General features: G+C 42.2%; 2 protein-coding genes across 2 annotated transcripts in view; both read left to right on the forward strand.

Moving 5' to 3' along the window:
• The first annotated feature begins 1,663 nt into the window (after positions 1-1,663).
• On the forward strand, positions 1,664-103,719 carry nkd (naked cuticle). The gene is made up of 5 exons (XM_071589389.1): positions 1,664-2,483; positions 61,084-61,247; positions 75,401-75,541; positions 95,126-95,655; positions 100,849-103,719. Exons 1-5 carry the CDS (start codon positions 2,405-2,407, stop codon positions 101,912-101,914), a joined length of 1,980 nt encoding a protein of 659 aa, XP_071445490.1. The 5' UTR covers positions 1,664-2,404; the 3' UTR covers positions 101,915-103,719.
• Positions 103,720-116,437: 12,718 nt separating this feature from the next.
• The window catches only part of LOC139691509 (methyltransferase-like protein 25B), a 42,204-nt gene continuing 14,462 nt past the window's right edge, over positions 116,438-144,179 (forward strand). The window contains exons 1-7 of the mRNA XM_071589359.1: positions 116,438-116,685; positions 118,442-118,554; positions 125,371-125,692; positions 132,512-132,660; positions 134,495-134,624; positions 137,713-137,912; positions 139,135-139,288. Coding sequence (XP_071445460.1) covers positions 116,581-116,685; positions 118,442-118,554; positions 125,371-125,692; positions 132,512-132,660; positions 134,495-134,624; positions 137,713-137,912; positions 139,135-139,288 — 1,173 coding nt within the window. The 5' untranslated portion in view covers positions 116,438-116,580. The remainder of the gene's footprint in view (positions 116,686-118,441; positions 118,555-125,370; positions 125,693-132,511; positions 132,661-134,494; positions 134,625-137,712; positions 137,913-139,134; positions 139,289-144,179) is intronic.

The following is a 144,179-nucleotide window of genomic DNA, read 5'->3' on the forward strand; positions in this document are numbered from 1 at the left end:
CATCCTCCCTCCCATACACGTACCAGTGCCGTCTGGTTCATGTTTGGGATCAATCGGTCACACATAACTCTACTTCAAACCCATATTCCGCGATATCTCCACAAACTCTGATCGCTCCAATCATTCGGACGCCGCCTCTAAATCCACGGGGCACACATTCGCACCCTGATGGCATTCGATATTCCTTCGCACCGATGTCCTCATCGCTGCCGGGCGTCCACTCTCGCCTTCGCCCCTGCCAAACTGATCTTCTTCGCCTCTGCCGTTGTTTCCACTATTTTTTAACCCTATACTATATTCACGATCTCGGACTACTTTTGCTGCGTGTGGAAATAAACTCATCTCCCGCCCACTCCTTACATATTCAGCTGCTTGGCACTTTTTCCGGATGGGGATAAAAAATGATGCGACGAATTCCAACTGCAAACTCATTGCGCATGTCCATAAAATCTCTTCCCTCCATTTTTTACTTGAGAGAAATCATGCTATAAAACCAGCATAGATTAAACAACATCCAAGTTTGCTATTGAATTATCCTTTACAATTTAACTTCTGTGAAAGAAGGGAATAAGTTCAATATATTCTCTTTTCCAAAGCGAAAGCATTTTAGCGTCTCGATCTCGTCTGAATCCGACGGTACGATATTTATGAAAGATAGAGACGATCCGATGAGGCAATGCCTATCATCATTTGCTTGTGATCTATTCTATGTAGTGCAGTCGGCCTCCAACATCTTCGAATCGCTTATTTTTTTAGCAACTTTTTGTTTTCTCCATCTATGGAAGCCGCTCTTTCGACCGTGACATTCGTCACGAGGAAAACCACTCGAGCCGATGGCTCCGAGATGCACCATCCCATCTTCACGACGTGTAGCATTCGCATGAATCGCGGGGCCCACCCACCGGAAGTGCCCTTCAGTTCAAAGAGATGCAGGCGCGCGCTCCGCCGTCGTCCTCGCGATGCGGGAAATCGATCGCGGATTCGAACCGTTTCTCCGCGGCGCCAGCGGGATGCACGGAAGCGAATCGGTCCCCTCGGGGACGATCGATCGCCGCTAGGGGCCCCTTGCCCTGGCCGTGGGGCAGGGCCCACCCGCCTGCCTCTCTTCTTCTTCCCGGGGGAACGAGAGCGTCCTCCTCCTCCCCCCCCCCCCTCCTCCGTCCTCTTCCAAGAAGAGACGACGGGGCGAACGTGTTTTCTCCATTGAAGTGTGCGCCTCCGACGACGCGGTTGTTTTTTGAGGAACACGCACGCCTCCGTCCTCCTTGGAGGGGAGCGCCGACTTGGGAGGTTGCCGACTCATGTGTGCGTGCGTTTGTGTGTGTGCGTGTGTGTGTGGGTGCTCTCTCTCTCTCTCCAGGCGGAGGAGGGGGGGAGGGAAGAGGGGGGGGGGGAGGAGGAGGAGGTAAGCGGCGGCGGCGGCCTCTCTCCGTACGTGCGTTCTTGGAGTTTGTCGGTCGGTGTGTGCGTGCGTGCGTTGCTGGCACTCCCCTCTCGCGTGCGGCGTTGCCACGTCTCCCGCTCCGAAGGCGGCGCTCTCTGAAGGAGGCAGCGGGGCATTTGCTGTCGCCGTCGCATTCTCGGTATAACGTTGGGAGGGGGGAAAGGGGAGAGAGAGGGGGGGGAGGGTGGCGGCGGCGGCGGTGGTCGTTTGGGACGGCGGTCGGTCGCTTCGTCGAGTGTTCAGTTGGCTCGTGGTGTTGCTCCGATCGAGGAGGGCGCCCTGTGCGAGGGCGCCATTCGGATTGTGCGTGTCCTTGCAGCGCGAGCGCTGGTGTTGCTCCCCCCGTGGTGCTGGTCCGTTCGACTAGCGACGTCTGGTGTGGGGCCCTTCGGTGCGAGGGACCGCCCACGGGGCCCCGATCACTGCGAGGGTCCGCTCGCACGGCGGCCCGCTACCCTGAACGCGTGCGTGTGACGTGCGTGCGTGCCTGTGTGTGTGTGTTCCCCCCTTCTCGTTCTCGGAGGGAAAGTGGGCCGCGCTCCTCGTGTTTGTGTGTGTGTGTTTACGTCGTCCTCGGTGGAGAGAAAGAGGGGCCGCGGTGTGCGCGCGTGTGAATGTCCGTGTTTGTGTGCGCCTGCAGTCGACGGCTCCCGACGAGAGGAGGCGCCGGCGCCTGCGTGCTTTCCTTGTCTGTGCACCCCGAGTGAGCGAGCCTGGTGATCGCCTCTCCAAATGCTCGACACGTGCCTCGAAATCGATCCTTCCATCGCCCGATTGCGTGCTCCCGACCGGATGTTGTGTGCGTGGTGCGTGGTTGGAGGGCGCCCGCGTGGATGACCGCGGTGGCGCCTCCGAGGGCCGAGGGAGCCGCCGATCGGAGGTGACCGGTTCCCGTTCTTTCCCGCCTTCGAGGGAACGGCCGAGTGTTATTTTCCATTTGGTTCCTGACCTGACATTTAAATGTGCGTCTCCCTAATGGCTACAAATCTGGTGAAGTGGTGGAAATCGAAGTTCCTCAACGGATACAAGCAGTTTACAGGTATGCTTGCCTCGCTATCCTTCGTCGTTGGGCACACCGCGCGCGTCGTCCGTTGACCCGATTTCGCGGCGGGGACCACAGCATCGGAGGACGGCCTCCGCTGCGTCACTGTCTCTACGACAGCGCGGGGAGGCATCGGACGTCACTTGCCTACCACCCATGTGTCAATTTCTGTTCCCCCGTGCACGTCGTCACGAGCATATCTGCTTGCTCTCCCTATGTAACAACCCTTGACACAGTGATGTACCTGCGTGAGGATTATGCAGTATTCTCACCCAGATTCGAAGACGGGTAATGTTTTGTTCAATCGTGACCTTATCGTGATTTCGACCTTCGGGTGAAAAAATATTTTCGTTTACCGTGGCTCGCCGTTCTAGGATTCCGCGACTGCAGGAGGGCAGTTGTCAGATAAGACGGTCGTAAATGGAAAGAGGGATAAATAAATACCTGGGGTGTAAATTCGTGCCGTACCTGCACGTATCCCGCAAGCCACCGCAAGGGTTTGTGGAAGGTGGTGTCAATGTGTCCTTGCCTGTGCGTATGAATAACAGCAAACGCATGTGCATGGGTAATTACATTGTGTAAGAATGGCTGTCATTGAGCGAATGGTTTAAACGTAGATTTTTGAGTTGAAAATGTAGTAGTCGGGTACGTTTGATTTTGTTTAGGTAAAGATTGCCAATAGTGCGACGGAAGAACATATGATGGTTGTGGGTGTAGTCTCTTCCTATTTCCATCAACATGCAGAGTGTCCTGCGTACTTTAAACCTGGAATGATAGCGCTTGCGAAACATAAAATCACTCAGTGGCGTGGCCTGGTTGGGGGGGTGGCTTTGGGAGATCAAATGAAACTGATGTTTCATTTCGACCCATGAAACCAACAACAACAAAATGAAAATAAAAGTGGCATAAGCCACATGCTTCTTTCCTGTTAAAGATATATTTACTCTCGACTCATCGAGCGTAATGCACTTTTTAATAGGTGAATAAACAAAACCATAGTTCAAATAGCTCAAGGAAGAGTATTAAGGTTTAGGGTTAAAATATTTTACCATAAAGATAATGGCAAATTCTAACCTAATATTTACAATTAGTTTTGGCGTAAGCGGAACACACGAATGGACGCATTGTTCACGTAAAGCAGTGAGGATTTAATTCTACCATATATTGATCCTTTGACAATTTCGCAATTATAATAAAGGATGTTTATAATTTCCAACGTTCTTCATGGCATGGCAAGTTTGCGCAAAATCAGATTTGTCCCTAAATTTGTGCAAAATAATCTGGTGATTGTGATAAACAAAGACTGCCCGAACTACTTAAATAAATTGTTTATTGGTACGGAGTGTATAATTTGTTGAACCTTTAAATAAACTCACTTTCATATTTGCTTCGGAACACTGCACGCCCTACCAGTAAAACGACAGCGGAAAGTCGGGAGGGCAAGATGGGCTCTTTTGGCAGCATTTCAATAGCAATTGTTTTACAGATGTCTGTACCTTTAATTTACAGAAAACTTGGGGTCGAACTTCTTAGCACCATTCTAATATGGCAATGTAGAAATGGATGTTGGGGGAACATTTATTGTTGTACAACACTTTCACTTTGCATTTAGACAGTGCGTGGAGCACTTAAAAAAATGATCACCTATTTTTACTAAGGTGTGTGTTTTAGAGAAAACTTGATGTCACATCACTTGCTAACGTGGGATTTTCGAAATCTAAATGTGTGTTATCTGTCATCAATGAAGGATTCTTTGGCAAAAAAAATGCTGCCAAGCACTCACTAGCCATGCGGAGTTTTGTTCACTTCCGCAATCTGTTGTGTTCTTCCAACGCCACCGAGGGAACTGCAGGAAACTCATTAGGCAGTCTCACAATTAAGGTTCACGTTCTCTCGCACTTCTTTCAGGAAATGGGCTTGGTACATGAAAGGGAACATGCCCATCAGTGCAATATATGTTGGCCTACATTTCCCGATCCGCTCTCTATCGCTATTTTGCAAATTTACGTGACCTTCAGGCTTTCAGGAACTTAGAGCTTTCACGAGAGTTTCAATGTGCTATTATAGTTAATGGTAATGAAGGATCTCAGGTTTTCCCGGCGTATGGTATTCCAGCGGTTCAGGTAGGTTTTGTATTGACACACTATACAATGGTACATTTCTTTGCCTCTTTTCACAAAACACAGACTGACATCCGACACTACAATATACCCCCCTTCAAGTACGCATATTTCCTCCCTCCCTTCATTTGTATGCACTGCAGATCGAAAGTTAACTCCTATCACGAGTAATAGCTAGCTGTCTGTTCGAAGTTTTCAGCCATCAATACGTCCCGGATCAAGCCCATATACTAAAATAATGAATTCTTCACATGTGGACTGCAGTTCTTCCCTAGTTTGTATTAATATTTTGAATGTGATTTCATTAGGTAGTGTTATTCGTAGTTGCCATGCGAAGTGCTCCTAAACTCCCTTTGCTGTGCCTGAGTGAAAGCGCTACTATGGCATGAAATTTAAATTGTCAGTTGGTTCATGGTTAATTTGTTAGTTTACATTTTGTGGTAATGTGGTGCGTATATTGGCGAGGGAGGAACTGTGGAGGGTAGGGCATCCATTTGGGAGGGTTGGTGTGTGGCAGGGGCCTTCGCCGTGGAGTCGAATATGAAGAGAAGAGAGGTTTGGTCGGCTGGAGACGAGGAGGCGCTGGAAAGAAATGGATGCAGTTTCCTGTTCACCAATAGTCGTCTCACGGTTTAAGTCTTGCTGTTCTGCGTGAAGCGGAATCCATTCTCGGCACTTACTATGCGATGGCATGGTAAGCATGCCTAGTACCTGCATCCACGCCTGAAATTAGTGCTGAAAATCGGTGATTCTCGGCGATGCACGCCAGTTCGGACGAGTTGGGAGGATCGGGAAGTGTTTCACCCCGTGGCATCGCCATTACAGAGGATGTCTTTTTAAAACAGTTTTATGAATCGCTTTTGAATCCTTGACAGTTAAATTTCCCTACCTCCTCCTGCGGCCACACCAAGTGCTGCCGTTTTTTTCCACTTTCTCCTTCCAAACAAAAATCTCCAAATTCAATTGCATTTCACTAATATTTTATGCCGCCTCTCTTGTAACTTAAGCTTCACATGCATCGAATTTAGATTGGCTTATCCACGACCACCCGTAATCCTATCCGTATCATGAATAGCCGTCCTAATCCTGACACGATACCATCAGGTCCATCTTAAGAGCAATATAAGAAGCGGTGCCCGAGTCAGCAGGCAGGCGCTTGAGTGAGAACCCGGGAGTTGGCGCATATTTGGTTGGCTTCTTAGGGATTTTGAATGGCGCGGTCTAAATTAAGCGCACTGAAAACCAATAGCCACCACCATTCTCTCCTACCGCCACTCCCCTCTTATTTCTCCCCTTGTAACCTTCTGGTTCCTTAACCGACTCCCCCACACCTTCACTCCGGGGAAGGTCATCCTTCTCCGCTAGACGAAAGCGCCCCGACGGCCGAAACGTGAAATATCACTGCGAGTGTCCTCTGTTATACAAGTATTTGTGTGTATGTTTAGGCAGTATGTACTATGTGTAGTGTGTTTTGCCACGTCTCCCCAAGTGCACCTATGTGTGTGTGTCTGGGTATCATTCGTGTTCCTGAAAGCAGGATTCATAAAAGCGAAGTGAAGATTGTCATATCGTTACTATCGACAATCTACCGGTTAAGGGAGGTTTTGGATGCACAAATGCCACCAAACGGTAGACCGGCAATTCCTTTTGCCTCCCGTGGCAAAACACAACCCAACATCATAATATACGAATATTATGATGTTGGGTTCCCTCTTCATTCCTGTAAACTTCATCCCTCCCTTAATTCCGCCTAACATCCCAATCCTATTCCTATCCTTACTTCCTCCTTTGCCTAACATTCTCCCCTCCATCACAGTCTTCGACAAACCATTGCCAATCAATATGCTTTTCATCCATTTATCCTGTCTCCCTATGATTTCCCCCAACAATCCCCTCCCCTCGCCCACTTCCTGGTTTGTTTTCCTTTCGGTCCACTTCACCTTCTCCATCCTTCTCCACACCCACATTTCAAAAGCCTCCAATCTACGTCCATCCTCCTGCTTCGATGACCAAGTTTCCGCACCGTACAAAACTACGCTTCGTATCAAAGTTTTGATGAATCTTTTCTTAACATCCTTGCTCGACGCCCCTGTCATCAACTCCCTCCTCCTTATGAAAGCCTCTTTATTTTATTCATTTAAGTACCCTGCAAGCCACCGCTAGGATGTGTGGCAGGGGGTGAATACCCACCAGACTAATATTTTGGATACGCTACTAAGTTTTTCGGAACAAAGTTTTATAAAGCTAGTTCCTCTACGCTGCACGAAATCCAAATCGGCAAGTAATCCAACTTCGTGAGGATCCCATTTATACTCGCAGCGTATTCTTAATAAGGACTAACCAGCAAAGGATAACATTTCTCTTTTGACCTTTTCATCATATTTGCCAAGTACTCTTCTCATAAATCCAATTTTTTTTTGCTTGTCCACATATTCCCCGTGTTTCACCTGGAGAGATCGTGAGTGAGGGTAACGCCGAGGCATTTAATTGATTCTAAACATTCCATTACTATGTTCCAGATGCAGTAGGCGTTCGGGAGGAAATTGCTCTTTTCCGAAAATTCATCACTACGCACTTGTTTAATCTAATTGTAATTGCCTAGTGTCGCACCAGCGATTTACAGGATGTACAGGTGTATATCATTCACGTCATCTGACAAAGCTGCTATGTCCTCAGATTCCCGGATAACACGATAACTACTGCATGGTCGGCAAATAAACGTATCCTACTAGTGACTACGGAGTCAATGTTGTTAACGTAAAAGTAGGAATAAAAGAGATCCGATAACACTTCCCTGGGGAACACCTGAAGTAACTTCTACTGCATTTGAGCTAACTCCATCTATGACTGCTCTTTGTGCCAGACCATTCAAAAAATGTTTAATCCAACCCCTGATCTTTTTATATATACCATATACTTCTAGTTTAGTGAGTTGTTTTCTATGTCAAAGGCTTTCTTAAAATCTAGGGCGGACAAAAACTTCTGATTTTCGAGGTGTCTCACAGTCGAAATAGCTGCTATATGTTCCATAACCTTGTGCGAAATGGATGTGAGGGAAACAGGTCTGTAATTGTTCGGTTCCTCGTTGTCTCCGTTTTTAAATATTGGTCTTGCGTCAGCAGTTTTCCAATCTCTAAGAACCTTGTGATCTACTAGCAATTTCTTGAATATGATTTATAGATAGGGCGCAATTTCCGAAGCTATATCCTTAAATACTATATACGAGCGGGTATTTCATCGGGCCCGGAGGATTTATCAGGCTTAATATTTTTTCGGCTAACGTTCTATTCCATTATATGAGATTTCAATTTCGGGCATCGGTTGACCGGCACGATTTGGTTAGCTATCGAAGTCATTCGGTGAGACATTAGAGAAGACGCTTTGGGAGAAGGAATTTAATGAGTTAGCCTTTTCCATACTGTTGGGTACTCTTTCAATTTTATCATTTTTGAGAGAATTAAAAGTTGACCCATTTCCCTAAATTTATCTGACGTATGACCAAAATGATTTTGGATTCTCTTTCGAAATTTTCGCCAACCTTTTTCTTTTTAATTCCCTTAACCCTTTCCGAAATTCATTCTTGGCATTCGCCCGAGACATCTTATATGATCTCATTCTTTTTGTTCCCAGAGATTATTATTATTAGGTAATCTACCGGTTAAGGTAGGTTTTTCGATGGACACAGCTACTAAATAAATATTTTGTGACTCCTAACAAAACACAAAATCCAGTATCCTACTCTAAATCAGGTCCCTCTTTATCTCTGAGTACTTTCTTCCTCCCTTCATCCCGTCCAATATTCCTATCCTGTTCCCTCCCTTTCCTCGTTTGCCTAACATTCTACCCTCAATTACAGTCCTCAACATCCCACTGCCGGCCAATACCACCTTCATCCACTTTTCCTGCCTCCATAGGATTGCTCCCAACAAACCCCTCTCCACGCCCACCATTCCAAGTACTTCCTCGTTTGTTTTCTTCTCTGTCCATTTCACCTTCTCCATTCTTCTCCACACCCACATTTCAAAAGCCTCCAGTCTACGTCTATCCTTCTGCTTCAATTACCACGTTTCCGCGCCGTACACAGCTACGCTACATATTAAAGTTTTTACGAGTCTTTTCTTAAAATCCTTACTCAACGTCCCTGTCATCAACTCCCTCCTCCTTGTGAAAGCCTCTTTGCCTAGCGCAATTATTCTCCTTACGTCCCTACTACTTTGACCGTGTTGGTCCAAAACACTACCGAGATATGTAAACTGTTCTACCTGCTCTAGTTTTTGCCCTCCTATTTTAATGTTCAGCTTAGCCTTTTTCTTTCTAGAAAATCGCATAACCTTTGTTTTATTAACATTGATTCTCATCCCATACCTGTCGCACTGGATTTCCAATTCACTCAGCAATGCTTGCAGCCCCTTGGCTGACTGACAAACTAAAGCTTGGTCATCAGCAAACCTAACTGATTTTACGAATTCCCCGCCCACTCCCATTCCTACCTCCAGTTCTTCCCAAGCCTCTTTAATCATTTCCTCTGCATACAGGTTGAACAGCAACGGTGATAATGGGCAACCCTGCCTTACACCTCTTCCTAAAACTGCCCAACCGGACTCCCCGTTCCCCACTCGCACCTGAGCAGTCTGAGGAATGCATAGGTTGCGGATTAGCCTCCTGTCCCTCCAATCTATTCCTATTTTGTACAATATACGCATTAGTTTTTCCCAATTTTTCCGCGCCGTACATAGATAGCTACGCTCGATATCAAAGTTTGTACGAGTCTTTTCTTAATATCCTTACTCTACGTCCCCGTCATCAACTCCCTCCTCCTTGTGAAAGCCTCTTTGCCTAGCGCAATTCTTCTCCTTACGTCCCTACTGCTTTGACCGTGCTGGTCTAAAACACTTCCGAGATACGTGCCTAGAGATATCATCCCTAATATTTTTCATTTTGGCGTGATATTGCCTTTTACGTCGTAATGCCTTTCCAACATCCGCGTTGGACCACCATCTAGGTTCGGTGTTATCTTTTATAAATTTACTGGGAATGAACTTGTTGATTGCCGAGCGCGTTATCTCAAGGAAGTGATTCCACATATCCTCGGTATTTCGGTGATTACTATTTTTCTTAAAACTACCAAATTGACTCAGTAGCACGCACATTAAGCCATTGTAATCCTCCTCTTTAAATAAGTAAATTTTCCTGTTAGGCTTCTTATTTCGAACCCCATGAAGCCCATGGGTGAACCCCCTGTGGTCACCAATGCCTTTTATAGTTCCTATAAGTTAAGGCTTTTTCGGGAATATTCTTTGCTATCAAATCATGAATAGTACTCTTTTTTCCTTGTGCTTTCGCCTCCTTACGTCCCAACTACTTGGACCATTTTGGTCCAAAACACTTCCGATATATGTAAACTGTTCCACCTGCTCTAAGTTTTTGCCCTCCCATTGTAATGTTTAACTTAGACTTTCTCCTATTTGAATATCTCGAAACCCTTGTTTTATTAATGTTGATTCTCATCCCAATACTGCCGCACCGAATTTCCAATGCACTCGAATAACTTTGCAATCCCTCGGCTGACTGACAAATTAGAGCTTGGTCATCAGAAACTGAGATTACGATTTCACCGCCGACTTTGATTCCTACTTCCAGTTCTTCCCGCATGTGAATCGTGCGTCCAAAACTCTCTACCCGCCTCCTTCACTACGCACTTGTCAAAATGACCGTCCCCACCTCGGAATTTCTAATTAACGATAGCACAAATATACAGGTAGCAGGGATTGCTGCGGTCCACATCAAGCAAGCAAAAAGCAATACCTTCATTACAGCGGCTGTTGGCAACACCAGCTAACATCCACTCTCATTGCTACTGCTACTTCCTATTCGTTTCCCCCCTCTCTGTGTCCTTACCCTGATTCCCTCAATGCATCCCCCTGCCCCTCCCCTCCGCCCTGGATACTTTCGTCAATTCCACCGCCTCGCCCCTCCCATCCCCACCATATATTTCTCTGGGATGCACTTTCCATTTCAAAGAGACCTGCTCCCATCCTCAAAAACCATAAGACCCCAGCCAACATTTGCCGCGCATGTTCCCCTGCTATATTAATACCTTACAATTTAAATGAAACAATTTCAGAGTGTAAAAATCATTCGCCTTGACTGGGATTCGAACCCAGATCCCTCAATATCCGGTCGAGCGGTTGAGTGCTTTAGCCACTTAAGCTACCGAGGCGTCCTCTTAAACTCTGAAAATTTGGGGCTTTTAAAGGAACTAGATGTTGTGACGAAATGCCGTACATACAATGTCACAGGCATTCGTATTCGTGCGCGAGGCGCCACAGTCCACGAGGTTAAAGCCAACTTTAAAATTTTAAAATTTTCAAAATATTCAAAATTTTGAAATGCACATTAGCGGATGACTCCGTTAAAAAGTTACTGTTGCGGTATCTCCCGCAGTTTCTTTGGAACCGTACAATTTAATTAATTTAACCCGAACATGACCCCTTCGCGGTCGAACAATGTTTTTATGATCCCCTATCGTTCGTGGGAAAAATGACATCTTAAATCTATCTGCTCTACCCTGAATATCTCTTGATTTTAGTAGCATGATCTCTTCTACCGTAGTGCGATGAGTGGAATAATACATTTTCAACATCACTGCTATAGAGGCACCCTTCCCATTTAAACGAGAGATTCAATCTGTAATTTAATCTTTGCTCCATTAAGTGATTCCCTTCCTCCTTGTTCTTATATTTTGGATGCGCTGCTAACTTTATCATAACGTTTTTACTAATCCATCTCCTCTACGCTGCACGCGATCCAACTCGGCAAGTAATCCAACTTCGTGAGGATCCCATATGATTGCAACGTATTCTAAATGAGGCTTAACCAACGACAGATAATAGTTCTCTTTGACCTTTTCATCGCATTTACCCGGTACTGTTAAAATAAATCACAATTTTTTGTCGGCTTGTACACATATTCCCCGTATGTGTTTCACCCAGGAGAGATCGTTAGTGAGGGTAACGCCTAGGTATTTTTTTGTTGTCTCTGGCGTAACTTTATGGAATTTGCATAACATATTGAAATGTAATGAAGTAATTGACTTCGTAATTCCACACACTTTATTTAAAAAAATTTTTAAAGTTTAATTTTAATTTTTTCCGATAGGGAACTAGAAACTGATCTAGTTGCCTATCAGAACTTGTCCACTCACAGAAGACATCGTCTACGTACAGGGTTCGTCCGGAAAATAAGTGTACTGACTCCTGGGCTGGGCGCGCCGCTCCAGGCGCGCCCAGCACCGCTCTGACGGGCTGCGATTGGAGGGGGGTATGTTGGCAAGCGACGCTGAAAAAGGCAGTCGGCTCTGAGCTGTGGTGTAGTGAGGAGCTCTGTTAACGCGAACCTCCACGCTCGACCCACGTCACGGAACGCGATGCCGAAGTTTTTGGAGCAGCGTTATTCCATCAAATTTGCGGTAAAGCTTGGGAAATCGTCTACCAAAACTGTCGGTATGATTAACCAGGCTTACGGGGAGTTAGCCATGTCCAGAAACATGATCTTTCGGTGGCACAATATGTTCGTGGAGGGCAGAGAAGAGGTCGACGACGAGTCTTCGAGAGGTTCCCGATGATGCCTTCGCGGGAGCGTTCCAGGAATGGGAACGCCGCTGGAACAAGTGTATCGACTCACAAGGGTCCTATTTTGAGGAATATTAGCTTAAGATATGTAGAAGTGTAATAAATTTTTTTTCCTGAGCTCAGTACACTTATTTTCCGGACGAACCCTGTATCTTAGCCAACAAAATACATTATTAATGAGACGGTGATCTGAGGAGAAGAAAACTTTTTCAAAATTGTCCATATAAATATCGGTCAGGAGTGGGGACAAGGTCGAGCCCATGGCTAAACCATTGGTCAGAAGGTATATATAGCCAGCGTGCTTCTATGAGGTCCACCTGACGATGACGTTCAACGTCGAAACCTGGGTCGTGTGTTTTTTAAAATAAAGTGTGTGGAATTGCAAAGTCAATTATTTCATTACATTTCAATATGCCTAGGTATTTAATCGAGTCTACACATCCGTTTTCAGCGCCTCCAATGCAGTCGGCGTTCGGGTGGGAATTGCTCTTTTCGAAAAATTTATGACTATGCACTTTTTTAAGTTTAATTCTGGTGATATGACACGCTTACCTTTCTGACCCACTTAAATCCAACCTCCAAGTGTCTCTCGAAAGCCCAGTGAGATTCAGAGGCGTCACGGTGATCCCACAGGATTACCGCCCTCCAGTGTTTGTGTGTGTTGCCCCTCCACCGCCATCCCTCCCGTCAATTGGCCCACATTTGCCCACTGCTGCGCGTGCCCCATCACCATCGCCTCCACTCCCCACCCCTCTCCCCTTGCACTCCTGACAATGCTGTGGCAATGCACCCCGTGCTCCGCTCGATGGCCCTGCAGAGCGGCGCTCGGCTCCACTTCCAGAGGGGATGAGGATAGCTGTGTGCGGAGGAATCGATTCGAACGAAAGAAGAAACATTTCCCAGAAACATTTTATCTGGTACAATTACAATTATTAGTCACCTGAAGATGACGCCTGTGCGTTGAAACTAGTTGGACCAAATGAGTAGTGTGTGGAAAATACCTAGCAGTCCAAATGGATTTCCACGTGTTGAAGCTTGATGCCATGGAGGAATTAATTTCTTTATTCGTCCCAAGTAGCTGGCTAACTTGTCATTATTTTCTGTGGCTTATAATAAATTGCCGTTATTACCAGTGTCACGTCACGCGTGTACAGAAGAAGTATTTCACACGTAAGAGCGCCGTGCGAAGTGCCTGTAGTTAAAATTATATGTACAATATTTTGATTGTTTTACCAATTTATCGATAACTATATCGTTAGGAAACTTTAAAGTTTGATGTTGTATGCCTACTTATTATTTTACTTAAAGATTTTGCTGGAGATCAAGATTTAAAATCAATAACAACAGATTGTATGATAACATTGTAATTAAGCTCATTTGATGAAAATGATTTAAATTAGCCTACTGATTTCCCACTATATTCCAATTCTTCTCCATCAAAGTATTGTGCATTGTTTAGTACTTTCAAAAGGATGTCCGCCAGTAGGAGGATCGTCTTCCAATGTTGTTTTTGATAAATTATGAAGGACCGAAGAGGGAGGATATCTGACGCCATGCTCACTCTAGAAATACCTGCGGCCAAAGCTTAATTTTGAAAACGTCGCTGGCAGATTCCAAATTACCTCTTAACTTTATTTCTCGATTTAGAAAGACTGCTATCAGACAAATGCTCTTCTGGCTCACAAGGGCTCCTAATTCGAGTCAATAAACACTTCCTGAATCCATACGCAGGTACTTCAGTAAAAAAACCATTTCCCCATTCTCCAAGTTTTAAATTTGCATATAACTTTGGCTTATGTTGAGTGACCGCTGTACGCACATGACCATGTGTAGACAGTGGCCATCCTGCAACAATACATAAAGGTTTGCATGGCAACAAACTTAAAAAATAGCCTTGCTTATTTCTGAATCATTTTGGTTGATTTCATCCATGGACACAGAAAGATTTATTTAAATGCCACTGCTTCATCCATAAAATAATTTGTAGTCGATACATTCATTCTGTAGCCTCACCTGTCACTATTTCATACCCTCGTGCTTATCACTTGCGGAGCTATACTCGAATCAACCGAACCAGACTTCAGGTTGTACTGTGGACATACGTATGTCTCACGAAAGAACAACATTAAGGAAGAAAATGGGAAACCACCTGAAATATTTATCCCTAAAAATGATATTGGATGATTGTATAATAAGGAGACGTGCCAACTTCGACATTGGGACCCCTGGGACAGGCAGGCCCTGTCGTGCCAGGCTGCTGAGTGAGGCGAGGCTTTCGCCATTCGCCATCCCACGAAATCCTTGAAAAGCGGAAGCCGGGTCAGCCGTGTAGTAACCTTAGAAAAGGGACCAGATACCAGTAAGAACTGGTATCTTGAATGTTAAGACTATGCCAAGGAAAGGTGAACTATGAAATATGAAAGGAGAGATTGAGCGAGGGAATTTAGATGTTTGAGTGAGGATGTGATAGGTTAGAGTTGGAAGGACTATTGGAGCGATTATTACGTATAGAAGTCGGAGGGTAAAAGAGCGAGCAAGGGGTGGCAGTGACGTCGAACGAAAAGGTAGGAAGAATTGAATGAAACAAGCGAGTGATGGAATTCGTATAATGAGGAGGGTGAACCAACGATCGTGGTCATCGTTAAAGTCTTCACGCCGCAGTCCAGACAATCTTAGGAGTGGATGTGGTGTTCGCTATCAGTTGGGGTCGCGGGTGCTCCTGGAGCATTTGATAGCGATGCTTGGGGATTGGTGGGTTACGGTAATTAAGCTCAGCTGATGAAAATAAATAAGAATTGTGGTGTTAATTCTACCCTTCTCACTCCACATGGCATTCCTACGTCCACCCCCATCCATCCCGCATTCCTAACTACGGACCCCGTCCCCCACCAGGGGTGGATTGATGAGGGGGGGGGGGGAGTTCAGGACGATGTTGGATAAGAAATGTATTTCCTGTATGTCACCTGATGATGACGCTACGACACGTTGAAGCCTAGGTCGTTGATAAATATTTAACGAACGTGGTAGTGTAAAGTGTATTCTTTGAAGCCCCTCTCGCCATTTAATAAGTCTGAACTTCAACTTTCCTCATCTAAAACATGTTTTTTTCTACATCTATGCTTTCATAGGCGGCACAGGAAAAGGATCTGGCTCAAATACCATGGTGTGTGAATTGCGCACGCCGTGTAGGGTTTGCTACTGGGTGAACTTCTGTCATCACCCACCAAACCTACCCTCGGATTAATTACTCTGTTTATCCGAGCTTTCTGGCCGAATGTCTTTACCATATAGTTCTTCTATATATTCCTTTCTCTAGAATCTTCCCTGGTTCAATTGCATTTTTATCCGGAATTTATATTCCAATTTTTACGCGGATTTTCCCTTCTTACATCCTGACAGTACGTTCACCTTCCCGTACACCGATTTCACTCCTGCTATCTTTCCATCTCCACGCACTGCGTCTCCCGCCGCGCTTCTTTTGCTCTATTTGTTGCCCGCCTCGGGCTCATATTCAGTATTTCTCTAACTCTGTGATTACATTCTTCCATTTCCTTCTCTCTTCCATGTTTCTAAATATCTCGTCCTTAATCCATGGTTTCCTTGCCCTTTTACTTATGTATTTACTATATAGCATTATTAGCGACTTACAATGTCAATATATTGATATGTTTCCATTTCTCTTCAGTTATGCTCGCCTTCCTGTCTCCAAACATAATTCTCTAAAGCCTGCTTGTACTCCTTTTCGGCAGTTCCGGTTAATGCTTCTACATTTTACTTCATTAACAGACTTCTCTGTTTTATCTTTTTGAATCGGACGCTACACTTCATGAGCATTAAATGGAGATCAAAATCTGCATCCGGGACACGGTGCGAATTGATTGCGCTGGTCCTAAATCTGTGCCTAATCATAACGCAGTCTGACATATACTGAATCCCTCAGCATTTTCCATGTAAATCTGCGCCTCTTGTGGTGTCTAAACGTGCGGGTGATGACTAACCCCTCTCTGCTACAGAATTCTCAATTTCTTTCCATGTGGCCATTCCTTGTTAATTAACCGTAGTCTCCCACCTCATCACCATCTCTTTCTTCGCCTATCGTCGCATTCCAATCCCCCATCACTATCAAATGTTTCTCTGCAGAAACACACTCGAGTAGTAGTAGTAGTAGTATTTAGGGGAGGCGACCGACAGCTGGGGTCATTTGCGCCACAGGGGATGGACAGGAAAGGGTTAAGGGTGGAGAGAAACCCGGCGTCGGCATTAGCCTACTCTTTACGAAAGGCACCAAGGGACATGGTTAGACACCACAAAAGGCGCAGGTATACGTGGAAAATGCCAGCTGACTCAAAAAGGTATCAGCTAGATTATATTCTGGTTAGACACAGGTTTAGGAACAGTATGATAAATTCGCACAGCTTTCCGGGAGCGGGTGCGGACTCTGACCACAATTTAGTTGTAATGAAATGTAGCGTCCTTTTTGAAAAGATAAGGTAGGAGCGGCGGGTTGGAAAATGGAATGTAGAAGCATTAACACACCAAAGTGATCAATCCTATTAATTGCGTTAAGGAAGAGAAATATGAATACTTGGGATAGAAAGGTATTTAAAAAATACTTTGGCGAATCAGGCTGGGAGCCATGCGAAGAGAACGTGTGAGACTGAGACTCTTAGAAATGTTCAGAACAGACGAGTTTAACGATGACCCTAGAGGAGTTATTATTATGGCCCCAGGTAGGTCAGACCACAATGATTATAAGATAAGGGAAATAGATTCCAGTACAGATAGATACAAAAACTCTCTCTTTCCTCAATCATCAATCAGGAATCATAATGGTACGATGGGTTTGGGTGTTTGTACAAATAGTCGTATAATTGTTGAAAGTCAATTGTAAAGGCCGAAGTGCTGTTTTTGGACTAATGGGAAATAAATAAATAGGAATTGAAAATCATTATAGAAATATTATATACATTCGATTTACAAGGGAGGACGCGACCAATCGTCGCTTAGACATCGGGTGTATTCGTAGGTGCATGTCTATATTATTTGATAGTCACATATTTGCCTGCGCGTAAGGTTTTTGCATTGCATACATATATATATATATATATATATATATGTATATATATATACGGCGTATATATATATATATATATATATATATATATATATATATATATATATATATATATATATATATATATATATATATACGCCTTCTATCAACATGAAGCTTGGTGGGTGATGGTAGAGTTCACCCAATCCCAAATCCTATGCGGCGTGTGAAATACACACGTTAGCAGGGTTTAAAGGGGGGAGGCAGTTCCTACCCCGGTGCCGCAGCCCATAGTTTCCCAGGAAGACTTGGCACCCCAAAATTTGCACAGATTTGGTGAAACTGAGTACGCAGAGTTGTCGCCGGGAATCGATCCCTGACCCCTATAGTCAGCTGTCCGACTCTACCAGCTGAACTACCGCGTACCCCGAATGACATCTTATGAAACATTATTTTCTGGAATTTTCTTCCATATAATTTACTATTCATTTTTTTAAAATTCTAATTAGCATCTGACGAATATTTTCCAGTTTTTAGTGGCAGGGGGCAGGATATATAAATGCTATTGTTATGGCCACCCGTGCCGGAAAGGGTGGGGATGGGGAAGGCATATTGGACTCAGTGGAGAGAGGGAAGGAAGTATGTATTTGGAGTTGAAGTGGGGACAAGTGTTGGATGACAGGTTGTGTTTTACTAGGAGAGACTAGGGAATTACCGCTGTCATACCCAAAGTCTACCGTCACTGCTAGTTAATACAGTAATCGGTTGATTACTATCGTGTGGTAATACTCTCCGGAATCATCAATTTTCCCATGTGAGGCATGTTCTTTGCGGTTGTGTAGAATTCGTTGTTTGCAGAACTACAGAATGCCTGCATTGGGTCAAATATTTGACACGGGTCGCTTCACGCATTTGTTTTTTGACATTGTCTGCCACAGTGCAGATTTTATCATGATCCCGCATTCTTAAATTTATCAAGAGTTCTGGGTATTTCACGTGAAAAATTCTCCTCTACTTTTATTTCCAGGAATCCCAAACAGTGCTCTTTAATGTATCTTACCGCTCTCTTTTGCTAACGCTGGACAGATATGCAGAGCTGGTTACTTAATGAAATGAGTTTCATTGGAGATATCGCGCCCGTATAAGTTTTAAAATGAAACGTCAAAGTTTCTGACTATTTCACCTGCTAACTGGTACGCTGGAGAGGTACGTGTGATGCCATTGCAGTAATAAGGTCCCTAATCGAGAGGAATATAGAATACAATCAGGAAGTATTTGCCTGCTTCTTGGATTTCGAAAAAGCGTTTGATAGAGTGAATTGGGAAAAACTAGTGAGTATATTGCATAAAATAGGAATAGATTGGAGGGACAGGAGGCTAATCCGCAACCTGTACATGTCTCAGACTACCATCAGGTGCGAGTGGGGAATGGAGAGTTCGGATGGGCAGTGTTAGGAAGAGGTGTAAGGCAGGATTGCCCATTATCACCGTTGCTGTTCAACCTGTATGCAGAGGAAATGATTAAAGAGGCATTGGAAGAACTGGAGGTAGGAATGAAGGTAGGCGGGGAATTCGTAAAATCAGTTAGGTTCGCTGATGACCAAGCTTTAGTTTGTCAGTCAGCTTTTGTTTGTCAATGGGTTACAAGCATTGCTGAGTGAATTGGAAATTCAGGGCGACAGGTATGGGATGAAAATCAATATTAATAAAACAAAAGTTATGCGATTTTCTAGGAAGGAAAAGGCTAAGCTAAACATTAAGTGTTTTGGACCAACATGGTCGAAGTACTAGGGACGTAGGCAGAAGAATTTCGCTGGGAAAAAAGGCTTTTACAAGGAGGAGGGAATTGATGATAGGGACGTTGAGAAAGGATATTAAGAAAAGACTTGGAAAAGGGATGGACGGGATGAAGGGAGGAAGGAAGTACACAAAGATGAAGGGGGACTTGACGTAGAATGGGTTGCTGGATTGTGTTTTGTTGGGAGTCACAGGATATTTGTTTGTTAGTTGTGACTATCCAAAACCTACCTCAACCGTTAGATTACTTAAAAAATGAAAAGGCCGTGATGGAATTCGTTATAGCAGCGTTTCACAGTGGTGAAGGACGGGGCTCGATCGCCTAAAGTGGAAGCATGTTGATCGATGATTCACTCCTGTCTTGATAATCCACGTCGAAAGTCGTAAAAACGAAAGTGTTCACGACTTAAACCCATTTTTTCGCTGAAGCAAAATTTGCGAGTTTCTGTAAACAACGCAAGTTGTTATCAAACGACCAAATTTCATGAAGAGAGTTAGCGTTAAAAGGGTCAACATTTCAGATGGGAACGTCAGATGGCGCCGAAAGCACTTGGTGTTGTCGAGGCTCAAGATACAAAGAGCAACTTTCGTAGTGCTGTGGGGCGTCAGGTTCTGTTCATCATGGCGTGGGCTATGGCCGTCCAAAACTTACCGTAAACGTTTGATAACCAAACTTCTTCATATCCTTTGGCCGTTGTATCCATGGTAGCAATGGCATTTGTTATGGCATTCCAGGTAAATAAGATGCCTTATTTGAGGAACGGAATGTTTCACTGCACGCTCTGGAGAATGATGGAGCCGTCGTATGGTGGTAGTGGCCCCGGGCGATAGCGTATGTGACTACTGAACGGTGTGACAGCCCTCCCCACACTAGGTTATCCCCGCGTGGTGACCGTGACGGTGCGCCGCCGGCTTAAGCATCAAGATGTCTCCAGGAAGTGCCACGGCAGAGCTGTTGCTCATTCATCCGGTGAGGCTCTGCTTTGTCGCGACGTCGATTCGAACGGACGGCATTGGCACCCCGGGGTCTTCGCTTACCGCAGACTTCCAACGACTTGAACCATTTAGGAGTACGATGGATTGTCTTTGGGCCCTCGACCTCCATAACGTGCAAGTGTGCTAAATCAATGAATTCTTAGAGCCCAAAGGTGGCGAGTGCCGCATCACTCCCCAGAATCCCGTCACTTCCCAGAATCCCGGGAACGGTGTCCTCCAAGTGCCCCGCCTCTCGGGAAGAAGTGCGTCGTCTCTTCCGCCCCACTGGTCCTCGGTTTCCGATTCCTTTGGGACGGATTCTGCCGTGGTTAGAGTTAAGCAATTAATCGCCCAGGGAGGCGGAGATGGTCGCGGGGGTAGATTAATGATGATTTGCGCGGGGACGAGGGTGATGCTGGGAAGGGCAAGTGGGGCAACGGGCCGCCACTCCATGGCGTCCCACCGCGGAAGGAGGGCCGTTTTGCTTGGCAAACATTGCTATTAATTCCGAGGAAGAGGTGCTGACGGTGTCCGAGACTACATTAATGAGAGGGTGATGTCGTTTGCACCTCAATGGATCGGTGAAATCTGGTGACCAATGAGTGAAGGTGTATCAGTGTATGCGATTGGGAGCCATCGGGAAGGAAGAGGCGATGCACGCGGAGAGAGGCGAAAGGAAGCAGAGGGAGGTGAAAAATGGTGTCTCGGCTGAAGCGAAGGCGTTTATTTCCCTCGGGAGGGGCGGTGGGGTAATTGGTTGATTAGTTGGTTGGGTGGGCGGTTGGGTGGTTGGTTGGTAGGATGGTTAGTTAGTTGGGTAATTGCTTGATTAGTTGGTTGGGTAATGCGTGGGTGGTGGGTTGGGTAGTTGAGTTATTGGTTGGTTAGTTGATTGGTTGGGTTTTTGATTGGTTGGGTGGGTGGTTGGGTTTTTGATTGTGTGGTAGGTTGGGTAGTTGGCTAATAGGTTAGTTAGTTTGTTGGGCGGGTGTTTGGTTGTTTTGGTGGTTGGTTGGGTGGTTGTTTGGGTGGTTGGTTGGGCGGGTGGTTTTTTGGTTTATTGGTTGGGGGGGTGGGTGGTTAGGTTGTTGGTTGGTCGGCAGTGATGAGTGGAGTGGTTTCAGGAATCGAGTTAATTTCCGCAGAACTAGGAGTGCAATGGATGAGTGTTGTCATTGGTTGATACTCAAATACGATATTTTGGCTTTTGCACTGAGTATTTTACAAATGCAGATTTGCCTTGAAGTGAAATTTTTCCTGGTGGACTTAATCTATGTACCAAGTAGTAGGGTTGGAAAAGGTCACTGTATGTACCAATGGAGTAGGTTTGGAGAAGGTCAATGTATGTAGCAATGAATTAGGGGTGGAGATGGTCAATGTACGCGTATGTACCAATGGAGTAGGGTCGGGGAAGGTGAAGAGGGTGGAGGTGCCGCCTTTATCTGCGTCGTGAATAGGTTGTTGTATAAACTGGAATGAGTGGTCTCGAATACATAGTGGAATCGCTAATCAAAACAATTAAAGAAAACATTAACAGGAAAGTCAATGCGATACGTGTGGGATGTGAATCAAGTTAAACATCGACGGAATATATTTGTTCCAGAAAGAGAAAGGTTAAGTTAAATATTTAAAAATAAAATTAATTTGTATTCATAAACGTTATATAATCTATTCATTATGATAATTTGGAATGTATATATATATATATATATATATATATATATATATATATATATATATATATATATATATATGTATATATAATGTATATTAAGTTAGCACTAGTGGACAAAGACAAAAACGTATCATTAATAGACAAAAAATTTCACACTCCTGTGCATATAAAACGGACCAACAGACAACAATACTTACATTATTCCAGTGCCACCCATATCACACCAAACACTCAATTCCTTATTCCCTGTCCATAAGAGGACGCAGAATCTGCAGTTATCCCGATTCCTTTGATAAATTCCTCACAAACTTACACCATTTTCTCCTCAAGTGAGGTTATCCTGAATCCTTCCCAAACAAAAGAATCCGAAGACATGCTTACACGTCCAAACCTTCCTCCACTGAAGAATCCCAACCTTTTTCAACTTGCTTCTCATATTTCCTTGGCTTAGAGTCTCTGAGATTAATCCTAAAAGACCTCTACCCTATCCTCAAAAACCATAATTCAACCACCAACCTTTTTGCCAAATGCCCCTCCGATACTTTCAAACGCCTCGCCAAAATTATCAGATCTCCTCAAATCAACCAATCAACTTCTTAAATCCCCGCCCCGTCTCAAAGGCACTCCCATGCCCTGCAATTAACCTACAAGTAGATGCAAAATATGCCCTATTTTCAAAACCCGAATCCCATCCCTCTCCCACCCGCTTTTTAACTCTTTCCCACCAATTCCCTACTCCTCATGTACCTCCAGCAATGTAGTTTTCATTCTGAAGTGCCAACTATGCCTTGCTTTTTATATTGGACAATGTACCACACCCATAAATGTTAGAATCAGTAACCACCGGGCCTCATGCAAGAATTATTCCCTGATCAGGATGCTCCCAATCCCAAAGCATGCCTCTGAACATAACACTACCATTGATAAATGCTATAGTGTTTCCATTTAAGCATCCCTCCCACCCTCCGACCCTCCACTCAAGCTCAAGGCAATAGAACAGGCATATATCTGGCTCTTAGATTCCTGGAATCACCAAGGTATTAATATTAGACATTAATTTCCCCGATCTTCACATATTTTCATCCACCTGCTGCTCCCAACACCTTCCATTTTATTCCCCCACTTCTAAAAATCCTCCGCCCAACTCTTGCCCTCGCAAAACTTTCCACAACTTCCCCTTCCATCCAGCGTTTCCAGTCCTTCGCCTATAACCTTTCCCACAGTTCCTCCCTTACTTTCCTTGAGAAAGGTGGCTTGGGCCGACGAAAATTGGAATACTAGTGAGTTTCCTTCCTTTTTTGTGTATTTCTATGTTTTTGTCTTTGTCCAATAGTGCTTAGTGCATGTACATAGGTATTATCTGTGTGTGTATGTATATGTATATACACATACGGGAAAGTGTAATCGGCCATTGGATGGATTCAGTGGGCTTGATTCAGCGCGGGAGATTTAAATAACTGGAGGGCCCAGAAATGAGCCATCTCGCGGGTTCTCACCTCTATTATACTAGCAGATTTGGGAAGAGTTTCAATCACCGAAACAGGGAAGCAGTCATCGAAAGATGGTCTTGTGAAACAGTGTGGGTAGGGATAGGAAAATGGGAGATTTGGTGGAAAAGCGGTGGTTATTAATGCGGAGGGAAAAGTTAGTGGTGCATTCACCCACCCTCGCAGCGGGAGAGAGAAGACTTCCGCTGTCGTCATCTCACGAAATCCTTGCAAACCAAAACAGACTGCTGCAGCACAGAAGATAGAGAAGAAGAAGACCAAATGAGTTAGAGTAGTCCTGAGGACAGGAAAATTAGAGGGACGGAGATATAGCTGTTTTAGGCCAGTGCGAGGAGAGTTGGATGGATAGCCGGGACTACTGGAGTGATAGCTCTATACGGGGTTCGTCCGGAAAATAAGTGTACTGAGCTCAGGAAAAAAAATTGATTACACTTCTACATATCTTAAGCTAATATTCCTCAAAATAGGACCCTTGTGAGTCGATACACTTGTTCCAGCGGCGTTCCCATTCCTGGAACGCTCCCGCGAAGGCATCATCGGGAACCTCTCGAAGACTCGTCGTCGACCTCTTCTCTGCCCTCCACGAACATCTTGTGCCACCGAAAGATCATGTTTCTGGACATGGCTGACTCCCCGTAAGCCTGGTTAATCATACCGACAGTTTCGGTAGACGATTTCCCAAGCTTTACCGCAAATTTGATGGAATAACGCTGCTCCAAAAACTTCGGCATCGCGTTCCGTGACGTGGGTCGAGCGTGGAGGTTCGCGTTAACAGAGCTCCTCACTACACCACAGCTCAGAGCCGACTGCCTTTTTCAGCGTCGCTTGCCAACATTTCCCCCACCAATCGCAGCCCGTCAGAGCGGTGCTGGGCGCGCCTGGAGCGGCGCGCCGAGCCCAGAAGTCAGTACACTTATTTTCCGGACGAACCCTGTATATATATATATATATATATATATATATATATATATATATATATATATATATATATATATGTATGTATATATATATATATATGTATGTATATATATATGTATGTATATATATGTATGTGTGTGTGTGTATATATATATATATATATATATATATATATATATATATATATATATATATATATATATACACCAAATCCCGCCAAACGGTGAATAAATACTCATTTATATGGAAACAGGTATAAGGCTATTCTGGCTATGGGTGCCACAAAACGCTGTGTTCCTTTCCTGTATGATGTTGTATGAATTCTAACCCACTGTCCTTTTCTCTTGTGTGGTGTCTATTTCTCCTTTGGTGAGTGAAACAGCCCCCCTGACGCCATCTCTTGGCTAAAGAATCGGGGCGCTTGGCGACATATTAGAGCCACTGATCTCAGGGTTAATTAGTTTTCCTCGATAGCTCAAGTGGTTAAGAGCATTCGTTCGGCAAGTGGAAAGATCCGGTGTTCGAGTCCCGATCAAGGAAATATTTTTACTCTTCTTCTGCGTCTTCTGTCCTGCTACTGCCGGTTTTCCCTTGCAAGGGTTTCGTGGGATGACAACCGCGGAAGCCTTGCCTCCCCCGCTGTCGGGCACGACAAACGGCCGATTGGGCTGAGCCCCGTAGTTGCCAGGGCTCAAAATCTCTGTATAGGCCATCATGTTAATCTTGGGAATGATAATTGAGGTGGTTTCCCGTTGCCTTCCTCAATAGTGTTTTCAACGTGACACCATCACTTACTGGCCGCCCCACTGGGGTCAGATGCCTTTGCAGCCGCCTCACTGAGGAACAGACGCTGCGTGGACTACTTTTCGACTGGCTCCTAACCTTCGACTTATCTGGCATGGGTGACCCTACCAGGAGCAATAATTATTACTCCCGCCAGCACAGCTCTAGGGGTCATCGGAACGCAAAAGCCCTTCCACCACGCCAAGTTGTTATCCGGGGAGGGATATATATATATATATATATATATATGCACAAACATACACATATATATACATATATACATACATATACATATATACACATACATACATATACATATATATACATATATATTGTATCTCATTCGTAGTATCTATGAGGAAGGAATCTGGCCGGAAGACTTAGTGAGATAAGTTTTAGTTCCTATTCCGAAAAAGGTAAAGGCTACATCATGTGAGGACTACAGGACAATAAGGTTGATATACCACGCAGCTTAAGTTTTTCTCAGGATAATAAACAAAAGGATAGAGAGTAGGGCAAATGATTACTTAGGGGAAGATCAGTTTGGGTTTAGGAAGGGCAGAGGTACGCGTGAAATTGCAGAAGATAGGAATAGATTGGAGGGAAACGTGGCTAATCCGCAAGCTGTACATGTCTCAGACTGCTCAGGTGCGAGTGGGGAACGGGGAGTCCGGATGGGCAGTGTTAGGAACAGGTGTAAGGCACGGTGTGCCCATTATCATCGCTCTTGTTCAACATAGTATATATGGAGGAAACGATGAAAGAGGCATGGGAAGAACTGGAGTTAGGAATGAAAGTCGTTGAGGAATTCGTAAAATCAGTTAGGTTCGCTGACGACCAAGCTTTAGCTCGTCACTCAGCCAAGGGGTTACAAGCATTGCTGAGTGAATTGGAAATTCAGTGTGACAGGTATGGGGTGAAAATCAATATTAATAAACCAAAGGTTATGCGAATTTCTAGAAAGAAAAAAGCTAAGCTAAACATTAAAATAGGAGGGCAAAATCTAGGTAGTGTTTTGGACCAACACGGTCAAAGTAGTAGGGACGTATGGAGAAGAAATGCGCTAGGCAAGGAGGCTTCTACAAGGAGGAGGGAGTTGATGAGAGGGACGTTGAGTAAGGATATTAAGAAAAGGCTCTTAAAAACTTTGATATGGAGCGTAGCTATGTACGGCGCGGAAACGTGGTCATTGAAGCAGGAGGATAGACGTTGACTGGAGGCTTTTGAAATGTGGGTGTGGAGAAGAATGGAGAAGGTGAAATGGACAGAGAAGAAAACAAACGAGGAAGTACTTGGTATAGTGGGCGAAGAGAGGGGTTTGTTGGGAGAAATCCTACGGCGGCAGGAAAAGTGGATGAAGGTGGTATTGGCCGGCAGTGGGATGTTGAAGACTGTAATTGAGGGTATAATGTTAGGCAAGCGAGGAAAGGGAAGGAACAGGATATGGATTTTGGACGGAATGAAGGGAGGAAGAAGGTACTCAGAGATGAAGAGGGACCTGATAATGAGTAGGATGCTGGATTTTGTGTTTTGTTAGGAGTCACAAAAAGTTTTATTTAGTAGCTTTCGATGCGCTCAAATATTCTTGCAACCCCTTGGCTACCTGACAAACTAGAGCTCGGTCATCGGCAAACCTAAATGTTTACACGAATTCCCCACCCACTTTCATTCCTACTTCCAGTTCTTCCCATGCCTCTTTGATCATTTCCTCTACATACAGGTTGCACAGCAACGGTGATAATGGGCAACCCTGCCTTACACCTCTTCCTAACACTGCCCAACCGGACTCACCGTTCCCCACTCGCACCTGAGCAGTCTGAGGAATGCATAGGTTGCGGATTAGCCTCCTATCCCTCCAATTTTTTTCGAAATCTACGAAACAGACGAATAAGTACTTCCGAATATTATTAAATGTACGGTTTATTCCTCTCTATCAGTGAACTCATTGTTGCAATGGTGTCACGCGTGCCTCTCCCCTTCCTGGACCGAAACTGACCATCTCACATGTATCCATTTGCCCTGCTCTCCATCCTTGAGTTGATGAATCTGGAAACCACTTTAGCTGTTTGCGAAACCAAACTTATTGTTCTGTAGCCATCAATTAACGTAGCCTTGACATTTTTTGGAATAGGAACTAACACTGATCTGATGAAGTATAGCGGCCAAATATTTAGATATTTTAGTTCCCTCTAGGTTTTTGTGGCAGGGGGTGAATAAACAACAGGCTAATTTGACCCGAATATGACCGTACCGCGGTCGGAAAATGCTCTTCTGATCCCTTATCGTTCGTGGAAAAAATGACATCTTAAATATATGTGTTCTGCACTTAATCTCTCTAATCATATTGACGTGATCTTTCCTTGCGTATTACGACTCGGGTAATGATACATTCTCAACGTAGACTTTAAAGAGTTTTCTTCAATTTCTGCGAGAGATTTAATTTGCAATTTAGCCTACCCTCCGTGAGTGACTCCCAGACCAGATCCTCGAATAATTTGGATAAGCTATTCAGTTAGCCGTGACTACGTTTTACAAATCTAGCGCCTCTTTGTTGCATGCTATCTAATTCGGCAATCAATCCAATTTCATAAGGATCCCATATGCTAGCAGCATATGTAACCTTAATAAGGCCTAACCAGAGAAGGATAACATTTCTCATCATCCTTTTCATGACATTCCCCCAATAGTCTTCCGAAAAATATTGTAATTCTTTCTTAATTTGTCACATATTCCCTGTGCATTTTTCACCCAGGAGAGGTCGTGAGTGAGGCTAACATCCAAGTATTTAATTAATCGGTTCTTCACTTCCTATTTCGGATGCTGTGGGCATTCGGTAGAGGATTGCTCTTATTCCAAAAATTCATAACTGCGCACTTGCAATTGTAATTCTAATTGCTAAGTGTTTCACCAACATTCTATAGCATTCGACCATTTGTTTAAGCTGCTTTCTCCTCAGGATTATGGATATCTCTGTAAACCACTGCATCATCGACAAAGAAACGTATCATACTATGAACCACGGAGTGTCGTCCAGGTAAGGGAGGATTAAAAGTGGTCCGATAACATTTCCCTGGGCAACACCTCAAGTGACTTCTTTTCCATTAGTGATCACACCATCTATGACTACACTTTGTACTCGACCACTCAAAAAGTGTTTAATCCCGCAGCCCAAGATATTTATATTTATGCGAGAGGCATACGTATTTTTGGAGCCGTTTACTACGGGATGAAACCGTGCTGGTTTCCCATCGATGACTCTTTGAGTATCCAGGCGTCTCATTACCGAACTAGCAAGTGTACGTTCAATGACCTTGCATGAAATGGATGTGAGGGAAGCAGGTGTCGATTCCTCCAAGTCTTCGTTTTTAACTATAGTGATTACATTAGCCATTTTCCAGTCTCCGGGAGCCTCGTGATCTCCTAGCAATTTCCTAAATATGATTTCTTGATAGGGCGCAATTCCCGAAGCTAGATCCTCAAATACACGAGCGGGTATTTTTTTTAGGGTTAGCATTTTTCAGCAAACATTGTATTACCATGTATGACATTTATATTTAGGGAGCGGTTGGCGGAAACGAATTGTTAAGCAATCAACCTTTTCTTAACGTTGATAATATTGTATTTGATGATTTATATATATATATATATATATATATATATATATATATATATATATATATATATATAGTACAATAACACATAATATAGAAACACAAAAAAAGAGAACACTCACACGTATTTTCTTGATATTTCGACGGAAACAATCCGTCTTCCTCTGAAGATATAGAAGTGAGGAGATAGATAAGATATAGGAGTTCTCTTTTTTTGTGTTTCTATATTATGTGTTACTGTGTATTGTACTATTCGGCACTTCCGTGTTACGTCTATGAAAGCATATATATATATATATATATATATATATATATATATATATATATATATATATATATATATAATACACAGTAACGCACAATATAGAAACACAAAAAAAGAACACTCACACGTATTTTCTTGATATTTCGACGGAAACCATCCGTCTTCCTCTGAAGATATAGCAGTAATGACTGCTATATCTTCAGAGGAAGACGGATTGTTTCCGTCGAAATATCAAGAAAATACGTGTTAGTGTTCTTTTTTTGTGTTTCTTTATTGTGTGTTACTGTGTATTGTACTATTCGGCACTTCCGTGTTGCCCCTACGAAAGCATATATATATATATATATATATATATATATATATATATATATATATATATATATATATATATATATATATGTAATGTATATGGAATTAGCCATAGTAGCCTAAGACAAAAACCCAGACACACAAAAAAAAAGAAACTCACTCGGTATTGTGTGTTCGGTGGTCTTCTATATGTGAAGGAAATATTAAAGAGGCATGGGAAGAACTGGAGGTAGGATTGAAAGTGGGCGGGGAATTCGTAAAATCAATGACCGAGCTTTAGTTTGTCAGTCAGCCAAGGGGTTACAAGCATTGCTGAGTGAATTGGAAATTCAGTGCAACAGAGATGGGATTAGAATCAATATTAAAAAAACAAAGGTTATGCGATTTTCTAGAAAGAAAAAGGCTAAGCTAAACATTAAAATAGGAGGGCAAAAACTAGAGCTGGTAGAATAGTTAGGTAGAATAGTTAACGTTTCTCGGAAGTGTTTTGCACCAACACGGACACAGTAGTGAAGACGTAAGGAGAAGAATTGCGCTATGCGAAGAGGCTTTCACAAGGAGGAGGGAGTTGATGACAGGGACTTTGAGTAAGGATATTAAGAAAAGACTCGTAAAAACTTTGATATGGAGTGTAGCTATGTACGGCGCGGAAGCGTGGTCGTTGGAGCAGGAGGATAGACGTAGATTGGAAGCTTTTGAAATCCTATGGAGGTAGGAAATATGGATGAAGGGGGTACTGATCGGCAGTGGGATATTGAAAACAGTAATAGAGGGGAGAATGTTAGGCAAACGAGGAAAGGGAAGGAACAGGATAGGGATGTTGGACGGGATGAAGGCAGGAAGGAAGTACTCAGAGAGGAAGGGGGACCTAATGTTCCACCCTCTGGGTGGGATGGGTCCCACCCCCTGACCCTGATTTTCACCTGATTCTTTTTCTTTCGCGTTTCATAACCCCTAGGTAGTACTCTGTTGATTGTCTGACCTTTAGGTAGGCATTCGTGATTCCAACCCCCATATGTATCGAAAAAGCAGTCAACATCACCTTGACATTCGAGCGAACTTGTCGAGTGGTTTAGGAATGTTTCACCAATCCACTGTGAAGATAGCCTTTTTGTTTCGATGGCGTATCCATAAACCCGTGACTCATCCATGGCCTATCGTCATCCTGTACCAGAAGGTTTCATCCTCTACAGCTCGATCAAACAGTACCTCAATGGCCCTAACTCAATGTTGTTTCTGGTCTGCTGGCATCAGGCGAGGCACGAATTTGGTGGTGACTCGATGATTCCTCAGCTTGTCAGTCAGGACTGTTTAACCCGAACCAATCGATACCTCACTCTCCTGCAAGTTCCCCGAAGGTCAAGCGTCCATTTGCACGAAAGAAATCGTTCACTTTCTCGATGTGGGGTTCATCAGTCGACATTCAATGTCTTCCGGGACACTCGTCTACTTCAACTGAATACCGCTCATTTCTCAACCGGATAAATCGCTCATAACACGCGGTAAGTTTCATAACATCCTCACCGTAAGCCTTGGAAAATAATTCATAAGTTATCGTGAATGATTTGCAGAGTTTCGCAGAGAATTTCACAGAACAATGCTGCTATTTCATAGAGATATATATTTTCCTTGAATCCGATATTTCGCCGCACTCAATGAACACGCCTTCACATATAAGGTCTGTCCCAAAAGTAGTAGGACTGAATCAATAAAAAAATATTTATTGCCAGAAATTATACATACACTCGAAAAAGTCTTCGAAGTAGTAGCACCATTTTCTTCCACACACAACTGTCAGCTGGTTTTCCAGCAGGCGGCGACCGGAATGCCGCTAAGCTCCTTCGTCACGGCCTCTAGTAACGCTTCCACCGAGCCGTGGTGACGTCCATTTAGCACGGGTTTGAGGCGGAGGAAAAGGAAGGAGCTCTGTGGGACAATGTCAGTGTTATAGGGTGGCTGAGGCAGGGTTGCCACGCTGTGCCGGACCAGGTAGTCCCTTACTGAGAGAGCACTCGCGGCATCAAACTTCCCACACACACCTTCTTCCTTATGCCCACGTTTTCCCTCATAAGACGATGCACGTCCCTTGCAGGGATACCGAGTGCATCGTATACCATTCCAACACTTAAGCTGCGATACCTGTCCACAAAAGTCATAATTCTTGCACGTTTTCCATCACTTATTAAGGTTGAAGGGCGCCCTGAACTTTCGGCGTCTCCAACATCTTACCCTCCAAAAACAACTTGTGCCACTTAAAAACACCCGATCTACCACCAATGGCGCTGTTGCCTTAAGCAGCCTTGAGTAGGCCATGAGTCTCTTTCCCAGTTTGGTTCAGGTTCACGCAAAATTTGATAGCGTGGCGCTGACCCAAAAACAGGGTCATTGAGGAGCGTGACGAGGCCACGTTTTAGAGGTTTCACAAACGAACGATCACCACTCCGCAAAGACTGGGAGGCCACTGCCACCGGCCTCCCGTCTTTCCTGAGACCCCTCCCTCGAACCCAGCCAGAGAAACCGCCGTCCGTCCGTCCGTCTATCTGGGGAAAAAATAAGTCATACTACATTTGTGACACACCATGTAAGCGACCTTATCTAATTAACAAATAAAGGTAACAACAAGCTGGTTGATGGCAGTTATTCGGAATGTTTCCGCTGACGCAACGCCTCCGTATTAAAGAATGACAAACTAGGAGCGGGTTATTCAAAAAGTTCGGGAACCTGTTCAACAGACCTCATATTTTATTTTGTAGCTTTCAGTATTCCTTTTTGATATACAGGGTTCGTTTGAAAAGTAATACTTTTATTTTTTTGACAGTAATTTATTGAATAGATTTGCACAAATGCTTAAAGTTCTTCAAAGTACTGTCCTTGGGCCTCTGCACATTTTCTCCAGCGACTCTGCCATGGCCTCTGTCATACTCCCTGAAAGGCGTCTTCGTGGAATTCTCACAAGGTCCTCGTCACGGCTGATGGTATCTCTTCTATGGGCGAAAAACTGGTTCTTTTCAGGGCTGCCTTAATCCGAGGGAACAAAAAGAGGTCTTCAGGACTATACGCAGGTGGAACAGCGTTGAGACTTGGTGTTTGGCCATGAACCCGCGGACTCGTAGCGCGTTGTGGCAAGGCGCGTTGTCGTGATGGAGTTGCCAGGTAGTGGAGATGTCTTTTCTTGTCCTGATGACCCTTTTCGGAGTATTTCCAGTACATCCAAGTAGAAGGCCGCGTTATCTGTCTGTACTTGAGGAACAAACTCTATGGACCACTCCTTCACTGTCGAAAAAGACTATGAGCATTATTTTCGCTTTTGATTTACTCATTTTGGCCTTTTTGGGCCTGGGGGACGGGTCGGTGTGCCACTCAGAGCTTTGGCGTTTTGGGTCTGGGTCGCATTTATAAATCCAGGTTTTATAACCAGTGATGACGTTGTCCAAATCATCAGGTTCATTTTCAACACGTTGCTAAAGTTCACTTGAAATATTTGCTCGTTTGGTCTTTCATGACACGGTCTGAGCGAAGAGGTTGACTATAACTGACGTCCTGCCGCTTCCACAGCTTGGAGAGCACTGTTTCACGGCAAATCTTTAGCGTCCAGCCCACCTATTTTAAGTAATTTGATCCCACTCCCTCCAATAGGAGCGGCGCGGGAAATTCAATTGCATTACTTTCGGAACGCACCCTGTATTGTCATTTTTCCTGTATGGTACCCAGCTCCTTTTTCTCACTCGTGATTAAATCTACGGCCTCCTGATTTTGCTTCTACGTTCCATTTCCTGAATTACCTTCCCTGTTTTATCTTTATGAATCGAAGGCTACACAACGCGAATGTGATCCGAGCCCACATCCGGTCCCGGGAATCTTGCGATTCGGGATCTCTGTTTATAAATCTTTGTTTCTAAATAATAAATGTAGACTAACTGTTACATTTATAAATTACCTGGCATTTTCATGTATGTTTCCTTGTATACCTACGCCTTTGGTGGATTCTAAACTGAGTTTTGGTGTTGGTTATACATGTATTATTATAGTTATTTGGTAATCTACCGGTTTAGGTAGTTTTTGGTTGGACACAACTACCCAATATATATTTCAACGACTCCAAACAAAACACTGTCCAGGAGCCTACTCTAAATCATGTCACTCTTCGTCTCTGAATACTTCCTTCCTCCCTTCATCCCGTCCAATATCCCTATTCCATTCCTGCCCTTTCCTCGTTTGCCTAACATTCTCCCCTCTATTACAGTCTTCAGCATCCCACTGCCGATCAATACGCCCTTCATCCACCTTTCCTGCCTCCATAGGATTTCTCCCAACAAACCCCTGCCCTCGCCCACCATACCAAGTACTTCCTCATTTGTTTTCTTCTCGGTCCATTTCACCTTCTCCATTCTTCTCCACACCCACATTTCAAAAGCCTCCAGTCTACGTCTATCCTCCTGCTTCAATGACCACGTTTCCGCGCCGTACATAGCTACGCTCGATGTCAAACTTTTTACGAGTCTTTTCTCAATATCCTTACTCAACGTCCCCGTCATCAACTCCCTCCTCCTTCTGAAAGCCTCTTTGCCCAGCGCAATTCTTCTCCTTACGTCCCTACTACTTTGACCGCCTTGGTCCAAAACACTTCCGAGATACGTAAACTGTTCTAGCTGCTCTAGTTTTTGCCCTCCTATTTTAATGTTAAGCTTAGCCTTTTCCTTTCCAGAAAATCGCATATCCTTTGTTTTATTAACATTGATTCTCATGCCATACTTGTCGCACTGCATTACCAATTCACTCAGCAATGCTTGTACCACATGGCTGACTGACAAACTAAAGCTTGCTCATCAGCAAACCTAACTGATTTTACGAATTTCCCGCCCACTTTCATTCCTACCTCCAGTTTTTCCCATGCCTCTTTAATCTTTTCCTCTGCATACAGGTTGAACAGCAACGGTGATAATGGGCAACCCTGCCTTACACCACTTCCTAACATTGCCCAACCGGACTCCCCGTTCCCCACTCGCACCTGAGCAGTCTGAGACATGTACAGCTTGCGTATTAGCCAGCAAGTAACGGATAGATTATTACTAATTTCCTCTACATACAGGCTGAACAGCAACGGTGATAATGGGCTCTGAGACATGTACAGGTTGCGGATTAGCCTCCTTTCCCTCCAATCTATTCAATGACCACGTTTCCGCCCCGTACATAGCTACGCTGCATATCGAAGTTTTTACGAGTCTTTTCTTAATATCCTTACTCATCGTCCCTGTCATCAACTCCCTCCTCCTTGTGAAAGCCTCTTTCCCAAGTGCAATTCTTCTCCTTACGTCTTCACTACTGTGTCCGTGTTGGTCCAAAACACTTCCGAGATACGTAAACTGTTCTACCTGCTCTAGTTTTTGCCCTCCTATTTTAATGTTTAGCTTAGCCTTTTTCTTTCTGGAAAATCGCGTTGCAATCTTTTTATTAATATTGATTCTCATCCCATATATATCACACACAGGGAAAGGAACTGGCCCTCCTACCCTGATGTGTGGATTTCACACGCCGTCGGGCTTAGTACTGGGTGAACTCTACCATCACCTACCTAACCGACCTTCGGATTGATCAATGTGTTTATGGTCATCAGGAAACATGACTGATTTTACGAATTCCCTGTTGATTTCAAATGGACACCCCTGAAGCACTCCTCTTCCTGACACTGCCCATCAGGACTCTCCATCGCCCACTCGCACCTGAGCAGTCTGAGACATGTACAGGTTGCGAATTATCCTCCTCTCCCTCCAATATATTCCTATTTTCGGCAATATATTCATTTGTTTTTCCCAATTCACTCCATCAAACGCCTTTTCGAAATCTACGAAACCGCTAAATACGTCCCGATTGTATTCTATATTGCTCTCGACTAGTGATCTTATCATTGCAATGGCATCGCGTGTGCCTCTTTCGTGGGCGGTATCTTTGATTTCTCGCTATATTTTGCAGTTGCAGGAATGTAAACGAAGTGTTCGCCACTCCCTCGCATGTTGTCAGTTTTCGGTTACAGCCCCAACGCGGGCGAATCGACGCCTAGGAGCCTCCGCCGCGTGTCTGCCCCCTTCCCTCCCCCATCCCTTACCCCCCCCCCCCTTCATGTTTCCCGGCACCCGCGGGACGAACTCGAAGAAGAGGAAGATCCCGCGTCCGTCCGTTGGCCGCTCGCTCGCTCGCTCGCTTGCTTGCTCGGTTGTCGTCCCCCTCACCCACCGCCCCCCCCCCCCAAGAGGCATGATGGGGGCAAGCCGTCCTGCCACCGCCGCCCCCGAGGCAGGACGTGGCAACGCCGCCCAGCGCCCCCTCTCCTCTCTTTCGCTTTTTTTACGATCCTGTTTAAACTACTTCGAAGTAGCAAATGTGATGAATATATCGTCGCCGTCGCAAGTATTAATGTCGAGGCAGCACCTCGTGGGGTCCGAGGGGCCCTCGGAGGCCTCGCCCCGGACGAGCCAATCCGTCCGACACGGAACGACGTGGTGTTCCTTCCTCGGATGGACGGGGAATGCCTCCGGCCGGATCACGTCGGTTTTTCCGCACGCAACTGGGTGATCCGGGCACCGAGTTTCCAAAGCAATAATTTACCTTGAACTTGGAGAACTTAGTAGAAACTTCAAAAGTGTCTGTGGCCGTTCGCAGTTTCTCTGTCGTGATCTCGTTCCCGCGATACGTGTTCCTCATGTTGCGATTCTTTTCTCAGAGCTCTTCGGTTTTCCAAGACTTGATTGAGATTTAACCGGAAGGGTCGCATCGGTGACTGCCGGAAACTGCGGAGTCCAGTATTGTGTCCAGAAGTCCTCTCCCCTCCATGGCCCGCGATCCACGTCGAATTGCTATTTCTCATTATTACGGCGCCGTTTGTGCGTGTGACCGGGAGAGGGAGTCTTTCCGAGCGGCCTCGCACACCCACCCGCTCCCCTGGGGTTCGCAAGGGAGGGGGAAAAGGGGGGGGGACCCTTTCCCGGCGCCTACCTCTCGAGACGAGACACACCTTCGCCGGTTTCCCCTCCAAACACAACAAATAGTTAAATAACCCACAAGATATAACAGTTTTATCGACATGTTTGCGGTTGTCATGGTTATTAATATGGTTTGCGGTTATTTGCGTCTAATGCAGAGGTTATTACATGCGTGGAGATGATTGACGGCATTTGCCTCCACACAACTAGAATAAGGGAAATGAAAACTGACTTTGGTAATGTGATTAAGGGACAGCAATTAATTTATCTGTTCAAAAAAAGGAAACTTGAATAAAATTTGAGAGAATTAAAAAAAATAACAGGAATCATTTCAGGTTGAAACCCACAACGCTAGCATTTGGAAGGTAATTCAAATATTTTACCATACGGTATAGAAATGATTATTCCATGCAAATGCAAGCACGATTACAAGGAACTAAAGCGGTAAAACAGTTCGCAGTGGCTCTCTCTAATCATATTGACATGATCTCTCCTTACGTTACGCTATTCAGTTACCCTTAACTACGTTTTACAAATCTAGCTCCTCAATGTTGCATACTATCTAATTCGGCAATCAATCCAATTTCATAAGGATCCCATATGCTAGCAGCATATGTAACCTTAATAAGGCCTAACCAGAGAAGGATAACATTTCTCATCAATCTTTTCATGACATTCCCCCAATAGGCTTCCAAAAAATATTGTAATTCTTTCTTAATTTACCACATATTCCCTGTGCATTTTTCACCCAGGAGAGGTCGTGAGTGAGGCTAACATCCAAGTATTTAATTAATCGGTTCTTCACTTCCTATTTCGGATGCTGTGGGCATTCGGTAGGGGATTGCTCTTATTCCAAAAATTCATAACTGCGCACTTACAATTATAATTCTAATTGCTAAGTGTTTCACCAACATTCTATAGCATTCGACCATTTGTTTAAGCTGCTTTCTCCTCAGGATTATGGATATCTCTGTAAACCTCTGCATATCCTAGCAATTTCTTAAATATGATTTCTGGATAGGGTGCCATTTCCAAAGCTAGATCCTAAAATATGCGAGCTGACATTTTTGTTATGGTTAGTATTTTTCAGCAAACATTCTATTACCATATATGAATATAATAAATGAAAAAGAAACACTTTGTTCCAATCCACCACTTTATAAAGTGGTGGATTGGAACAAAGTGTTTCTTTTTCATTTATTAAAATGAACTTCCACAAAGTTGAGGCTGAAACTATTGAACCATATATGAAGTTTAGATTTTGACAGTGGTTGGCGGAAACGAATTTTGAAGCAATCGAAGGCATTCGTTGGGAAATTGTTGGACGTGCTTTGAAAGAAGGAATTTAATTAGTTGGCTTTATCCAAACTGCCGCTTACTCTTTCGCCTCTATCGTTTTTGAATGAATTAACTTTTGTATTATTATCCTGAACCTCAATGACATGCAACCAAAATGATTTTGGACTCCCGTTTATATTTTTGGGCATATCTTTTCCGTTTGAATTCGCCCAACGTTTTCCGAAAATCCTTCTTGGCATTCGCACCAGCTATCTCTTATAATCATAAGTGATCTAAAATTTGAATGTTATTATTCATATTTCGGGACCCAAATTGGGAAGAATTTGCCATTTATTGCTCTGTGTTCACTGATACCTTTGATAGCTTCTATACCTTGATCAAAAAGTTCCCGGAATTTATTCAGAAAATTAAAAATACAAGTTTATTCATCTAAATCTATATTGTCCCCTTCAAAGTAATCCCCATCGACTGCAACACACTTATGCCAGCGCTTGATCCAATCCTCGAAACATTTTTTATATTCGGTTTTCGGTATGTCCATCAGTGCTTCCTGCGATTTTTCCATTACTTCCTCTCGGCTGCTAAAACGCGTTCCCCGTAATGGTTTTTTAACTCGATTGAACAGAAAGAAGTCACAGGGAGCCAAATCAGGTGAATTCGGTGGCTGTTGGATGGTATTTGTTGCATTTTTCGTAAAAAAATTACGAATAATGATAGCACTGTGCGACGGTGCGTTATCATGGTGCAAAATCCACGAGTTTTCTGCCCACATTTCTGGTCTCTTTCGGCGAATTGCTTCACGCAAACGTCTCATAACGCCCAAATAATACTCTTTGTTTACTGTCTGGCCTTCTGGCAAAAATTCATGATGCACTACACCGTTGTAATCCATGAAAACCGTCAGCATTGCCTTCTTTTTTGACTGAAAACGACGTGGTTTTTTTGGTCTCGGCTCATTTGGTGAACGCCATTCACTTGCCTGATGTCTGGATTGCGTGTCGTACTCATAAACCCACGTCTCGTCTCCAGTAATGATCCTTTTGATGAATGTGGGATCGGATTCAGCCTCGCAAATCATGTCTTTTGCGACGTCAACACGGTCTCTTTTTTGCATGAAATTGAGGTCTTTCGGCACCAACTTTGCTGCTACACGACGGAAACCCAAATCATTAACCACAATGTCTTGGGCGGATCCATAGGCAATGTTCAAGTCCTCCGCTATTTCTCTGATGGTTAATTTGCGGTTATTGACCAACATTTCTTTTACTTTATCAATTTTTTCACCGACTTTCGATGTCGATGGTCTGCCACTGCGTTCATCATCTTCGATTGACTCACGACCACTTCTGAACCGCTCGTGCCACTGGTAAACGACCGTTTTTTTAAGAGAATCGTTGCCGAAACACTTTTCCAACATTTCCAACGTCCGTGCGCCACTAAATCCGTTTTTTACGCAAAATTTAATACAAGTTCGTTGTTGCAAATTTAAATCCATTTCTGAAATTGTAAAAAATCGCCAACACACACAGAGATAGATGTACTCTTGGCTACGTAACTTTTGCAAATGTCAAGTTATGACACTAAGATTTAAAGGGAATATCAACAACAGATGTACCAATTTAACAAAAAAAACAGAACTCAAATCGGAACGATGGGAGCGCCACACGGTGGTTATTCCGGGAACTTTTTGATCAAGGTAGTATTTAAGAAGTTTTCGGGTGTTTTTGTTTTAAAAATATTGAGAATGTTATCGTTCGTAGGTGGTGAAGCGATAAATAGATGTATGGAGTTCTACGCAAAGGAATGTAATAGCTACCCGTCGGTTTCTTTGTTTTTAAACCCTGTTTCCAAACTATGTCTGTATACTACATTCTCCAATCAGTCTCCAAAGGGTAGAAGGGAAGGAATACAATAATGACTTCGAAATGAGAAAAATATGATATTCTGAGTTCCGAAGAAATCCGCTCCAGAATACTGGGGGAACTTGTTGAAGACATCGAAGCTGATTTAATAAACCCTTTTTTACAAGTCGATAGTAGAAGTTTCACCCTTGTTTCCGCGAAACTTCAGTGTCAAGGTTTTGACGAGTCTTTGCGTAACATTCTTATTCAGCATCTTTCATTAATTCTTTCCTCCTCGTCAAAGCTTGTTTGCCTAAGGCAATTAATTCTTCTCCTTTCGTCCCGTCCACGTTGACCCCTTCCATTGAGAACAGCTCTTAAATGAGCAAATAATTCCAACTTCTCTATTTCTCTAACTCCTGTTTTAATATTTAACTCGCCTTTTTTCTCGAAAACGGCATATTCTTAATTTTGTTTGCATTTGCGAAATGCCTGGCTGGCAATTTAAAGGTTGATCATTCGCAACTGATTTTATGGATTGTCAAACACGTATCTCGCCATCGGGGTTGGCCTGGGCCTAAGCTATCCTCGTTTTAGTCACATCTCTTTCAATGACTAAGCTTGCCGTGACTATGTCTCCACCGTATAGTTCTTTTATACATTCCTTCCGTTTATCTAAAATCTTACCCGATCCCTGAATCGTACTATTCCTGTCTTATACTTATTGTTCGAGCTGATTTTCCCTCCTTTGCTTTCTCTTTCTCTTAAGCGTACCAATGTCACCTTTCCTTTATAAACTTTCCATATCCTAGCACTACGTCTTCCGCGACGCATCTTTTGCTGCTTATTTACAGCCTCGGATTTTTTGTCATTACTATACTTTCTTCTACCTAACTGTATACGTATTTTGATTTTTACATTCTTACTTTTTCTTATTTACTGATTCTGCAGTTTCGTTTCCGGCTTCTTATATCCTTATTTAATTATACGTTTTTCTCCTGTATTGCTCGTCTCCTCGCCCATCATTTTCTGTACAACCTGTTGAACCTACTTTTCTGTTGCGCCGGTTTAATGCTACGTCATTCTATTTCCTGAACCCTCGTCTTATGTTTATCCTTCCGACTCTCGTAATGCTCTTTGTTAGTACTAAATTGTTGTGTGTCCGCATTTGAATTGGGGATAGTATTAATTCAGCTGTTCCTAAATGTGTGCCTAAAGATAATATAGTCTAACTGATTCGCCTTTGTATTCTCGGACGTTTTCTACATACCCTATATTTACCTATACCTGTGTTGTCAAAACCAAGTGTTGGTGATGACTAACCCCTGTCTCCTGCAGAACTCAACTGCTTTCTCCCCGCGGTCATTCCTCGTGCCTAAACCATAGTCCCCCACCTCATCACCATCTCTTCCTTCGGCTACCGTCGCATTCTAATCTCCCATTACTATCAAATGTTTCCCTGCAGGAACACACCCAATTATGTCCTCTAACTGATCGTATATCCTATCGATTTCTTCCCCCTCATGGTTGCTCGGTGGCATGTATAACTGAATAATAACTGAGTTCGTCGGTTCTGCTTTTATCTCTACTAGTAGTAATCTATCCGTTACCTGCTGTATGTTGACTACGCTTCTTCCTACCTCTTCATTTAATACTATGGCAACCTCTCGTTGGCTCTCGTCCCCGCCGCTGTATATTATTCTATAATTATCACTCCAGTAATCCCCCCTATCTTTCCATCTCACCTCGCATAGACCTAAAATATCTATTTCCCCTTTCCATCTCTCGCTTAAAATTCTCCAATTTCCCTGTCCTCATCATTGTCTTAACATTCCACGTTCCTATTCTAACTAATATGGTCTTCTTCTCCTGCGTCTTCTGTCCTCCTGCTGTCGGGTTTCTTTCGTAAGGGTTTCGTAGGATGACAACCGCGGAAGTCCCGACTCTTCCGCTGCCGGGCACGACACAGCCGATTGGACCGAGCCACTTAGTTGCCAGGACTCATTCTAATAATCCTATCCATCATCGGTTCATGGCCTGCAAAAACTACGTACAAATTTGCATGAGCAGTTGGATGTTGACCCAAAACAAAGGATTTTTCATTTTCCTTCTAATCATTGAAGCGAGTGCTTCGTATATTTATTAACAAGTAATATTTGTCGGCCCAAAGATTAGCGGAAAAGGTTTTCCTGCCTCTATAATTATCCGCAAGTGCTCACGGCATGGAAAGCGTGGGTTATTTTTTAGTTGCTTATGTTTTGTGGGCACCGTGTATTGCGTGGCAAGGTGGGAAAGTAGTTGGCGCGCGCCCGCTCTTCCCTTTGCATCCAAACGGTGGACATGCCTCGTTTCATCAGGGAGTAATGCGAGCTCCCACAACCAAGCGAAGTCGGAAATTCCAGACTCGCGTTTCTGAATCCCTTTCGTAAACGACGGCGCATCGGAGGAGGGGGTGTGCTCGAACAATGCTCGGGGCGAAGTGGATGGTGTGTGCGAAGGTGCGATGTGGTGCGGGCGTGGCGGGGTTGTGGTGTCGTGCCCGCCCCCCCCTCTAGTCGAGGCTGGTCAACGGCGCTCCCATTGGCAGGCAGGTCATTGTCTTCCGGCAGCATCTCGTGGAAGACGATGACACATTATTTGTCCGAGAGGCATGAGTGGCATTGTGGGTGCTTGCAGCCTTCCGAGCTGGGAGTCCGCGGGAAGCGTCCACAACTCCGGCCAGACTCACTTGCTGCGATTGGTTACAATTGGAACCGTTTAAAAGGCGCCCTCTGCTTGCGTTGGGTCGAACAAATCCTGTGAACTATTCTTCATTCGATCCACACCTCGGGCTAATTAAATTGCTCATTTTGCGGGCGATATTAATCGAAAGCTGTGGTGAAGAGGCTGAGGGAAGAAGTTCCAAAGAAACTGCGGGAGATGCCGCAGCAGTAACTTTTAACGGAGTCATCCGCTAATGTGCATTTCAATGCAAAAATTTCAGAGTGTACTAATCATTCGCCTTGACCGGGATTCGAACCCAGATCCCTCGATATCCGGTCGAGTGCTTTAGCCAGTTAAGCTATCGAGGCGTCCGAGGATCCGGGTTCGAATCCCGGTCAAGGCGAATGATTTATACACTCTGACATTGTTGCATTAAGAGAAGAAGGCTTACTAATTAGGATCGTGATGGCATGGAGCATATTGGGAAGGGAAAGAAAGGGGCGATTCGCTTCATGTGATGAGGGGGAGGAAGTTCTTAGGGGACGAAGAAAGGAAAAGTAAAATAAGAAAAGTTGGAGGGGAAAGTGGAAAAATGGTGTATAATGAATGCAGGGTCATGCAAAATGGAAAGAACGGTGCGTGGAGGGTTTGCATCGAGCGATAGAGAATCCTATTGAATTGAATGCAGAGGAGGAGATAGCAGACGATTAGAAACGTTCTGATATATTGAAACCGAAATAAGAAAGCAATGAATTACGTGAAGAATGAGAAAGAACTGGAATGGACGACATTCCGATAGAGTTCTTCAAATGTCTAAATGACTGGAGTATAGAGCATACGATGGAATAATGCGATGCAATTTATAACCCTGGATTATAGCCAGACGATTGGGTGAACACTATAATGATACCAAAAAAATAGGTACCAAGAAGTGCCAAGGCCAGAGAACCTTAAGTTTGATACCGCATACTGCAAAATATTGCTTAAAGTATTAATTCGAAGAGTGGTAGGATTATGGGAAATGTGAGGGAGAAGAGCAATTTGGAAGGGGCACGAGAGATAGGGCACAATAATGGGCTTTTGATGACCAAGGGTGGAGAGTAAGAGGGAAATAAGTCAATCTATGCTCATTTGACTTGGGAAAAGCATTGATCGTGGAAAATGGGATAAACTAATGGAGATTCTGAAGGCAAAAAAGATGGATTGGAAATTCGGTCGAGTGATGAAGGAAATCTACATGACAAAAGGCAACATTGAGCGCAAATAAATCATTGACTGTGTGCATATATGTAAATGGATGGAAGGGTGAGACTAGGCCGCTATCTCGCAAACTACCGTTTTCAAAATCAATTTAGAGGCAATGATTAGTAGCACCTTGACGAGAGAAAATGGAATGAGTGTTGGTGATCGGAGGATAAACAGCACAAGGCTCGTGGATGACATGGTGTTAATTGCGGATGAAGTTCAGACGTTGCAAATAAGTTAGTCGGCACTAGAAAAAAGAACGGAAGAGTGTGGTATGAAGATTAATATTAGAAAGACAAAAGTGATGATGAGAAAGAATAACAGAGGGTGTATGGATGTAGCAATGAAATGGAACAAAGATTGAGCTAGCTGGAAGGTTCAGCTATTTGGGAAGCATGACAACTGAAAACTCGAATCGTGATGCACCAATAAGAAGGGGAATAGCCATGGCAAAGGAAGCATTCGATCGAATGAAAAGAGGACTATGCACCAGTCTTGACCTGGAGCCGAGGAAGAGTGGAGTGGAGTGGGGAGAGTGGGGTGTGGATAGAGTGGAGTGGAGTGGGGTGTGTGGAGTATGACGTGGATGTATGGATGGTGGGTAAGATCGAAAGAAGAGTAGAGGCAGTCGAGGTTTGGGGGAGGTTGGGGAATGAATGAGATGGGTCGAAGAGGTGCCGAAGAAGAATGGAGAAGGGGGAGGTGGATCCAGAGGAGAAGAGGAAAGGATGCGACGTGATTGGGGGAAGAGGGGGGTGAGAGGAAGGAGGAGGCAGAATCTGTTGGGATGGCATGAGGGATGGAAAGAAACAAAAGATCAGGCGAATGAGACGAAAATTGAGTGCGGGGCCTGCCATGCGCCTGATAACCGATACGGTATCCACTGGCAGTCTGCGGAGTACATTCGAAGCCTCGTCTGGTAACATTCGAAAACATCTCTCGTTCGACTTTTTTTCCCTAAGCTAGATAGTTGGAGATAGCGGCTGCAGGGAGAAGGCGCTTGGTCGGCGGCGAGGAACGAGTGGAGGGGTCAGGGGGGGGGTGGCGCCCCTGACCCTCCCTTCGACGGGGGGCCAGGATCCGTGTGGGCGCCCTCGTTGTCCGAATGCACTTTCGAGCCAAATGATGGATCCGAGACGCCGGATGAACGCAACTCGGACGCCATTAAGATGCGACCTCATTCGCATTTCATTTTAAAGATGAGTGACGCGTTGAAGATAGGTCGCGCGGAGGGATCACGTGAGGTCACACAACCTGTGGCAGAAAACCACCATACCAACTGCCGTTTGTGGTGCGGATTAAGTGAACATGACCGTGCTGAATGGTCCTGTTTCGAAATATTTGTGTGTTAAACTGCAAGATGAAGGAAGACTAGAATGTCCGTCGGCGAAGATGACTGCAACTGCCAAACATTACAAGGAACGAGTGAATTTCCTGGGCATGTATGCTTCAAAATCTTGAAATTGTATTCCCGTCGAAGCGGTGACACGGTCGACTTAATTTCTTCGAATGGAAGAGTATCGAACGACGCCTCTCTGAGACTGATCGATGACGGCGAACTACTTGTCGCAACGGCACCGCGTGAGGCGGGACCCACGCAATATCCACAGCGACCCCGCCGTGCATTCAAAACAACGGGAGAATCACTTCGCAGCCTGCTGCTCACGCGGCCTACGATAATTAGTTCACTCTTTAAGGTGCATCCAACCGGTCACGACGCCCTGACGACCAAATCCACGCGTGAGTCGACCATTCGTCATTTTAAACTTCGATGGAGTCATGCGGAGGAAGGAATTTTCAAAGCCCGTCGCTTCTCGTGGAGCAATAAACTCAGCTCTGCAGCGAAGCCAATTCCTCGCCCTGCTCGCATTTATATCCTTTTGGGGCACCCTTCGCCTGGACTGTGTGAGTGCCAGACTTGTGTGGACGTTGGAGGAGGCCCTAGGGGGGGATCGGGACCCGAGGACTGCCTGCCTGCCGTCTTTCTCGGGGGACGCGCCCACCCTTTATCGGCGCATCCGCCTTTGATGCTGCCAACACCACCTGCATTTATTTACGCGGTGTCGGGGGGTGCGGGGAGGAGGAACCTGTTGAATGAACCTATGATCTGGCGGGGGGGGGGCAGAGAAGGGGGTTTGCGGCCCCCTCCCCACCCTCCGATGGGCCCTCGCGGAAGCGGCGGCAAGCAGCACTGGCGCCCATACATTATTACATTTGCCATAAACGAATATATTGTTTTGTGACGAGAGCGTGTGACGTAGGTAATTTACTCGACGGCAAATTAACGTCCGAGATCCATTTTCTCAATGACTACGTTTTGGCGTTATGCGATCGTTGTACTTATTTATCCTTCTAATTATCTCGCCTGAAATGTACGGTTTCCTTTACTTTTTTCTATCAACGCTTCCTGTAGTTGTTTTTCAACTTTCGATATCCCTTTTTTCTTATTCACATTTTTCCTGGGCCGAGTTCCATAGCCTACCTACATTTTACCAGCTTTCTACCTATTCACACCAATCGCTTGCTTACAAATTCTCTGTCTATCCGCGGGCACCGAATTTATAGTATCACAGCAAACGTCAACAAATACCTTCAAAATCTGCTCAATGCACTTCATAGCCGCGGTTATCCAGAAAAGGTCCTGCAATATAAGATCCGCCGTTCGACCCGATCTCACACACCACAGAAAAACAACCTGAACAGATAAGTGCAGCTTAAGTTGTTCTCAGGATAATCAACAAAAGGATGGAGAGCAAAGCAAAAGATTACTTACGGGATGATCAGTTAGGTTAGGTTTTAGGAAGGGGAGAGGCACGCGCGATGCCATTGCAGTAATGAGATCACTAATAGAGAGAAATGTATGTAACAATCAGGACGTATTTGCTTGTTTCGTTGATTTGGAAAAGGTGTTTGATAGCGTGAATTGGGGAAACCAATGAGTGTATTGCAGAAAATAGGAATAGATTGGAGGGAAAGGAGGCTAATCCGCAACCTGTACATGTCTCAGACTGCTCAGGTGCGAGTGGGGAACGGGGAGTCCGGTTGGGCAGTGTTAGGAAGAGGTGTAAGGCAGTGTTGCCCATTATCACCGTTGCTGTTCAACATAGTATATGTGGAGGAAACGATGAAAGAGGCATGGGAAGAACTGGAGGTAGGAATGAAAGTCGATGGGTAGTTCGTAAATTCATATGGTTAGCTGATTTTGCGTTAGGCAAAGAAGCTATGAGGTAAGAATTGATGACGGGATTTGGGTAGGATGTTAACGAAAGACTCATCAAAACTTTGATATGGAGCGTAGCTATGTGCGGAGCGGATACATGGTCCCTGAAGCAGGATGATAGACGTAGATTGGAGGCTTTCAAAATGTGGGTGTGGAGAAGGATGGAGAAGTGGACCGAAAGGGAAACAAACGAGGAAGTACTAGGTATGGTGGGCGAGGAGAGGGGATTGCTTGGAGAAATCATGGGGAGACCAGGATAAATGGTTCCAGAGCATATTGAATGGCAGTGGGACATTAAAGGTTGCTAATGAGGGCTGAACGATCAAAGAATAGGGAGGAGTAGGATATGTTTGATGGGATGGAATGAAGGAAGTATACAGAGACGAAGAGGGAGTTGTTCTAGAGTCCTAGTTTTGGTTGTGTTTTGTGGTGAGAAAGAAGGGGATTGGCGCTGCACCATTTGGTGGCTTCTGTCCGTCGAAAGGCGCTCGTTCCGGTAGATTACCAATAATAATAATGGGTCAGGGGGAGGGCTGCTGATCGAATTGTCCGGGTTCGACTCCCGCTCGTACCTCTCTGGGCACCCTCAGCTCCACCCAAGCTGTGTGATTTTTCGGCTACCAGATTTTCCTAGGAAACCATTACCGGCACAGGGAAAGGAATTGTCCCCCCCTATCACCCTGCATATGCGTGAATTTCGCGTGCCGGTTTTCCGCTGTACGTATTGTGTGAAGAGTGCCATCTCCTAGCAAACCGAAATTTGGGTTGATTACTGCGGTTTTTTATTTTCCTGTGTGTTTGACTTTCTCGTGGGGGACCTTGTCCAAGGACTTATTGACATCCCAAATTACAGTGTCTATTTCTCTGCATGTATTCCCTTCCTCTTATTTCTGGATGTGTTGAATAAAACCCAGGCTTGTTCCTCGTAACCAGCTAAATTCCAGAATTTCGCTATTAACGACATAATGTCTTGGTCTATTGGTAATTGATGTCTTAATGATATTTTAATGAATTCGAATAGCTATTTAACATATTCTTTGCGAAAAAAATACGCTGGTAATGTGTATTAGTTATGTAAATAGACAATTCTTATTCTAAGGATTCAAAGGATTTATCAATATTTGACTATCTTTTACTATTCCAATGTATAACATTTTTGTTGAAACTTTGATATTAGATATTAAGCCTAGGGTCGCACGGTCCTATAATTTGGACAGGTTTTCTTCGCATATAGTATTATGCATTACACTGTAAAGGCTTCACTTGGGAGTTTTTTTTTCTAATTATTCTAATTAATTTGAAAGTTTGGCCTTATTAAACAAACAGGGAATGAAAATATTAATTAGAAGTTAATATTGAATGAGGAGAAGTGTGTGCTGGGAGAAGGTATGGTATCGGGTGCTGGAATGTGTGGAGAGGGTGGATGAATGGAAGGTTTAACGGGGGGTGAATGAGAACACGCCTCGAGCACCTTGCCCCGATCCTCGCCGCCTCCCTCTCGGGCGGTGCTGCCTCGCTCGCTGCCGCCGCTGGATGGTAGTGGTGGGGAAGCAACGCGACACTTGGTGCGCAATGCGAAGGTGTATTTCTGCTTCGTCTACTTTGCTCTGCATGCATTGCGAAATTAACATGCGGATTGGGGGAATGTTTTGTGAAAACGAGCGTTTACACGTTCAGGTGCTTTCTCATTCGCGCGTGCGCATCCCCCGTCTAGCCTCTCCCCCATCACCCACGCCTTTGACCACCCCCCGTCCCACCCTGATCCCCACCCCATTGACAAGCGAGCACGTTTCAATGCAACGTTCCCTCCCCTTTCGCTCCACCCCCTCTTCTGGGCTCATGATGGGGAGCACTTGGTGCACTTAGCTGGTCAAGCGAAATCTACTTCGTAGTAAATATTTAATTGACAGCAAATATTGAATTTGTGTAATTGCCCATATCTCGTTACTTATGTATTTCGTTAATCTTGTCGTTATAGACAATTTTGTTACGCATTAAAGAACTCTTGTAAGAAAATTTGTGGAGTAGCAATTAAAAGGTTGGATTTATAAAAAGAATACTTAGGAATTGTAATGAAAGGGGTCAAGGAGCTTTGTTATTCGACATTAGTTAGGCCTCACTTTGAGTATGCTTAAAGTACATGGGATCCTCATGAATTAGGCCTCATTTTGGAACTAGATCGAGTGCAGCGAAGGGTAGCTAGATTTGTGAAAAGTTGTTATGGACAAGTGTGTAGCAGTGTCGCGAGACTCTTGTACAAATTTAGGATGGGAGCCACTAGTTGATCGGAGGTTGAAATACCGGTTAAATTTACTGCGCACATTTGAGGCAGATCACTTACCTGAGGATGTTTTAAGGAATATATAAGGCCCCGACGTACTATGGTGGATCAGATCACGTGCGAAAAATCAGGGCGACAGATAATAGTACGGACAGAGTCAAAATGTCGTTTTTTCCGCGTACGATTAGAGATTAAAACAGATATGATCGTCTTCGATCGATAATATTCTTCCGGTCAACGGAGGTTTTGAATGGACCAAGTCTATACAATTTTGCAAAATTACATTTACTTGTCTCTCCTCACGAAATACACAACGAAACATCGGACACTACGTTAAGCCTTTTTTCAATTCTGCATCCCTCTCTCTTTTCCTCATTTCATCCAGCGTGTGCACCCTAATCCCCCCCCTTTCGTTTTCCTAGCGCTCTCCCCTCTTATCACGGTCATCAACATTCCATTTCCAATCTAAGCTCTCTGAATCCATTCTTCCTGCCTCCTTTTGACTTATCCCAGCAATCTTCATCGCTTCCCCGTTGTCAAAGCCAACTGTAGGTGATGACTAACCCCCGTCTCCTACAGAACTCAATTGCTTTCTCCGCGCGGGCATTCCTCGTACCTAAACCGCAGTCCCCCTACTCGTCACCATCTCCTCCGCCGCCTACTGTCGAATCCCAATACTCACTATCACTATCAAATGTTTCCCTGCGGGAACACACGCGATTATGCTCTCTAACCGATCGTTAGATTGCCTGGTTGCTTTGCACCTAAACAATGACCAAATTATTTGGTTTCGCTTTCACTTATTATACTCCGTAAATCGCTTTCTGAGTGAACTACGCTTCATCCTACCATTTTGTTCAGTATTATTACAACACCTCTTTGGCTCTCGTCCCCTCCGCTGTAAATTACTCGATAACTATCACTCCAGTTCGTATCCTTCCATCTCACTTCGTATGGACCCAAAATATCTATATATCCTCTTTACATCTCTCGATTTATATACTCTAATTTCCTGGTCCATAATAAGGCACATTTAGCGGATGAATCCGTTAAAAGTTACTGTTGCGGCATCTCCCGCAGTTTCTTTGGAATTTGTCAAAGTATAAACACCATAAGTGTTTACAGTTGGCTTTAACCTCGTGGACTGTAGCGCGTCGCGCACGAATTGGGAGCGTTGAATTGGCAGCCAAGAAATGTACTTTGAAAGCCATTAGCATGATTGAAGGGCAACTAATGAAATCAAGTATTTATTCCTACAGTCTCTCATCTTTTTTTAAACGTTACCTTGAATAGTGGTTTAAAGTACAAACTTTTTCTAAACTTGTTTAAGGTTTCTCTCCGTTGCTATTTAGGGATGACACTGTCGACTGATTTCCCTGAACTTCCTGTACATATGACCAAAGTGCTTTAGGTTATCGTCCGCAGAATCACCTTATGTTTTATTTTCAAATTCTGTGATGGCCTGAAGACATGCTTTTCTTACTAACGTCTTGGTTATTATATGGTTCGAAATGATGGTATTCCCCTCATTACTAGACTCGTGCTCTCTTCAATTTCGCAAACATCCTTCTCTTCGGTGCATTAATGCGTCTCGTACTTCCGCAGTGTACCATCTAGATTCGCTATTATCACTTTTCAATTTGTTTATATTTTCCTACTGGAAAATATAAACAAATTGAATTGAGACCGCTTGACGTCAAGATAATTCGCGGAACAGCCGATTCTCTCTCCCTAATCCGCCGTAATCGGCCCGAGATCAAATAAGCATGCCTCTTTTTGTTGGGTTTCTGATTTTTCTTAGTAATCATATTTAATTAATCTAGTACTATCAATTGGTCACTAAGTCCTTCAATTGTTGATATATTTCGGACGGCCTCTGATAGATTTGTTGTTAATAGATCAAGTATAGTATTTTATTTGGTAGGCGTTAATGGTAACTGATTTAACGAGTGTGATGTAAAAGCGCGAGGCAGTGTCCTGACCTCCTGCTTTGAGACGCATATTGTTCCAGCCGAGTGTAGGGAAGATTGAAGTCCCTCCGAATAGCTCTCGGCGAATAGGTGTCCACAGGGAGGAGAGATTTGGGAATGGCGGGGAAGTAAAATAAGGATGTTAAGAAAATACTCGTTAAATCTTTAATATGAAGCGTAGTTATGTACGACGCGGAAACATGGTCATTGAAGCAAGAGGATGGACGTAGATTGGAGGCTTTTGAAATGTGGTTGTGGAGAAGAATGGAGAAGTTGAAGTGGACCGAAAGGAAAACAATCGAGGAAGTACTTGGTATGGGGGGCGAAGAGAGGGGTTTTTTGGGAGAAATCCAAAGAAGGCGGGAAAAATGGATGAAGGGCGTATTGATCGGCAGTGGGATGTTGAAGAATGTGAGAGAGGGCCAGAGAATGTTCGGCAAATAAGTAAAGGGTGGAAGAAAGAAGAAATCTGCGGAATTTAAAAGGAACTTAGCGAAGCGTTCAAGGTCAGGTTGTCTTTTGTTAAGTGGGGCTGAATTGTTTAGTGACTTGTGTTCACTCTAAACCCATATTTAAAGGAAGCTTCAATGGCGACCGAAATTCATTCGAGGATAGTGAATGGGAACACTTCTAATGCAACAATTCCAAAGAAACTGCGGGAGATGCCGCAACAGTAACTTTTAACGGAGTCATCCGCTAATGTGCATTTCAATGCAACAATTTCAGAGTGTAAAAATCATTCGCCTTGACTGGGATTCGAACCCAGATCCCTCAATATCCGGTCGAGTGCTTTCCTTCCATTTCTGCCCATGAGGAAGCGGGCGGCGACCGAGTGTGGCCGTGATAAACCTCCCAAGAGGATCATCCACGTGAAGGACGTCCGGAAAGTGCAACCACACCGGAATTCATCGGAAAGGTGCACGATATGATCTTAGAAGATCGGCGTGTAAATGTCTTCTATTGCTTGTATATGAAAGCAATATGAAAGTTAAATTTTGCACGAGGAATTGCGCGAGACAAAGCTTTGCGCAAGATGGGTGCCTCAATGTTGATCAAAAAATCATTCGGACGACACTTTCCAAAGAGTACTTGCCACCCTTTACGGAAAATAAGAGTGAATTTATGCATTGATGCGTGGATTTGCCATTGCACTCCAGAATGGAAACAAGAATCCATGCAGTGGACAGAGGTTGGTTCATTCTTCACCTTCGAAGAAAGGCAAAGATTGGTGGGAAAGGTCATGGAATTGGTTTTTTGAGGTGCGGAAGGATTTCTGTCGATAGAATATCTTGAAAAGAGTAAAACAATAACTGTAGAGTACCATTCTGGCCTTCTGATAAAACTGTATGGGAAAATTCACGAGCAGGCAGACCTGGAAGAAAAATACCATCCGTGCAATGTATGTGCCCACTAAAGGGTTTTGGCGGTGGGAAAATCAAGGGAACTGCACTGTGAGGTGCTGGAACAACGACCCCCTATTCCCCGGATTTGGATCCCTTGGACCTCTTCTCGATACTCAAATTGTTTCCTCCCTGGTTGACGTTTTTCATTCAATCAAGAAGCGATAGCAGCCGTTGAAGAGTACTTTGCAGAACCTCTTGGAAGAACACTACGGAGACGGGAGAAGAGCACTGTTTTACCACTGGATGAAATGTATTGATATTAAAGGTGATCATGTTGAAAAATAAAACAAACTTCTATTTTAATCATCAGGCCAAAAACCTTTCAGGTCCTCCTCATACGAGGGGTGCCTGAAAAGTATCCGATCTCAACATGAAGATGACAGCACTCTTCAACAGAAACAGAAAGTTCGGGAATGTGTTCTCGTTAAAACGTACCAAATTTTCAGCTTTTTGGACAATCCGTTGTTGTTTGATAATCGTTTTCAGTGATTCTTCCGGGAGGGTTTTCATAGGAATGGAAATATTTGCACAACAAACTGCCATTAAGTATTTGTTTTTGTCAGTCGCATTACGCCTACTCAAATCAAAGACAGAACTGGACGCTGTCTGTTCACGGGATTTCTGCGGCATCGCTTAACGTGCGATCGTGAAATTTTGGGCACAGCTGAAGTTAAACGTAGCCGTACCAGCCTGCCTGATGAAAAGCGTTCTGGACGGTCCAAAACTGTGACAACCACCAAAAACATCGATAAAGTTCATTAAAGTCTACTTGAAGACCGTCGAATTAAGGTCGGAGAAATGGTAGAGGCTATGAGCACATAGAAAGGATGCGTTTGTCACGTATTGACTGAAGAATAATCGAACGGGCGTAAGTTTTAAGGGCGTTGAGTGCTCACTTTGGACCAACATGCTTTCGAATGAACATATCCGAGGGGCCTTGTAGGAGCGAGCGGTTTAAACGAAGCGATTCAAATGTTTTTGCGTCTATTCATAACTGTTGATGGATATTTGATCCACCACTACAACTCCTGAGACGAACGAACAGTAGAGTGCAAGGGCGAACCTGCTCCGAGAAAGACAAAAGGCGGTGCCATCGGCCGGGAAGGTGACGGCGATCGTGTTTCAGAATAGTCTCAGAATGTGTCAATTGGTTGTCTGCAATAAGGCGAGACAATAACGGGAGAGTTTAATGCATAATTACTCGAGGAGTTGAAGTCAAGTAGATTGATAGATGGCCGTATTTATTTTGTGGCGAAATTGAGACTATGGAGTATCTTCCAACACCTAAAGAAGCGAAAGAAGAAAGATTGAAAAGACGACCACATTTGATGAAGAAGAAGAAAGTACTTTCCCATGAGGACAACGCACCTGCTCTCACTTCGGTGGTCGCCGAGGCTACATTCCACGGATTGCACTTAGAATTGGTTGACCGCTCACCGTATATTATATCCACCGGATCCCACCCCCAGCCACCTATTCCTGTTTCCTAACCTTAAAAGTTCCGCTTCAAGGACAGAGATTTTCTCCAGACGGAAACACACACGTAAACGCATATTTTGTGGAGGAAGACCACAGCTGCCATTTGAAAGGGTCAAAAAAAGTCAGAGCATCTCGGGAAAAAAGTGTATCGACTTATTAGGAGACAATGTTGGATAGAAAAAATGGAAATGAATTTCAAGAAAAAAGTCTCGTTCACTGGTTAGGTCGTAGACTTTTCAGACTTCCCTCGTAGTCCACGAAAGAAGTGTTCATTTTAGTGTAGGTGTCAGGATATCTTGTTCGGATTGGAGTCTTAGTAATGTAGTGCTGACGAGTGTGTCCATCCAAAGCCTGCCTTAAACGGTGGACACAAGTTGGGAAACACCATATCTGAAGACTGTACATCTACATCTACATAATACCCCGCAAGCCGCCGCAAGGGCGTGTGGCGGGGGGTGTTAGGTCACCAACCGTAAAAAGGAAAAATACCACATGCAAAAAAACAACACAGAAAATTACACCACATGGGAAGGACATTACACTGTAATGTCCTTCCCATGAACAACAACTGTGCCGTTATATGTAGAGGCGTTCCAGGGATGATAGTCGCTCCAGGCAGGGTACCCACTACCACAGATAGGTCGATATGAGCCAGCCGACAATTAGTTCGCGCAGTTCCTGGTCCTCACTGAGGTGGCGGTAAAGGCGTCTGAACCCAGCGGGGGGAGGGCTATTGAGTGAAGGTGCCAATTTTGAATTACGGCAAAGGAAAGGAACGGCAAACCACCACGACAATTTTTTACCACAATGATGTCACAATTGATTACCCCAACGATGAAAACTAGAATGGCATTGAGTCCTGGCCACTACGAGACACGGGCCAATCGGCCGAATGCTGGACTGATAATTATAGAATAATACACAGCGGCGGGGACGAGAGCCAACGAGGTTGCCATAGTATTGAATAAAAAGGTAGGAAGAAGCTAGTCAACATAGAGCAAGCAACGTATAGAATATTACTTGTAGAGATCAAAGCAGAACCGACGAACTTGGTCATCGTTCAGGTATACATCCCATCAAGCAATCCTAAGCAGGAAGAAGTCGATAGGAAGTTTGCTCAGTTAAGAGGACATACGAGGGCGGTTCAATAAGCACCCGTGTTAGAAATGAAGAAACCATTTTTTCAAAAACATTTGTTTCATTTTTCAACGTGGTTCCCGTTTAGGAAGATACACTTCCTCCCAACGTTCCGGCCATTTTTTTAACCCCTCCAAAAAATAGGATTTGTCGAATTCACCAAAATACGCCTCTATCTCGGCGATAACGACCTCGTTTGAGCTAATTTTTTCCCGCGAGCCATAGTTTATTACTAGTAGAGATGAAAGCAGAACCGACGAACTTGGTCATTATTCAGGTATACATGCCAACGAGCAACCACAAGGAAGAAGAGGTCGATAGGATATACGATTAGTTAGAGGACATAATCGCGTGTGCTCCCGCAGGGAAACATTTGATAGTGATGGGGTATTGGAATGCGACGGTAGGCGAAGGAAGAGATGGTGATGAGGTGGGGGACTACGGTTTAGGCACGAGGAATGACCGCGGGGAGAAAGCAGTTGAGTTCTGCTGGAGACGGGGGCTAGTCATCACCAACACTTGGTTTAGACACCACAAAAGACGCAGGTATACATGGAAAATGCCAGGCGACTCAGAGTGGTATCAGCTAGATTATATTCTGGTTAGACACAGGTTTAGGAACAGTGTGATAAATTCGTACAGCTTCCCGGGAGCGGATGCGGACTCTGACCACAATTTAGTTGCAATGAAATGCAGCGTCCGCTTCAAAAATATAAGGCAGGGGCGGCGGGTTAGAAAATGGAATGTAGAAGCATTAAATGGTTTGAAAAGGAAGGAGTACCAACAGGCGGTAGAGGAAATCATGGACGATGGTAAAGAGCTATCTATCTAAGAAAGTACTATCGAAGAAAAATGGGAAAGTATCAAGAAAGGGTTATCAAAAGCCGCGAAAGACACTATTTCTATAGTAGGTTCTTAAGTATGGTTTCTTTTAGGGCTTTCCATTTACCTTTTTTGATATATTCACATTTTTTTCTTTATCGACCAACTCTTTCCTCTCTCATGTTTGACTTTAAAGCCAAATTACATTCTCTCCCAATTAACCCGATTAATGCTCACAAGTTCCAGTTTTTACCTCGCCTTCCCTGTTTTATCCTTTTAAATTGGACGCTGCAATTAATTATCAATAAATTGTGACTCGAGTTCGAATCCGCTCCATGGGGGCTGTGCGAATTGATCTCGCTGTTCCTAAATCTGTGACTAAATATGATACAGTTTAACTGATACCTCTCTAAATCCCCCTGCATTTTTATGTGTGTTTACGCTTCTTGTGGTGCTAAAACCAATTGTTGGTGATGACTAACCCGTTTAATGTAGAATTAAAAAACTTTCTCCCCGCAGTAATTCCTCGTATCGAAACCCTAGTTCGTAAAATCCGTCCAATCGCCTACCAATGCATTCCAATTCCCCATCACTATCAAATGTTTCCCTGCAGGAACACATCCAATTATGTCCTCTAACTGATCGTATATCCTATCAACTTCATCCTTCTTGTGATTGCTTGGTGGCATGTATACCGGAAAAATGGCCAAGTTCGTCGGTTCTGCTTTAATCTCTACTGCTAATATTCTATCTGTTGCTTGTTCTATGTTTACTACGCTCCTTCCTACCTCCTTATTTAATATTACGGCAACCCCTCGTTGGCTCTCGTCCCCGCCGGTGTATATTATTCTTCAATGATCACTCCACTAATCACCGCTATCCTTCCATCTCACCTCGCATTGACCTAAGATAACTATATTTCCTCTTTCCATCTCTCGCTTGATATTCTCCAATTTCCCTGTCCTCAACATTATCCAAACATATCAAGTTCCAATTCTAACTAAATTGGTCTTCTTCTGCGTCTTCTGTCCTGTCGCTGTCGGTTTTCTTTTGCTAGGGTTTCGTGAGATGACGACCGCGGAAGCCCACCGCACACAGCCCTGAAGCATCTTTATTCCCCCTTTCTATCTCTTGCTTTATTCTCTAATTTCCCTGGCCTTATCATTGTCCTAAAGTTCCAAGTTCCTATTTTTAAACAAATTGGTCTTCTTGTTCCGCATCTTCTGTTCTGCTTCTGTTGCTGTAGCTTTTGCTTTGAAAAGATGTCGTGGGATGACGACCGCTGAAGCCTCTCCTCCCTCGCTGCCGGGTATGGCACACGGCCGATTGGGCCGAGTCCCATATTTGCTGGGACTCATTTTAATTATGGTGTCCATCAAGGCATTCTTAAAATTACTAATCGAGGTGGTTTTCCGTTGCCTTCCTCAATATTGTTTTCAACCTGACACCATCAATCAGCGGCCGCCCCTCTGGGGTCAGCGCCTTTGCAGCCGCCTCACTGAGGAACAGATGCTGCGTGGACTATGGCATGGGTGACCATACCAGGAGAAAATATCATTGCTGCCACCAGCACATGTCTAGGGGTCATTGGAACGCACATGCCCTCCCACCACAAGGTCGTAGTCCATGGGAGGGGAGAAAACTCGGTAGTTCTCGCTATGAATTCGCTCACAACGGAATAGGAAGTGTTTGATGTTACGTCAAGTATTATAAGCACGGAAATTTCATAATATGTCTTTACTTTAGGACGACTGATTCCGACGCAGTCTGCTCGATGGGCAAAGTTCTAAAACTTTTCATCAAGCATATATCATATAGTATATGTATTTGTGGTCGCCGGTGAATTTATCCGCCAGAATGTTAATTGAAATAGTTATTGCGTGTCGTCGAAATCATCGAAACAAGGCGATCCTTTTAGATAGTTATGAATGTAGTCGACATATTATAGTTTGAACAAATAGTTCAAATCTCCAAAACAAGGGAACACCCCTGCCATCATACTTTCGACTGATATTCTCAGACATTACTGCATTTGGGGACATAACCGAGGGCATTAGCGACCACATGCTATAATAGTGGAAATGGAAATTATGGTGATTGAAGAAAAACTTTTAAAATGCATTTATTCAATAAAGAGAATTGCAATGAAGTTAAGGAGATGTAAAACATGAGCTGCAATCATTCAGATTAGAAACTCGCCGTGTTGTCCCAAAATAATGCTGGGGAATATTTTCAAGTGACCTGACGTTATATTGAAGTGTATCCCTTTCAAATGTCAACGCGATGAAAAGGAACCTGTGTGCACCGTCGTGCCATGGTGAGGTCCCAGCGGTGTTGACGAGACAAAAGTATAAGCACTCAAATGTTAAAAAGAAATGGCGAAACTATACTCCAGACTTCGCAAAGTAAACGTGTGGAATGTGATCAAGAGCCGAAAAGATAATGGCAAAACCTAACTGTAAATGTAAGATTGTATGAGAATATTTAGGAAATGACCCAAAATTATTTTGACCTTACGTAACAGACCTACATACGAGGCAAATGTCCAACTGTGCAGTCTTTAATGGCAGAAAATTTAGATAATTTTATAGATAGGGTACGCGAGGCCAATCTCCTAAATACTTTCTTGCTAACTAGGCGTGGTAGTCCAGTTGGTAAAAGCGTTGGATTACCTACCAGAGGGCTCGGGTTCGAATAGCTGGGGCGCCTCTGGGCACCTTCAGCTTCGCTCATGCTGTGTGGTATTCCGGGGGACAAGATCTTCCTGGAAAACCTAAGGCGAAAGAGAAAAGGCACTGGGCAGGGAAAAGAGATCTGGCCTCTCTCTTCGCCCTGCTGAACGATTGTATACGTCGCTGGGCACCTGGATAGCTTTATCCTCGCATGTGAAATGACCTTCGGGTTGTGGTTTGATTATGAGTGAAGGATTTTTCCGGATTCCATGGAGGGCTGCTAGTTCTATTTTGGCCTTTGGTACGACGGTCCTGCGATGGACCTGCGCGACTTCACTCCTTGGATATTCCACGGCCCCTACCCGTAATTTGCGGGCATGGATCACATTAAATGTGCGACTGAGTTCATGAAAACGCTATGTAGCATCCGGCTGGAACCGTCAAAGATCCTGTTGAGCTTCGGTATCATCTCTATTCATGCGAATCCCCGCTCAAACTGCTGGAGAGCTGCTGCTTCGACGAGAACGTCGTCTTATTCCCCCACGTCTTGACGACTAATCAATGCGATACAATCTGAAATTTAATGAGCAGACGGAAGGCGTCGCAATGGGATCTCCTCTCTCGCCCGCGACGGCTAATTGCCACGCGGAAGATTGCGTAGAGAAGACTCCCTCTCTCTCTCTCATTCGCCGAGAGTAAGCCTCCCAAGGTTCCCTCCGCAATTTGGCGGACATTGCGCGTCGCATGAGCAGACGGGGCCGGGACCCTCACGGAATTCGTGGAGCATAAGAGCGCCCTGACATCAAATTCACTCTGGAAAAGGAAGAACACACTTGCCCGACGTGTCCTGATGCTCCCGCATGAAGACGGGTCACTTGGACGGCGAGTGGAGAAAGACCACCCACTCGAGTCCCTGAGTGAACGGGCGGAACGACGCCATTACCCATCCCGGAGCACTCGTCTCCGCAGTGGACCATGGAGGGCGAACCACAGGAGACGAGGAGAGGGCCCCACGAATTTCAATCATTTGGAAAAATCGTCTGTCAACAAGGATACGACGAGAGGGACATGACGATGGTCCGTAAAAGGAACGAACGACATCGTATGGGAGTACACCTGGTCCCGGAGTATACGAGACCTGTCCAATAAACACGCGAACTGAGACCATTAAAAACTTGATTTTGCAAAATTAAGTCTACATCGTTTTGTCCCCATTCAAAGTACTCTCCATTAGTTACTATACACTTATTCCGTCATCTTTTCCACCGTTAATAAAACAGTTTGGAAGCCCTCTGCAGTTTTGGTTTTTAGTTTTATCGTCGTTTCTTGCTTTTTTGCATTTTTGGAATAGGAAATAAATCACAGGGGGCGAGATCTGGCGAACAAGGAGGAGGATGATCAAGGATCAAGGTGATTGAATTTTTTGCCAGAAACTGGCGAACAAACAATTCTGAATGTGCAGGTGCATTTTTATGGTGAAGGTGTCAAGCATCTATCATGTTTGGTTAAAATAGTGTGCACTGTCGATTTTCCTAAATTCAGTTCATCAGACATCATTCGGACAGTTTTTCGACGATCGGTAAGGACAAGGGACCGCACACGATCAATGTTGTCGTCAACACAGGGGGTTGGAGGAGTCGTCCCGGCCTTGCATCATCCGTGCCATCCTGTCGCCCATCTTTAAAACGCCTAATCCACTTGAAAACGGACGTTTTCCTCCGAGCATTATCACCGTAAACAGCTGCAGTCAACATTTCAGTCATTTCTTGGTAACTTCTACCGCACTTCAACAAAAAACTTGATGTTGATTCGTTGCTCCGTGATTTCGTCAATTTCCATTTTCGACCAACAGTGAAAACAAGTACAACAGAAACTAACATAACTGGCACCATGCGCACAGCTCGACGATCCGCTAAGCAGAGACGGCTCATTGGGTCTCAGGCAACTAGCGCCTGGCTAGTGGGCCAGGGGCTATAGTCCGAGTCATGGCCGCCAGATTGCACCAGTTCGCGCATTTATTGCACAGACCACATTAATGAAATGAGAGCAGTGACAAGAAGAGGCAAGGCCTTCCGTACGTCTCTCCTGTCGTAAATCCTCAAGCGGCATAATAATAATATCCTCACAGCACCGGGTAAACCACCTTCGTCCGAGTCACTTCGGGACTCCCGGCGTGTACATGTGCGAGTCAATGTGCATTGGAATGCACAGAAGACGAGGGCATCACGTGAAGTCAGCCGTCGAGGAGCAAAGCCTCAACCGGTATCGGGTCTCTGGTTGATTAAATCCAGATCCGATTTCATGACGCCTTCAGCACCAAAGAACCAACGACGCGGCGCGACGTTCATGCCGCCAGCGACTCTGCATCGCCGCCGATGACATGCGCCGCGGCGGTCACCCCAAACCAGCCACGGCTGACATCCTTTTGAAATGTTACCCTACCATGTGGGATGGTGAAACTTACGCACGTAGTCCCTAAAACAATTTTCATAGTACTAGTAGTAATGAAATAGTTAACATGTAAAAAATCCGTACCAGCTTTTGTAGAGCAACAAATATGTAATTTTTTTGGAGAAAAATATTCCGGATGTGGCAGTGTGCCAACCCAAAAGACCAAATCAATGAATCGTGGCACTGGTTCAGTTTTGGGATGGAGGTTGCAAGTCATTGAAATAGGTTGTGTCTATGCAGGTCCCCTCCCTGAAAAGGAATCCCCCGTGGTCATATCGCAAGTGTTGCCTCGTGCGAGTTGGTGCCAGCCGCTTACATAACCTAGCACATCGCTGCCGAAATGAGGTGCTTGTGACGATTCGGTTCGATTCGATGTGTGGCGGCAGCGAATGCTCTGCCGAATGAAATGTAGCCAAGAGTCTGTCTATATAGTTTTTCTCTCTCCCCAAGCAGTACTGCCCTCGGCGACGACGGCGGATTCCCTCAGCGGCGGCGGCTCGCCGTCGGATACGGAGGCTCTGCTGCGGCCCTCCGCGGAGGACGCCCCGTGGGCCGGACATTGGGCCGCGGCGACGGAGGGCAGCGGCGACCACGACGACCAGCAGCTCGAATTCCAGGTGCGTGTCTCCGCGTGCGCGCATCGGCCCGACCCCGTTGGTCTGCCGGCCGACACGCCCGCCGAGAGGTCATTTATCGTAGGTATTCTTGTAATGGAGACCCATCCGGGCGATTGGATTCTCTGTTTTAGCTTAGCTCATTGTTATACACGGTGAGTAAAATTAAAAAAAAAAAATCAATATCCTATGAGTTGTGTCATTTTCCAGTTGAGCTCGGCAGTATTTTAAGTGACAGTGGGCCCTCGCTGGTGCCTATGTTTATATTTCGCCTTGCGATAATTAAGCACAGCGAAACTGGAGATGAGTCAGCCGTTATCGACGTCTTGGGAACCCTATCCGATGTAGTTGATCAAATGTTGCGACCTGGGAAGTAAGTCGTCGAGTGTAGTTTATCTGCCTCTCCTGGTGTCGTTCGTAGAAATTATTTTGTTTTGAAGTTCGGATTTGGATACATTTCGTAAATTGAAAACTTGATCGGATTCCGTGAGCTTTGCTAGACGCACCGCCGTTTAATGCAAGTCCCACACGAATAGTTTCACTTCGTGTGCATCTACATGATCCTAACGCGGTCGGACAATGTTATTCTCATCCCCTATTGTTAGTGGAAAAAATGACATCTTAAATCTATCTGTTCTGCTCATAATCTTTCTAATTGTATTCGCATAGTCTCGCATACCGCAACACGATGGGGGAAGTAATATATTTTCAACATCACTTCTAAAGAAATGCCCTTCCAATTTATACAAGAGCTTCAAACTGTAATTCAACCTTCGCTTCATTACGTGATTCCCAGCCTAGCTCCTCTAATATTTGGGATACGCTTCTAAGTTTATCATAACAACGCTTTACAAATCTAGCTCCTGTACACTGCACGCGATCCAATTCGGCAATTAATCCAACTTCATGAGGATCCCATCTACACTGGCAGCATGTTCTAAATGGGGCCTAACCAGCAAAGGATAGCATTTTTCATTGACCTTTTCATCACATTTACCCAGTACTCTTCTAATAAATCCTAATTTTTTATTAGCTTGTCCAAATATTCCCCGTATGCGTTTCACCCAGAAGAGATGGTGAGTGAGGGTAACGCCTAAGTATTGAATCGAGTCTACACATTCCATTTCGGTGTTCCCGATGCAGTTGGCGCTCGAGAGGGAATTGCTCTTTTTCCAAAAATTCATCACTACACACTTTTTAAAGTACGAGGTTTGTCCAAAAAGGTATCGCGAATTTTGAATTTCCGCGGGTTACGTATATTTGATTTTCGATTTCTTTTTGGCATAATGTTGGTACTTCTGTCTCTTACTTATACCGAAGAGTTCGGCGATTTTGAATGTTCAGTTAATTGTTGACAGTTATTTTACTTGGAAGTGTTTTGGCTTGTCTTCGATTTTTGCCTGTTCCAAAAAATGGATGAAAGAAATTGTAACAAATTTTGTGTGAAAAACGAAATTAAGTGCGCGGACGCATTCCGAATGTTGACTGTGGCATATGGAGGAGCTACCTTGGACCGAAGCAACGTTTATCGGTGGTACAAAATGTGGTCAGGGGGCCGAGAAGATATGAACTACGATGAGTGTGCTGGACGCCCGAGCACGTGAACAACTGACGAAAGCATTGATGAAGTGAAGAAAACAGTATTGGCCAATTGGTCGAATCACCGTTAGAGAAGTTGCTGAGGACCTAAACATATCGATTGGCTCGTGCCATTCGATTTTTAACCAATGATTTGGGCATGACATGGGTCGCCGCGAAATTAGTACCAATATTGCTTACTTTCGACCAAAAACAGCAACGCATTAAGATTGCTAATGAGGTGTTGGCCGCTGTCCGCGACGACACAAATTTGCTCCAGAGGGCCATGACTGGTGACGAATCATGGGTTTATGGTTATGACACGTAAACTAAAGCTCAATCATCCCAATGGAAGCTGCGGCACGGGCCAAGACCAAAAACAACGCGCCAGGTTCGGTCGAAAGTTACTGTTTCTTCGATTGCAGGGGCGTGGTGCATCATGAATGTGTCTCAGGGTACGACAGGGTAGAATGGCAAATAAGGAATATTACCTGCAAGTTATGCGCATTTGCGCGAAGCAATCCGCCACAAACGCCCGGATTTGTGGAAGAATAAAAATTGGCTTTCGCCATATGATAACGCCCCTGCTCACATATCGTTTCCTGTGCGCGAATATTCGGAACAACACACTAAAGATGCCGCAGCCACCGTATGCCCCAGATCTGGCCCCCAGTGACTTTTTCTTGTTCCCGAAACTGAAGGGGCCCATGAAAGGACGACGATACGCCACGATTGACGAGATAAAGATTTCATTGAAGGAAGAGCTGACCAAGATGGCAAAGAATGATTTTTTGAAGTGCTTCGAGGACTGGGAAAAAACGTTGGCACAAGTGTATAACATCTAATGGGGATTAATTTAAAGGGGACAAAATTGATATTCATGAATAAATAAATAATTTTTGAAAAAACACAAAAGCCGCGATACTTTTTGAACAGGACTCGTACAATTCTAATTCCCAAGTGTCGCATCAGCGTTGTATAACATTTAGGTCATCTGATAAACTGCTGTGTCCTCAGAATCACGGTAAACCGCCGCATCATCGGGATATGACCGTATTTTTCTATTAACCACGGAGTCAATGTCGTTAACGTAAAGTAGGAATAGAATAGATACGTTGACAATTCCCTGGGGTACACCTGAAATAACTTCTACTGCATTTGAGCTAAGTCCATCTATCACTACTCTTTGTACCCGACCAATCAAAAAGTCTTCAATCCAACCCCGGATATTTTTATCTACACCATATGCTCATCAGGGGGAAGAAGAAGAAGTCCGGTGGTGCCAGATCGGGAGAATAGGGCGGGTGCGGCAATGTGGCAACGCCGTATTTGGCCAGGAGCTGTCTGACGACGAGCGTTGCCTGTTGGTCGACACTCAGAATTTTCGGCACCATCTTGGCGCACACCTTGCGCATGGCCAAATCCATGGCAAAATCATGGCCAAATAATGCGTTGGACGTTGGATGCAGACAGATCCAACTGGTCTGCAATTTCTTCACTGGTTAAGCGTCGGTCTGTGTTCAGCAGTGTCCTCACTCTGTCCACATGCGTGTTGGTTCTTGCCGTCGACGGCCGTCCGGAGCGATGGTCGTCTTCAACGAGCTCCCTACCCTCTTTAAACAACTTGTGCCACTCAAATACTGTGGAACGGCTTAAGGCAGTGTCCCCATAAGCCTGCTTGATCATATCGAGGGTCTCAGTTGCCGTCTTCCCGAGTTTCGCACAAAACTTCACGGAATAACGTTGCTCTAAATTCAGATTCACTTTGTTTTTCGACGCGGACAAAAAACTTGCTTCACTAAAAACGGTGTCCTCACTCAACGACAGCCCGCAGGCTACTGAGGTTGGTGTCGGTCTGTTGCTAAGAGCCTCCTCCACCTTACCCTGCCAGGCAGACCCCCCTCCACCGCTCCGTTCGCGCCAGAGAAAATCAGTCCTACCACTTTTGGGTGCGACCCTGTTTACTGCCCTATGGTCACTAATTCCTTCAATAGTTTCTACAGTTAGACTTTTGCGGGAAACTTTGTTGCTATCAAATCAAGAATATTATCGCTCCTAGTTGGTGAAATGACAAGTTGATTCGATGAGTTCGACGTTAAAGAATTCAATGGTGTCGCAGATATATTTGTCTGTACCGCCCGTTTTTAAATTACGTATATGTGCTCCAGTCAATAAATAGATGGGACTTAAAGAAGAATACAATGTATATTTCCACTGTCCTTAATTCACGTACAATTAGCGTGATCAAGGACAGTGGAAAGACATTGTATTCTTCATTTAATTAACATGAATTTCCACAAAGTTGAGCCGGGAACAATGGAATAGATGAGACATTGAAATCTCCACCGATTTTAACTTCGCGATCATTGTGTTGGGATTAGAAACCTTTGAATATCCGATCTAATTCTAGTATTGAATTTTATTTGTCGTCCGGCGGTCTGTAAAATTCGCATTCATAAATTCTTTTGGATTGAGGACTTTCATGTGAGCATCAAGCGCTTTCCAAACCATTACCCGGAAATACCTCAGCCCTGCTGACTTAAGAATTTTTATCTGCAACATAGATTCTATTTGCCCCTGATTCTATTTGGTCTGTCACTTCTGTAAATGGAAATGGATTTCGGGAATATTTCACCGTCGACAATATCACTGGATAACCAGATTTCTGTCCCGATAATTATATGTCCATGCCTGTGCTTTGAATAAGGTGATGATATTCTGCGACTTTGTTTTTTATACTCCGGCAAATTACTACCAATACAGATAATGTTTCCTTGCCATTACGGTTTTTTTTGAATTTTTAACGAGGATCGTCTTCTTATTAATATTGAATCCCTTATATAATGTTCCGTCCGATGCTATCTGATTCGTGTTAAATGAACTATTGCTAGCACTGAGCCTCACTTCATTTAAAGCTACATATATTGGCAAAGAAGACTTCAGGAAGCCACCAATTGACCTACACATCTATCTAAAAAAGCCCTGCAGGGCTCGATTATACTCTTGCTGCCTGCTAACCCACCTGGCGGCCTCAGACGTGTAGTGAACACCAGAACGGTTTCGAGGGTTCTTACGCGAAAATGGTCCTCTGTTGGCATATTTATGTCGTTCGGCTAGCATGGGGCGCTTTTGCGTGTCGGATTCATCTCCGTGGATTTTCTTTTCTAGCCCTTCCTCCGAGGCTTGGTTTCCTGCTGCACTTTCTGCCTTGTCAGGCTGGAAAAGATACGAGAAATTGGTATTAAATCTCACGCACCCGGGGGCCGTATCATGATCAAGGCCTTTCTTAAATTTTTGCAGCTTGCCTTTAGAACTTGTCAATATATCTACGTGCATTATGCTCTGGATCATTGTGTTGAAGATTAGTATAGTTCTTTATCTAGTATGCCTTGTGCATTTCCTCGTGGTAATTATTGATGTTTCAGGTAGCTATGTAGTGGAAAAAACACGAAATCATTGCTGCAACGATTGATTTTCTCAGCGCCAAATTTAAATATTCATGAACAGAGTTAGAGGTCCAGATATGGCAACTGGACTATAACTTGGCCCTAAACGAAAATGAGATGCCTGGTCTACTGTACAAATTTTCCCTGGCATATTACTCAATTAACTTATTAAGAAATTTTAATGTTATAAATTTTAAGTAATATCCCTAGCTTCCTGATATAAATAGAAAATATGGAAAGTCATATCAGCTGCACAAAAAATTGTGTGCTACGAATGGATATATTCAGGTTCTCTGTGGCAGGCGTAGAAATTATTGAGGTTTTTCAGGTTCTTTCCGCGTTGACTTTTCTACATCTCGTATGCACCAATCGCCGTTCACTTATTCGCCTTTTCCGCGACGCTGGAGCAGCTTCTTCAATCCCTCAGAATGGAAGGCATTGGCCGCCTGGGAATCGAACCGGTTAATAGCGGCGGTATTCATCGGTTTCTCGTCCTCAAAATGTTGTCCACTCCGGCAAGTGTAGCGCGAGGGAACAGTCGCAAGGTACAAAGTCGATAGCGGTCCAAAAACATTCGTCCACTGATCATTCTTCGCTCTTTGTGTTGGTCGGCATACATTTTGGGTACCCGCCTTGCTCTCAATTTGGCATCTGAGGCCTACCTTAACGATCGACTATTGTGGCGCTTCAGACCGGAGGAGCCGGAGCAGTCGATCAGATCGCAGTTCTTGAACGATTCCATCGGTCCGAATGCTGGAACTCTTCTCCACATCGCGCTGATTTCTGCGGTCATTTCCGAAGTTTCGACACCATCGTCAAACCTTCCCTTCACTCGTTCTTGCGGGTTCATGAATGAATAAATCCACATATTCCCAGTGATGCCCCCTCATCACATTTTTGCATTGTGGGAATATGAATGAGTCGCAGGGAGCGAGATCTGTCGAATAAGAAGGATGACCAAGGATCAAGGTGATTGAATTTTCGTTGGTTTCAACAGAAACTAACATAAATGGCACCATACGCACAACTCTACGGCCCGCCAAGCACATACGGCTCTCATTGGGTCTTAGGCAAGTAGCGACGCTGGTGGGCACGGGCCCATCTATAGTCTGCGTCATGTCCGGGCCACTGCACGTACTCCGCAACTGGCGGGAGCAACGATTTTCGCGGTCACTGTTATCTGCATTCTCCAACAGGCTAGCGACAACCGAACCTAAATATGTACTTCAGTGACCTCGGAAGCAACCAATGGATGGCGCTGAGTGCGGACGTTTTTTAGCTCAACAGTGTTTAAATTCAAGAAAATGGGCGTTAATTTTCGAATAGATGCATCGTAGTTAGGCTTTATAAAAACCTAAAAAAAGCTTATATTATTGAACTTATGTATAATATTATAGCTTTTTTCCCGACAGTGTACCACAAAATTTCAACAGTGTTAGGAAAAATTTAAAGTGATTCTCATATCGTTTGATTTTATTGTTCGATTGGTATTCTTACGGTTAAGGTATATTTTGCATAGACGCACACTATACCATTGTGAAAAGATATAATTCCTTATCTCTCTTAACGAAACAACCTGACAACAGATAGTATAGAGAATAAGAGTCCTGGAAACTACGGGGCACGACCCAATCGGCCGTGTGTCGTGCCAGGCAGCGGGAGAGGAAAGGCTTCCGCGGTATTCATCTCACGAAACCCTTGCGAAGGAAAATGGACAGCCTCAGGGCAGAAGACGCCGAATAAGAAGATCGAATAAGCTAATGGAATATTAGGGCAATGTTAAGGACAGGAAAATTAGAGAATATAAAGCGAGAGATGGAAAGAGGGAATATAGATGTTTTAGGTTTATGCGAGGTGAGATGAAAGGATAGCGGAGATAACTGGACTGATAGTTATAGAATAATATAAAGCGGAGGGGCCTTGAGCCAGCAAGGGGTTGCCATAACATTGAATAAAGAGGTAGGAAGAAGCGTAGTCAACATAGAGCAGGTGGCGGATGGATTATGGAAGAATGTGAACACAGATTTAGGCAGAAGGAAGTCCTAAATATTGAATAATACATTGAGAAAGGTAACAAATAAAGCAAAAGAAGCATGGTCGAAGACGCAGTACGAGGTCATGGAAAGTTTGCTGAGGAAGGGTGAAATTGGGGCGGTATGCAAGAAGATTACGGGAAGTAAGAAGGAAAAATCTTTGTTAACAGTTTCAGATAGGTTGGGGAAGATAATAGTTGACACAGAAAAGATCCAAGAGAGATGGAAGGAATGTTTGGGAAAACGGTGTGGTAAAGAACTTAGGCCAGCAAGGTTAGACATGGATAGTGAGTATGAATTAGAGGAAGATGAGAAGCTTAGGGAGGAAGGTGAGGTGGCTATCGTACTGGCTTCCCACTGAGAGGGCCCAGGTACGAATCCTGGAGGCGACAGATATTTTTCAGTAGTAACCCGATCCCTACTCCCTCGGTGCTTTTTCGAGAGCCCTTGGAGTGAGTACGACGTCCGTCGGATGGGACGTTAAATTGCGGACCCCCCTGGCGCCTTTTGATAAGAGTAGGCTAATGCCGACACCGGGTTTCTCTCCACCCTTCATCTTTTCCTGTCCATCCCTAAATGCGCAAATGACCTCATCTCTAGGTCGCCTCCCCCTAAAACTACTGCTACTAGATATCTTAGGTCGATGAGGTAAAAAAAGGCATGAAGGGAGATGAAATCAAATGAGGCCTTGTGGGTAGAGAACATTCCCGCTGCACTACTTGAAGGAAAATGTGGGAGGAAGGGTTATGGATCAATTCGTAGCAATTATGAGGGAGGAATTTGGCCGGAAAACTTATTTAGACAGTGAAAATATCTATTTAAAAAGAGAAAGGTAGCAATATATTGAGGAACACAGAACAATAAGTTTGATTTCCCACGCAGCTTAAGTTATTCTCAGGAGCATGAACAAAATGATGGAGAGCCAGGGCAAATGATTACTTAGGGGATGATCAGTTTGGCTTCAGGAAGGGGAGAGGCGGGCACTTGTGATGCCATTGCACTCATGCACAATGTTTTCTGCGTGAATCGTGGAAGGATCCTTTCGAGGATTTCGCATTGAGCCTTGATAATGCGAGGTTTTTGGTATTTTTTTGGCTTTGGATCTCGGTCATTGGTTCGGGTCGTGGTTGGACGTGAGGTAGCGCAGTGTTTTATTTTGGGATGTTTCCAAGCATTTTTTAGTACTATTGATGAATTGGCGAAGGTTTTGCAGTCGTAAGGCGGTAGAGGACGGATGGATGCCTTGTTCGCCAAGTTGCATTTATTTATTCCGTATGATGGACGAATAGTGAGTCTGACGGAAGCAGAAAATGTCGTTTGCCGTCCGAGTTGTCCGAATGCGATCGAAGTGTATCACTACAGAGTGCATTCCAAAATTAATACAATTATTTTTTTAAAAGTATTTTATTGATCAGATTTGCGCAAAACTTTAAATTCTTCAAAGTACTGTCCTTGCGCCTCCACACATTTTCTCCAGCGAATCTGCCATTACCGGTACGCGCCCTTAAAGGCGTCTTCGCGGACCTCTCGCTAGGTCTTCGTCACGGCTGATTGGATTTCTTCTATGGACGAAACACGTGTTCCTTTCTGGGCTGCCTTAATCCGAGGGAATGAAAAGAAGTCTGCTGGGGCGACGTCAGGACTATAGGAGGGTGGGGCAGCGTCGGCACCTGGTGTTTGGCCAGGAACCCGCGGATTCGTGGCGCCTTGTGGCAAACACCTTGGGCACGAGCTTGGCGCACACTCTCCTCATCGCTAAATCTACAGTAAGAATGCAAAACACAACAGTACACGACAAGTTCAGTTCATTGGCAGCCATCTTGATACTCAATCGACGGTCAGAGTCTAACAATTGTCGCACACGAGCCGCAATGTTGTCGGTTGTCGGCCGTCGAGAGTGTTGTTCGTCGTGAACCTCGACCCGGCCCTCCTTAAAGGCCTTTAGCGACCTCAAAACTGTAGAGTAGGACACAGCAGAGTACCCGTAAGCTTCACGAATCATTTTGTTGGTCTCCTCAAGATTTTTTTTCCATTTAGCGCAAAACTTAGCAATCACGTAACGTTGTTCGATCCTCGATTCCATTTTTTTCGTGACACGATCGGCGCGCAGAGGTTTAAAATAACTGACGTCCTGCCCCCTCCACAGCTTGGAGAGCACTGAGACCGGTTTCGCGGTCAAGCATAGCGTCCCTTCCACCAACTCCAAGTACTTTATTTCACTCCAATTAATAGGAGCGGCGCGGGAAATTAAATTGGATTACTTAAAAAACGCACCCTACATGAATGTGTGTGAGGAGTTTATCCTAATGGGGGTGGATTTGAAAGTTGAAGATTTTTTGGCCAGGTTTTTTCTTCTTTTGCGATAGTCGACGTTTTTTGCGGATTTCGACTTGACGGTCAAGCACACAAGGTGTGAGAATGGCTCTGATGCTGGAAAAGGCGCAGTTAAGAGCCCGGGATCCAGGATCTCGCCGCGACGACACATGTATCACCGGCGATCGTGGAAGCGAGGGCGTCGTGGGGAAGAAGGCACATCATTTGTTCTGTGGCGTGAAGGAAGGAAGGAGATGGTGTGGCGCCCTGCGGCACGCCACTTTAATTGACCTGATTGACTAACGAGAGCGCATCAGTTTCGGCGTGATAGGAGACGAAGCAGGTGGAGATCATTTGGAGCTAGCGGCCGGGGACATTCCCTCTGAAGAGCTTAAGCCGGAGGCCCTCGGGCCAGAACAGGCCTTGGCAAGAATCATGCAGCCGTGCGGTGGAAGTCTTGAAACCCTTGCGAGGCGAACCCTAAGTCCTGCCAATTCGTCGAGAGTGGGAGATCTTTGTGAAATCCAATCATCTCGGGTCTAATTTCAAGCCATTAATACGTAGGAATAGGTCGTCGGTTGTTATTTTTTTTTCAAAATGTTTTGAAACATTGGAAGGTAGGGCGTACCATAATGGGCATAACATACTTGAAGAGTTTCTCGATCTTTAAATTGTTTTAAATCCCGGGAAATTCTGTCGTATGTCTCACATGACTACAATCTTCTAAGTGCCGCTTAGAAGATTGAGTCATGTCACAAAATCTTACGTCCTGATCACAATTTTAATTGCATCACTATCGATTTTATGGTTTCTCGCATCAATAAGTTGGAATTTCTGTGCACATTGAGTTTTGGTTGATCCCTTTCTGGCCGGATAACTACCTTCGCAAGTGTTCGATTATGCAGGCAGGCGCACAGGCATTCTGGAATGTGGCTTGCTCAAGTTATACCAACAGTGATCATCAGTTTGGATTTACTTGCCCCGGCTGAGCTTAGCCATTGCAAATCTGAGTTATCGATATAGTATAGTTGAAGGTGTTCGATCCCTCGGAGGAGCCAAATAAATTCATGAGCCCCAATCCTGCAGCCAAGCCTTCTTTATCTGAGGTGCTGTCATGTTTTCCTATAATGGTTAACTTCCTATTAGCTTATTCAATTTTCGGGGCGCTATCCTTCCCTTGGGAGGCAATGTCTCCCAATACCACTTCACTGGTAAGTAGCATACGTCTTTACGCACATTTCAATCAAATGAAAGATTGGGATGCAGGTGGTCGGAAGGGTGAATAACAATGCTCTTGAAGATTTTTTCACAAACGGAAATGTACCATCAACACAGTCTGAAAAACTGTCCTATCCTATTCTTGTCCCCGTCTCTTAAATGGCCATAATATTTCTTGGGTATTGATCCATTCCATGTGTTTACAGAATGGGAACAGTTTAAACCTACTTTGCTTCAAGAAGCACTTAGACGTTCGAAGGAGGTTGAATGTGCCAGTGTTTCGGCCAAGAAGTATTAACATGGAATTAGTTCTTGCGTGCAGTAAACGAAGTTCATGCCCTTGTCAAAGGTTGCGTTTTCACCCACTAATAAGTTCATGGACTACGACCTCGATGTGGGGGAGGACTGTCGGGGGATATAATAATTAACCCTGTAGTGGTCACCCATTTACCCAGATAGGTTGAATGGTCGGAGCGAAAGGAATCAAAGAGGTCAGCGCGGCGGCGTCCGTTCAGCTCTGGGAGGTGGTCACGTCGGATCGGATCCCTGTGGGGTGGCCATTCGAGTGATGTCCCATTGAAAACACAATTGAGGAAGGCAACGGGAAGCCATTCCAATTACCTTTCCCGTGATAAATACGGCCGGGTTCGAGCCTGTCATGAATCCGGGAAACTGCGGATTTTGGCCGGCTGTCCCGCGCGGGAGAGGCGAGCTTCCTCCGGTCTCTTTCACTCGAAATCCTTGCACGGCGGGAGGAGTCAGTCTGACGGAGAGAGCTCAGCTGTTTGGATAGGAATATGGGATGATAGGAGAATGCCGAGGGCAGGGAAATTGGGAAACGTGAAAATATCAGTGGAAGTAAATCATTGAAAGTAATAGCAGAGCCGATTAATCTAGTGGTAATCGGTAGTATATGCCGACAAGCAGTCATGGTGAGTTATAAGTCTCTCAATGAATAGAAATTGTTGCGGATGCCCCTGGAGGAGAACGCTCGATGTAGACGGTGTAGTGGTGAGCGAAGGGGGGAGAGGCGAGATCTGGGACCGGGCGGGAGTGGAGTTTGCGGGGGAGGTGTGGCCGGCCATTGGACTGGTGGGGAACAGTAGAATAACCAGCAGGGTATAAAGCGTTTGACCCTCCTGCCCTGATTGATCTCGGAAACGTCTGATTGTGATATTGCCCGGGATTCGAAGTGCATTGGAGTTCATAAATGAAGAACACAATGTACAGGGTTCGTCCGGAAAATAAGTGTACTGATTTTTTCCCGCCGCTCCAGGCGCGCCCAGCACCGCTCTGACGGGCTGCGATTGGAGGGGGGTGTGTTGGCTAGCGACGCTGAAAAAGGCAGTCGGCTCTGAGCTGTGGTGTAGTGAGGAGCTCTGTTAACGCGAACCTCCACGCTCGACCCACGTCACGGAACGCGATGCCGAAGTTTTTGGAGCAGCGTTATTCCATCAAATTTGCGGTAAAGCTTGGGAAATCGTGTACCGAAACTGTCGGTATGATTAACCAGGCTTACGGGGAGTCAGCCATGTCCAGAAACATGATCTTTCGGGGGATCGAGATGGTGCGGGGGCTAACGTACTGGCTTCCCACCCTGAGGGCGCGGGTTCAAATCCCGGCGGTGTTGAATATTTTTCAGTGGTATCTCGATCCCTACTTGAGGGGCTTTGTGGAGGGCACTTTGAGTGAGTACGCCGTCCGTCGGATGGGACGTTAAGCCGCGGACCCCTTGGCGCCTTTCGTAAAGAGTAGGCTAATGCCGACGCCGGGTTTCTCTCCACCCTTCATCCTTTCCTGTCCTTACCCTATGGCGCAAATGACCTTAGCTGTCGGTCGCCTCCCCTCAAAACTACTACTACTATGATCTTTCGGTGGCACAAGATGTTCGTGGAGGGCAGAGAAGAGGTCGACGACGAACCACGGCCTGGACGCCCATCAACGACACTCACCGACGAAAATGTGCGAAAAGTTCGCGATGTACTGAACTCTGATCGTCGTCTTAGTGTTCGGATGATAGCAGAGCAGTGTAATGTGCCAAAAACAATAGTGCACGAGATTAAAAACATCTGGCGAGCGATCAAAAACATCTGGCGGCTGCATCACGACAATGCGCCGTCTCACACCGCGCTTGTCGTGTCGGACTTCTTGGCCAAGCACGGCGTGGCAACGCTGCCGCACCCGCCCTACAGCCCGGACTTGGCACCACCGGACTTCTTTCTGTTCCCGAAGATAAAGAGGAGTTTGAAAGGAACGCGATACGGGACTTTGGACGCCGTCAAAGAGGCCGTGACGACGTGTCTTCGAGAGGTTCCCGATGATGCCTTCGCGGGAGCGTTCCAGGAATGGGAACGCCGCTGGAACAAGTGTATCGACTCACAAGGGTCCTATTTTGAGGAATATTAGCTTAAGATATGTAAAAGTGTAATACATTTTTTTTCCTGAGCTCAGTACACTTATTTTCCGGACGAACCCTGTATTTTTCCTCTGTTCTTTACTTTGGTTCTGCAAGTTTCAACGCTTAGGCGTCATCATCAGGTACCAATTAGTCAAGTTGCGATCCATTAATATTCCATTCATGAGGGAGAGGAGGGGTGAAGGAGAGAGGGAGGGAAGGAGAGGGGTTGTTGTGATCGGTGTTGATGGGAAGAGGGAGGGGGTTGTTAAGCATCAGGAAAGGGGATTGGTGGGTTCAAAGTGGGGGGGAAGGGGTCATTTGGTCTTTCCGTCAAGGAAGGGGATGCTTCCAGGACTTGGGAGAGGTATTCAAACAATAATTCATTGACCAAATGACACTTTTTCAAATTCTTCCTGGTTTCCAGCATTTCCCGCTCTCCTTCCTTTGACCATTTGCTGGATCAGTTCCGGGTTAAAATAGCTCCCGTGATTTTCTTCCCACAGGTGCTTGGCAAAGTGAGATTGCGTGAGGTCACCTTTCCTATAACTGTGTTCATGTTCCCCCGCTCGTGTTTTTAATGATCTCCCCGTTTGGCCTATATATATATATATATATATATATATATATATATATATATATATATATATATATAACACTACGGTCCTTACAAGTTACCTTATAAATGCCACTTTTATTTTGTTTTTTCACTTCGTCTTTCGTAGTATTCATGAATGATTTTAAGTTTTTCGTATTGTAAAAAGCTATCAGAAATTTTTCCCTAGTGAAGAGGTCCCCCCTCTCCATCCCTCCCCCTCTCTCGTCCACCCCTTCCCCCACAAGAATGGACCGCAACTTGACTAATTGGTACCTGATGATGACGCCTTGGCGTTGAAACTAGTGGTGCCAAAGTGAAGGGCAGTGGAAAAATACATTATGTTCTTCATTTAATGAACAAGAACTTCCACAAAATTGAGCCATAAACAATGGAATCCATTGGAGTTCTTGGCCATGCCTAAAGGCTCCGGCGTCGCGGATTGCCGTCGAGGAAGGCGGCATCCCCCCTCACGACGCGATCCCCCCTCTTGTTTGCCAGAACTGTGGGCATTTTGGTTTGTAGTCGTCCGTCACCTCCTTCACTGAGAGACCTTTCTCGCGTGTGTGTTCTTCCAGGGATTCGAGTGCGACGTGTCGATGGATGGCGCCAGGGTCATCGGCGGCTGCGGGTCATCGCAGCGAGCGGGCCGCCGCCACCGGAAGGAGTTCTCCTTCACCCTCTACGACCTGGACGGTCGCGGCAAGATCACAAAGGACGTGAGTCTCTAACCCCCCCCTCCTCCCCCTCCAATTTCCTCCTCTCCCCTCCTACGTCATACGGCCGACGCGCACGGCTCCCTGAAAAAGCTGGCCATTATTCAAATGCTAACTTCACATTCAGTGGCCAAGAACCTATTACTTAAACTCTTAATTACACAACGACGGCATACGATTGGGATGTGCACAGGACTATAATTTGGTCATATATCCTCGAAGATGGCTAAAATTGCGATGAAACTGCCTCGAAAAAGTTTTAATTTTGGCTTAATTTATGTCAATTAACTGAATTTCTCGCTTGATGAAGAATTGGCCTAAGGTAAATATTACCTTAAGGTTAATTTTTGATCGCGAAAGCTTTCTGTTTTAATATCGTAAATTAAATTATTTACCATGCGAAGTTCTTTTAATAAATTACATTATCTTAGCATGAAATTTTAAATAAATGTACCAAAATCGCTTTCAGCTAGCTCTGCTCGTCTCCGCAGAGATATTCGCGCTGGTTGATAGGTTGTAGCATTCATGAAAATTGAATTGAAAAATCCGACATTCGTCGCATTTCTTGGGAGCGTCGCCGCTCGCAGCCGCCGCGTGGGTACTCGAAGCATTCAGACCTTCAGCCAGCACACGTAGCTTTAGTCCATATGTTCATGCAATTTTCTGAAACATAACTTTCTTTTCTTTGGTCTGATACTCAAAATTAAAAATTGGGATGCACAAAAGGCACCATTTCTAATGGTTTTTAGAAGTGTCGGGGCATTATTGCGGGCAGCCTGCTCACTATCTTACCAACCGATTTCAGAATTGTCTCGGGGAATGGGTAGCTAAAAATGGTTTTGGCAAAAAAAAATACTATATATATAGTTGTGTGGGTCGTGGTAGTCCAGTGGGTAGAGCGTTCGACTGCTGACAGGAGAGTCCCGGGTTCGATTCCCGGGCAAGGCACTCTGGGCACCTGCAGCTTCACCCAAACTATGTGATTTTTCGGGTACCAGATCTTCCTGGGAAATCATAACCGGCACAGGGAAAGGAATTTCACACGCCGTACAGGGCTTAGTACTGGGTGAACTCTACCATCACCTACTAAACTTCTAACTAAGCTACCGGTCGGCGGCCAGTAAGTGATGGTGTCACTTTAAAAACAATATTGAGGAAGGCAACGGGAAACCACCTCAATTATCATTCCCTAGATAAGTATTATGGTCACTAAAGAGATTTTGAGTCCTGGCAACTACGGGGCTTGGCCCAATCGGCCGTGTGTCGTGCCCGGCAGCGAGGGAGGCAAAGCTTCCGCAGTCGTCATCCCACGAAACCCTTGCAAGGGAAAACCGGCAAGAGCAGGAGGACAGAAGACGCAGGAGAAGAAGACCACATTATTTAGAACAGGAACTTGGAATGTTAGGACAATGAGGACAGGGAAACTGGAGAATATTAAGCGAGAGATGGAAAGGGGAAAAATAGATATTTTACGTCTATGCGAGGTGATATGGAATGATAGCCGGAATTACTGGAGTGTTAAGTATAGAATAATATACAGCGGCGGGGACGAGAGCCAACGAGGGGTTTCCATAGTATTAAATGAAGAGGTAGGAAGAAGCGTAGTCAACATAGAGCAAGCAACGGATAGAATATTACTTGTAGAGATCAAAGCAGAACCGACGAACTTGGTCATCGTTCAGGTATACATCCCATCAAGCAATCCTAAGCAGGAAGAAGTCGATAGGAAGTTTGATCAGTTAAGAGGACATACGAGGGCGGTTCAATAAGCACCCGTGTTAGAAATGAAGAAACCATTTTTTCAAAAACATTTGTTTCATTTTTCAACGTGGTTCCCGTTTAGGAAGATACAATTCTCCCAACGTTCCGGCCATTTTTTTTAACCCCTCCAAAAAGTAGGATTTGTCGAACTCTCCAAAATACGCCTCTGTCTCGGCGATAACGACCTCGTTTGAGCTAATTTTTTCCTGCGAGCCATAGTTTATTACTACTAGAGATGAAAGCAGAACCGACGAACTTGGTCATTATTCAGGTATACATGCCAACGAGCAACCATAAGGAAGAAGAGGTCGATAGGATATACGATTAGTTAGAGGACATAATCGCGTGTGCTCCCGCAGGGAAACATTTGATAGTGATGGGGTATTGGAATGCGACGGTAGGCGAAGGAAGAGATGGTGATGAGGTGGGGGACTACGGTTTAGGTACGAGGAATGACCGCGGGGAGAAAGCAGTTGAGTTCTGCTGGAGACGGGGGCTAGTCATCACCAACACTTGGTTTAGACACCACTAAAGACGCAGGTATACATGGAAAATGCCAGGCGACTTAGAGAGGTATCAGCTAGATTATATTATGGTTAGGCACAGGTTTAGGAACAGTGTGATAAATTCGCACGGCTTCCCGGGAGCGGAAGCGAACTCTGACCACAATTTAGTTGCAATGAAATGTAGCGTCCGCTTCAGAAATATAAGGCAGGGGCGGCGAGTTAGAAAATGGAATGTAGAAGCATTAAATGGTTTGCAAGGAAGGAGTACTAACAGGCGGTAGAGGAAATCATGGATGATGGGAAAGAGCTATCTATCTAAGAAAGTACTATCGAAGAAAAATGGGAAAGTATCAAGAAAGGGTTATCGAGCGCCGCGAAAGACACTGTTGGAATCGTTAACGCTAAAAGGACTAGGAAACCATGGATCACGAATGAGATGATTACAAAGATGGATGAGCGGAGAAACTGGAAGAATGTAAATATAGAGTTAGGCAAAATGAAGTAAAAAGAGTTAAGTAATAAATTGAGGCGGGCAACAAATAAAGCAAAAGAAGCACGGTGGAAGACGCAGTGCGAGGATATGGGAAGCCTGCAGAGGAAGGGTGAAATTGGTGAGCTGTATAGCAAAGTTAAATCTTTATTGGGAAGTAATAAAGGTAGATCTATGCTAACAGTAACAGATAAGGCGGGTAAGGTAATAGTTGACGCAGGAAAGATCCAAGAGAGATGGAAGGAATATGTAGAAGGACTGTATAGTAAAGAACTTAGACCAACAAAGTTAGACATAGAAAAGGGACATGACGTACAGGAAGATAGTTTAGGTCCAGGCATACTCGACGATGAGATAGAAAGGGCATTAATGGAGATAATAAACTAAATAAGGCCGTGTGGGTGGATAACATTCCTATTATGGAACTATTGAAATGTTTAGGAAAATGTGGGAGGAAGAGGCTACATGGGCTGATTCGTAGTATCTATGAGGAAGGAAACTGGCTGGAAGACTTTGTGAGATCGGTTTATTTCCTATTCCGAAAAAGGTAAAGGCTACCTCATGTGAGGACTACAGGACAATAAGTTTGATATCCCACGCAGCTAAAGTTGTTTTCAGGATCATAAACAAAAGGATAGAGAGTAGGGCAAATGATTCCTTAGGGGATGATCAGTTTGGGTTTAGGAAGGGGAGAGGTACGCGTTATGCCATTGCAGTAATGAGATTATTAATCGAGAGGAATATGGAACACAACCAGGAGGTATTTGCCTGTTTCGTAGATTTCGAAAAAGCGTTTTATAGAGTGAATTGGGAAAAACTAATGAGTATATTGCAGAAAATAGGAATAGATTGGAGGGAAAGGAGGCTAATCCGCAACCTGTACATGTCTCAGACTGCTCAGGTGCGGGTGGGGAACGGGGAGTCAGGATGGGCAGTGTTAGGAAGGGGTGTAAGGCAGGGTTGCCCATTATCACCGTTGCTGTTCAACCTGTATGCAGAGGAAATGATCAAAGAGGCATGGGAAGAACTGGAGGTAGGAATGAAAGTGGGCGGGGAATTCGTAAAATCAGTTAAGCTTGCTGATGACCAAGCTTTAGTTTGTCACTCAGCCAAGGGGTTGCAAGCATTGCTGAGTGAATTGGTAATTCAGTGCGACAAGTATGGCATGAGAATCAATGTTAATAAAACGAAGGTTATGCGATTTTCTAGGAAAGAAGGCTAAGCTAAACATTTAAATAGGAGGGCATAAACCATAGCAGGTAGAACAGTGTACGTATCTCGGAAGTGTTTTGGACCAAGGCGGTCAAAGTAGTAAGGACGTAAGGAGAAGAATTGCGCTAGGCAAAGAGGCTTTCACAAGGAGGAGGCAATTGATGACAGGGACGTTGAGTAAGGATGTTAAGAAAAGACTCGTAAAAAGTTTTTACATCGAGCGTAGCTATGTATGGCGCGGAAACGTGGTCAATGAAGCAGGGGGATAGACGTTGACTGGAGCCTTTTGAAATGTGGGTGTGGAGAAGAATGGAGAAGGTGAAATGGACAGAGAAGAAAACAAATGAGGAAGTACTTGGTATGGTGGGCGAAGAGAGGGGTTTGCTGGGAGAAATCCTATGGAGGCAGGAAAAGTGGATGAAGGGCGTATTGACCGGCAATGGGATGTTGAAGACTGTGATAGAGGGGAGAATGTTAGGCAAACGAGAAAGGAGCAGGATAGTGATGTTGGACGGGATGAAGGGAGGAAGAAAGTATTCAGATATGAAGAGGGACCTGATATAGAGTCGGATGATGGATTTTTTGTTTTGTTAGGAATAATAAAATGTTTGTTTGGTAGTTGTGTCCATCCAAAAACCTACCTTAACCGGTAGATTACCTTTAAAAAAAAAAAAAAAAAAATATGTATATATATATATATATATATATATATATATATATATATATATATATATATATATATATATATATATATATAATATATAATTTCATGTAAAGAGGTATATTAAAAATTATATGGTACATAATATGATGAACGAAATTAAAACAAAAGGACGTTATGATAAAAAATAACTACGTAGACGTGAAATTAATTATTATAATCCATTATATTTAGCGAAAAATTTGTTTCGCTGCAAATTAGCGTGGTAATTCGTGGTCAGGCTACTTTCGATTTCAGTCATGTTTGAATCCTTTCACCATTTTCGGGTAAAATTTGTTTTTTACTCCATCTTATGAGTGTGCACTATAGAGTATTAATAAATATCCTAAGCCACTGATTCAAAACTTCCACATTTGAATATTGGCTAGGTTGTTTAAATCCGTGACCGTTGCCATGCCCAGCGGCCCTCAGCGGCGACGCATTGCCGATGGCGATGTCCCCGTCACGGGCGGCTTCTCTCCCCAAATGCCTCCTCCCTCCCTTCGACATTCTTTGAGCGGCTCCGTCAAGTGTCCCGATGGTCTCACTCGGGTTGCGCGATTCGACATAACCCCGGTTGTGGCGTCCGAGACGACCCGTCACACGGGCCGCATTCGGAGAGGGTGGGGAGCGGCTGGCCTCCCATATTCTACCCGTGCTAGATGTTGCGCTCGGCTCGCGCCGTTCTAAAAGCGTGGCCACACTGCTCGCCTAGAGGCGAAAATAGCTAGACGCCGCCGACCTTGACAAAAGAGAAAAAGCAGTGGGTGCGCAGATGTGGAGTGGAAAAAATTCCCACTGGCCCTAGACAGGCAAGGCATGAGTACGTCGCGCGTGGCATCCGGGATTGTTTATAGAAGTGCCTCATTCTCCCTCCGTGGCGCCACAGAATTCAGAATTTACTATTCACGTTTCTATCGCATCATATGTTATCATTGGGAGACCTTCTTTTCGCGTGTCCTCGAATCCGGAACGGCGCAGCTCTTAAAGAAGTTAAGGGGATTCCTCACAACGATCACCTCTTCTGTCCCACCACGCACCTGCCACTTCCTGTTTGCTTTCCTTTTGGTCCATTTTACCTCTTCTATCCTTCTCCACACCAACATCTTGAAAACCTCCAATTCATATCTATCACCTTGCTTCATTGGCCATGCTTTGGCATCCACACCCAATAATCCCCAGGATTCCATACCAAATCCAATACAAAAGTATATGGCTGCGTAGATTTTCGCGGCGGTGGCTTGAAGAATTCTTCATCGAGTCTTTTCATAACATCTTTACTCAGTAATTCTGTCAGAAACTCCCCCGCCCCCCACTTATTAAAGGTTCTTCAGCTGCATGCAGTCCTTCTCCTGATATCTTCACCACTTCTATCATCTTGGTTCAAAACACTTCCATGAAAGGAAAACTGTTCCAACTGCTGTAATTGTTGCTCTCCTGTTTCAACATATTACTGAGCATTTCTCTTACTGGAGAAATACATAAACTTGTATCATTTACATTGATTCTCATCCCATATCTATCGGACTGAATTTCCAATACACACAGTAATGCTTGCAACCCCTTGGCTGACTGTCAAACTAAAGCTTGGTCATCAGCGAACCTAACAGATTTTACGAATTCCTCAACGACACTCATTCCTACCTCCAATTCTTTCCATACCTCTGAACAGTCTGAGATATGTACAGGTTGCGGATTAGCCTCCTGTCCCCCCAATTACTATATTCATATTTTCAGCAATATTCTCATTAGTTTTTACCAATTCACTCTATCAAATGCCTCTCTATGTATAAAGTGGCAAACGATAGAAACAGTAAATTGGGAAAGGAAAAGGAAAACATGGATTACTTATTAGATGATTAAGTTAGGCTGGAGAAGGAAATGGAAGTATGTAGACACAACGAGGAAGTAGAAATATTTAAAAAAATAAACTGTGCTAGGTATCTAATTGGTCAAACGGAGAGTGGTGGGGGAAAAATGCAAGGTTATTCTTAAAAAATGTGTGCCTAACAGATGACAATGATGGTGAGCAATTGCTTTGTCCATGTGGGCTACAAGAGAAACTTATACCTATTTGATGAATTATGACTCTGATTCTCAAGAATAACCGTAGCAATATTTTGAGGCCATGGCAAAACTTGAAATGGCACGGAAGCAACTGCATCTACAGTCAAACCCACACGAGCATAAAATTTCAATAAGAAAATTTTATTCTACAATTTGATTCAATTAAGCAAACAAATTACATCCCCTACGAATATATTTGAAATGTGTCGAGCGGGTTGTTACTCATCCAGTTTTTCATATGATTGCATAGAAACTGCTCGTTTGTCATTTGCTATAACTGCTTCCATTTCCGATTTATGATATTATTTTATTTTGATATCATAGAAACTTGTGTTAGAAGCAACCTTTGTCTATGTCTTTATGACACTCTCATACAACTTTTGTTTGAATTTTCCTAGACTCCGCTTTTTTGGGAAAGGTACAATGTATGACGTGTGTACAATAAATAATGGGAATTAAAGTTCCTTGGAAAGAATTTCATTTATTCGTCTATTTCAATGTTATCCCCTTTGTGTAGTAGTTCCCAAATAGATATTATACACTTCTGCCTGTGCTTTTTCCAATCCTATGAACACTCGTGGAACTCAATCCCTGGTATAGCTCGTAGCTCTCTCAGCAATGCGATTTTAATCTCATATTTGTATGTACAACGACAATGGCCCTTTGAGGTTCTCTTTAAATTTGGGAATAGAATAAAGTGACACTATGGGTCCATGTCTGGGGAATATGGAGGCTGGGGACATCATTACCATATTGCAGTTTTGGCCACAGATTCACCAAGGACAAGCATTGAGCAGGTGCATTATGTCGTGGTGATGCAAAAGCCTTGAATTATTTTGCCACAGATACGGGCATTGCTTTCATATGTATTGCTTCACAATTAATGGCATTGAGCTTGTAATTGGTACTCGGCATTGATCGTTTGACACTGTGGCAACAACTCATGGTGCACTATGCTGTTGAAATCGAAGAAATCCAAATTATATAATTCCTGTTTTTTGTTCCTTGTATGCATACACTAGCAGCGGGGTGACATCCTCATTAGACCAAGTTGTATACGTTTCACTGCAGCACCATATGTGAGATTTAGTGAAAAATAGTGCAATATTACGTACAGTTACATTTACTTTGGGAATTTTTTTAGGAAGTACTTTCAAGAAAATATTAGAACTTTATTGCATGCTACCAACTTAATACAATGACATTAACAAAATTTGTTATAAAGGCAATAAGTTTCTTGTATGCCTGATGAAGGAAAAATGCCAAATAGTAAGTATTTTTCCAGCAAGTCCTGTGGGGTTTGCTCTTAGGGGTGAAAGTTGTGCACATATTCCCCCTGGTCCATAAGATGCCGGCTGATTTTTAGAGGTCACTCTGGTAAATAAACTATTTCTTCAGGCATTAATTTCTTCCGTTAATTTCAATAAATTAATGCATCTCTAGCGCAAATTCAAAATAGGAAGCTAGGTTGCCTAAATTACGACTACTTCAATTATGTCTCAACAGAGCTTGCCGAAAAATTGAAAGGAATTAATTTTCCGGAAAAATCAAGACTAGTCTCATTTGGCATTAAGAATTTATTGACTTGTGTGTCCATATCTGAAGCCTTGCTTAGGGTGGAAGAACTCCTCAAGGATTCCACCATTGCCCAAAATATTGCAGACGGATTGATCTCCCTCATCAAAATGACAGTAAACCAAAACTATTTTAGTTTCAACCACATTCTTTATAGCCAAATGGATGGGCTAGCTATGGGTTCCCGACTTTCCCCCTTCCTAGTCGAACTCTTCCTCAATTCATTGGAAGAAAGTCTCTTCAGTGCTGACAATCAGCATGTAAAAAATGTGGGTTATTGGTTACGTTACGTTGACAGCATGCTATGCCAATGGAAAGGAACCAACCGCCAGTTAGACTCCTTCCTCAATTTCCTAAACAAACTCCATCCGAATATTTCCTTCTATATGGAAAAAGACGTCGACGGCACAATCAACTTCCTCGACATGTCACTTACCATAAGGGAAAAAAAGACACAAGTGTGCAATTTACTGGAAATCCACTTATACGGACCACATAATTCCTAATGATTCCGCCCACTGTTTTTCTCACAAACATGTCGCCCTCCACTCGATGATTCACTGCTTCCTACTTATCCCCCTTTCTCCCAAAAACGTCAATATCGAACTCAGAGCAATCACTATTGTAGCTACCAACAATGGTTAAAACCCTAAGCTAGTTTATAAATTATTTTGGAAAAAACAAAAATCATTGGCCATAAATAGTATTTCCTCCATACAGTCCTCAGTATCTAAAGATTTTAGATGGTGCTTGATCCCTTTTTTGGGAGATATATCATATATCGTAGGTTGCAGACAGACGTTCCTGCGAGAAGCTCCGAATGGCTGACCTGAGCGTAGCCGAAAGAATTAGTTTCTTTTTGAAAATACGTTCTCTCGGTTTTTAGTCAAGTGGTCCAAAGTGTTACCTCATCGTTGTGTACCCGCATCTTTTATCCATCAACAGACGAGTTGTGATAGCTGAAAAGGAGCGAATAGTGTTGTGAAAAGTAACATGTGCTGTCAATTTGGTGGAGACCGGATGACCTTAAGGTGAACCGGAACACGAGGTCAAGGACCGGTAGTGGCCATATTTTCGGAACGGTTAATAGTATCAAAACCAAATTATCATAGTGTTTTTTTTGTTGTAAATAGTAATAATGGTTGTGAATTTGATAAAGATTGGTTGATCGTAAGGTGAACCGGAACACTTGGTCACCGTCCGGAAGTGACCATACTAACCGAACGGCTAAAGATTTCATATCTACATCCACTTATCCAAATTAATCGGTGATTTTTGATGTGTATGGTTAAAATGTTTGTGAATTAGTTGAAGATTGGACGACTTAAAGGTGAACCGGAACATGTGTTCATGGTCTGGGAGTCGCCAATTCTCTAGAACAGCGTGCAATATCGAAGATACATCCATCAGATTGAGTCTCTAAGTGTCCACATATTATCCTTCAACACCTGCATCAACCAGTTAAAAATAAAATTGGTCAATATTTCTTGAACTTACTGTTTGTTTTGTCTTAAATTTTGTAAGTGCCGACCTTTTTGCGTGTGATGGTTTAGGTATTATTGTCTAGTGCGATGTCTTGCGTGTGCTTTAGCGAGTTAAGGATTCATTTAAGTCTCTCTCTAATTCAAAAGTGACCTCAGCTTTCTATGCGAGCCCAGGCAATAAACAACGCATGAAATCTTAGTATTCATCAAACATCCAATATGGTTTCGGAAAACTTTCCGGGGGAGGACCTCTCACTCGTCCAACCTAAACTTGGGGAAACAGAACTTCCGTCACTTGATATCCAATTCAGCAACACCGCGCGATGAATTATTAGTAATGAGAGGATTTCCTCGTCCAGAAAGGGCGAAATCTTTGACGAACTTAAAAAACTTGACGACTTACTCCGTAGTTTCATGTCCAGATACCAAAGAATGACCGGGAAACTAGAAGCAAACGTAGGGCAAAGTTGCAATGCCAAGATGATAAGGGAAATTGTCCGGGAAAAGTTGACAAGCTGCAGCAAACCATGCATCACTCCGTCGTTTGCTGATATTGCTGCCATTCAGAGGAAGGACAACACGGACAAAGTCCTGCTCCCAGGTGGTAAGAAAATCACCACAGAACGTAGGATGGCAGTGATGATTTACCCCTATGATGACAACAAGGGCATTGAAACCAGTGAAGATGCGAAGGAAGAAAATATGAAATTAATAGACCCGAGTATAACCAGCATAAAAGTCACCAAACTAACGAAAATCAAGGACAAGGGAGTTAGACTGGAGGCGGAAAATCATGATTAGGAACTGAAACTGAAAGAATATCAATGTGTTAACCAGAACATCCTGAAGATACGCAGAGAGGGTAAAAACAAACCAAGAATATGTATTACTGGCGTAAACTGAAGACGACATACTGAAGTGCATCAGGAAACAAAAAGACCTATTGGATACGTGCCACCTTAAGCTAATCTTCAAGTTTGGGAAACGGGAAAGTACAAGAGTAAATTGTGTCGTTGAAGTAGACTGTGAAACTAGGAAAACCTTGAACAACTTAAAAAGGGTCTATATCGGTTATGACTCACATAAAGTAAGTGATTACATCAAAATCACTCAGTGCTTTAAATGCCAAAAGTTCAGCCACATTTCGAAGAACTGCAATACAGCAAACTCTGTGTGTGCCCGTTGCTCCGAGGAGCACACTACTAAGGAATGCAAGAAGAATGAAGGAACACCCACCTGTGCAAATTGTAAATTAGCCAAGATCGAAGACTGCAACCATAAGGCGTCAGATATTAAATGCGGTATGTATCAAAGAAGGCTGCGGAACTTAATAGAGACAATTGACTATGGAGGCATCTAGCAATAGCCTTATATTAGCACAAGTCAATGTACAAGGTGCAAAGACGCCAACAGACAAACTAAGAGTAGTAAAGGAGCAGCTTCATTTAGACTTTTGCCTTGCTCAAGAACCATATATGTTCAAAACACCCAACAGTAATTGGATTATTCCAGGACAGGGCCTTAAAACGAGAATTGTGCCCACCAGGTCAATAAATAGGAGATATGCAGCTATTATTGTGTTCAATGAAGACCTTGATATTCTGGAAATTACAAACTTTACGAATCAGTATATCGTTGTTGCAGAAGTGAGATCTCTCTTAGAATCCTTTATCTTAGTCAGTGCTTACTTCCCGCCAAGCCATGACATTATTCCTTTTCTTTCGCAAATTCGCTCAATAATAGATCATTTTAAGAACAAACAATATATAATATCTAACGCCAAGAGTGAAACTTGGTTTAATTCAACATCTGACACTAGGGGAAACCTCCTAGAAGAACTAATCTCTTCGACCAACCTGTTTATACTAAACCAACCTGGCGAACCGGAAACTTTTTATAGTCTAAACGGCTCATCTAATATCGATCTAACTTTAATAAGTGCCCCACTTCTTAGGAAGATTAATGAGTGGAAGGTCATGCCTGATGTAATAACAAGTGGTCATAGGCTACTATTGATAAAAATTAAGGATGGCAAGAAGATATCGACACCACAAAGAAGATTCAACTTTGGTAGCGTGAATTGGGAAAAATTCAATGATAGCTTCTTAAAAAAACTAGTTCATATTGGTAGACATTTACTTTGGATTCCCCACTCAAAACACATCGATGAGCGGATTTCTAACTTAACTTCTGCCATTAACGACACGATGATGGAAAACATTCCGATTTACATCAAGCTCGATAATCAACACCCTTGGTGGACCGCTAAACTAGAACGCATGAAAGAAGTCATAAACAAACTTCGCAAAGACTACCAAAAGTGTAACTCTCAGGTTAAAAATATCTTTCGTTGCAGATGTAAAACCAAGTTAAAGGAATATAAGCTCAAGATCAAAGAATCCAAACGTAAATCTTGGGAAACACTTAGCTCAAGAAATCTTAGCAACAATGCTTGGGGATTCGTCTACAAACTATTTGCTGAAAAAGTTAAACTACCCGCAATACTTGGAACGTCTATCCTTGAGGACGGTAGCATCCCTCTTACGGAGGAAAAAATTAAAATATCATTAAACACCTTATTGCCCGACGATACTGCTGACAATTACGAACAATCTGTTATTAGGGAGGAGTCACTAATCATGCCGGACACCCCAGACATGGAACCGTTCAACGAGGACGAAATATCATTAGCGGTCCAACAAATCAAACCCAAGAAGGCACCTGGACATGACCAGATACATGGGATCATATTAAAAAAACTAGCCGGAAACCTGGTCAAATTCATTAAAACATCTTTAACAATTGTCTCATGTTTTCCTATTTCCCAGACTCATTGAAAATCAGAACCATCTTGAAATCTAAGGAAAAGGATCCATCTGAACCTTCCTCATTCAGGCCAATCACACTGCTTCCGGATCTGGCCAAAACATTTGAAAGAGCTATCAAGGGCAGAATTGAAGCTTATTTCAACAACACGCTCTACCACCCTAACCAATATGGATTTAGGAGAGGGAGAAGCACATCGGATGCCATTCACCATCTTTTACGGTTAATCGACAATCAAAGCAAATATACCATCTTCATCTTTATCGACATCAAAGGTGCATTCGATTCCGTTTGGTGGCCTTGGCAGTTATACTGGAGCTCAAGACCCTAAGGATCCCAGCTAATCTAATAAAGTTCCTGATCAGCTGTTTTAATAATAGAGAGGTCAGATACTCCACGCAAACAACAAAAACAAGCAAGATTTTAACAAGAGGCTGTCCACAGGGGTCGGTTCTTGGTCTGTTATTCTGGAATCTTATAACCAACCCGGTACTCAGAAGAGACTTCCCTATTGGGTGCGAGCTCATTGCCTTCGCAGACGACATGGCCCTGACTATAGAAGCAAGCACCAGAGCCAAAATGGAACCCATGATTGCAGAATGTATGTATATAATTGAAAAATGGGCAACTGAGAACAAGTTAACGATGTCGACTGCTAAAACCCAATACATGATCTTCGGAAGCAAGATGGCTAGGAACCCTACTGTGAAAATTTATAATAAAAATATAAAAAGGGCTCACGTATTTAAATACCTCGGAATTATGTCAGACGAGAAATTGTCCTACCAAGCCCATATTAACTACACCACCAATAAAATAAAGAAAATTTTCCAGGCAGCTCGAAGATACTGCAGGTTTAAGTTCGGCACTGACTCCTTAATAACCATCTACAAAGGAGTAACAATTCCAATCTCCACCTATGGCTGCGATATTTGGGTTCATAAGATCAACCTAAGTAGAATCAACCGTAAACTAAGAGAAGCTCAAAGGCCCTGCCTGTTATCAATATGTAAGGGCTACTCTACGGTCAGCACTGATGCGTTGTGTATAATTTGCGGGCTACCACCCTTGAAATACAAGATCCTGGAAAGAAATGCTATGATCAAATAACAATCTGGACAAAGGGCTACACACTTCAATCTTGACTTGATGAAAATCAATATATAAGGAAAAACGTCTTAAAAAAGAGACTGAGGGAAGAATCCATTATTCAGTGGCAATCTGAATGGGATAACAGTGATAAAGGCTCAAACACAAAGGACATTTTCCCTGTTATTTGCGATAGATTAAAACTGAAAATCAACCTTTCACACAAATGTACCCAAATGCTATCAGGCCATGGAAATTTTTCAAATTACCTTCACAAAATTGGGAAATCGAGAGCTAACCTATGTGATATCTGCTTAACAGAGGACACCGCCAAACACAGAATTGAAGAATGTATCCGTCATGAAAAAACAAGACTAGAAATATGGCATAACATGGCGGTGAAGAAAATTAAATTGCGCGAAATAGTATTATTCTGCTTAAAGACCAATTGTAAACTCCTATTTGATTTCGTCACATGAGTGGTAATTAAGCAATGTAAGCAGACACATCTAACACATTTTACTGTAAGTGTAAATTTTCCTATTTAATGTGCTCTACAACTAGGCGAAAAATCAAAATATATCATACATACAAAGTATTTTTATCTGTATATATTATGTTGTATGTTTCTGTACTTGTGCTGATTATTGTGAAAATAGGTACTAATTGTACTCAAAGTGCCTAAATTCTAATGTTCTGTGTATTCTGTGAATGGTTAAGTGTGTAATTCCAAATGTATTATTATGTATGTCTTGGATACTTGAGAGTTTATGTAAATAACTGTTTAAAAATCTCACATCGAGTAACTTTGGCGATTGAAGACAAAAGGGGAATTTAAGCATGAGCAGGTATCCCCTCAATCAACATATAGCAGTGTTGTATAGCTATGTATGTTGCTACTGGAATAAACTATTGATCAACGGGGAGGAGACTCACCGCAGTATTAAAAAAAAAAATCGTAGGATTTCTAACTGCCTACCCATGTCACTCAAAGCAGCCTTTTACCCACCCATAACCCTCTCCTAACTTCTAGTCAATGGTAAAGACCCACAGGATAGCCTTCTTAAATCAGGTATTCATGAGCTGAAATGTGATAATTGCCACACTTTTTATGTCAGTCGGACAGGGAGAAACGTCAAGTTACGAGCCAAGGAACACACGAGGTGTCACAAAAATAAGAATACCAAAATCAAATTTTTGGGACTGCTGTATCACTGCTGGGAAATCACTGCTGTGATTTTGTCCCAGAAATATAACATACACTTCCTAAAGGATTAAAAATGCATGCTCTTGAGCAAATGGAGATAGGGAGGCACTTAGCAAACCCCAAGTTGACACTTCATAACGAGCTATTGTTCCCGTCCCCCTCCCCCTTCCTTTCCGAGAAACTAGCCCGGAAAGGGGAAAAACCAAGCCTTCAATGTCCGAGATCGCCTCCACCCCCTCTCAGGCCCTCCTTCCCCCCCCGACCCCACTCTTTCCTGAGTTTATATATTCTCGCGCTGTTTGTTGAGTAAATTTATACCTAATGATGCCGCCAATTGGTGAAACGTGTTGTACTTTTAATAAAAATCTGTGGAAAAGGACAAAGTCTTTTCAGCATGGATATGAAATACTACCACGAAGTGAAGCCTGAAAGAGTAGAATATATTTAATTACGTTGTTCCACAATTGCAATCACTAGTGACTTTTACTCAATCAACCATAAAGTTAAGCCCTCCTTTCTTTTGGTTTGATCCTGGAGGTTGGTATGTTGTTTGGTGCTAGACTTTAAGGCTTTCTATGAATGAAGGAATATGAAATTAAATGTTTATGGGAAGCGTTTGGTGTTATTTTTTAAGGCTCTAAATTTTCTACCAACTGAGGGTCGTAATCAAACATTTTTTCTTCCTGCTTGTCGACTGCTATCTGCTACTTCCCATCTGATTGGTCACGTTGAAAGATGAAGGTGGTATTGAAGTTTCCAGTCAAAGTTAATAATAATTATTCCATGATACAATTGAAACTTATTATTAGTAATTTAAAGATATGCACTTTTGTTAACTATTGTGAATAAAATATCTTCCCAAGTGTCTTTCAATTTTGGCATAACTTTGACAGCAAGGTGGTTACCTCCCTCCTGTGGGTCACCATATTGTCTTGGTGGGTGATTGGGGGGGGGGGGGGGCAGTAGCTACAATGACCCTGAGAGCAATGCCAGCAGTAGCAAAAGCTCTCTGTCAGTGGGGCCACCCTTGCCGGTAAGGTCGAAGGTGAGGAGCAAAGCTAAGAGTAACCCAGAACGCAGGGCTTGATTCATGTTGAGAAGCTGCAAACAGCATCTGACTAGAATGGGTGGCTGAATTAAGCTGCGCAAGAGAAACAAAAAACCATATATATTTAGCGAAGGAGCAGTTATGGGGTCTTTCAATGTTTCAAATTTATTCCCAAGTGTACCAGCTGACATTGCCATAGATTCACTCAAGAATTGGTTGATTGTTATAAATCTTGAGGACAAATTTATTGACGAATACATCCGACTAACCGACCTTATGATGAACCAAAATTTGTTTGTTGCTCAAGGCAATTTCTACAAACAGGAATCTGTCACTGCTATGGGTAACCCTCTATCCCCACTCTTGGCCAATATTTTCATGACCCATTTTGAAAAAACTTTCAGCGGTAAATTCAGTTACTTACCAACTGTCTATTTAAGATATGTGTATGATATATTTGCCATTTTTGATACTAACAAAGATGATATCAAACAATTCCTTTGTGATTTAAATAATTTATTTCCTTCCATTAAATTCACATATGAAATAGAAATTAGTGATCAATTCTCTTTTCTCGATCTTCTTTTAACCAGGGATAATAACAAACTCACCTATGATGTATACGGTAAGCATGGATGACTATGTTCACCGTGATTCCTTTGTTCCCAACAGTAACAAACGCACATTTTTCCTGCACTAGTCCACAGTCTAGTCTAACATCCCACTTGATAAACGTAATCATTTGAAAGAGTTAAAGAATATTAAATGCATCGCCACACAGAATGGCTTTAATGGGTCTCCAATTAATAATGTATTGAAAAATAATACATTTGAGACACATATTAATAATTCCACCACCCACATTCAAGAGGAGCCTCTACACTGTATTAAACTTCCTTGCCATCCTCATTTGACTAAAGGTCTAGAAAGCATCTTCAAAACAGTTCATGAAAAGGTTTCTTTCATTAAAAATAATCAGCTTAAACATGGTTAGGGAACACGAAAGACAATGATGATGTCTGATAATGACATTCAACGTTTCACAACCAAACACAACCCAGGTTTCAACAACCTGGGTTGTGTTTTTAAATCAAGTGTGTGGAATTACCAACTCAATAATTTCATTTCAATATATTATGCGAATTCCATAAAGTTACACCAGAGACAACAAATTTTACAAAAGACAAGATCAACACAGTCAATAAATCAGGAAGTCACCAAACATCTTGTTCCTCATGCAATATTTCCTGCATGGGACGATCACGTAGAAACATTGAGATGATATTCAAGGAATACATGGCCCATTTAAAATGTAACAGACTGGAAAAATCCAGCATTGCTCAACCCTTACTCAAAAAAGGACACGAAACTTCAGTAAACAATCTTCTACTCAAACAACCGATTATTTACTTGACTCTTATTTAAGTCGCTTATCCACAAATGAAAAACGAACGTTATTAATAGCAACAGTGGACCTATTCCTTACTCATCCCTTTTCTTAATTTTAAAATAAGTATTTCAAATTCTCTGTTATTTTTTGACTGTACCCCTTGTAAATCAACTCCCTTCCTTTCATTTTCCCTCCTTTGGTTCCTTTGATTTTGATGCCCCCTTAAATCTCCCCTCTTAAATTCACCTCATTTCCCCCCTTTTGCCGTCATTGGTTCCTCTAATTTTGGCTTTTCCCCCCTCTTTAGCTTGGTTTATATATTGATAATTTGTCTGTTTCCTGATTCACTTGCAACTTTCTATTGCAATTGGCTTTTTTCCTTCAGTTCGCTGAGGAGGGCTACATTGTGGCTGAAAAAATATGCGTGTCCGACGCACACACTCGTCTTTCCCTGTTTTTTGCTAACTTTGCTCAATTTGTGTGGCCCTTTTTGAATCTGTGAGTGTATTAGCTCTGTGTTTTTCCCTGGCATGGAATTTATTCCCGTAAACAGTCCCTGATAGTCGTTTCATAAACCCAGGTATCCTTAGTGGAGTCCCTTTAACACTGTGGATGATCCCAATTGGGTTTGAATCTGTAGTTGGCCACTGGTGAGGAAGTAACATTCCCACAAACTACCGCAGAAGGGAGTTCTGGTTGAGAGTTTGTGCTTTGGTCACTGTCTTGGAATTTATTTTCCCACAACCCATTATTACAAAAATTTTGTTTTCATTGCGGGATAAGTAGTGCTAACTTATTTATGGCTTGAGGAGTTTTCAATTTTGATGGTACAAATTAATGGCAATTCTGGAAAAGCATGAGAATGATTGGAGGGAAAGAATACTAATAAAAGACCTGTATCTCAGTCGGAAAGTCACGAGTAAGGATAGGAGGTCGGTTGATGGATGAGATTGGAATATGAATGGGTGGTAGACAAGTATGCTGCCTGTGACCAACACAAGTTAACACATATTTGGAAGAGATAATGGCGGACTGCTTTGATGGAAGTAGGGGAGTGAACAATGGAGGCCAAAGAGTGGAGTGTGCCAGGTTTGCTAATGGAAATGATGATAATTTTGATGATGATGTTGCTGTAGTGGCAGAGTGAATACAAATTCTTGAGATGTTAGCAGCCCTTAACAATAAATGTTAGGAATATGTAATGTTATTAAATAAGAAAAAAATTAAGAGTATGATAATTGGGGATGAAGGTGAAAGGATCTGCATCTCTATGGGAGGTGAAGTGAATGAACAAGTAGGGAGCTTTGGGTATTTGGGAGGTGTTATCACTAAAGACGAAGAAATCAATTCGAGGATAGCTATGTCGAAAGAGAGATTGAATAAGAAGAAGAAACTACTGTGCAGTCCTTGGAAAAAGAACTGAGAAAGAGATTGGGAAAATGGTACGTCAGGAGTGTGAGGTTGTGCGGAGTAGAGACATGGATTTTGTGGAAAGAGAAAGTGGAAAGGATAGAGGCCTTTCGAAATGTGGATCTAGCGGAGGAATGAGAGTGAGAGGATTGGAGTGATTGGGTAGGAGAGAGAATAGGTAAAGATAGGAAAGGTGGATTGGATGGGGCTAAATGGTATGAGGAAGGAGTGCCCGTTGAAGACTCTGATGGAGGGGAAGAGAGGATGAAGCATGTATTTGGTGGTGGGCATAGACTGGGGCAAAGTATGAAGAAATGATGAGAATGGCACTGTTAGTGAATGTACCACTCGGCATAACAACCCAAGACAAAGATGAGATATGACTGCTGCCATTCTGCTAGGAAAGTGCATATAAAAAGCTTAAAAATTTTGCTTAAAAATTTTCCAATATACATTAAATACTGTCTTTTCATTTGTTGGGATTCACATGAACCAGTCCCTCAAAGCTCAAAAGTTTGGTGTACAGGCATGCTCTTCGTGGACTAAAAACTTGTTACAATTTGTTTTATATGCAAATTAGCATGAAATATAATTTTAACTACTTACTCACAAACCTTTCAACGTAGAAAGAAACCCACAAAATTGTGATTGGAAATAATATGGGATGAGAATGCGACGAGACAATGTATTTCTACGTTATCAGAAACTAATGTTTAAGCCATCGGAACCGACAGTATTTGTATACCACTTCATTGCTTTGAATGCTTCTATACATTTTATCATGAAATTCATCCTTCACTCGCCTTTCACTCTAATCGCCAGGACATAACGGGACTGGTGACCACCATCTACGAAACTCTCGGGTCCACAATCAGGCTCCCGCACAACGGCAGCAAGACGATCAAAGTGAAGCTCACCGTGTCCCCAGAGAAGACGGCCGCAGACGGTGGCGACGTCGCAGGTGACAACCCGCGGCCCGAAGCAGCGCAGCACCGCTTCAAGAGGGACCTAAACGTGACCATCCGAGAGAGGCGGCGCCGCGTGGGCCCAGCCCCGGACGGGGGGCGGTGCCAGGAGACGCCCCCGGCGGCTGCGGAGACGGTCATCGTGGAGGCCGAGGGAGGGGAGGTGGACGGGTGTGGCCACGTGGCATACCGGAAGTTAGCTGGGGGGGGTTGTTGCCGGATGGGTCTGCCGCCGGAAGTGACGCCACTGCTGCCGCTGCTTCGCCGGAGCGGCGGCGGTCGCCGGAGACGGCGGGAGCAAAGGTCGGGATCCCTGCAGAGGCAAGAGCTCCTGCAGATCATCCAGGCGAACATGGAGAAGAATAACCTTAGTTTTCAAACCTCTAGGTAAGTCAAGGTTCACGTTGTGGTGGAAGACGGTTAGATAAGGTATGGCAATTACACTTCTTCCACAAAAGGCGGAAGTTGGGATCATAGTTTTAGTATTTTGGTAAGCAGTATAACGCAGAAAAATGGAGAGAATTATTATTTTTTAACAAAACATGTAAGAGAAGTTATATTATTTGGATATTCCATGTATTTAAATGCACCTTGAAGAGACTAACTAGGAAATTGCTATAATTAATCATTTCATGTGTAACTCGGTGAAATTATTCCATGGTAAATATTCCTAAAATAAAACTTTAATTCCAGAACAAAGTAACTCTCATGTGACCTAGGCTTCATGGCAGTGTCTGATAATGGTTCACCACAATGAAACCTTGGTTTCATTAAAGTTTATTTAATATGTGGAATAACAAACTTACTTTAATGTTATTCAGTAGGAAAATGATTTTTTAATTGGAACCACTGAAGATATCATCAACATTGTCACCTTATCCATTACATTTTAATTACTCAACTAACTTTTAAAAAATCAGCAGGAAAATCAAAGCAGCCAGCAGTATCTTATTGCTTGAATGTTTTATTCTTGTGTTGGTAATCTACCAGTTAAGGTAGATTTTGGTTGGACACTGGTTACACCACTGTACAAAGAAAATTCTCATGTCTCTCCTACAAAACACAACCTGATCTCCAAAACTACGTTAAGTCCTTCTTCAATTCAGCATACATGCTTTCTCCTTTCATTCCACCTCCTTTAACATTTCCTCCATGTATGCATTGAACAGCTCTGGTTATATAATGGACAATCCCGCCTTCCTGATCTTCCCAACACTGCCCATTCAGACCCTCCATGTGCCACTTGCACCTGAGTAGTCTGAGATGTGTATAGGTTGCGGATTAGCCTCCTTTCCCTCCAATCTATTCTTATTTTCTCCAAAATATTTATTAATTCTAACCAATTCACTCTATCAAATGCCTTTTCGAAATTTATGAAAAATACAACCTGATTGTATTCTATGTTCCTCTCTATTGGTGACCTTGTCACTGCAATGGCATCATGCGTGCCTCTCCCATTCCTAAACCCAAACTGATCATCCCTTAAGTATGCCCTGCTCTCCACCCTTTTGTTCATGATCATGAGAACCACTTTAGCTGTGTGCAAAATCAAACATATTTTTTTGTATTCCTCCCTTGATGTAGCCTTTACCTTTTTTTGGAATGAGAACAAACCCTGAACTCACCAAGTCTTGCGGCCAGATTCTATTCCCATAAATGCTATAAATTAATCCATAAAGGCTCTTTCTCCCCCATTTTCCTAGACCTTGAAGTAGTTCAGCAGGAATGTCGTCCATCCCCACAGCCTTATTGGATTTCATTTCCCTTAATGGCCATCCTATCTCATTGTCAAGTATGCCTGTATCTAAGCCTTCCTCATCCACGCCATATTCTCTCTCTATGTCTGCCTTGGTGGCCTAATGTTGTTAGCATGTTGTACCTCTGTATATTCCTTCCACATCTCTTGAACATTCCGTTGTTAAAATATTTTTCGTGACTTTTCTTTGATTATTATCACAGATTTTCCCATCTTACATCCTATCAAGAGTTGTAACTTTCCTGCACAACAGACTAATTTCACCTTTTCTTTGTAAACTATATTCATCATCACAATGCATCTTCCAGTATGCTACTTTCACTATTTTTTACCAGCCTCAGCTTCCATAATTCCTTGTTCCTGATTTTTGGATAAAATCTACCATTTCTTTGTGCTCTCTTGTTTTTGAATTTTCTAATGCACAATCCATCGGTTTCCTTTTCTGATTAACTGTTCCTATAGTTTCATTTGTGGCTTTCCATATCTGTTTTTTGATTAATCCCAATATTACCTCAATAATAATAATACTTCATTCATTTTGAAAAATGGTACGACCATATTAAATGTCTTCAATTAAATATAACTTAATATATAAAATAAGTTCTTAAATATGATGAAGATTGTCAGAAAGGAATTCATCCAATGAGTAAAGTGGGTGAGCAAGTAACCAGGTATATACCCTATTCTTGAAACTCTGGATACCGTCTGATTTCAGCTGAGTAGGCAGATAGTCAGACAGTCGTATGTTCGTATTATGAAATGTGTTGTAAGTTGATGACAATCTACAATAAGTAGATTTAGATTTGATTTACCTCTTGTGGAGTAGTTATGGATGTGAGATCTCAATTGGCAAGCTTCTAGATTAACTTTCTCATGAATAAGGACTTAAAGATAGATAAACTGAATACAATAATGATTCCATACCTAATAAGAAAAGGTTTGCAGGAATCATGTGGTGGTATCTTAGCAAGAGAGTGAATAGCTCTCCTTTGTAGTTGCAAAATTTGTTTAACATTTTGGGAATGACCCCATAACTGAACACTATAATTCAAATGAAATTGAAAGAAGGCATGGTGAAATAATATTCATTTCAAATGAGAAAGTTCAGTTTCCTAAACATACAGGCATTTTCTTAACAACCTGCACGATTATGAACAGCTTTACTCAGTTTATTACAGATCTGACTGATGTGGATCTCCCAGTGAAGTTTTGTATCTACATAAATCCCTAGTATTTTAGAAGTTTCAATATCAGTTATTTTTTATTTTAGACTGCATACAATATGACTTGTTTTTTTAGTATTCAAATGTAAATGATTAATATCAAACCATTCCTTAGTCTGTCTATGTGTAGTGCTAGATGGTACCTTTGCATCTTCTAGATGTTGTCATTTTTGTGCAGAAGTATCATCGGCATAAAAAACAGATGTAGATTTCATATTACCGGGCAAATCATTAATCATTATGATGAAAAGCACTGGGCCAAGCACAGAGCCGTGAGGGTCACCACATTTTACTTTAAGAGCTGCGAATCCATCAAGTTTAACCAATTGGTGGTGATCATCCAAATATGACTGCATTGGATTCAGTGCAACACCCTTAACACAATAATATAAGGGTAATGCCAGAAGTACCCTAGCCAACAAGGGAAACACAAACATTTTGGAAAAAATGTATTTATTTTTCAACATAATCTCCTTTCAGCTCTATACACTTTTCCCAGAGATGTTCAATTAGTTCGATTCCCTTTTTATTATAAGAACTGTCTTGCTCCTCAAAATAGCCATTGCCTGCCGACATCACCTCTTCATGGTCGGAAAATCTTTGACCAGTGAGCTATTTATTCAAGTTTGCAAACCGGAAATAATTCAAGGGGGGTAAATCTGGCGAATAGGGTGCATGAGGTGGCAATTCAATCTTTAATTCATGAATTTTGGCCATTGCAATAACGGATCTGTGAGCTGGTGCATTGTCTTAATGTAATGAAACTTTCTTCTTAGCCAAAGGCGGCCGCTTTTACTTGATTTCTTTGCTCAAACATTCCAATAAGTTCTCATAATACTCGCCGTTGATAGTTTTTCCCTTTTCAAGATAGTCAATGAAAATTATCCCACGCGCATCCCAAAAAGCCGACGCCATGACCTGGCCTGCAGATGAAACGGTCTTCGCCTTCTTTGGAGCCGGTTCTCTCTTTTGAATCCATTGTTTTCATTTTTCTTTGGTCTTGGGTGTGAAATAGTGGATCCAGGTTTTATTTCTAGGCTATAGTACCCTGCTCCCTGTTATCAACTATAATTTTCTCCACAGCCTGAAGATACTCTTCTTTTGTCGTGCCTGTTAGTGCTTGTATATTTCATTTAGGAAACTATTCCATTTTTTTTTTAAATCTGATGTTACACTTCATTATTACTAACTTTGATCTGAGACTGCTTTGCTCCTGGAAAGCCATGTGAATTAATCACACTTTTATTAAATTGGTGCTTTACCATAATATAGTTAAACTGCTATTGTTCTGAATACCTGAGCATTTTCATGTGTAACTGTGCCTGTTGGGGTGTCTAATCAAAGTGTTTGTCATCATTAACCCCTGTTTCCTGCAGAACTTTGTTGCTTCCTCCTTGCTGTAATTTCTTGCTTCTAAATGGTTGTCCTTTACCTGACTACCATCCCTTTCATTTCATTACTGCCACTATCGAATGTTTAACTCCACGTACACCCATAATGATGTCCTCTAAATGATAATTTACCCCTCTATGAATTCTTCCTCCCTATGATTGCTTGGCAGCGTGAATACCTAAACAAGGGCTGAGTAAATTGGTTCAGCTTTTACTTCTACTAAACATTTCTATTAGTTGCTTTCTCTGCATTTACTGTTTCTTTTTACTAGTGGTTCAATGATACTTCTACCATTCACTGGCTCTTGTCCCCTAAGCTGTATATGACTCTATAACTGTCACTACAGTAATACTTAATATCCTTTTGTCTCACCTTGCCCAACCTAACTAAATTAAAGTATCTCTATTGAAATTAAATGAAATTATCCGGTGTTGAATGTTATCATTAGGTAGTTATGACGTCATCATCAGGACCTGATGATGATGCTCAATGTCGAAACCTTTGTAGTGTTTTAAGTAAAGTGTGTGGAATTACAAAGTCAATAATTTCATTTCAATATGTTATGTAAATTCCATGAGACTGCGCTGGAGACGACAAGTTTTAAAATATCTATATTTCCTCTTTCAATCTCTCACTTTATAGTCCTCTAATTTCCCTCTCATTAACATTGTCCTAACATTAAAAGTTCCCATCCTAACTAATTTGGTCTTCTTCTTCTGTATTTTTGTGCTGCTGCTGTTGCTTTCCCATTGCAAGGCTTTTGTGAGATGATGACCGCGGAAGCCATGCTTCTCCCACTGCCGGGCACGACACACGGCCGATTGGGCCGAGTCCCATAGTTGCAAGGACTCAAAATCTCTGTAATTTTAACGAAACATATTTTCTTTGATGATATCCCTGAGATGATGTATTGATCAGTTCATGAAATATTGGTCTGTTTAATTCATGTGTGAAAATTTGAAGTTAATATTCTGAGTAGATATGAAGTTAAATGTCTCGATGGATGGTGAAGTATTTTATATAATTTATGAGTTAATTATGTGTTGAGGTTGTAGACAATAAATCAGAAAATTTTAGAAATCTCTTGAAGAAATTACTTCACCATTGATGGTTTCTCACATTTATACTCATTATGAAGAATTTAAGATTTCCTCTCTGTAAAAGTTGCGAGCCGCACTTCACATTTTGTTAATTTCTTTCCACACACAGTAGAAAACAGTGCAACCAAGACAGCCACTATCATCTGGATCACCAGCAACACAATGGAACGTCAAATGAGGCTTCGCCAAGGTCCAAGCACCGCTCAGGCAACCACAGGCAGCAGTCTGCACGGCAACGGAGACCCCACCAGCTGGGTAACCCCTCACAGTTATCAAACTGTGGTGGGCGCAACCAGTACCTGGACCTTGCAGGCCATGACCCATGCCCCATGGTATTACATCAAGGGTGTCGGACACTGGATCACAGCAATAGTGTATGTCCCCAGCAACACAATCACCCGTTGGCACCCCACAATACCCATCACCACAACCAGCAGTTGTCTCCTGCAGTGGGGTGCAACAAGTTCCCACCGACTGCCATTGGAAGGGGCGTTGGGAGGAGTGAAAGAGGCTGTGGGGGGGGGCGGGGGAGGTCTTGCCCTGCCCCCTGCCCCCTCCGAGCCAGTGCACCACAGCAGCAGCAGCACCACCACTACCCGAGGTCGAGGTCACACGATCTCTCTCGCCCCTTCCCCTACCACTGCCTGGAGCAGGATGAAGGTGCCCCCCCCCATGCCGGAGGGGAGTCCCCCATCACCCACGCCAGACACCACCAGCAGGGCTCCCCTCGGGGCCGCCAGCAGCACAGGAGGGCAACGTCTCCCAAGTGCGCGGAGGATGGACCCTTGTTGAACCACCACGGCACCAACAAGCAGGGCGCAGAGGGGGAGAAGGTGGGTGCCGGCCCCCCGACCCCCGCCACACACGTGGTGGCACCCCCCCCTCCAAGTGCTTCTTCGCACCACCTCAAGCACCGCAACCGTGAGGAGGATCAGGCGCGGGCAATGGCGCAAGTGGTGCGGTGGCTAGAGGAGGGCCACTTCCTGCCCCCGCCCCCCTCAACTGTCAAGGTGGAGCCCTCCCCATGCCTGGACCACCCCCCGCTGCCGGCTGCCCCGGGGGAGCAGCGCACTGGGGGCAAGAGGGTGGCGGGGCGCAGGGAGTACCGACACATACATGAGCATATTCACCACCACTACCATCACTATCAGGAGACGGCAGCGATCATTGTTTGATGTTGGGGAGCCTCTTTCTCCCTCTTGTGTGGAATCATCATTTTCATGAGTATTTCCTGATGGACACTAAATGAGAGCTGTCAGAGATGCCACAACAGCAAACTGATGCTTTGCAGCAACTAAAAAGAGTATCATTGAGGAAAAATAGATGTCTATGGCTTGGCCTTTATACAATTAGGGTTGATGGCCCCATGAGGAGATTTTGAATTATATAGCATATTTACTTGTTCCTCTGAGTATTCTGTTTGTCAAAATTGATACAATTTTTCCCTGAAGTATACCAAGTTACTTGAGTTAAGATGTTGGAATCTATTGGTGTTATTGATTTGATAGGTCAGCAAATATATTCATTGTCTATTGTGTTCATAATGGCAGTTTTAATTCTCTTTTAAAATGCATAATCTTTTTGTCAATGGCGGAGTATTTCTGAGTGTCTTTAAACAATTCCCATCTAATACCTATGCATATGAATAATTGGCTCTTTTTGTTTATCTATAAATTATAGTTTACATTCTCATCATTGCCATTGGAACTAATGAAAAGGCCATTAAATAAGCAAATTATGGGTTGACAGAGATTACAAATTGCCTTCTTACTTTTGTTATTTATTGAGGAACAATTGATATGGTTTTGAATTCTAAATTTCATTAATACTTTGGCAATTGAAAATTTTCTTGTGTGTTCTGTTGCACATTAGGATTTAGACATCTCTTGTAGAGTGGGACCACTCTGATGGCATCCATTGCAAATCTCAGGTTATCAGGAAGTCAAGAGAATACCAGATTTTCTTCCACTCATTACTTGCTGTGGTGGTGTTCAAGTGGTCATGTATGTTGAGCAAAGCATCAATCAGTCGTGTTTGGCAGTATGTACTGGCTTCAATGTGTAACAGGAGCTTCATGAATTGTGAATTAAGACATTAATGATTTACTATCTGGGGAATCAGTATTCAAGATACATATTATTCCTTAGTTAGTTATAATGCTCATTTTAGTCAGAAGAACAATAAAATACCCAAATATCAGGTACATACATTAATAAATAATTTAATATATGCATATATATATATGATATTATATATCTTTTTTATTAAGCATACATTGAAAATGATTTTTTAACTCCCTCTGTAAGATAATTTTAAAAATAGGTATCTAGTTAATAAATGAGAATACAGGGCTTCTGGAAATGAGCCCTTCAGACTGATATATACTCGCATTTTCAAATGAATAAGCTTGAAGAAGAAAGAAAGAAAGGTGCAGGAAGATCAATCTACCTCCAGTGCTGACAGAGGAAAGAGGTCGCCGATGCTCACTTTTTCCTTCTGTGGCACACATTAATTTAAAGTTTGTTAAGTGTTCTGTGTTGTAGTTTTGTTACATGATTGCATATGATCAGAAAATGCTTATAGACCTGTAAAAGTGGCATAAGAGTCTAAACGTTTTTGTCCCTTATCTGTTAGACCTCCATTTGTGTTTGTTGTTAAAATTACACTCAAGCATACAGAGGTTGTATTATAAATTTATGACAAATTTTGATCCTCTGCTCTGCTGTTTTGTATAGTGTAGATAAAATCCCAATAACATTTCATGTAAATGTTTATATTTATTTTTTAAAGTCTTTAAAGCAGCGGGAACTGGTATTTCTTTAAAGAAACATTTTTAAGACCACTACATTACATCAAAACAAGATTTCAGTGCCCCATATTTTATTAAAATACCTCAATGGATGTGTTTTTGAAAGTTTACTGTATTTTAAAATAAAAATTGATGTGACAATTCAGAGTGGTAGTTGCTAATTTAAAGCCTTGAAATGGCCTTTTCTATAATATTTCTTGGAAACTTGAATGTAACAATTTTTTAAAAAATTCCAATTCTAAAGATGTCTCTATTAAAATTATCAAATATATCAGCTTTGGTGTTGTCATTTTATTGTGTGCATCTTATATCCAGCCTTATATTCACCAGATCAAAAAATTAGATGATATAATAATATTATTATTGATCTTTAGTTATTGACCTGATATTTAGGATGGGCAACAAGTGTTGAAGGAAAATTGTCGACCACATTTCTTTTGGCTCACTCACTTGTTCACATATCATGAGTGATTTTGGCATTATAACCAGGCACTTGAAGCATAATATAAATATATTTGCTCCCTAAAAAAGTATATATTTTAAATCAGAATACTGTACGAGATGTTTTCGAGAGTAAAGAGTTTCCTCCAATTCCCAAAATGTTCTATTCACCCAATTTGTATGCATTGGAACTTAGTTCTATAACTTTGTAATAACGTGTTCTGCTGCATTGGAAAATACAATCCCAGTGTATGCTATCATAATAATACATGTTTTAAAAGACTCAATGAAACATGGTTACATCAAATGTAGGCTGAAACCAGAGCTTTAATAAATAAAACAGTTTCTGGTATCACTTGGTTGAAAATCTTCAGATTAAAATTGAAACCAAACCCAAGTTGTTTAGTTTCAATCCCAACCAGAGCTTTAGTTTTGAATATTTTTCATGTCTTCATGACTTTCACTTAATTTGAGGTGAACCCTAATTTTTAAGGTTGAACTTGTGAAAAGGATAAATAATGTTTTCTTTCTACATTTTTCACGAGTAATTCATTTCTAGCATTAAAAAATATAAGATGTATCAGTCATGAACAGCCCACAAAAGATATGGACATTTTTATTCATTCATTGCATTGGTCTGTTGGTAAGGTTGGACATAGAATGCAGCCATTAATATATCCAGGAAATAGAATAAGAACAATAAACGGAAATAAACAGTTCAAGGGAACACAGCAGTCAAACCCAATTAAAATTTAGAAGCCTTCTTCCCTCATTTTCCAGTGTTTTTGTGAAGGACTCATTGAGTTGAAGGACTGAGTATTCTACTTATATATCTTGCTGCAGGACAACATCTGGGACCTCTTGCTTCCTCTTTCTCAAATAGTATAGCACGGTGATCCCTATATGTGTAGTGGCAGTTAACTCTTCAACGTGTACTCAGGAGGTCAGCATATAACTAACGAAGGTCACTTCAATGAGTGAACTGGGTGCACCCCTCTCGAATATGGGCATTGTTCCTTTGTTGACCACAGCCAAGCCAAGGGGGGCAATGATACCCAGCAACACTTTCCCCTGCCTTGTTCTGCTGCCCCATTCCATTGACCACGCACTGTAGATCCCCTCCTATGATGAGAGATTCTAAGTGACCTTTCTTGGTCGATAGCCTCCCCAAGTAAAGCATCCTAGTCATGATCAGCTAGCTTGGTGTTTCACACACACTAAATAAATGCACTCCCTGACTATTCACCTTTGGTGGGGATTACCACCACATACAGATGTTTCACCAGCATGTCCGGCTGCATATAGTATGTGGGAAAGCCATGTGTGCGTGTCTGAAGGCTTAGGTTTCTTCCCTTCCTCTCCCCCAGCTTCACCTCATTTGGGTGAGATGGGTAACTTCTGGGAAAGTGTTTGAGAGGTGCCTTGCTTCGAGGGCCTCCTGACATCAGAGATTCCTGGCCATTGACCTTGTTTCAAATCGTCTTTGGCGAGATATGTCTGCGGAACTGCCTCAGATCATGGTTATCATCATTTTAATTCTTCCATGCACAATGTGTCCTTGATGAAATCTGCCAGTTCCTAGTACCTAGCCGGTTGCGCTCCTGTAGTCAACATTCAATGCAATTGGTCCCAACCAAGAATTGTCCAATTCCATGTTAAGACCTTTAATTCTGCTTTCTTTGGGAAACCCACTCAAAGGGGGCATTGTTTTACAATCAAACTGCATCATAGTTACAATCTTGGTTGATAGATGATGCTGCCATCGCATTACTTCACCGTGGCTTTATACCATCTTCCAGCCCTGACGTGTTGAAGTGACTTGATTGATGTTTGCAGGAAAGAAAAACTTAAGCATTGACTGTTGTGTAATTATCGAATGAAAAAATTCAAGAACAAGTTCAATTGAAAAACAGAGAACAAATAATTTAAAATATGACTTCGCATTTCAATGCATATTTTTAGAATAAACTTTTTCAAAAGGAATGCCCGTTCTTGGAATGTGGCTCTATCTTCCTCAATCTTCCAAAATTAGATTGTGGTATTCAAAAAATATTGGCCAATATTACTTATGACCATTCTTAAAGTAGAAGTATGTTGTTAATTATGCATCTAAATGTGTACAGTGTCTCATCAAGACACCTTAAGGAGACGGGCAAATCAAATGTACAGGGTCTACGATAAAAGTAATGGGCATTCACTGGGAAAAATAGATTTATTGATCATACTTGTACAAATGCTTAAAATTCTTCAAATACTCTCCCCCTGCATCAATACTCTTGCAGAGATGTGTCTGTCACGCCTGGAAGGCACCCTGAAACTCCTCTCGACGGGAATGTCTCTCAGGAACGTAGAGTAACATACTTTTGGATGTTTTAATCTACATCTACATAATACCCCGCAAGCCGCCGCAAGGGTGTGTGGTGGGCGGTGTTAGATCACCAACCGTAAAAAGGAACAATACCACTTGCAAAACAGCAACATGGAAAATTACACCCACAGCAGCGCACACACTCATGCAAAAATCCCTTCATCCAACACTCATGCAAACACACATACCACAAACCAACAAACAACCGCACCCCAGGATGCAGTACGAAAGCCATCCAACAACACGCAAGCCAGGACACAACAAGCAAGAATGTGAAACACCACCACCACATGGACATGCAACACAAAACACTCTACCCCCCGAGGAGACTGTGAAGGGCACGGAATGCGACCCAACGTTGCACGTAGCAGGAATTTCCCCCCACGGAGAGGGACAAGGGATTGAAAGGGAGAAAAACTTAAAAGCAGATGAACAGGACACGAATGAGGTCATTCAGAAAGAATGGGTTATGATAACAAAACGTACGAGGTTAGTGAAAGAGCTCGCATTTAAGTAGAAATAATAATTCTCTAGACGCTGAGGGTGGCAAGTGGAATTTTTGCTGTCTATAACTCTGCAGTTGCTATCCCGTATTGTCCGTGGGAAGAAGGAGTCCTTCAGTCGGCTAGTTCTGGCGTCTATTTCCCGAATTTTATATGCATGATCCAAGCGACCAATGTCTGTAGGAGTACGAATAATTTGCGAGGCCTCGGTGCTGAAACATGCGGATCTGAATTTATTTAATAATTTCAATCTTGCATTGAATCGTCTCTCTTCCAATGATTCCCACCCCAACTCCATGAGCATTTCGGTGACGCTTTGCGTTTTATCGTAAGAATTTTTTACAAAATGGGCTGCCCGGCGTTGAACCTTCTCAATTTCCCGAATGAGACCTTTTTCACTCGAATCCCACACGCTGCATGCGTATTCTAAATGAGGCCTTACTGGAGCGTGGTAACAACGTTCCTTGACCTTCGAGTCACTTTTTCCGACAATGCGTCTAATAAATCCCAATTTTTTATATGCTTGACCGCAGACTTTATGTACTACCTTGATCAAAAAGTTCCCGGAATAACCACCGTGTGGCGCTCCCATCGTTCCGATTTGAGTTCTGTTTTTTTTGTTAAATTGGTACATCTGTTGTTGATATTCCCTTTAAATCTTAGTGTCATAACTTGACATTTGCAAAAGTTACGTAGCCAAGAGTACATCTATCTCTGTGTGTGTTGGCGATTTTTTACAATTGCAGAAATGGATTTAAATTTGCAACAACGAACTTGTATTAAATTTTGCGTAAAAAACGGATTTAGTGGCGCACGGACGTTGGAAATGTTGGAAAAGTGTTTCGGCAACGATTCTCTAAAAAAAACGGTCGTTTACCAGTGGCACGAGCGGTTCAGAAGTGGTCGTGAGTCAATCGAAGATGATGAACGCAGTGGCAGACCATCGACATCGAAAGTCGGTGAAAAAATTGATAAAGTAAAAGAAATGTTGGTCAATAACCGCAAATTAACCATCAGAGAAATAGCGGAGGACTTGAACATTGCCTATGGATCCGCCCAAGACATTGTGGTTAATGATTTGGGTTTCCGTCGTGTAGCATGCCAAAAGACCTCAATTTCATGCAAAAAAGAGACCGTGTTGACGTCGCAAAAGACATGATTTGCGAGGCTGAATCCGATCCCACATTCATCAAAAGGATCATTACTGGAGACGAGACGTGGGTTTATGAGTACGACACGCAATCCAGACATCAGGCAAGTGAATGGCGTTCACCAAATGAGCCGAGACCAAAAAAACCACGTCGTTTTCAGTCAAAAAAGAAGGCAATGCTGACGGTTTTCATGGATTACATTGCGGTGTAGTGCATCATGAATTTTTGCCAGAAGGCCAGACAGTAAACAAAGAGTATTATTTGGGCGTTATGAGACGTTTGCGTGAAGCAATTCGCCGAAAGAGACCAGAAATGTGGGCAGAAAACTCGTGGATTTTGCACCATGATAACGCACCGTCGCACAGTGCTATCATTATTCGTAATTTTTTGACGAAAAATGCAACAAATACCATCCAACAGCCACCGAATTCACCTGATTTGGCTCCCTGTGACTTCTTTCTGTTCAATCGAGTTAAAAAACCATTACGGGGAACGCGTTTTAGCAGCCGAGAGGAAGTAATGGAAAAATCGCAGGAAGCACTGATGGACATACCGAAAACCGACCGTAACTTTTGCAAATGTCAAGTTATGACACTAAGATTTAAAGGGAATATCAACGATGTACCAATTTAACAAAAAAAACAGAACTCAAATCGGAACGATGGGAGCGCCACACGGTGGTTATTCCGGGAACTTTTTGATCAAGGTAGTATGTGAGTCCCCCAAGTTAAGTCTTTTGTGAATGTAACACCTAGGTATTTTATTGTATCAACTACTGCTAGGTCACCTCCAGCTAATTTGTAAGCAAATCCCGTTGATCTTTTAAAGAAATTTACCACCAAACATTTAATATAATTTAGTGCCAATCCCCAGTTAGAACACCATTTAGTAATGCAATCTAAATCCTGCTCTAGAATAAAACGATCCTCATCCCCAGATATCTCCCGATAGATCACCTTGTCATCCGCGAACATCCTAATTTTACTTTTCACTTCGCGGTTCAAATCATTAACAAAAATCAAGAAAAGCAACAGATTACACTTCCCTGAGGTACCCCCGATGTTACTCGAATGCTGTCGGAACTAGCACCATCAAGGACTACCATCTGTTCCCGCTCTGAAAGAAAATCTTCAACCCAGTTTATTGCACCCTTGATTATACCCGCGACCTTTAATTTATGAATGAGTTTACCATGGGGAACCTTATCAAATGCCTTATGAAAATCTAAGAAGATCGCATCAACTTGCCTACTTCTCTCACCCAATAAAAGTAAGTCATGTGTAAATAATCCTAATTGGGTTCGCGCTGGAGCGGGTTTTCCATGGTCTCTGTCTAATGCTTTCCTTTCAGCTCTCTCTTCGGTCAGGGAAACAAAAAAAAGTCACACTGAGTCAAGTCAGGACTGTAAGGGGGCTGGGGACCACCTATTAGGGATGATGCTCTGGGCCAGGGAGTTGGTAACGATGAAGGGCGTGTGGCTGGGGGCATTGTCATGGTGGAGCTTGACTGTGTCTTTGCCATATCACAAAGTCAAAAAATACAATTCATGCTGAGGCAACTCTTTCCAGCAAGACTGCTCAGAGCAAACTGGCAACTGGCTGTGTTGCAAGGGCAGACCCCCCACCACATTTCCTGACTGGCTTTACCTCGCTGCTATTGATGGTTGCATCACAATAAAATCATGCACATTACTTTCATAATGGACCATGTATACCAAAAAGAAGCCAGAGTACGAAGAGAAAAGCTATTCATTTAGAGAAGTGTCTAACATCATCACAAATTTAATACATAATAGAAGAAAAGATAGTTACTGTAATTGAAAATATATGATCTTTGGTCCCAGCTATGACATGATCTTAAAAAAAGATCTTAGAACACCCTCGAATGGCCTTTCCTCACTCTTGGGGAAAAATTGAGCGTTGCATCACATAAATTACTCATTAAAATGGAACCCCATTTCCAATAAGGATGTAGAGAAAGGCTACAGGTCAAGGCATTGCATATAGTATGCACACCTCTATGAGCTAAGGGAAAATTTAGTACAAAACTATGGTAGATCTAAAGAAATATAAATGGAGCTGGAGAGCAAATATGAAAGGTCCCATACAGGCTTGTGTAGACTATTTGAAAGGTAAGAAACCAAAAGTGGATTAGTTTTCTATGCATTAGATGACAGGCCTTGTAAAATTACTTAATTAAGGCATTTAATGCATCTCTATTGGAAAATTTCCAATGGACAATTCAGGGATAAATAAAAAGGATAAAATTCACAACATTAAGTTGATGACAGCGCCATCCTGAAAAACTGAAAATCAATTTCTCCAGGCGGTACTGGGTTCCACTAAATAATTAAATTTTGTATTTTTTCACGTTAAACTTCATTCCTCTACTAATGTTTTTGACATGCAGGCGACATCATTAAATAGTTTCCATGACGATTCTGCCTATGCGGCAAAATCAGTAGGAGTGGAATGAAGTTTAATGTGAAAAATACAAAGATGACTTATTCAACTATCATGAATTTTCACGCAGTAGGGCCTGAAATGAATGCGCTCAGTACTGGGGTTATTGAAGAGGGCAAATTATTCTTTTCCTTTGAGTGAGCGAATTCACACCTTGCTGCAGTGGTATCTTAGCCAATAGATGAAAGAAATTTTTCATGAGGACAGTAAGGATTTTGTTCTTCATCATATAAAACAAAGTGTCAAATGTCATTGTAAATTACAACTTTTGTCATCACTTAAAATCAGCTCCTTTTTGTAATGAATAGGTTCTCCTGCACGGGCCTCAATATGCCGTACTTGAAAAAGAGAGAACAAGTTGGTCAACGGAATCAAACATCATCCAAAGTATTTCCTTGAGCCTGTTGGAAACCAAATTGTTAATTAATTCCATTTTCAGTTATCTCCGGAACTGCCGTGGGTTTCGGCTGCGATTAGCTGCACAGTTTTGCTGAACAACTTGGAGGAGGCAAGGAGAAACTGCAGCATTAAGCATCCTCATGGATATCTTGTGTTCATGCAGCCATGGATGTTGGATTATGGATCGTATACAAAGGAATATAACTGATTATGGGCTTCGGAACCCAAGATCTGACAGGAGAAAGAACAGGGCTTCTCGGGTTATCATCCAGCAAAATCCCTCAAACAAAAAGAGCAAGGAAAGAATGATAATTGGATCCAGGAATGATAGAACATTTCCGAAGTCAGGTAAATTAGAAGAAATAAAGAAAGTAATGCAAGACAATGCTATGGATATGCTGGGGATCTGTGAAACCAGGTGGAGAGGAAAATGAGAATTCAGTAGTGTTGCTTCCAAAGTAATATATAGTGGAGGTGAGAGGAGGGAAAAGAATGGGATAGCAGTAATTTTAAATTCCGAGTGGGCAAAACAAATATCTAGCTCATATACGGTTAATGATAGACTAGTGACAATTAAAATTAAAAGCATACATAATGATTTGGTGATAATACAAGCATACTTCCCAACATCATGTTCAGAAGATGATGAGATTGTAAGAATATACAAGTATATTAATGACCATACAAAAAAGACTTTTTAATATGGATATGAAATACTTCCACGAAGTGAAGCCTGAAACAGTAGACTATATATATGTATTGATGAATTGATTAGAATGATGAAAGACGAAGATGATAAATATAATGCGAGAGAGAAGTATAAAGTTCAACCTAAAGCTTAGAAAAATTAGAAGTCGTGAAGAATAAATGGCCAGTAGAAAAACTGAAGGAAGACGTTCGAGGAGAAGTCAAATGAAATGGGTGAGAAATGGGAAGAAAAGGTAAAGTGGAATGAAGTGAAACAGGGAAAAGTAGACGTGGTGGATGAAGTCCTGGGTCGGAAAAAACTTGAAGCTTGGAAACCTTGGATGACGGAGGAAATTTTAAATCTAATTGAGAAGAGAAATAAGCTAAGTGCAAAGAAGGACATAGAAGAATATGGGAGAGTAAAGAATAAGATAACAAACAAATGTGGAGAAGACAAGGAGAGGTGGGAAAAAACTCGGGGTGGAGAATATGAAAATTAAATTTGTTGGACATGTTCTCAGACATAACAGCTTCCTGGAAAAAATAATGGAGTGGAAATAATATGAAAAAAAAGAAGAGGATGGCCAAGAAGAAATGTGTAGATGGTATAAAAAGTACTATGAGAGTAATAACCTACAAGTAACTGAAAAGAATAGCAATGGAGAGAGAGACGAATGGCTGCAATGACTAGGCTCTGCCTTAGGGAGATAATGATGGAACTCCCATGACTCGATTAAGGTAAGGGCTGATCTACATTGAACCACAGAACTGTGCATTGGCCAGCCCATCCCTGACCAAAACATCTGCTACAACAAAAGAAAGATATCTTAACGCACAAAAACAAATGTCATTTTGACCAGTAATTATCTTCTTATCCCACCACTTACAACTAATGCACATATTCTTGCAGCATCATGATGACTAAATGCTTATGCTGCTATGTTCAATGTATATTTTTGAGCTGACATTGGTGACATGTGAGTCTATATAAATTAAAAATGATAAAAGTTTTGACTAAATCACACACTATATAGTTAATCCCATTCATGAAATAAGTGAAGCATGTAGTCAATGACTTTCAAGCCATTATAGTGTAAAATTGTAGCAGTGTAAGTTGATAAATGTGTTTAAATATTTTCTTAGGCTTTAGGTGGATGGTAAAATTGAAAAATGCAGAGGAAATTCAATAAATTAACCTCTACATAATTATAGTGGAACTGTGCTGGCATTATAATTTTGATGGTAACTGCTAGTAAAACGATTTTCTCACTAATCCACATCCTAATGTATATTGTGCGATCAAATGAATGTATGAAATGACTTTTGATCATTACTGTAGTCAAAAGTGATTTCATAATTGATGACTTGCCAATTGAGTGGGTTATGTATGAATCCTATGGCACAACTACTTACCTCATGACTCCCCTTGAAAAATTAAAATATGTCCCTCCTCTTGATCTGCAGCCGATAATGCACGTCCTCCAGGTTCCATTAGAGAATTTTTGCTAAGAGGGCAGAAATCTCAACTTCTTCCAAAACTACTATGGCCACCGAGATTCAGTTTGAAATGAAAACGGGTCCCTCCCAGGAAGTTGCTGTGCATTGAGGAGGGGGGGGAAGGTTGGTCGGCTTCTCATAATCGGGAAACCCTCTCGCAGATGGACTGGAATAAGGACCAAATAAGGGTAGACCCATGACACGGGTCTGGTCCCAACTACAGTACATATCAGGCCCTCCCCCACCTCCTTATTTAGGAGGTGGGGGAGGGTAATGTCTTCCTGGGAAAGGATGCAATTTCGCTTCAAACTAAATCACGCTAGCTTCGATTGAAGTCAAGTTTTCTGTGATATTACCCTCTTGAGTTTTCCATAAATAAGCAATGGCACAGAGAAGATGTTACGTGTTCGGCTGTAGCAAAAGAGGAGGAAAACAATTCAACTCTGAGGGTGATTGAGAGGTAAGTAAGTTGTGTAAAAAGATTCATACCTAACGAAGTCATGTGGACATGCGGCCAGTCAATGATAGACTCACTATTAGCTTCAGTAATCGTCAAAGGTCATTTTATATGTAGAGTAACTATATTATACTCATGTGGGAGTCAGTTAATGAAGAATTGGTTCTACTTACCTCGGGTAGTGAAATACTCGATCGACCTAGTATGTTTGGAAATACTGGTATGTTTGGAAATTGTTACCAAACCTATACTATTCCATTGTAATGTGTGTATTTTGTGATATTGCTCTGTCAGTGATATTGATTGATGTGTCGGAAGAAATGTTTTAATGTTAATTTCTCTAAATTTTAGTCGTTTTAGATGAGGATGACTGGGCAGGCCAATTGCTGTTGCGGCGTTGTTAATGTCTAGAAATGTAAGCCTGACATTCACCCTAAGAATTCAGTGTTATTTATAAATTATTTGTAATATTTATAACTTAACCTTACTTGTAATAACTTTTTTGCATATTTTTTTTAATGAGTAAACTACGTGATTTAAATAAGCTTTGAAAAAGTTAATCAATTCACATTGCCCACTTTTTAAAAACATAATGGTTCAAAATAGTTATTTTTAGATTACCTGCTTTTGTTACTCTTAGAATATGATTGGCAACTATAATTTTGTATGTGATATATTTATTACTTTATCACGTTTCATTTATGTAGGCTCTTTAACCACACAGAGGCTCATTTGCCCCAACATCATTCCAGAAAATGCATGTAAAAGTAGCTTCTCAAATTTTCCATAATCATTATGCTACAGGAGTACATGCATTAGTTGGAAGAGGTGGGATTTGAGAAGTATAGCCCGTTTATTATGGAATTTATTGTTTATTAGCCTAATGTGTGTATGTCTTTCTTTTGTTCTTATAGGTGTTTTGGGCATGGAATATCTTGCTAAAGCATAATTTCTGGTGGAAGTGGATTGTAATTTGGACAGCTTCAATGGGACAATGAATTACCTATACAAGAAACCCATGAGTTGGCCTAATGGAATGTGAGTTCTCATATGGATCACTGGCAATCAAGCCCTTGCAAAAATCTGGTGATGGGAGTTCCTGGGAAAGAAAAAGGCAATCCACCCTCCTTCGCAGGATGGCTGGTTAACAACCATGAGAGCAGCAATGTTGTTATGGGCTGAACTGAAAACTAAGCAGTTCTGGCGCCTCAACAAAAGAAACTTTAATCAAGATCCAATAGGATTTTTTTCAATATGATTAGGTAAAACTGGGAATAATCACAATCCTAATACACACCAGTTTTGGACAGAATTGAAAACTGCATTAGTTATGAATTTGCTCTCCAACGAGACACAAAGAAATGCCATGGATGATGGTTGTGAACTTTTGACTGGCTTATCCTCGCCTTTTTCATGAACATAATCATTACAGAGCATGTGAGCCAGCTGACAGCAAAAGGAAAGTTGATGTAAGTAACAAAAATATATGTTCCATTGCATATGTGGGTGTTCATGTGGTGCAGACAATTCTCAAGGTTCATTCTTGTGACCAATGTAATGTATAGCAACCCTTACAATAGAACCCTAACTTGTTACAGGATACCTTTTCATATTTTATTTTAGGTGATGACCAACAAAACATGACCTGTCACTCTCAAGAACTTCTTTAAACTATTGTCCAAGGCATCAATGCAGCTAGAAGTGAATCAACACAACTAGGCCAAAGGAAAAATTTGTTCTAATCAATAATCTGCAATGCTGTCAGAAGCAGTTGATTCCTAATTTTTCAGGTGTCAATCCCTATAGATTTCAGTTTGGGACATTTTTCCTTTCAGTTATCACTAAATTATCCATTAAGCAGTTTGGTATATAGGAAAAATGTACCATTTAATTACATTGCCTGTCTTCAATTACCCGGGAAATCAATTCGCTATTTGTTTCTAATTCTTCCGATCGTCTTCAGTTATTTTACCTGGGTTTTTCCTATGAAAGAAGAGAAATGATAACCAAACTGATAATCTATTGGGTGGGATAAGAATATTCGGCATTAATATTTGTTTTTTTATGACATATTTGTGATGACATAATCTTAAATTACTTTAATGGTGATTTAATGTACATTTCTAACAAGTGCACATTTCCTTGTCAAAGGTCACAATTCTGATATATATTTTTTTCTGTATTGCAAAGCCAGTTATTAGAAAATAAGGAAGCACCCTTGGAAGATTTTAGTACTGCCTATCAAAAGTTGGGATGCCTTTTCTAAAGATTCGTTGTTGATATACGCATTTAAATGTGAGGTTAATTTCTTAATTAATAACTTGTCGTTTTTAAATTGAACGAGTATGAGTTTCCCCGTTCAATAAATATATTATTATTAAAAATACACGTGCTGATAGACAGTGTCAGGTGGCACTCAAGTCCCAAATAATCGCAAAAGATAATAGATTAAATCAGACTTCAAAACACAAATCTCTTTAAAAAAACAAGCGAATCCCCATCTCATTTACATCCATCAATCAGCAAGAAAAAAAGATTTAAAAAAATTACGCTATTACATATAATACAATACACCACACATCAATCAAATTTTTTAATATATTCCTTACATCTTTTCTTTAAAGTATACACTCAGTTAGGAATATCATGGTTAGGATATGATGGCTAATGCAGATGCTTTTATTTCCTTTCCGGCGAACATCACCCAAATCATTTCCTATCTACGGGGCTTCGTTTTGGTCAGAAAATTTAATGAACGATTGAAAAAATGAACATTTTACGAAAGACAAATAAATACATATAAAACGGAAGATAAACCAAGCTGCTGTGATGTGACACTAGCGCCACCTATCAACCAAGAACATAACTACGTTGCAGTTTCGTTGTTAAACAACTTGCTCTTTGAACGGGTACAGAAAACAAAAGAGTTAAAGAGGTTAATATGGGAGTGGACTCTCCTTCGGTACATCCAAAACAGCTGTAGTTCGTTGAAGCTGCAGAGAAACCGGGAAGATGTCATGAACTGTCAAGTCGGTTTGCGTGATCATGTTTGCTTAAGTTTTCGAAAATGGTGTCTTTGTATGGCAGTTCTGCGGAAAAGTTATCGGATTCTATTCGTAAATGCTGTTATATTTTACAATCCTACTCGTGGCTAACTGATGCTTACATACTGGTGAGAAGTTATGTGTTAGTGCATAATAATATTTATTTTAGTGTGAAGATGATGTGTCCTGGGAATGCTTATGTCTACCTTTAACATATGTGTTCTCGAACAGTTTCAAGTGGGCATTGCGAATTTTGTTTTACTATTTAATTATAAAAATTATATAGAGTATAAAAAGAATCATGGGAATTTATATTAAAATATAAAATACACCCACAAGCGAAAAGTACTTTAATGTTCAGTAAAAATTTTGGTGAACCTAGCCTTATATGCAGCTTGGAAACATTGCACCAACAATTTTCTCAGGATATCACCTTTCTGATCATGTATTGGCAGTAACTAACAGGCACTGAATTTCTTCAGGTACAAATGTCTCACCCCTACTTTATATTTACATGAAGTTTTTTTACTTGCGTGTTCAATGCAAGAGTTTTTATTCTCATGTTGGCGTACAGGATCTCGGAACATAAATCCAAATCTTTTAATTTTTCTACATCAAAAATAGTTTAACCCATAGTCAGTTCTACCTAGCGCCGCCCCATTCTAGTAACAGGAAAATTTAACTTTCATGTAACCTAACGGACTGCAGAACCAAAATTTGAAAAAAAAGCCCCATCTGATTCTCCTATGCAACTTTTTCCTCAAAACTAAACCTAATCTAGCGGTTCTGAACACTTTTCTAATATCACCCATTTCCTTAATTTAAACTTTAAGTTGGTGGTTGAAATGACCTACATGAAGCAGCCCATAACATTCGTGATGGTTTCACACAAAAAATATAGCCACTTTCAGCCATGAATGTGACAGTGTTGACTTCCATTGGTGTTCCTATCAGTTCACTAACCTCCATGTGAAAACGTTGCTACAATTTTCTCAAATTTGCTGAGTAAAGAAAATGGAATACTGTCATAAATAAGTTCTGATGCTAAAAAAACGTTTTGGTGGACCTATATCAATCACTCTAATTTTCTTCAGTTCTCCCTTGGCACTTTGGATCTCATCCTAAACTGTAGTCACAATGACAGTGCCGTGAACATTGAATACACAACAAAATGCAAAAACCTTATTTGTATCCATTCCATTTGGAGTTGCCAAATCTCATTCCATTCCGCTGGAGCCGTTTTGAACTCATGGATTCTGTTTGCAGACAAAATTATTGCTGGCTCAAGTTTCATATTTATCAGATGCTGGGCAATCTTATGATTTTCTTTCAGGTGATAAAACTATCAGGTTAGTACTCTGGTTTTATTCTCTCCCAGAGCACCCATGTTTATTTTGATATTTGCGTTGCAGGAGATTGAGTCGGCTGAGAATGTTGGGTGGAACTTAGGCTGCATGTGTTGTCACGTGGTTGGAAGTTTAAGGCGATATCCTCTTTTGGATTTTAAATACAACATGAGCACAGGGTAATGGGCCCCAAAAAAGAATACTAAAAATTACGTGGGCATAAAACTCACCATAATAGATAGACATAAGCACTTCATTATTTACAGTTTGCCTGATAGAACGTACCAAATAGCACGCTGAACAGAGTTTTCGGCGTAAACTAGAAATATGGCTTTCCCAGTTTAGTCTATTATCCAGGGTAACACCCAGGAAGGAGGCATTGTCACTCCTTGGAATAATCACATTGTCAAAAGACACTGAAATATCTGTCAGAGGCTTATTTTTATTTACAAAGTATATTATATTAATGGTACTTCTGAAACCATAGCTGTTCATTTGGAGTCAGCAACAGAGGAATTTTAATTGGCATCCCTTGTAGGATTTTTTCACTGAAGACTTATGGGAAAGACTGCCGCCCAGCTGGCAAGAAGTGCTGAACACGGTTGATCTCAATGAACTGGGATGGTGGTTGGATTTCAGCAATGCACCAAGGTACTCATTCAAATTGTATGCTTCTTGTCTTGGGCGTAACTTTATGGAATTTACTCAACATATTGAAATGAAAAAAAGTAACTTAGTAATTCCACACACACTCTTAATTATAGCACGACGTAGGTGTTGATATCGGACATCTTCATCAGGCAGTTCCCTCAGAAGACAACTTTGTATATATACCTTCAGGGGGAAAGGAGGATGGGAATTGATGGAATGAATTAAGGACCACAAAAAAGTGTAGATAATAGGAACATAACACCTTATCGAATGTGACCTCAAAAGTGACTTTGAGCCTGAAATTTTCCATTTCAAAAATAAAAGTCTTAGACTCAATGCATTGGAGCAATTAGAAACTTTGAAATGCGTCCGTTGCAAGGATGAACTCTCTAACTAAATTTTCTTTTCCCTCCCACTCCCCCTCACTCCCAGATCTCTGCCACTTTTTCACGTGCAGTACTCCCTACAAGGGGTATTCACCCCTCTCAAACAAACCCCCATCAACAGCCAACGATTGGCACCGAAAGCTTTACTACCCCTCCCCTTTCCTTTCCCTCCCATCCACATTTAACATTCTTTTAACACCTCCACCCTCCCACTCTTGATCAACCATCGCTCAGAAGGTATATACATGCACAAAGTTGACTTCTGTGAGGACCACGTGATGATGACGTCCGACATCAAAACTTTGGTCGTGTGCTAAATAAAGTGTGTGTGGACTTACTAAGTTACTTCTTTAATTTGAAACATGCATATAACTTACCATGGTCTCTTTTGCCTGATTTTTCTGTTAAAAACATCTGATTTACAGGTATTTTATTAGTTAAAATGGTTAGTCTAATGTTAGTATTTTCACGAACAAGTTTAGGTTTGTGTAATTGTATTAAATGTAATTCGTGTTCCTTCCATCTTAGCATAAATTTATATTTTACTTGAAACTTTCCACAATGTAATTCCTTTCAAAAAATAGTTCTATTCCTTAGCCACATTATTTTTCTCATATACGTGCCTACCTTTTGTGAAAACCCCATCACTTGTGGAAAGAAAAGTATCATGCAATATTAAGTAGCGTTTTGATTTGCTATAAAAAACCACAATTATCAACCCGGAGGCTGGTTTGATAAGTAATGGTAGAGTTCACCCAATACTAAGTCCTATAGAGCATGTGACATTCACACATTAGTGGGGTACGGGGGCCAGTTCCTTTCCCTATGCCAGTTATAGTTTCCGAGGAAGATCTGGTTCCTGAAAAATCACGCAGCTTGGGTGGAGCTGAGGGTGCCCAGAGAGGCTTCCCCAGGAATCGAGCCCAGGCACTTTGGTCAGTAGCCCAGCGCTCTAATTGCTGGACTATCATGGCTCTTTTCGTTTATCAATATTACAGTAAGATGAACAATCAAGGTGATATGTATTATCCAGGCTTAGAAAGTTGTGAGAGTTGCTGTTACAAGGGACAACATTTTCCATATGGTTTTGTTCCCCTTTTTTAAATTGTTCAAGAAACAAGCTCAGCTAATTTATCATAATAGTCATTACTAATTTTAAAAGTATATAGTATGGTGTGTGGGTCTCGGTAGTCCAGTGGGTAGAACATTGGACTGCTGACCAGAGGGTCCCGGGTTCGATTCCCGGGCAAGGTACTCTGGGCACCTGCAGCTCCACCCAAGCTAATGTGATTTTTCGGGTATCAGGTCTTCCTGGGAAACCATAACCGGTACAGGGAAAGGAACTGGCCCCCCTACCCTGATGTGTGAATTTCCACATGCCGTATAGGGCTTAGTACTGGGTGATCTCTACCATCACCTACCAAACCGACCTTCGGGTTGATTACTGTGTTTATGGTTTTTTTATAGTATGATGTCTAATGGAACATTTAAAGTGACAAAATTTCTGCTGCAATGAAAAAGTCATACTCTCATTCAGGGATTGAGTTATGATGTCACTAGACAAAAGCATTGCTGCTTATAGAGGCTATGTTATTTGTATGAGCGAACAATAAAAATTATAAACTCATATTGCTTTTGTTGATTCCCTTGAAAAGGCCATAAGTTACAGATGTGTAAAGTGTAAGTGGTGTAATATTCCTCACTTATCTCTACAGCAATCAAAAGAGTCTGAAAAGGTTTCTTTCTGTGAATAAAACTGGAGCTGTTCTTCAAAAATCGTTTAAGGCCACTGGAGTATTATTTATCAACCTGCTAAGTCTGCTTAAGTACTAAGTCTATTTCAAGACTACTACAAGTACTAAGTCTATTTCAAGTTTGTTCCTGTGAGTCTCTAATTTTCCTTCAAATTGGGTGGGATTCATAGAATTTCAGTGAAACTTACTGGTACAACTTGTATTTGTGCAAATCTAGAATGCAGCACAACATCTGTTTCAAATCTGTTTGTGAAGAGGCTTCTAATTTACATCCGGATTATGTTACTGACTGGGCCGAAAGGCCATCTGGATTACTGTTGAACATTATTGGCCCAGAAGCCATTTAATTTATTTAACCAGGGAACCTGGAATGCCATCTTCTTCTGGGCTACAATTAAAATGTAGCTCATGCCAGTTCTCTCTCTGTACCGAGGTATAAGGAAAAATATTTGTAATTACTTCTATAATCATTGTTGTCAAGGTGGGCCAATAAATCACTAAAATTTGAAATTCAAATTTTGAAATATCAGAATGAATCCTTGAGGCTGTCAATAACTCAGGGATCAATAGGCTGTAGAAAATATCAAAGAAACTTCCAAGTGAAAAATTGGTCCTCCGTAAAATAATGAATGGATCGAGTTTTGCCAGATGTTTTGCATTAACTGACATAACAGAGCTGTTTTCCTTTCTGGTCAATCAATCAAAGTTAATTTTCCTGATTCTTGAAAGTTGGATATTAATAATGGATAGCTTTTTTCAAAGAAAATCTATCAAGTAATATTTATGTTGCAAGCACAGTATTAACAGTTCCCGAGACACAACATTGTGTTTATTTGGAATTATAAATTTGAGGACATTTGTGCCTAGGAAGTTTAACTGGGAGCAATTATAAACAAGTAAAAAAAAAAAAGGTTTCATTGATTGAAAAACAGATCTAATTTCACAAACTGAATTTTTGGGAAGTTTTTGTAAGTTTAATTTCACATCCCTCAATAATTTAAATACCTACATATAGAAAATCCATTTTCTGAAACACAACATCTTGTTTCTCTTCAACTCTAAAATAGTCACTACTGCAAAAGTCATTTTTGTTTGAGCAGATGCATACATTTTCAAATGGCCACTGACTACTTGAATTTTAAATATCACAGAGCTCAATAAAAAATTGAGTAGCAGATGTTATGATGCCTCCCATAATTCAGTGCCAGCCAGACGGAATGAATGAATGAACGAACGCAAGAGCAGTCTGAAGGGAGCTGGAACGGCATTTATTTCTCCAATCTCTGAGAGTGCTGTTGACGAGCAAGAACGGTCTCCAGCTTTGATGAGAGAGGTCTTTTAAGGCCTTACGCTCACTCTCTTCTTCCCCCGTAGCAAGTGACGGAGGCACTCAAGCCCTCCTCTGCATACGGCTACCTTGTGATGACGCTTCATGCCAGGGAATTGTGCAACCCTCAATTGGGAGTGAATCCGTGGTGTGTTTAATCACCAAGACTACTTTCCGAGTGACAGACAGACAGCTAGGTCACCCTTCAAGAGTGCTCCGAAAGACAAGACGCTGTTCCTCCTTCAAACCCAATATTGGAAAATTTGTTGCCTCTGGCGTAACTTAATGGAATTTGCATAACATATTGAAATGTAATGAAATAATTGACTTTGTAATTCCACACACTTTATTTAAAAAACACGACCCAGGTTTCGACGTTGAACGTCATCATCAGGTGGTCCTCATAGAAGCACGCTGGCTATATATGCTTTCTGATCATAGGAGGGGGGGGGTTGGTCAGAGAGGGAGGTTGGAGGGGTAGAAAGGTTACAATGTCGCTGGGAAGAAAAGAGAATTACATTTTTGATTTAGAAGAGTGGTAGGTCTAGGAGTGGGGAGTGGGAGGGATACAAAATTTCGTTGGCAAGATCATCTTTCTAAAGGATAATTTCAAAATTTCTAACTGCTCCAAAGCATAGAGCCTTTGACCTTTTTCTTCAAAATGAATAATTTTTGTCACAAAGTCACTTTTGTGGTCACTTTCGATGAGGTGCTTTGCAAAGAGGGATGTTATGTTCTTATTTTTTACACATGTTTACACGAAAGTGACCACAAAAGTGACTTTGTGACAAAAATTTTCATTTTGAAGAAAAAGGTCAAAGGCTCTATGCTTTGGAGCAGTTAGAAATTTTGAAATTATCCTTTAGAAAGATGATCTTGCCAACGAAATTTTGTATCCCTCCCACTCCCCACTCCTAGACCTACCACTCTTCTAAATCAAAAATGTAATTCTCTTTTCTTCCCAGCGACATTGTAACCTTTCTACCCCTCCAACCTCCCTCTCTGACCAACCCCCCCCCTCCTATGATCAGAAAGCATATATAGCCAGCGTGCTTCTATGAGGACCACCTGATGATGACGTTCAACGTCGAAACCTGGGTCGTGTTTTTTAAATAAAGTGTGTGGAATTACAAAGTCAATTATTTCATTACATTCCAATATAGGAAGGTTGCAAAGTTGATTGCAATTTAGAGTTTGACTTTGGCTTTAATTTTTCTTGGTCAGAATTCCCAGAAGAAGTAAAAACAGATACAAGTTCCTTTGCAGGTTAGGAATTGTGTGGTTATTCAGGTTAGAAAAGGCATCTTGCTAATTAAGTAGTGAACTATACCCGAAAGACACAAAATTATTTTTGGCTATGCCTCGGTATGGTAGCTCTGTCATTGACATTTTAACTTAGGAAATAACAGAGTGGGTGTCCCCTTTACTGTAAAGAAAATTAAATCAGACTCTTAACTTCAAACAATTATGGTACAGGGTGGGTCCCAGAAGTACCCGACCCAACAAAGAAAACGCAAAAGTTTTGGAAAAAAAATGTATTTATTTTTCAACATAATCTCCTTTCAGCTCTATACACTTTTCCCAGCGATGTTCAATAAGTTTGATGCACTTTTTATAATTAGAACTGTCTTGCTCCTCATGATAGTCATCATCTGCCGACATCACTTCTTTACAGTTGGTAAATCTTTGACCACCGAGCCATTTTTTCAAGTTTGCAAACAGAAATTAATCCGAGGGGGCTAAATCTGGTGAATAGGGTGTATGAGGTAGCAATTTAATCTTAAATTCATGAATTTTTGCCATTGTAATTACGGATTTGTGAGCTGGTGCATTGTGTTGATTGAACAAAACTTTCTTCTTAGGCAAATGTGGCAGCCGCTTTTGCTTGATTTCTTCGCTCAAATGTTTCAGTAAGTTTGCATAATACTCACTCGTTGATAGTTTTTCCTTTTTCAAAATAGTCAATGAAAATCATCCCACACTCATCCCAAAAAACTGATGCCATGACCTTGCTTGCGGATGAAACAGTCTTCGCCTTCCTTGGAGCCGGTTCTCCCTTTTGAATCCATTGTTTTGATTGTTCTTTTGTCTTGGGTGTGAATTAATGCACCCATGTTTCATCAATGGTTATGAAATGTCTCAAAAATTCTGCTTTGTTGCGGTGAAACTTTGCTAAACACTCGATTGAAACATCTTCGCGACAATGATTTTGCTCGAGTGTGAGCAAACACGGCACCCATCCACCACACCGCTTTCTCATGTCCAAATTTTCAGTTAATATGCGATGTACCACACTTTTTGAAATGCCAACTATGTCTGCTAGCTCAAGCACTTTCACTCGACGATCATCCAGTATGACTTAGTGGATTTTCTTCACCGTTTCTGGAGTCGTCACCTCATTTGGTCGACCAATGCGATGTTCGTCTTGGCAGCTCATACGCCCTCGTTTAAACTCTGCTACCCAATGTTTTACTGTTGTAAACGAAGGAGCAGACTCACCTAGAGTAGAATCCTGTTCACCTTATATATTGGTTGGGCTGAGGCCTTTGAAATGAAAGTATTGTATCACATTACGATGACCAATATTCTCCATTTTCACAAATTCACTCATAAACGTTCACTATTGTTGGCTGCCAAATGAATACTAAAAAATGTAGCGTCTTCTAACTTAAAACATATGCTTTATAGATTGCTTACTTTCTAATACAGTGATATTTTTCAAATAACTACCGCTATCTCTAGGTCAAGCCGGGTACTTATGTCACCACCCTTGTATGATTTTTGTATGCTAGAAATACTCCCTGCCTCATGGATTTTGGAAAGAAATATTTCCTTTATGTCCTTGTTCGTCATTGTTAACCAAACAATTAAATAATGTTAAAAATTCACCCAAAAATGCATTTTCAACCATTTTAATGATTGTTTTCAGTAGGTCAGTAGTCAACCCCTTAATCCAATTCATTTTTACCTAGAAAATGGTATGATGATCAGTAATTTCCATTAATTAAACAAAAGACTAAGCTAGGCATCTCATTTTGTTGTTTTCGCAGACATTTTGATACTAGACACGAGACTAATAAACTATCGAGTTAAAAATATAATAACTTGGCATATTTGTCTTTCTTCTCATTTGTCTGTTTCCATTACGAAGGCACTTTTGGCAATGCTGTAATTTTAATGTTGGCTGATCAAAACTTTAATTACCATGCAATGAAAAGATGAGTAATTGGATTTTATTTTTCAATTTCTCAATTTGTTCCGTATTGATGTTTCAAGATGGAGGAATTGTTATTTACTCACTGATTTGGTTGAGCCGACTAACTTGACAATGGCTGCTGATTGTGTGCAGGTGCCAGAGGCCTTGGCCCCTCTCCCTACTGGCCCTGCGAATGGCCGTGCGAAGCATTTCACTTCCAAGGAGGAGCTGTGCCACTCTCGATGTGCCCAATGAGAGCACTGGCAGGCCCTGCTCTAGAGCTCAGGGGTTGTCTCATTGCGGTAGGCATTGCCTGCCGGCAGATGCCGACTACCCTGGTCGGCAAGAGTTGGACTGCAGTGGTGGGCCTGCACCGTGCACTTTCGAGGCTGCATCTGATCAGGGAGGGTTCTTTCAAGTATTCAGGAAGCATGTGACTCCAAAGAAGATGCACGAAATTGACAAAATGGCAAAGGTGAGTGATGCTTTGCATGAAGAGACTTTTACCCTCTTTATTGGGTACTGGGAAAATTCATTTTTTGTGATTAGTGCACGTGGATGGCTGTGAAATTTATTCTCTCACTGTTTCCTCAATTTTTTCCACTCTTGGAGCAATTATTTTGAAATAGTAGTTTATAACGTTGTAGCATATTCTCAAACTGATAAAATATAATCATAATGGAAAAGTTTCCCCCAAAAACTTCAAAATTGATCTCGTGAATATCACTAATATAGCTACCAACAATGGTTTCAGCCCCAAACTAGTTGACACATTACTACGGAAAAAACAAAAAGCAATGGCCTTAAAAAGCATTTTCGTATCACAGCCCACAGTATCCAAAGATTTTAAGTGGTGCTCGATCCCGTTTCTGGGAGATCTTTCATATAGGATTTCCAACTGCCTACCCACCTCACTCAAAGCAGCCTTCTACCCACCCATAACCCTCTCCAAACTTCTAGCCAATGGAAAAGACACCCAGGATAGCCTTCTCAAATCAGGCATTTATAAACTGAAATGCGAGGATTGCAACAGCGTTTATGTCGGTCAGACCGGCAGGAATATCAAGTTACGAGTCAAGGACCACGCAAGGTGTCACAAAAATCAGAATAACAACTCTCTCTTCGCCAAGCATTTACTAGAATTCAACCACAGCAGTGACTTTGTCCCAGAGATATTACACACACTCCCAAAAGGATTAAAAATGGACGCTCTCGAGCAATTACAGATTAGAAGGCACTTGGTGAACCCCAACATGACACTTTGTAATGAGCAATTGTTCCCATACCCCTCCCCACTCCTCTCCAAGGAATTAGCCTGGAAATGGTCAAAACAATCCATCAACGCACCTGCGAGCCCCCACCCCTCTCAAATCCTTCCAACCCTCCCCGCCCCCACTCTGTCCTGAGGGTATATATGCTTGCTCTGTCTGTTTTGCAAATTTGTACCTGATGATGCCGCAAGTCGGTGAAACGCGTTGTGCCGTATAATAAAATCTGTGGAAAAGTACGAGTCTTTCTTTTTAGTATGGATAATGGAAAAGTATTGAAATATATGAACAAGTTGGTCTTTCTGAGGCTCAAGAAGACTTGCCACATTAGATCCTAGCATACACCAACTGTTTTGTTTGTTCATGCCAATGTATATGGGCTTCAGATTAGAGTTGAGGTGGCACAGCTACAGACTTGGCCTTAGGCCTGCAGCTGCTGCAACTTCTGGGCCTCACCGTAGAGACCCCACCATTGGAGTAAATGAGGGCGAAATGTATCCTAGCACAGCACCTGAGAATGAGCGCAGGTGCAGTGTGGGTGAATTGGCATCCTTGGGGGAGGAGAGATGAGGGGAGTGGCTCTTGCAAATTGTAGTTCTGCACTTAAAAGTGAGATCATTGCGGCGCGGGTGGTGAAAAAGCAGCAGAGGCCTTATGAAAATAGACTCATGATTAGGGCGCATGGGTTTGTTATTAATTACCATATATGTCTTGAAAATTATCACTCTCACTCCCTCATATGTTCTCATTTCCTTTGGTGCCCCTTCCATACAACACACTTTTTGTAGACGGACGGAGGTTTTTACAGTAGTCTACATACGTCTTGGCTAAACCACCAAATAGTGGTGGTATAATGAGTGAAAGAGAACATTCTCATAATAGTGATATTGCCCATCAGATTTCCCCTGGCATAATGTGGTTATGGTTTTGGTTGGCCAGTGGTAGGCGTTTTCACCCTGGTTCAACCTCCCGCCATGCAGTGTTAGCTGAATATTGGGGCATTTATATATTAAGGTGAACATGACCTTCATATTTCTCAAAAGTATCAATTCCTTTTATTCAATTTAATTTAATTTTTATCTGATACCAGTTTTTCTCAGCAATGATGGTAATCCGTTGGCCGACTAGCTCACCAAAGCTTGATCATTTACAATACAACTGATTTGATTTTATAAATTCCCAGCTACTGCATTCCTGTCTCCGGCTCCTTCCATCTCTTATTTATTATTTCTTCTTCACATGTGATGAACAGCACCAGTGATAAGGGACACCCCTGTTCTAGCCTCCTCTCCTTTCTGATTCTTTCTCCGTCACTCCAACCTGTGCAGTCTGACACATCTGCAGATTCCGAATAAGTCACCTATCCCGCCACTTTAATCCTATGTTCTGGGTTGCTTCAATTCCACCCAGTGGGGCTTTTGCAATAATTTAAATAACTGCAAAAAGTTTATTTAAGAATAGGGAAAAAAGCCATATGTCTCCATTTATTCATGAACAATTGCCTAAGATGGATATTGGTAATGAAATTAAGAATACAAAGTAACTTTCCACTGTCCTTTATTAAGTTACTTTTTATTCTTAATGTCATTAAAATGAATTTCCACAAGGTTGAGCCAGGAACAATTGAAATGGATATTGGTGTTGAAAATAATGTGAAATCTTACATCATTGGCAACACAGACAATTAGACTGCCGAGCTTTAGCGTAGTTAGTTATGGTGTCATTCTAAGCATTCCATCAGCAGATCGTGTCAGTGGAGAAGCTTCAATAGCACATCCTATTTCCTCCCAGAGAATTCCCATTTGGAGAAATTCATTAGTGTGTGATTATCTTCAATGTAATGTCTTTAGGGTTGGGTGAAAGAAGGGGGACTGAGTCTCAACAACTGAGTTGATAAATAAATAAATAAATTTCTTCTGCAAGTTGAAGGTTCACCATTGGCTAATATCATTTTTGGACCGCATGAATGGAATGATTTTCCTACAAAAAAAAGCTTCTGGTTAATAATAAAACTCTGACCCCTAAAGTAACTTCAGTATTCAGTGGTGAGACTGCAACTCCTTCACTCGTAATCACAACAGGCGGACTTACAAGGTCTGGCATCAGTAAACTTTGCCCGGTGGATTGACTCCAATCTCTAGTTCATAATATCCTTCATAAAGATATTCGGAAAATAGCATTTAGGAATTTACACAAAAATGCATAAATAGACCTTTGCATGAGCTATAGCACTCAATCCTAAATAAAATTTAGAAAAATACAATGAAACACTACATACATACCCTTCCATGTAACACAGATGAGAATCACAGATTATCACTCATAAACTCATCCTCAATGAAATAGCCCTTGATTAATAGTAGCTTCTTGAGTTCAGTTTCAAGCCCATGCACAGTGGGTTTATTTTCTCTATTCATTGGCAATTTGTTAAAAAAAAGGGTGAAGAAGAGAGATGAGGACCTCTCTTAAATAAAAAACAAGATTGCTTAATTAAATGCAATCGCCTCACCCACGAGTGATATCACAATGTACAGATTAGTTTGGCCAAAATATAAACCTGGATTTTTTTTCTAAGTGAAGTACATTAAAAAATATATATCCATGCTAGCGTCGTTAGTTTGAAAAAAAAACAGTGTCCTTCTAGGAATTCTGGTGGATACTTTAGCCACGGCTTTCAAAGACCTATTTTTCATGGGTAAGGCCTTAATGACAGTGCTAGTGTTTCCCCAACAGAGTACGCCATAGGACAGATATGAATGGATTTTGGCATAATATAATGGTTTCAGGACATCTGAAGAGGTAGCTGGAACAAGTTTGAGAATCATGAAGTATGTGCAGTGGATCTTCGTACAAAGAGTGTTATTCATTCCACAATCTTTCTTGTAAAGCGAAAATCATTTAGTTAGACTATTTTTTACATGTAAATTAATTTGAAATAGGGTAATGCATTTGATGTCAAAAAATAAATAATGTACGAGACTTATTCAATGGAAAGTATGCATACATTGGATCACATTCACCTTTTCTTCTATCACGGAATGAACCAATTTGGAACGAGAAATCAATTTGTGGCAACAAAAGCATTAAAATAAATAGTTCATCATTTACAATACATATCTTGTTCCTTTTTATTATAAAGCCGTCTATAGGCATTGGTTTTTGCCAATGCTTCAAAATTTTGTAAAAATGAAACTTGGCATGATCATTAAATAAATTTCTGGCATGAATAGCCACTGCCTTATTAGCGCGATGCCTTGTATGCGTAGTACGATACAACGTGTTCCTTTGACCTCTGTATCACATTAGCATACTGTATTTGACTTTACACTTCTTGAAGACTCGTGGCGTTGTTGAATGGAAAACAAGCAGGTGTTTAATTGCCAAATTGCCAGTTGCATTGCTGCAAAATAGCAGCGTGAGACGACCTTTTATTGGCTTGTGGGCAGGGTATTGCATTTTCCTCTGCTGTTCTGTGTACAAATATAGATTCACTTTGGCATCTGCTTTCAGAGGAGACCCATCTCTTCACAGTGAAATACCTTTTGTGTCAGATAACCCTCAGAATCTGAGAACTTCCTGAAGTCACCAATGAAGTTCTCTGCTGCCGTTGAGACAGAGCTCACTGCTTCACCGGCACTCACGATGCCGTGAGTGCCCTTTCTTCCCTTAAACTTCTCAAACCACTTGCAGCTTCTCTGAAATACTTCTTTGCCCATTGAGTTCAGAGAAAATAACTTCCCTTTCTCACAAGTTATATCCTCGTTAATAGTCTCGCATTGCAATTGCTTTTCATTTATCCATATGGGAAGCAACTCATGTAATTAGTTCAATAGTTTCAGCCTCAACTTTGTGGAAGTTCATTTTAATAAATGAAAAAGAAACACTTTGTTCCAATCCACCACTTTATTACAGGTACGACTAGTTTCGACGCTACGGCGTCATTCTCAGGTACAAAGTTTAAAGTCACAATCATTGTATATATACCCTCTTCTAATCTAATTCTAATCTCTCCCTCATTGTATATATACCCCACCCTTTCCAGAAGAGGGTATATATACAATGATTGTGACTTTAAACTTTGTACCTGAGGATGACGCCGTAGCGTCGAAACTAGTTGTACCTGTAATAAAGTGGTGGATTGGAACAAAGTGTTTCTTTTTCATTTAACTCATGTAATCTCTATTTCTGGTGATTCTTTTCAATTAACATATATTTAGTCTCTTATGCTTTGGCTTGATGTATTTACGATTGTGCCCCATACTTTGATCCTTTTATTAATCCTTGCATGAAGGAATCATATCAACCTACTTTATTACAGTCTTCGTCAAAATTTTCTTTATTGAGCCCTATACTACCTTGATCAAAAATTTCCCGGAATTTATTCAGAAAATTAAAAATACAAGTTTATTCATCTAAATCTATATTGTCCCCTTCAAAGTAATCCCCATCGACTGCAACACACTTATGCCAGCGCTTGATCCAATCCTCGAAACATTTTTTATATTCGGTTTTCGGTATGTCCATCAGTGCTTCCTGCGATTTTTCCATTACTTCCTCTCGGCTGCTAAAACGCGTTCCCCGTAATGGTTTTTTAACTCGATTGAACAGAAAGAAGTCACAGGGAGCCAAATCAGGTGAATTCGGTGGCTGTTGGATGGTATTTGTTGCATTTTTCGTCAAAAAATTACGAATAATGATAGCACTGTGCGACGGTGCGTTATCATGGTGCAAAATCCACGAGTTTTCTGCCCACATTTCTGGTCTCTTTCGGCGAATTGCTTCACGCAAACGTCTCATAACGCCCAAATAATACTCCTTGTTTACTGTCTGGCCTTCTGGCAAAAATTCATGATGCACTACACCGCAATGTAATCCATGAAAACCGTCAGCATTGCCTTCTTTTTTGACTGAAAACGACGTGGTTTTTTTGGTCTCGGCTCATTTGGTGAACGCCATTCACTTGCCTGATGTCTGGATTGCGTGTCGTACTCATAAACCCACGTCTCGTCTCCAGTAATGATCCTTTTGATGAATGTGGGATCGGATTCAGCCTCGCAAATCATGTCTTTTGCGACGTCAACACGGTCTCTTTTTTGCATGAAATTGAGGTCTTTTGGCACCAACTTTGCTGCTACACGACGGAAACCCAAATCATTAACCACAATGTCTTGGGCGGATCCATAGGCAATGTTCAAGTCCTCCGCTATTTCTCTGATGGTTAATTTGCGGTTATTGACCAACATTTCTTTTACTTTATCAATTTTTTCACCGACTTTCGATGTCGATGGTCTGCCACTGCGTTCATCATCTTCGATTGACTCACGACCACTTCTGAACCGCTCGTGCCACTGGTAAACGACCGTTTTTTTTAGAGAATCGTTGCCGAAACACTTTTCCAACATTTCCAACGTCCGTGCGCCACTAAATCCGTTTTTTACGCAAAATTTAATACAAGTTCGTTGTTGCAAATTTAAATCCATTTCTGAAATTGTAAAAAATCGCCAACACACACAGAGATAGATGTACTCTTGGCTACGTAACTTTTGCAAATGTCAAGTTATGACACTAAGATTTAAAGGGAATATCAACAACAGATGTACCAATTTAACAAAAAAACAGAACTCAAATCAGAACGATGGGAGCGCCACACGGTGGTTATTCCGGGAACTTTTTGATCAAGGTAGTATGTCACATCAATTTGTATTGTTGACAACTCAAGGTCGAAATAAAACTACTCTTCAGACTTTCAGAACTAGATGTTTTCAGAGATCACTGTTCTCTTGTTGAATATCAAAGGCATATTAAGGGTAATTGAAATATAACTTGTTATCCTGGATTTTTAGGTGAAGCATTAAGTTATGTTATAAATTTGTGAAGGGTTAAGAAATGATATATAAAAAAAATGTGGATTTATGAATGACAGAACTCAGAAGTGCATAAGCACATCCGTGAAAACCTTGATTTTATTGTCTCTCCTTTGTGGGACTTGGGTTTACATACTCACTTAGTTGCTTTGCCCTTTTTAGGTGGTGTGCCAGTTGGCAGCTGACACACACGCTATGCATGTGGTAGATGTTGGCTCAGGTCTGGGACATTTGGCACGCCTGCTCTCCTATGGCCATGGCCTGTCTGTTTGCTGCATTGAAGCACAGGAGACGTTGTCATCCAGAGCCAGGTTATAGAACTCTTATCAATTGTGAGGCATGAGCGAAAAAATATTGTGTCATTTCACAGTAAAATTGTCATAACTTGGAGATTATTTTGTGGGAATTGAGAGAAATTTTAATTTCTGGAATGAAAAGAAAATACATGCTCTTATACGAGGTATGTTCAATAAATGATGGGAATTAGAGTTCCTTGGAAAGGACTTAATTTATTCGTCTATATCAATGTTATCCCCTTTGTGTAGTAGTTCCCGAATAGATATTATACACTTCTGCCAGTGCTTTTTCCAATCCTATGAACACTCATGGAACTCAATCCCTGGTATAGCTCGTAGCTCTCTCAGCAATACGTTTTAATCTCATATTTGTATGTACAACGACAATGGCCCTTTGAGGTTCTTCTGCATATTTGGGAATAGAAAAAAGTAACATTATGGGTCCATGTCTGGGGAATATGGAGGCCGGGACATCATTTCCAGATTGCAGTTTTTGGCAACAGGCTTACCAAGGGCAAGCAGTTAGCATTATGTTGTGTTGGTGCAAAAGCCATGAATTATTTTGCCACAGATACAGGCATTGCTTTCATATTGCTTCACGCTAAACAGCATTTTAGTGGTACTCTGTATTGATCGTTGGACCTTTGGGCTAGAACTCGTGGTGGACTATGCCAAATTACAAAATTCCTGTTACTTTTGGAATACACTGCGTAGGATGTTACTAAACGATTTCATGATTTTAAGTGTGATATAGATAAACTGCATTCCAATCAAATCTTCCTTTTGCCTTTGTGACATAGTTAAACTTTGTTTACCATGTAAGTATAGTTGTAATTATAGTTGTAATTAATGTAATTAATCCATACCCTTGCATTCCTGTAACCAATCCCTTGTGCAAACGTTTTGGACTTAATTGTAGAGAAATGCGTGTGTGAGTATACATATGTGTATTGGTGTGTGTTTGCTACAAATCAAATGCTATATTGTTTTGAGTTTGAGTGGAGGGTCAGAGGGTGGGAAGGATGCTAAAATGGATACACTATAGCATTTATCAAAGGGGGTGTTGTGTTCGGAGGCATGTTTGGGGATAGGGAGCATATCAATTAGGGAAGAATTTTTGCATGAGGCTCGGTGGTTGTTGATTCTAATATTGAGGGGTGTGATATGCTGTCCAATATAAAAGGCAGGGCAAAGTTGGCACTTCAGCAGGTAAACTACATCGCTAGATGTGCAAGTAGAGGAGGGCATTGGTGGGAGAGAGTTAAAAAGCGGGTGTGAAAAGGATGGAATTCTAGTTTTGAAAATAGGGCATGCTTTGCATCTAGGTTTATTGCAGGACATGGGAGTGGTTTTGGGATGGGGTGGGGATTTAAGGAGGAAAGTTGGAAAGTAACGGAGGGGAATATGGAAAAAAGGTTGGTGGTGGAATTATGGTTTTTGAGGATAGGGTAGAAGTCTTTTAGGATTAATGGCAGAGATTCTAGGCCAGGGAAGTAGGTGGTGCAAATTGAAAGAGGGTGAGATATTGAGGCAGAGGAAGGTTTAGGAGTGTTAGCAAGATTATTTGTTTTTGTTCACTAGTGCTAACTTGATGTACATTATTGCTCACATCCATGAGACTTTCACATAAGTTTTATTTATATTAATCAATTTATTTATGTAATGCATACACACACATACATGTTTACGTATATATATATATATATATATATATATATATATATATATATATATATATATATATATATATATATATATATATATATATATATAATTTAAATAATATCTAATTTATAGATATAAGAGATGTGGATATTTATATTCCCCTTCCCTCTCTTTTCTGATCCAGGAAATTGGACATGGAAATGAAGAAAGCCCTTTCCAAGATGTTGACCAAGGAGCAGTTGAGATTGTTACCATGCCCTCAACATGTAACGTCCATTGTGGAACCCAGTATGGAGAAGTCACATTTTGTTCAGGTAAATAAGATATCATAACATTTTTCCTCATGGTTATCAAAGAATAAATGGGCGTAAACATGAAATGGATGAGAAGGAATTACCCAAATTAAGGTCCAGGCCCATGTGAATACAAAGTTGAAAGGGGGAATAATTAAAACAAGTTGTAAAATAAGTAACTTAAATATAATATTAAATGAAAACAAAAGGTGATGGTAGAAATGGAATTATCACAAATGTACGTTTCCCACTTTGGTTTTTGTTCCAAGGTGCATTTCATTGTTATTTCTTTAATTTCATGTAATATTCAAATTTTTAAGACGGGGAATGGAATCTAGAAAAATTAACTGTAATGACAAGGAAGGATTATCAGCAGGCTGGAGGGATCATCATGAGTGAGGGAAAGGCACTAAGTATTATTAAGGAAAAATGGGAATATATGAAAAAAGGGATATTGAAAGCCACAAAAGAAACTTTAGGAACTGTTAATGGGAAAAGGACGAGGAAACCACGGATGAAGGATGGGATGATTAGAAATATATATGAGAGAAGGAAATGAAAGAATATAAACACAGATTTAGGGAGAAGAGTGTACAAAGAGTTAAATAATACATTGATAGGGGTAACATATCGAGGAAAAGAAGCGTGGTGGAAGGCGGCATTGCAAGGACATGGAAAATTAGCCAAGGAAGGGTGAAATTGGTGTGCTTTGCAAGAAGGTTAAATCACTATTGGGAAATAAGAAGGGAAGATTGGTGGTAACAGTTACAGATAGGTCGGGTAAGATAATAGTTGAAACAGAAAAGATCCAAGAGAAGAACTGTATGGTAAAGGACTAAGGGCAGCAAGTTTAGACATAGAAAAATAATATGATGTAGATGAAGACGGCTTAAGTCCAGGCATACTCAAGAATGAGGTAGAAAGGGTATAAAGAGAGATGAAATGAAATAAGAATGTGGGGTGGACAACATCCCTGTGGAGCTGCTAAAAGGTTTAGGAAAATGTGGGAGGAAGAGTGTATTTGGACTGATTCGTAGAATCTATGAGGGAGGAATCTGACTAGAAGGCTTCATTAGATCAGTGCCTATTCCAAAAAAGGTAAAGGATACATCATGTGAGGACTGCAGAACAATAAGTTTGATTTTAGCGCTGATATAAGTTGGATAACAATAAGTTTGAGTTTAGTATGCAGCTAAAGTTGTCCTCAGGATCATCAACTGAAGGATGGAGAGTAGGTCAAATGATTACTTAGGGCATGATCAGTTTAGGTTCAGGAAGGGGAGAGGCATGTACTATCCCATTGCAGTAATGAGGTAGTACTAATGGAGAGGAACATAGAATACAATCAGGATACATTTTTCTCTGGATAAGGAAAAGGCATTTGGTAGAGTGAATTGAGTAGAATTAGTAAACATATTGCAGAAAATAGGAATAGATTGGAGAGATGGGATACTAATCCGCAACCTGTACATGTCTCAGACTGCTAAGGTACGAGAGGGGAATGGAGAGTCCGGATGGGGAGTGTTAGGAAGAGGAGTAAGGCAGGGTTGTCCATGGTGCTGTTCAACATTTATGTGGAGGAAATGATTAAAGAGGTATGGGAAGAACTGGAGGTAGGAGTGAAAGTCGGCAGGGAATTTGTAAAATCAGATATGCTGATGACCAATCTTCAGTTTTTCAGTTAGCCAAGGGGTTAAAAGCATTGCTGAGAGCACTAGCAAGTCAGTGCGATAGGTTTGGGATTATAATAAATATAAATAAAGAAAGGTTATGTAATTTACCAGAAAGAGAAAAACTAAGCCTAGCATTAACATAGGTGGGCAAAAACTAGAACAGTTAGAACAGTTTATCTGATTCGGAAGTGTTTTGGACGGAAATGGTCTAAGTAGTCGGGACCCGAGGGGAAACATTTCGTTTTGCAAAGAGGATTTCACAAGTAAGGGGAAATGATGGCATTAACATTGAGTAACGATGTTAAGAAAAGGCTTGTCAAAGTTTCTATGGAGTATAGCTAAGTACGGCTCAGAAACATGACCATTGTAGCAGGATGATAGGCATGGATTGGAAGCTTTTGAAATGTGGGAGTGGAGAAGGTGAAGCAGACGGAAAGGAAAAGAAAGGAGGAAGTGGTAGGTAGGGTGAGAGGGGAGGAGAGGGGATTGTTGGGAGATATCCTAAGGAGGTAGGAAAGATGGATGAAGGATGTATTGATAGGCAGTGGGATGCTGAAGACTGTAATGGAGGGTAGGATGTAAGGCAAGTGAGGAAGGGACAGGAATAGGTTGAGGACGTTGGACTGGATGAAGAGAGAAAGGAAGTACATGTACGTAGTTGTAGTGGGGTTTATTGTAGGATAGGATGTTAGGTTGGTTAGGTGATTCAAGGGAATTGTTGCTTTGCCGTTTGGTAGCCTGTGTCCATCCTACTATGTATTTTTGGGGGGAATGAATGTATATATTTGATTACGGGGGAATGAAAAATTGGGGAAGGTTGGGTGATTAGTGTTTAATATCTATCCCTTGGTGAAACAGGCATCCAAGGACCTTACGTATGCATGCCTGTTCCGTTGTGTTAAGTTTGAGTGCAGAGTGCGAGGGTGGGTTTTATTTGTCAGGTTGGGAACTTAGCAGGCTCCTCTGTTAATGGTGATGCCAGGATAGTTGTTTCAACAGAGTCATCTGCTGAGTGCTTCAAAATTTAGATATTTCACAGATTATAGAAATAATTTCTTTGGCTTGGATTCAAACTCAAATGCAATGGTTTGCACTGGTTTGCTTTCACCAAATGAGCTACTCAAGCATCCTCTTACGTTCCATGAATTCCAAGGAGCTCTAAAGGAAGAAGATTTTATGATGAATTGTCATAACTACAATGCCGCAAGTAACTGTTGTGGTATTTCCCAGTTCTTTGAGTTCAAGCTCCATCCTCAAGCACACACATGCTATCTCTTAAGGAAGATTTTTAATTTAGACCTGAGATTTAAATAGCTTGTATGTATTTAAAATTAATAATAAATGGACATGTGATTTTTTTAAAAATTTTATTTTTACTGTTAGGATATTTTTATAGATTTTCCTTTGAAATTAATAATGATAATATTCTTAAACAGATGGTCTCGCAAGCATTCCAGCAGCACTCTATGACGTCGAGGCTGAGTAATGCACTTTCGTCAAACACTGGATTTGGTATTGTGGGATTGCATCCTTGTGGGGACTTGGCTCCCTATTTAATCCGGATTTTTACTGATTGTCCTGAGGCCAAGTTTATCTGCATTGCTGGATGTTGTTATATGAAGCTTACGCCTAATATGTAAGGAATAAATTTAATATTTATATTAGTGACAAATTGGTGGCACATTTGTTGATATGGTGAAAGTTTTTGTTATCTTCAATTCCAAGAGTTCCATGAATGCATGGGTGTCATTACCTACTGGCAGCTGCAATAGCTAATGACAGCTTGTTCAACAAAAGAAAATATCCCCTTATTAAAAGTTATACTGGCAGTCAATGTCAAAAGTCTTACTATTGCAAAGTTTTCCATGCAATATTAATGATATTTTAAGTTTCAAAACCAAAAATCTAATCTTCTTTATCATTTAATTTTCTCGCTAATTATTGCCCTTGAGTTTTTGCACATTTTATTAAGATTCATTGTAAATCATACTTGCTTTTAGCTGTAAGCACTGCATCTTTTGCATAGCTCAGGATATTGTGATTATTTTCATCAAATTTATGTCTTTTTAAATGGTCTCTGAGCATTAATATTATTTCTCCAGCTTCTTATTTATTTATTTGCTTAAAACACGTTGTCCAGTGTAGCTCTACCAAAGCTATGTGATTCTTTGGGTACCAGATCTTCCTAGGAAACCATAACCGGCACAGCGAAAGGAACTGCCCCCCCCCTCCCCCCCACGGGAGGAAAGGATGGTTGAAGGATTGGTGATGACTTGGTAATGGGGGAAGCTAGAGGGATATAGGCATGTTTGTCGCAACGTCTGCTCCCTCCGCGGTTGGCATTCTGTCAGATTCCAGCTGTTCCAGTGCGTCCAGCCATGTTGGGGGAGTTGCTTCCATGGCCTCGCTCACTCGGGTGTTTGGCAAATAGGGATGGGGAGATGCAATTCCTGAAGCGCACACCTATTGTTCCTGGTCCCGATCCTCCTTCCCATTCGCACACTCTTTTGCAGTCACCACAGCATGGCTTGTACACTCCACTCTTGTGCACGGGATTGACGCTATCTTTTGTATGGCAAAGAAGGTTGCTTTAATAAGTTTGATTATTGGAAGGCGGTTTCTCCTTGTGTTTTATAATTTATCAATATTGTGCATAATAATTGATTGGAATTATCTAGAGAATTCAGGACCTTGTTGCAATTGTTTGTTGAAATATTGAGTTTAAGTTATTAACTCAATGTGCTCTCACAATTTGTCTGAACTTTTAATGGTACGTTAGGCCTCCCTTTTTGTAAATGTAATAATAACCTTGGTTTTTATTGGTAAAATTCCTTTTTCATACTTTCCATGACCTCAAGAGAATTTCCAATGAGTGCTAAATTGATGGATGATAATGCAGTGTCTCCGTGGCAGAGAGACTTCCAGCTCAGCTATGAATCACGAGAGATGGCCTGCCATGCCATCGAGGCCTATTCACGGAACCTGCTCTCTGGGATTACATCATCATTAAAAGTAAATAAATATGTCACCCTTCATTCCATGGAAAAACATTATTCTTCATTGATGCTATCGATAATCAAATGTAGAAAATACATAAAGGTCCAATTATGACTTCGTGGCAGAACTAATGAAAAACAGTGCATGTCAGAGGTTCATTTTAACTGGTTTCAATCGGGAAACTACTCAATGTTTTGAAGTAGAGGAGTCAACTGTGGACTACGTTTGGGCTAACCAGAGCACTGTTTCAATTGGAGAACATGTTGGAGGAGATGTGGAACGGATGTCTTGACTTCTCAACCACCCACCCTGTATTCACTCGTAGCTGTGCCAGAATGCAACGACCCTTTCATTGTTCCTTCTATCCTGGACTGGTGGTCCGAGGGGGATGAACAAACTGGAACAACAATAAACCATGACTTGGGTCAATAATTGGTGAAAAATAATTTGTGTAATATTTATTTCTACACAAAGTAACAACAATAATGGCATGAATTATGTTGAGTGAAGTTAAAAAATATATGTTTGCATCTATGTATACACCCAGCCACATTTGCATATATTCATGCTCACTATTCAGTACATCATGGATCTATTCCTTAGGTTATGGGATTACCCTATGTCAAAGGGAGTATCACACGATTTACGATATTGACCTTTCTCTGGAGCTTTTTCCTGGACAGATTGATAGGTTTTGAATGTCTTGGCAGAAGGATTGCGAGGGCTGTGGAGGGGCTGTAAATGTACATTTTTCAGAGTTTGTCAAATTAGACTCACATGTTGTGACAACAGAGTGTTGATGATGTTTTCAAGGAACACTAAGGTGAAGGTGATGACCCTCTACCGTCATACCGAAGACACAGTGTTCGCTATTACCACTCTATGAAATGACTTATCGTGTCGTAATTGCTGTGAGAAAATGCTTGACGAACTGCAGAGAATTGAAAACCAAGTGCATCATATCTACAGGCCGAGGAAGTTCAAACAGTTGAAAATATCGGACTTAAATGTTTGCACTCATGTGTGTGTGTGTGCATGTGTTTTATTATTATTATTTATTGTTTGGTGAAAGGAGCAACTCGGAAGAGATTCACGTTTTCTGGAGCGGGCGAACAGTGTTGCATGGGATTGGTGACATGGTGGAATTGATCTGTTGAATGGTTAAGGCCAAATTGTTAGGGGATAAATGGTTATTAGTTACTGAAATTCAGCTTACATTGTGATGCCTGAGTGAATCCTGGCTTGGGCAGGAATGTAGGGAGGAAGGAGTAATCAGGCAGAGAGCAAAACCAGCAGCAAGACAGGTAGTGTGTAGTCATGGGATCGTAACCAGGCCGGAACCAACTCTCACCGAATGTTCTCCCAGTGAGAACAGGCCTTGGTGGCAGCCAGACAGCGAGCATAGCCTTGGGATCGTAAACAGGCTGGAGCTAACTCTTGCTGAACGATCACCTAGCGATAGCCGACAGACTGCCCCTTTGCCCTAGACATGGGCCCTTAGATATTGGGCATATGTCGTGGGCAGGGTAAAGTAATGGGGTCCTTTTTACTTTTACTGTGCTGTTTGATTAACATAGTTTCTGACTTCACTGCACTTTGTCTCGTCTTCAAGAATACTCATACTTGTATTACAGGAATAATAGGGTGCGTACCCTGTTAGGGGAGGCATATCATGTATCATGCGTGTGTCTTTCCCTCTGACGCTGCTGGTGGGAATACCACTACAAAGTAGGGGGTTGTGCTCTTATTAAGGCAGTCATAATTTTTGTAATTTTTTGCCACACACTTTGGACTCTTGTGCATGTGAATGAAAGGTGCTGGGCATTTCCTTCTATGCCAGAACACCATGGGAAGTTTGATCAGAGGAAGCAGCCATCAATCCATCTATCATGTGTCAGGACTGGGTTCTCTGTGTATAGCCAGCCAATTCTCTTCCTTGTGGTACACACTAAGCAAGAGCCCAGAACGAGTCTGTTGAAGATACCTCACCTCTTTGTAGCTCACTCTCTTGGATAGAGAAAGCTTGAATAGTTGTTTGCTGTTTGGACTTAGAAAGCAGTAGATGGTGGTAGGAGTTGGTGGAGGCCACCCAGTAGGGAAAGGTCAACCATGGAGACAGGAGTTACCTTCAGAGATGAGCTGAAGGTGATGGGCAGTAAACGCTTTGATAAAACTATGATAAATATGGTCAGTAAGTGGACACTTTGGGTACTCTTGCATGTCTATCAACAGCTCAATGACTTTTACCATACTTCTATAGCATTTGAGACATTCTGCTGCCAGGAGGCACCATGGGGCATTATATGGTTGTCTGGACATCCTCTGTAGGAAAACCATTTGGAAGGAAAGAAATTTGTGGTTGATGATAATTAGACCGAGACTACCATCCTTGATTGTAGCATTAAATGTGTCCCCTTTGACCCAATGTCTTCCATCAGACCAAACAAATTGCACCATAAGACTCTGTAGTCTAAGGATGACGGATGGAGGAGGTGAATGGCACTAGAGTACGTGCCACTGCTTGGGAAGGATCAACTTGTTGATTACCACACCCCCATCGCTTAAAGATAAGGGGGTACCCTTCGGCCACCTTCAACGGATTGAGTCTTCTCTATTGTTGTACGAGGGTAAAGTGAAAAGTTCTCGACCTGAGAGAGATGGCGTTCCTATCAGCAAAAATTTATGATTCCTGCCTGGGTGCATGTGTCATTAGTTCGTAAGACAAATGTCAACCTGTCCTCTCAAGTCTTTTATTTGTACGTATTGTTGCAGAAGACATCTTTTGTCTTTTTCTTTTAAATGGAAAAACTTGAATTTTGTGTGGCCATAAAATTCCTTTTTTAGGATGGATTACTCCCGTAAGGAAATTCATCCAAAGTTTACAAAAATGTACAGGGACTCCGCTCCTTCAATGTCAACTGTTAAAAAGTGGGCAGCTGAAAGTAAATATGGTCACACATCTCTCAAAGATGACCGACGTGAAGGATGGCCAAAAACCGCAACCACACCAGAAACCATTGAAAGGTGCACGATATCGTGTTGGGTGATAGGCAAGGGAAGGTGAGTGAGATAGCTAAGGCTGTTGGGATATTAGAAGAAAGGGTGCGAAACATCTTGCACAAGTAAATAGGGATGCAAAAGCTCTCTGCGCAAGGTGAGTGCTGCATTTGCTGAATGCCGATCAAAAGCAAATTCTCAAACGATCTTTGCAGCAATGTCAGGACCGACTCAAGAGGGAACCGACCAATTTTGAGTGGCGATTTGTCAGCACGGATGAGATATGGGTCCACCACTATGTGCCAGAAATGAAACCGTAGTGGAAGCAGTGGGTGGAAGCCGGTGGGCGGTTCAGTGTCAAAGAAAGCAAAGTCACACCTGCCAGAAATGTCATGACCATTGTGTTTTGGGATGCGGAAGGAATCCTGCAAATTGATTGCCTTTAAATAGGCAGAACAATTATAGGTAAACATTACTCCAACCTTTTTGACGAGCTGGAAGCCAAAATTTGCAAGAAGAGGCCTGGCTTTGAAGAAGAAAAAAAATCATCTTTCACCAGAACAAACACCTGCTCACAAAGTTGTTGGCGATGGGAAAACTATGGGATTTGGTGTACAGTTTCCTTGGTCATCCACCCTATTCTCCTGATTTAGCACCCTCAGACTTCCATCTGTTATCAAACTGTAAGAAATTTGTTTCTGGGAAGTGCTTCTTATCCAATGAAGAAGTTGAGAGATGGATATTTTCACAGCCTTTCAGACTCTCACTTCCGCAAAGGATTACTGGTGTTGGAGAAATGCTGGACCAAGCGTGTTGAAACCCTGGGAGATTATGTAGAAAAATAACATGATTTTTTAACAGTAAAAAGCAATCTTTCGTTGTTAGGCCAAGAACTTTTCACCTCACCCTCGTTCAGTTGTTGAATTACAGTGAGGTACTGCACTGAATAACTGAGGTACAGCACCCCTGCACAGTGCATAGCATTGTGCAGGGGTGCTGTACCTCAGTTATTTGATTAGCCACACCCTGAGGAATTTCATTTTCATGTGAGTCCAGTGGACACCTAGAGGTTTGCCAGTTCTGTTCAACTACCTACCTGCCCACAATCCGATACTTTAAAAAAAATATAAAATAGCATCATATAAATTAAAACTCTCATTAAAGCACAACGTTACTTTATCAAAATCCTTTTCTTTTTCCACAAATACATTGACATCATCAGCATGAGCACAAAGTACTGGTCTTTGGTCCACGTCGCCAGGAAGCGAACATCATACATTGAGGTCATTTGAATTAGAAGTAAGGATTCTATTGATAGGGAATATAGTTGCCTAGAGAGCAGACAGCCTTGCCTTATCCCTTTGGTAAATGAGAAAGGGGCCGTAAGTGACTTCCATACTCTCACCATACATGTGGCGTTGTCATTCCTTGGTCATGCCAATGAAGGCACATCCGAAACCCATTTCCTTCATCACCGCGTGTAAATATTGGTGATTTACTCTATTCAGGGCTTTATTTTGATCTAGGGATTGGATGGCTTGCGGTGAATCTGGCCATTCTTCTAGTGCATAGCATTGTGCAGGGGTGATATAGAATCAAAAATTTACAGTCCTGGAATGCCATAGCTTTGTTCATAAGAAATAATGGATGCCATCACTTTTGGACAATTTTGTAGTTAGAGCTTTGACTGTTTAGATCTTACAGTCAAGCATTAGTTGTGATTGAGAGTTGTCTCAACTTTTAATGTCCAAGGGCTCTCCGTCCATGCTCATCAAAGATATTACAGACTTGGCTGTTGTGGGTGGCAGGCGACCATCCTGGAAAGCCATAAGTGCCATTTCTACAAAGTGTGTTACCCTGTTACTCACGGTGAAAGTGTTTTTGGTTGATATGAATTTGTGAAGATGGA

This window comes from Hetaerina americana, unplaced genomic scaffold (genome assembly GCF_022747635.1).
Source record: "Hetaerina americana unplaced genomic scaffold, ioHetAmer1.1.p SCAF_37, whole genome shotgun sequence".
In the NCBI taxonomy this organism is placed as follows: Eukaryota; Metazoa; Arthropoda; class Insecta; order Odonata; family Calopterygidae; genus Hetaerina; species Hetaerina americana.

What these genes read in the sequence shown, in the direction of transcription:
- nkd (XM_071589389.1), top strand. Translation starts at nt 2,405, where the DNA reads ATGTGCGTCTCCCTAATGGCTACAAATCTGGTGAAGTGGTGGAAATCG. An exon ending in CGGATACAAGCAGTTTACAG is followed by an intron (nt 2,484 to 61,083) that starts GTATGCTTGCCT and finishes CTCCCCAAGCAG; the next exon opens with TACTGCCCTCGGCGACGACG. An exon ending in ACCAGCAGCTCGAATTCCAG is followed by an intron (nt 61,248 to 75,400) that starts GTGCGTGTCTCC and finishes GTGTTCTTCCAG; the next exon opens with GGATTCGAGTGCGACGTGTC.